Source organism: Hyaena hyaena, unplaced genomic scaffold (genome assembly GCF_003009895.1).
Source record: "Hyaena hyaena isolate Hyena2069 unplaced genomic scaffold, ASM300989v1 scaffold_21, whole genome shotgun sequence".
NCBI lineage: Eukaryota > Metazoa > Chordata > Mammalia > Carnivora > Hyaenidae > Hyaena > Hyaena hyaena.
The window spans coordinates 512,505-651,895 of record NW_024080653.1 but is presented as its reverse complement, the minus strand read 5'-3'; the positions used below and the strand labels follow the sequence as shown (position 1 = coordinate 651,895).

General features: G+C 46.2%; 6 protein-coding genes, 1 long non-coding RNA gene and 3 other non-coding genes across 21 annotated transcripts in view; 5 read left to right on the top strand and 5 right to left on the bottom strand.

The window, feature by feature from the left end:
* The window catches only part of NUP85 (nucleoporin 85), a 36,678-nt gene extending 2,044 nt beyond the window's left edge, over positions 1-34,634 (bottom strand). Inside the window, exons 1-16 of the mRNA XM_039226358.1 lie at positions 34,516-34,634; positions 29,980-30,073; positions 25,682-25,844; positions 21,201-21,271; positions 20,602-20,645; positions 19,508-19,577; positions 18,208-18,329; positions 13,684-13,818; positions 13,454-13,576; positions 13,121-13,252; positions 12,325-12,431; positions 1,682-1,765; positions 1,490-1,555; positions 1,183-1,334; positions 326-443; positions 119-219 (exon numbers count right to left, since the gene is read on the bottom strand). Coding sequence (XP_039082289.1) covers positions 119-219; positions 326-443; positions 1,183-1,334; positions 1,490-1,555; positions 1,682-1,765; positions 12,325-12,431; positions 13,121-13,252; positions 13,454-13,576; positions 13,684-13,818; positions 18,208-18,329; positions 19,508-19,577; positions 20,602-20,645; positions 21,201-21,271; positions 25,682-25,844; positions 29,980-30,073; positions 34,516-34,548 — 1,615 coding nt within the window. The 5' untranslated portion in view covers positions 34,549-34,634. The remainder of the gene's footprint in view (positions 1-118; positions 220-325; positions 444-1,182; positions 1,335-1,489; positions 1,556-1,681; positions 1,766-12,324; positions 12,432-13,120; positions 13,253-13,453; positions 13,577-13,683; positions 13,819-18,207; positions 18,330-19,507; positions 19,578-20,601; positions 20,646-21,200; positions 21,272-25,681; positions 25,845-29,979; positions 30,074-34,515) is intronic.
* Positions 22,500-22,606, top strand: LOC120228311. Its single transcript, XR_005527458.1, has one exon. It is a non-coding gene; the product is annotated as a U6 spliceosomal RNA (small nuclear RNA).
* LOC120228312 lies at positions 27,710-27,813 on the top strand. Its single transcript, XR_005527459.1, has one exon. It is a non-coding gene; the product is annotated as a U6 spliceosomal RNA (small nuclear RNA).
* A 14,725-nt stretch (positions 34,635-49,359) lies between the features above and the next one.
* On the top strand, positions 49,360-60,866 carry SUMO2 (small ubiquitin like modifier 2). The gene is made up of 4 exons (XM_039226265.1): positions 49,360-49,524; positions 51,120-51,251; positions 57,462-57,533; positions 60,203-60,866. The coding sequence occupies exons 1-4, from the start codon at positions 49,504-49,506 to the stop codon at positions 60,263-60,265; spliced, it is 288 nt and encodes a 95-aa protein (XP_039082196.1). The 5' UTR covers positions 49,360-49,503; the 3' UTR covers positions 60,266-60,866.
* Positions 60,867-70,662: 9,796 nt separating this feature from the next.
* JPT1 (Jupiter microtubule associated homolog 1) lies at positions 70,663-89,134 on the top strand. Of its 2 annotated transcripts, none has more exons than XM_039226263.1 (5): positions 70,663-70,858; positions 81,336-81,478; positions 81,840-81,937; positions 82,860-82,878; positions 88,082-89,134. In XM_039226263.1, the coding sequence occupies exons 1-5, from the start codon at positions 70,803-70,805 to the stop codon at positions 88,228-88,230; spliced, it is 465 nt and encodes a 154-aa protein (XP_039082194.1). In that variant the 5' UTR covers positions 70,663-70,802; the 3' UTR covers positions 88,231-89,134. The 2 variants fall into 2 exon arrangements, with proteins under 2 accessions (XP_039082194.1, XP_039082195.1); XM_039226264.1 differs by lacking the exon at positions 70,663-70,858 and adding an exon at positions 71,099-71,181.
* Positions 83,721-91,099, bottom strand: LOC120228108. The gene is made up of 3 exons (XR_005527413.1): positions 90,954-91,099; positions 86,168-86,229; positions 83,721-83,974 (listed from the first exon to the last, which is right to left on the bottom strand). It is a non-coding gene; the product is annotated as an uncharacterized LOC120228108 (long non-coding RNA).
* A 407-nt stretch (positions 91,100-91,506) lies between these two features.
* On the top strand, positions 91,507-93,314 carry NT5C (5', 3'-nucleotidase, cytosolic). The gene is made up of 5 exons (XM_039226207.1): positions 91,507-91,716; positions 92,124-92,224; positions 92,305-92,365; positions 92,710-92,824; positions 92,943-93,314. The coding sequence occupies exons 1-5, from the start codon at positions 91,531-91,533 to the stop codon at positions 93,101-93,103; spliced, it is 624 nt and encodes a 207-aa protein (XP_039082138.1). The 5' UTR covers positions 91,507-91,530; the 3' UTR covers positions 93,104-93,314.
* On the bottom strand, positions 93,306-113,475 carry ARMC7 (armadillo repeat containing 7). Of its 2 annotated transcripts, none has more exons than XM_039226208.1 (3): positions 112,934-113,475; positions 112,696-112,839; positions 93,306-94,870 (listed from the first exon to the last, which is right to left on the bottom strand). In XM_039226208.1, the coding sequence occupies exons 1-3, from the start codon at positions 113,022-113,024 to the stop codon at positions 94,509-94,511; spliced, it is 597 nt and encodes a 198-aa protein (XP_039082139.1). In that variant the 5' UTR covers positions 113,025-113,475; the 3' UTR covers positions 93,306-94,508. The 2 variants fall into 2 exon arrangements, with proteins under 2 accessions (XP_039082139.1, XP_039082140.1); XM_039226209.1 differs by having other exon boundaries at positions 94,730-94,870; positions 112,760-112,839.
* Positions 113,476-115,266: 1,791 nt separating this feature from the next.
* SLC16A5 (solute carrier family 16 member 5) lies at positions 115,267-131,626 on the bottom strand. 10 transcript variants are annotated; one of them, XM_039226204.1, is made up of 7 exons: positions 130,198-130,273; positions 127,765-127,865; positions 126,206-126,464; positions 124,107-124,181; positions 123,549-123,692; positions 118,071-118,880; positions 115,267-116,855 (listed from the first exon to the last, which is right to left on the bottom strand). In XM_039226204.1, exons 3-7 carry the CDS (start codon positions 126,402-126,404, stop codon positions 116,608-116,610), a joined length of 1,476 nt encoding a protein of 491 aa, XP_039082135.1. In that variant the 5' UTR covers positions 126,405-126,464; positions 127,765-127,865; positions 130,198-130,273; the 3' UTR covers positions 115,267-116,607. The 10 variants fall into 10 exon arrangements, with proteins under 10 accessions (XP_039082135.1, XP_039082133.1, XP_039082131.1 ...); XM_039226202.1 differs by lacking the exon at positions 130,198-130,273 and adding an exon at positions 128,209-128,344; XM_039226200.1 differs by lacking the exons at positions 127,765-127,865; positions 130,198-130,273 and adding an exon at positions 126,638-126,788 and having other exon boundaries at positions 118,071-118,170; positions 118,264-118,880.
* Positions 120,969-121,041, bottom strand: TRNAK-CUU. The gene has a single exon. It is a non-coding gene; the product is annotated as a tRNA-Lys (tRNA).
* Positions 131,627-139,391: the final 7,765 nt, after the last annotated feature.

Below are 139,391 nucleotides of genomic sequence, written 5' to 3'. Positions count from 1 at the left end.
TGTGGTTTGGAGTTTGGGCTTAACAGGAAGGAAACCCTGGAGAAGTCTAGATACTACCTCCCATCTCCACAAGCCACCACTGTGAGGAAGGTGCAGGGGACAGAGCCCAGAAACTCACCCAAGAATGTCAGTCGATCACTGAGCATCATGGCAGGCCCAAGGTTGTCAATGAGATCCAGATCAGAAAAGCAGCCTCGCTCACAGTAATCCCTGAGGAACCTGCGAGGCCGGGCCCAGAAGTCAGAGCAGCAGTCCTAAGCCCCATTTCCTCAGCCTTCCAACTTGCCACACAGCCCCGAGAGAAGCCGAAAGGGACCGAACCCACCTGTCTGACACCAGCGTGGCAAAGGCTGCATCTTTGGCTCGGATGCTCCAAGACAGGGCAGAACCCAGGCGGTTGTTGCGGACAGCTTTCATGGCTAAGATCTTACAGATGCTGCGAACTTGGTAAGGGAAAAAAACAAGGTGAACCTTTCACCCTGCAAGTCACTCCATTCGTAACCTTTGCTGGACAGAAACCGGCTTCCCAACTCCTCTGAGCTTTCTGTATAGCCTGTCCGCAGACTTCAAACGCAAGTTGGTCCGTAACACTAGGAAATTGGAGGTTTATAAATTGTCTCCTGGCTCTGGTCACACTATGACCCACCCTAGCAGGGCTGGCTGTGTGAGTGGGTTTGATTTCAGGGATGGCAAAAAGATTTTTAATGCTCTCCACAGACGAGCTCCTTCATTATCTGTGCAGATACCAAAAACATCCTTTGGATCTTGAATGCCATGTGCTTTCAGAGACGGCCATATGCAAGCAAATGCCTCTGGAAAAAACAGACTTTTGCACTCAACAGTGAGGGGAGGAGGGGCAAGCATCACTGCTTCCTTTCTGTGCTCTTCCCGAGCTGCCTCTGGTCCTGCTTCCCCACTGAACCAGCCTTAGCAACAGCAACCCACCCGGGAGAAGTAAATTCCAAGCGGATCCCAGCCCTGAACTTAAGAGACAGGAAGTGGGTAAAAATCTTTGTGAAAGGTAATGTGCTCCATTGCTTCTAAGTCTTGATGGATCCCCAGCTTGTCCTAGCTCAATAATTTTCCTGTTTTGGCTTATCTCTTGGCACCCGCTGCTCAGCCTCTCTCCAGTGTGGCTGGCACGGCATGAGCAGAAAGTATGGCAGCAAGAGGGCAGCTCACCTTGCTCAGTCATCTGCCGCTGCTCACAAATCCGCAGCACCTTAAGGGCTTTCTGTTCAGTGCTCAGAGGTATCCGCTCAATATGCAGCTCCAAGGAAACTCGGCCCAGCTCAGGGCAGTAATCAAAGTAATCCACTCCCAACTGCCAAAGGCTGCAACAGTCCGAGAAGAACAGACATGAGGTGCTGCCCTGGAGCTCAGGGACTGGCACGGAGAGGCTACTCCCGCAGGCCCCGGAGACTTCAGGGAACCAGAAGGGAAAGAACGCCATCTTGTCTGCTGAAAAGCACTGTTGGGGTCTTCCTACCTATGATGAGCAAACAGTCCTGAGGCATATTCCAGCAGGAGGAACTCTCTCATGTTGGATCCGAAGCTGGAATAAACAAAAAATGAGACCAAAACCCATGGCCTGCCCCATTCAGGCCCCTCCCGCAGCCCAACCACGCTTCCATACAGTGACCCCCAAGTCCCGAGGGCTGGCCTGCTGCCACATACTTACTAGAGATTGTGCGACTGGAGGAGCTTGCAGTGATCCAGCAGATCTGTCAGATGGGCCACAAACCACCAGTTGCTTAAGGCAATGCTGTGGGTTCAAACCCAAGGAGAACAGTCAGGGTGAGAGCATGGTCCACATGAGGCAGAGCATGAGCAGGACCCCTCACGTCCTTTGCATAAAAATAGGTGAGACAGGGGCGCCTGGGTGGCTTAGTCGGTTGAGTGTCCGACTTTCGCTTGGGTCATGATCTCGCGGTTCGTGGGTTCGAGGCCCGCGTCGGGCTCTGTGCTGACTGCCGGCTCAGAGCCTGGAGCCTGTTTCAGAGTCTGTGACTCCCTCTCTCTCTGACCCTCCCCTGCTCATGCTGTCTCTCTCTCTCTCCTAGAAATAAAACATTTTTAAAAAAACTTAAAAAAAAATAGGTGGGACAGTGACAAGTTGAAATCTGTTTGGAAGAAGTTTCTCTGTGTTGTGTGAGGACAGTGCATACCTAGAAGGCAGGCCAACCCTCAAAGTGGCAGCCAATGATCTCTATGGAGAATGTCACGGTGAAAATAAAATTCAGGAATCCAATCAGATGCAAACAATGTAGATAAGAATAATGTGTAAGAATAAAAAAGAAACAGACTTATGAAAACAGAGAACTGATGGTTGCCAGTGGGGAGAAGGGTGCGAGGATGGGAGAACTAGGTGAAGAGGTACAAGCTTCCACTTAGAAAATAAGCCGTGGGGATGAAAAGTACATCATCATGAACATAGTCAATAATCTAACTTTATGTGGTGACACATGATAATTACACTGCCAGTGGGGACAATTTTGTAATGTACAGAATTGCTGAATGTTGTAAACTGGAAACTAACACGTCAACTATACTTCAATTAAACAAGATGGGATGCCTGGGTGGTTGTAGGTTAAGTGACCAACTTTGGCTCAGGTTATTATCTCATGATTCGGGAGTTCAAGCCCCACACTGGGCTCTCTTACTGCCGGTGCAGAGCTCACTTCAGATTCTCTGTCCTCCTCTCTCCCCCACTCCCCTGCTTACGTGGTCTCTCTCTCTCATAAATAAACTTTAAAAAAAAAAAAAAGAAAGAAAAAGAAAAAGATCGGGGCACCCGGGTGGCTCAGCTGGTTGCACGTTCAACTTTGGCTCAGGAAATGATCTCATGGTTCATCATTTCAAGCCCCGTGTCCAGCTTGTAGCTGTCACTGCAGAGCCCACTTCAGATCCTGTCTTCCTCTCTGCCCCTCCCCCACTCATGCTGTCTCAAAAATAAACTAACATTGGGGCACCTGGGTGGCTCCATCGGTTGAGCATCCGACTTCCACTCAGGTCATAATCTCACAGTTAGTGAGTTTGAGCCCCGCACAGACTCCATAGTGTCAGTGCAGAGCCTGCTTGGGATTTTCTCGCTCTCCCTCTCTCTCTGCTCCTCCCCTACCTGTGCGCAAGTGCACGCTCACTCTCAAAAAATAAAGAAAAAAAGAAGACTAAAACACTGGTTTTTGATGTTTGATGCTTGAAATCAGAGGAATATATCTGCATCTAGATTCACTGTTAATGTTTCTCAATATATAGCTTTTGGCTAGTATACTTTATGAATACGACCATATACATAATGATACTTTAGAAACCATCTTGTGTTTAGGTTTCTATTAATACTATGCATGACGAAATTTTTGTTCAATGACAAGATTTGTAATTTTATTGTATTTGTAGTCTGGGATGAAGGTTAAGTCCTTCCCCAAACCATATCCCTCCCTAATTCGCCCCCCCCCCCCACTCCCAGTCATACTTTTAATCAAAACCTGGAATCATCTGAGGCCCTTGTGAAAAATAAAGGTTTCTAGGGCCCTCTCAAGGTCTGATTAAGTAGGTTCCTTGGAAATCACTGCTTCACATCATCAGTGTTTGTAAGCTCCCTAGCATCCTTTTGTACAGAGTATACCAGCGCACTTACTGTCAGTGTGCATCCATCATTTCGAGTCAGGTTATTCATTTGTTACTTGGCTTAGGCTTTTCTATATTTGTATACAATGCTCTTTTTTTTTTAATCTTGGGAAAGGGAAAAAAAACCTTTAATAATTGCTTTCTGCAACAAAATCAAGCACAAGTGAAAGGAGCAGACTATCAAAGCAGACAGTTTCCAAGATGTAACAGTGCACTAAGGTAAAAAAAAAAAAAAAATTCTGCTTTAGGGAACCTGGGTGGCTAAGTCGGTTGAGCGTCTGACTTCAGCTCAGGTCATGATCTCACAGTTTATGGGTTTGGCCCCTGCATCGGGCTCTGTGCTGGCAGCTTGCTCAGAGCCGGGAGCCTGCTTCAGATTCTGTGCCTTCTTTTCTCTCTGCCCCTCCCTTATTCGTGCTCTGTCTCTGTCTCTCAATAATAAATGTAAAAAAATTTTCTTTAATCCTGCTTTCATAATATAAAAATAGGGACTGGCTTACACTGAATTATTGGACAAATGTTTAAAACTTCTGCCTCATTCTTAAGGATGTGGGCATACTCAGATACTCCATCTGTTCTAGGATTCCACCATTAGGGAATATGCTTGCTGGCCTTCCTAACATTCATTTTGAAGATTAGCTATACTCCAACTTTATTAATAGCTCTGTATTATTCACTCAAAAAACTATGTGGGTTGGGGTACCTGTCTGGCTCAGACGGTAGAGCATGAGACTCTTGATTTCAGACCCATGAGTTCAAGCCCCATGTTGGGCATAGAGATCATTTATAAAATGATCTGTGTTGGGGCGTCTGGGTGGCTCAGGTGGTTGAGCATCCAACCCTTTGGCTCAGGTCATGCTCTCAGTTTGTGAGCCCCATTTCAGACTCTCTGCTGTCAGGGCAAAGCCTGCTTGGATCCTCTCTCCCATCTCTTTCTGCCCCTCCCTCCTCCTCAAAAATAAACATTAAAAAATTATGCCAGTTTTCAAAAATCTTCCTCTTATTTCTATCATCCTACAATACTAAATTATATAAATTCACTGTGTGCTACACAAAGTCCTATCGTGCTCAAGTTTTTAAAGCGTTCTCTCTTGGGGCTCCTGAGTGGCTCAGTCAGTTGAGCACTGGACTTGATCCAACTCAGGTCATGATCCCATGGTTCGTGAGTTCAAGGCCTGTGTTGGGCTCCTCACTGGCAGTGCAGAGCCTGTTTGGGATTCTCTCCCCTTCTCTCTGCCCCTCCCCGCCTCTCAAAATAAATAAATAAACAAACTAAAAAACAAACAAACGAAAGAGTACTCTCTTGGGCCAGGTTTTCCTTTAGCTATGACTTTCCTAATTTTGTAATTCTGCTATGTTCCTTCCTGACACGGTCCTTCCTAGACAAGAGTTCCAATAAATAAGATATCCATTTATGGGACCCCCTTAACAAACCTCAATTCACTGGATAATGTTGTTGCTCTTAACTATTCTAACCTCATCATAGGTTCTTGGGTATCAAGAATTCAACTGAATACTGTCATTTGGTTAACTAGACAGTGCTTTCATGGAAAAGGTACTATAAATGGAACTCGAGACCACCATTTCAGTCAGTCCTTACCTCTCTGTCCCCGTCATCTGGAAAATAGAAGTAATTTTATCTCTTGCCTACCTGGACTGTTTAAAGAAAAAAATGGGAAAATGGATATAAAATGGCTTTTAAAAGATTCTTGTCAATAGTGCTCTATAAATACAGAAATCAGTAAACCTAAGCTCGAGGTTAACACATAAACAGTCCCCTACTAAACTGCTTACAGACCACCTAGGTGTGCTCTAGCAGCACTGCAAATTGGTTCAAATCCAGTCCTGCTACTCAGTGACTGTCCAGTGTTTAACTTCAGCTTCTTTGCCAAAGTGGAGGAATTATGATGGTCAGTACAGTTCTCTGAGACTCTGAAGCTATCTTTAGAGACTAAAGTTATGAAAAATTCAAAAGTAACAGATGAAATCAGAAGTGGCCAGTCCTAAGGAAGAATATTAAATTAAATAAGGTGAGCAAATGTTAACCTAGAAGATGTAAAAACAAGTTGCCTCCCCAACCCACAACTACATGCACAAGGCACCCCCCCTAAATAAGGACCACACAGAACATTAATGACAAGGGAGTAGTTATTTGAGCAGAGGGCTGGAGGAGGAGGGAGAACCTGCCCCAGGAAGACAAGAAAAGGAACATCCCTGAAATAGAGGCAACAGCCAGTGTAAAGGCTCTGGAGCAGGAAGTCTGTCTTGTTCCTACTTCAGACTGAAGCCCATGTGACTCAAACTTCAAGTTAGGCAGAGGCCAGCTCACTTAGGGCCTCGTGATGGGAAAGCCACTGGGACAGAAAGTAGGAAAAAATGGTTTAACACTGAAAAAAAGTAGCAAATCAAAACTACAAGGAGATATCACATCATCCCTGTCAGAATGGCTAAAGTCAACAACACAGGAAACAACAGGTGTTGGCGAGGATGCCCAGAAAAGGGAACCCTCATGCACTGTTGGTGGGGAGGCAAACTGGTTCAGCTACTCTGGAAAACAGTATGGAGGTTCCTCAAAAAGTTAAAAATAGAAGGGTGTGTGGCTACCTCAGTCAGTAGGCATGCAACTCTTGATCTAGGGGTCCTAAGTTCAAGCCCCATATCAGGTGTAGAGCTTAGTTTAAAAAAAAAAAAAAAATGTTAAAAATAGAACCACCCTGGGTCTCCTAGATGACTCTTAATTTCCACTCAGGTCATGATCCCAAGGTCGTGGGATCAAGCTCAGCATCAGGCTCCATGCTCAGTGCATAAGCTGCTTTCTCTCCTGCCCCTCCCCCCTCACTCAACGGCATGTGTGTGTGCTCTCTCTCAAAAATAAATACATGAATAAATAATAATAAATAAATAAATGAATAAATAAAAATGGAACTATTCTATGATCCAACAATTGCACTACTAGGTATTAACCCAAGAGATACAAAAGTACTAATTCAAGAGGATACATGCACCCCTATGTTTACTGTAGCACTGTCTACAATAGCCTAATAAACAGCCCAAGAGTCCATGGACCTATGGATGGATAAAGAGGACATGGCAGCGACACCTGGGTGGCTCGGTCTTTTTATTGTCCGACTTCAGCTCAGGTTCACGGTTCATGAGTTAAAGCCCCACTTCAGGGGTGGAGCCTGCTTAGAATTCTCTCTCCCTCTCTCTCTGCCCCTCCCCTGCTCATGCTCTCTCTCTTAAACTTTTTTAAAGAAACACTTCCTGGGGTGCCTGGGTGTCTCAGTCGGTTAAGTGTCCAACTCTTGATTTTGACTCAGATCATGATCTTGTGGTTTGTGAGTTTGAGCCCCACATCAGGCTCCACAGTGAAAGTGCAGAGCCTGCTTGGAATTCTCTTTCCCTTTCCCTCTGCCCTTCCTGTTCTCTCTTAAAAAACAAAAACAAAAAAACTTAAAAAGCCTAGCCGGCTCAGTCTGCAAAGCATGGAACTCTTGATCTCAGGGCTCTGAGTTTGAGACCCACCTTGGGCGTAGAGATTACTTTAAAAAACCTTAAAGAGGTGCCTGTGTGGCTCAACCAGTTAAGCGTCCAACTTAATTTCGTCATGATCTCATGATTCTTGAGTTCAAGCCCTGCATTGGGTTCTGCACAGAACATGGAGAGCCTGCTTGGGATTCGCTCTCTCCCTTTCTCTCTCTCTCTGCCCTTCCCCTGTGTATTCTCTCTCTCTCAATAAGTAAACTTTTAAAAAAATAAACATTTAAAATAAAATAGATTCTTAAAGAAACAAAACAAAGAGGGAATAAAAAAGAGGGAGAGAAAGAGGCAAGCCAAGAAACAGACTCTTAACTCTGAGAACAAACTTGATGGTCACCAGAGGGGGAGGAGGGCGGAGGATGGGTGACATACGTGATGGGGATTAAGGAGTGCACTTGTGACGGACACCGGGTGTTGTATGGAAGTGATGAATCACCAAACTGTACACCTGAAATTAGTATTATACTGTATGTTAACTAATGGGAATTTAAATAAAAACTTACAAAAAATCTGAAAAAAGTACTCGAACCATTGTGTCCACTTGGACAATGTAGAGATGGGGACAGTGGTGAAGCCAGTTAGGGGTCACCTGCAATAGTTCAGGCTGTTGATAATGGTGGCTGGGCTAAGATGGCAGCTGAGGAGGGAATGAGAAGTAGCTGGTTGTGAGATCATTTTGAAGTTCTTGATGGCTTGGTTAGTGTTTAAGAGCTCAGCAAAATGTATGAACTTTATCAAGTGGCTTTGGGTCCAAATAGCCACAGTGGCCTTGTTAGCTGGCAGTGTGACTTTACTAGGGCTCACTTCCCTCATATGAGAGACAGGCTTGAAAAAACAGCACTTATCTCAGGGCGCCTGGATGGCTGTCAGATTAAGTGTCCAACTTTTGATTTTGGCTTGGGACATGACCTCATGGTTTGTGAGATCAAGCCCCACACAGGGCTCTGTGCTGATGGCACAGAGAGAGGGAAGACAGACTCCCAAGCAGGCTCTGCAGTGCCAGCACAGAGCACGATGGAGGGCTCAAACTCACAAATCATGAGACCATGACCTGAGCTAAAATGCAGAGTCAGACACTTAACCGACTGAGCCACCCAGGCACCCCAAAATAAGTAAATAAACTTAAAAAATAGCATTTATCTCAAAGGTCTATTCCCAGATATACTGAAATAACCCATGAAAATTTAGCCTAATAAATCTGAACTGTTATCACCATTACTGTAATCATTAACCATTTTCCACAGAGATGATTTTTTAGCCTTCGGACTGGTCTCCCAGCTGCCAGACTCGCTGTCCCCCCCACTCTTCACACTGCTTTTCTCAAATACGATTCCACAGCACTACCTGCTAAAAATCCTCAGTGGCTCGCCATTTGGATAAAATGACTACTGGGTACAGTGTATTTGGTTCTTGATAATCTAACTCCTTTCTGATCTCTATCATTTCAACCCCTCACTTAGTGTTTTGATCCTAAGAGATGTTTACAGTTCCTTCAGTAGGTAATAGGCCTTCTTTCTTTCCTAGGTCTTTCCCCATGTTTTTGACTCTGCCCTAAATGACGTTCTTTGCTGAACTTTTCAGGACTCAACTTGAGTGCAGCTTCCTTAGAGAAGCTTTTCCTCACCATACAATATGATACAGGGTCCTCTCTTAAGGGATTCCATTTGGCCTAGATTATAAATTCAGGAATACAAAAAAACTGCCGCAATCTCAAAGCTTGGCACAGTGTGGGGCCTAAAGGATGGGTGAGGGGAGATGATACCTCAGCCGTCCTAAACAGCTGCTGTTGCCCAGACTGATGCTGGCAGCTCTCGAGCATCTCCCAAAGAAATACAGCAGCCTCCAAGGCCGCAGGGCAGCGACCACTATGGGCAGGGTGCTAACGACTGATCCAGTGACCAAGACTGGACAGAGGGCTGAATATGGCCGCCACACCCTCCCTGCAAAGCCAGGCAAGCCTCAACAACGGATTCTGGAGCTTCATACACATATGAGGGAGAATTCCCAAGGCAATGTCTACACAAACCAGGCACACAGCCTCATCGTCCAAAGATGTTTGAGGAAGACTTAATTAACAACTCTGGGGTGGCCTCTGCTAGAAAAGAGAGAACCATGGGGCTGGAAGACCAGCCGTGGTGAAGGCCCTCCCCAGAGGAAACAACTGTAACTCTCCGTTAGACTGTCTGCCCTGCACTGGGGCCCCTGCGGGCCACTTAGCCCAACTCCTCGATCTTGTTTTGGCACCTCTGCAGCATCCACTACCTAGGTGAGCTCTGACGGCTATGGACCTTCTTCTGAAAATGGTATGTGAGGGTCTGCACACCGCCACAATCTGCAGCCAAAGTTATGGGCCGGGCCAAAGTTCTAGCAAGAAGACTCTAGATTAGGCAAACATTAAACTGGACCTCTTCTTAGTTTTTGAAGGAAGACCTGTTTCCTTCTAGTTCAATATTTTGGCAGGACTTTAAGGGCACCAGAAAGCTGCCACCTTGCCTCGCTCCCAGTGAAGTGCATGCCAGCTCCTTGCCAGGTAGTAAGGAACTGGCTTTTAAAGGAAATTATAAGCCAGAGAGGAGGAAATGAGCACTCAGGATTCCCAATTTCTCCTTTCAGCTGTGGGAATAGGCAAACATGCGGCTGCTCAGCAGGGGCTGATGAACTACGTGGCCTGAAGGCCTTTATGCTCTACTTCAGGACCCTTCACTGCCCTTTGTGCCTCTTAAGAGTCTGGCTAATATGGGGATCATCAGATACTCATTTAGCACTCTCCTTCTGAGCACCTTATTTTTTTTTATATTTTTTTTTATGTTTTATTTATTTCTGAGAGAGAGACAGCGTGAGCAGGGGAGGGTCAGAGAGAGGAGACACAGAATCTGAAGCAGCCTCCAGGATCTGAGCCAGCTGTCAGCACAGAGCCTGACGCGGGGCTTGAACCCACAAACCGTGAGATCATGACCTGAGCCGCAGTCAGACGCTAAGCCAACTGAGCCACCCAGGCGCCCCTTTTTAGCACCTTTAGAAAGGATTCTCCTCATTCCCCCTCAGAGGTAGTCATGAACGCAGTCAACGCCACACCCAAAGACATCAGCAAGACCTCTACATCACCAGCCCACTGGCCCAACACCAAATGCTCTCCCGCTTTCCCAGGAACTAAGCCTGGGTCTGACTGGTACAAACCAGGAGAAACCAAGTGCTCGCAAAATGCCAAATCCAATCCTTCCCCATCGAGGCAGGCACATTCTGAAAGCTCTGCTACTCTCTCTAAAGATACTTCAGCCTTTCCTCCAATTCCTGGGATGAGGTTCCAGGACTTGCATTATGGTGTCTCTTTCAGAACAGAGTAGGAAGTAGCTTCCTGACCAAAAAAACCCAAGCTCCAGGGGCACCTAGGTGGTTCAGTTGGATGAGCGTCTGACTTTGGCTCAGGTCGTGATCTCATGGCTCTTGGGTTCAAGTCCCATGTCGGGCTCTATGCTGACAGCTCAGAGCCTGGAGCCTGCTTCAGATTCTGTGTCTCCCTCTTTCTCTGCCCCTCCCCCAACTCATGCTCTTTCAAAAAAAAAAAAAAAAAGAATGTTTAAAAAAAAAAACTTTAAAAAAATTTTTTTTTTAAAAACCCACGCTCAGAAATTTATAGCAAATACTTTAGACTCTTTCCTGCTTGCCAGGAAGAGACACGACCAGACTGAGGGGCTGAGAGCTGATCCCTCCTTATGTGTGACTAGGAGGCTGATGCCATGTTCTAGGGCATTCATAAAAGCCACTCCTCTTCTCTGGCATTCCTCTTTTTCTTCTACAGTCACTGCAAAGAACAGGGTGCCTTCCCTTTTCATTATCCTTCCTCCTGGTTCTGCTCAAATCTGATTTGCTCCTAAAAATTCAGATGTGGCTTATGAAAGCAGCCCTGATGGAAATAACCCAGTGCTGTAACAGACAGTATATTTAGGAATGCCTATTTCTCCGAATTATAGGTTGAGGCAATGACAAAGCCAAATAATAACATGTATGTGTGCCTTTGTAAGTGATTCTAACGGTTCCGTGCAGATGCCCCTCATCAGCTGGGTTCTGTGAGTCACCTTCTAGCTCCAACTACGTCTGTGAAAAGAATACAGACACAAAACTTGGTTTTCTTTCTCTAAATCTAGCACCATTTCCTTCAAGCCCTGGCTCTCTTCTCGCTCCAACAGGAGGAACTAGCAGGAGAGGACCCCTTCCCACTGCCCAGATCTATTAAAAATGATCCAGTCGAGATCAGTGAATTTGATATTTGAGCAAGGTCGTCTGCTGCAGTTTCCAACTCTCTCCTTTCTAGGAGTCTGCAATTCAATATCCACTTGTCCAGGATGCACAAGAGGGAGATAAACTGTGTCTGACTTCCTATACATGGTAATTCCTGGAAAGCTTTACCTGTGATTCATGATGTCTGATACTCAGTTTCCAGCCTTGCTGAAGGTACAATGCAATGACAAGATACCCTTTCGGGGAGAGGGGTAGTATAGAATCCCTGCTCTAAACAGACTCAGCCAGCAGTTTGCTGGTGTGGTAGCCTTTGGCTCACTAGAGAGGGAAACTAATGAGAAGTACTGTCACTTAAGGTGATATGCATATGTATCAGGTTCCAAGAAATAGGGTTGCTGGCTCTTTCTGGATTTTAAATACCAAAGCAATTTACTGCAGTGTTGCTCACATAAACATCCCTGAAATGAAAACTGTTGTAAATACAGTAGCCCTCAAGCCTTAGGAAGGTCCCCAAGCTTGTCCAGAAAGAAGCCAAGATCTACCTACATGTGGCTTAGGAGAGGAGCATGTCTGTGGGAAGAAAATTAACACACCAGTGAGAAGGAACAAGACATTCTATAAAAGGACGGTGGAGGGACGCCTGGGTAGCTCATTGGTTAAGTGTCCAATTCATGGTTCTTGAGTTCAAGCCCCTCATCAGAATCTGCACTGACAGTGCAGAGCCTACTTAGGATTCTCTCCCGCTCTCCCCCGCCCCTGCCTGCCTGTGCACATGCACACTCATGCACAGTCCCTCAAAGTCAAATGAAGCTTAAATAAAGGATGGAAGTGACGGTTGCACAACACTGGGAATACACCGAATGCCACTGCACTGCACACCTGAAGACAGAATGGCGAGCATGCAACAGGTCCTACCTGCACTCCTTGATCACTTGGTGGATGTCAAACTCAAAGGCCGCCATCAAGATGTTGTCCAGGGGTTCTGGGCTGCTCTCTCCTCCCAAAAACAGGTCAAGGCTGGACTGTGGAAAGGTGGTAACCAACTCAATTCCCAGATGGAAGCAGAGACTCAAGGGGGCAGGTAGGGCTTCTTTGTAGGGAACCCTGGAGAAGGGTGATGGGGTCCTTCATAAAGGGTCACAGTAGGGGGCACTGAGCTAGCTCAGTTGGAAAAGCATGCAACTCTTGACCTCTGGGGTCGTGCTTTGAGCCCCATGTTGGGGATACAGTACTTAAAAAAATAAAGAGGGGCACCTGGATGGCGCAGTCAGTTGAACAGTTGCCTCTTGATTTGGGCTCAGGTCATAATTCCTACTCTCAGGGTACAATCCCAGGATGTTAGAATTGAGCCCCACAATGGACACTGCGTAGGGTGTGGAGCCTGCTTAAGGGTCTCTTTCTCTCTCCCCCTCTGCCCCTACCCTGCTCGTGCATGCACACTGTCTCTCAAATAATTAACTAATTTTTTAAAAAGGGCACCTGGATGGCTCAACCGGAAAAGCACACAACTCTTAATCTTTGGGGTCATGAGTTTGAGCCCCAAGTTGGATGTAGAGATTACTAAAAAAAAAAGATAAACTTAAAAAAAGGGGAGTGCTCAAGGAAAGACCCTATTCTCAAGAGAGGTTCAACTCAGAGAGGCCACACACTGAAAATGACCTGCCCCCATGATTCCTACTCCCTGTTCCCATCCTTTGAAGCTCAGGCTCACCTGGGCATAGAAGTGCAGGTCAATGGGTTTTACTGTGGGATGAGAGTACAGGAGCCGCGTCACTAGGAAATGATACCAGTTATTCAGAAGTTCCTTCTGCTCCAACAAGGCAGCTTCATCTCCCAGCATGATCTAAGGAGAGAGACATTCTCCTATAGGTCCAGGGGCAACTTCTCTGTTAACTCTCTGGATCTCAAGTACAGCATTAGGTCTGAAAGCTCTCTCCTTCCTGGCAGAGATGATGGACAGCCCTGTCAGTCACGCTCCTGCTACTGCTGCACTGGATATCGCAGCCCCAACTTGGACCCCAACCTGGACTTCCTTCCCACAGACCTTGCAGAGAGACTCCAGGTGGGGACTGGAGGCGAACGTGCCATCCTGGAGATGACGCTCACATTCCTCGTGCCAGTGCTGCCATTTTAGCTCCAGCTCTGTCAGCGTCTGGGTGTTTCCAGGCTAAGGGGAAAGACACAGAGAGATGCCATTGCCACAGAAACCCCTTGTGCTTAATGAACGAAGCCGTATATCTCATGGCCCAGCAGAACAGGTCAGCTCCCACTTACACTGAGAACGGGCATTGTCCTCATCAGGTCCCCCAGGATTCGGCACATGCCCGCAGAGGAAGGGCTGACGTCGGCTTCTTTGGAGAGCATCTGCCGGGCCTCGTCCAGCCGGCCCTGGAGCACCAAGATGGTCACCTGGGAGGACACCAAGAACACAAGCACTCGAGGGAGCCCTGGAAGCAGTCTCCTCGATCCACATTTTAACTTCCTACACTGGGGAAACATGATGGTTCCTCTCCTCTGGAGGTAATCTAGCTCATCTAGTCTCATGGTTTTAACCTGGACCATACTTTTCAAACTGCATGTTGTAACCCATCACAATTGCAACCAAGATACTTTTTATACATTTTATTATTGATTTTCTATCTTATATTTTATTTATTTTATTTTTTTTTTTTTTTTTTTTTTTTTTTAATATTTTTTTTTTATTTATTTCTAGGAGAGAGAGAGAGAGAGACAGCGTGAGCAGGGGAGGGTCAGAGAGAGAGGGTGTCATATACTGAAACAGGCTCCAGGTTCTGAGCTGGCAGTCAGCACAGAGCCCGACGCGGGGCTCGAACCCACAAACCGCGAGATCATGACCCAAGCGAAAGTCGGACGCTTAACCGACTAAGCCACCCAGGCGCCCCTATTTATTTTATTTTTTGAGAGGGCACAAGTGAGCAAGGGGCAGAGAAAGAGAGAACAAGAAGCAGGGCTTGAACTCATGAAGTGTGAGATAATGACCTGAGCCAAAGTCAAATGCTTAACTGAGCCACCCAGGCACCCCTGCAACCAACGGTTTAAAACTAAATGATGGGAAGGTGCCTGGATGGCTCAGTTAAGTGTCCAACTCTTGATTTTGACTCAGGTTATGATCTCGTGGTTCATGCAACCGAGCTCTGCGACAGGCTCCAGTCTGACAGTGAAGAGTCTGCTTGGGATTCTCTTTCTCTCCCTTTCTCTCTGCCCCCTCCCCCATCCCTGCTATCTCTCAGAATAAACAAACTTTGAAGAATAAAAATAAATGAAATAAGGGCACCTCGCTGGCTCAGTCGGTAGAGCATGTGACTCTTAATCTTGGGGTCATGAGTTCAAGCCCCACGTTGGACACAGAATTTACTTAATGAATGAATGAATGAAACAGAAAATGGCAGAGTATATCAAATAAAGATTGATTCATAAGTTTCAGTTCAAATAAATAGATGCACACACATACTCAATATAGTCAATCCTGTTTATTCATAGATCCCATATTTCTGAATTTGCCTACTTGTTAACATTTACTTGTAACCCCCAAATCATTACTTGGTGCACTTTCACCATTACTTGTGGATATGTGCAGAGTAGCAAAAAAATTGAGTCACCTGATAAGCACATTCACAGCTAAGGTTGAACAGGTAGCACTCTACCTTCTTGTATCAACTCTCAAACTAAACAAGTATCTTTCCCAAGGTCTATTTAGTACCACTTTTTCTGTGTAATTTTTCAGCCTTGTTTTAAGCTTATTTATTTACTTTGAGAGAGAGAGTGTGGAGAAGGAGGGGGGTAGGGAGAGAGAGAGGGAGGGAGAGAGAATCCCAAGCAGGTTCTGCAGTCCCAGCTCAGAGCCCAATGCAGGGATCAAACTCATGAACCATAAGATCATGACCTGAAGAGAAACCAACAGTCGGATGCTTAACCGACTGAGCCACCCAGGTGCCCCTGTATGTCTGTGCTTTTTCCTGAACCCCTCAGCATAATGCTGAAGTACTGCTGTACAGTGTTTCTAAGTGCTAATGAAGGCCCTTAGGGATAAAATATGTGTCAGATAAGCTTCATCCAGACATGCATTACAAGGCTTTTAGCCATGAGTTCACTGTTAAGGAGTCAATGATACATATTAAAAAATTTTTTTAATATCCATTTATTTTTGAGAGAGAGAGAGAGAGAGAGAGAGAGAGCGCGCACGCATGCACAAGCAAGGGAGGGGCAGAGAGAGAGGGACACACAAAATCTGAAGCAGGCTCCAGGTTCCAAGCTGTCATCACAGAGCCCAATGCGGGGCTCAAACCCATGAACCAGGAGATCATAACCTGAGCCAAAATTGGACGCTCAACTGACTGAGCCACCCAGGCACCCCAGAAATCAATAATACATATTAAATAAGGTATCTTTAAGCAAAAATATGTATAAAACAAGGTTACATATACTGATCAACTGACAAAAATATGATCAGAGGCCAGAAGAACCCTGTATTACAGTAATCTGTGATACAATGTTCCAGGCAACTTTATAGACCCTATCATGAATAATGACAATCTACAATAACATACACACAAGCATATACGTAAAATATACATAGTAACATTCTCCCTTACTAAGTCATGCTGAAAAAAGCCAAGGATATATATGCCAACAAATACTCAATTTCTCTAACCTGGACTTCCTTCTTTGGATTCCAGACTTGCATACCTTATAGCCTAGTCAGTGTCTCCACTTGGATTTCATAGGCATCTTAAACACAGCATGTCTAAAAGTAAACCACCCAGGTGCTTCCAACTTACCAACCTGATCATCCTACATGCTCCTATTTCTTACACACACACACACACACACACACACACACTCTCTCAATCTATTAGCAAACCCTATCAACTGTTATCTGTAAACTGCACTAGAATCTAATCAGTTCTCACAACCGCCTCTGCTCAGCTCCTACCCCTGTCCAAGTCACCACCACCTCTGCCTGGTTTAGTACCATAGCTTCTAGACTGGTCTTTGCTTCTGCCCCTGCTCCATCCTCCGTAAGGCTCTCTGGCTGCATCAGACACAGTGTGCCTTTGCTCAGCTCTCCAATGTCCCCTCGCACCATCCGACTCCAGGGTAAAACAGGAGCTCTTACTGTGTCCATCAACTAGCTTATACACCTTTACGTGCTTTAATCATGACATGACCTTAAACATGATCTTATTATTATCCCAGTTACACAGCAGAAGAAACCAAAGGCTGTTAAGCAACTAATTCAAGACTCCACAGCTAGTTAGAGGCAGAGCTTGGATGCTAACCCAGACAGTTCGGCACCACAGACCATGTTCTTACCAGTCTGCTCTACTGCCTCTCTCAAAGCTCAAGTCCCTATTGACAGTCCAGAGGGCCCTATGACCTGACCCCGTGGCTCTCTGCCCTTACCTCCCCGACTCCCGCCCCTGCCCCCACTGCTTCTCGTCCCACCGTGCCTCCAGGTCAGAGCGTTTGCAGGTCCCACTTGCCTGCAACACTCTTTCCCCACCTTTGGCCCAGCGCCCCTCCTCCCATACCACCTCCTGAGGGTGGCCTTCCTGGATTCCCCTGCTCTCCACACCACTGGGCTTCACTGTGAGGCATGCTACATATTTTACTTGTTTCCGTATTTATTTTCTGTCTCCTCACCCAGGATGTTAAGACTCATAAGGGCAGGAATCTTTGCTCTCTGTGGTCATAGTTGTTTTCCTCAGTGCCTTGCAAACAGGAGCACTTGATAAATATTCAGAGAATGAATCAGAGTCAAAATCTGGGCTCAATACTTTCTGAGCAATGGCTCTCCCCATACTTGCACAGATCTCCCAGCAACAAAAGGCACAGAAATAGCCTCAAAGGCAACAATTCTTTACCTGAATTCCAGATTTTATAAGCTTAATCAAATTTCCATTATTCAGGTGAACTAGCAATCTTCTCCCCAGGCCCTCCCAAATGGGTCACAAGTCAGGAAAAGGTAAATGGAAAAAAGTAGTGCTCTCAGAGGTACAGAATACGTAGATGCATACATATACACGCCCAAAATACCAAGAGACATGTTGACTTCCTTCATGGCCTTTAAAAAATTTTTTAATTTATTTATCTTGAGAAAAAGAGAAAGTACAAGTGGGTGAGGGGCAGAGACAGAGGGAGAGAATTCCAAGCAGGCTCCACACTGTCAGTGCAGAGCCCAATGTGGAGCTTGAACCCATGAACCATGAGATCATGACCTGAGCCAAAGTTGATTGAACGCTTAACCAAATGAGCCACCTGCGCACCCCTCAGACATGCTGACTTCCAAACTGATAATCCAAAATGACTTCAGGATCATCAATCTTTGATGGAGCTATAATTTACACACTATAACATTCACCTATTTATGTAGCAAGTTTACAGAGTTGTGCACCATCGTTACAATCCAGTTTCAGAACATTTCTATCACCTGAAAACCCCTCATGCTCATTTACATTAAGCTCCCACCCCAGCCCCTATCAATCAGTTTTGTATTATTGCATCTTCTCTTCTCTTTCTTAAATTCACAAAGAAACTAAATTTCCCTGCTCACTAGAAAGTCTACAAAGCATTACTTTTCTTACACGACAACTTAGTTCTAAACTCTTCTATGGAGCAGCAAAGAAAAGATCTAAGAGCATCTCCATAATCACAGACCCAAAAGCCAATCCAAGTGTGAGCAGGCTCAGCAGGCAACCTTCAGGCCTGCCTGCGAGCACTGGGAAAAAGACCTGTGAGGTGAAAGTCAGGAAGGCCCGAACTGCATGAGGTCCTTACCAAGTTCCAGAAGCTCTCATGTTTGCTTGGATTCTCACTGCCCAGGACATCTGCCAACAAACTGTCCACCTCACACACATGCAGTCGGACCCAGTCAAGGAGGTGAAGGAGGAGAGGGCCGGCTAGGAGGAAAGACTCTTGTCACACACAAACCTCAGCTTCATCTGCAGCAAATTCCACTTTCCCACAGTACAGACAGAAAGTGTAGGGAAGACAAGAGAACTACATAGGAAGTAGTTTATCCCTCGTAGGCAGACACACATCTGGTACTGAATAAAGGGCTGGGCTGACAAATGGACCTTTAGGAATACTTCCTCTGAGCCAGGCAGCTCCACCTTTCACTGAATCTCTGATAGGGCTTAATCCCACCACCTGCACCATCCCCAAATCTTCACGACTATGCAGTACACCATGGCCATGTAAGGAACGGCCACTTAGGGACTGGTACTGATTAGGTGCTAGGTATGCAACAATGATGGAAACACAGCAGCAGCCCTCAAGACATACTGGAGGAAGTAAACACAGAAACAACTAATTTTAATTTCAAGTTGCTCAGGGCTTTAGCAGAAATAGGAGTAAAAAGCTATGACTGCACAGAGATTATTAACACTCATTTATGGACAACACCAAACATAAACTATCAAGAGAATACAAAAAAAAAAAAAAAAAAGCCTGCAGCACCTCCACAGAGCCCACGCAAGCAAAGATACCATACCAACCACAATTTGGTTCAAAAACATGGAATAATTCAGAATGGACAGTTCACATGTAGGGCTGCACTTGCCCCAACCACCGGTGACAGAATTCCCCAAGTAACTTTGCCCCCTCCTCATGAAAGTTTTCTCCTTTCTTTTACTTTTTTATTTTAAACACATACATTTATTGTTTCACACTTCTGGAGGCCAGAAGTCTGAGATCAAGGAGTGAGCAGAGCTGGCTCCTTCCAAGGCTGGGAGGGAGAGCCCATTCCATGCCTCTCCCCTGGCTTCTCCGAAAACTTTGATAAGCTTGGCATGTCCACAACATAAGTGCTGACCAACCATCATACAATAGTTTAACATGTTTTCTTAGTGTTTTTCAGGGGCCACCAGCCTAACATTTTAGGTTTTCAGGAGGCATTTTCTTTTTGCGGAAGGTAACAAAATGGCAGGCTTCTTTGGGTATTATGTACAGCCTTCTGATGGTTGCGGTGATGAAGAGTGATGAAAAGAGCATTCTACACAACTGAACTCTCATCGTGACATGCAGGAAAAGGCAGGGGGACACTTCTGATGTTGGGAAGGGATGATTCCATGCTCACCTGGGGCTACTTCAATAAAAAGAATCTCACAAAGGTTCCAAATAAGCTCCATTGCTGATAAAATCGAGACCTGAGGAAGAAATGGAAACAAAGTTTTAAATGAAAATATTCCTGATATTTGCTCTTAGAACAAAGGAATGAAGCAGGGCTTGAACCACATGATGGTCATTCATTATTAACTCAACATTTATTGAGTACTCCTATGGAAATCCTACAGGATTTCCCACAGGGAATTCACTGAGAGAATTTTAGGGGATGGTAGGCAGACTAACATTTTTTTTTTTATTTTAATGGTTCTTGTTTTAGTTTAATGAGCATTATAGAAAAATATAATTAGCCCATCATGCTCAGGGTCTTGATGAATATTAGGATTTAGAAAGAGGCTGAGTAAAATGGAGGATGATTTTTAGAAAAATATTTAGTAAATAATATTAAGAATTCTACAGATATACCAAAATCATGAAGGTGATATTCAAGGGACTAAAGTTTAAGGAAGTCTATAAAAAGGCAAACCTAATATAACACCCAAAAATAAATCAGGTCTGGACCCTGCCCTAGAAATATACACTCCCCTTCCCGATCATCTTTTCATACACAAACACAGATGACCTTATTCACAGAGAAAATAAATGCTTTGCTGCACCAATCCCTACTCACTACTGAGTTTGAACACTATCAAGATTCTACCAAAGAAAGAGAATTCTTTCAGCCATTTTCCAGCTCCAACGAAAGTAAACAACTCAATAAAAATGCTAGGTCACGAGCTGAGTCCAATTTATAAAAATAAGCAGTGGTTCCAAAAGCTCAGTTCACTATCTCAGGTGACAAAATGTGGTTAGGATTGATATTTCCCAGAAGAACTGCAAATTCATACAAGTACTTCTCAAACACATCCTTGTGTTCCAATGTGGTATGCCCTGAAGGGGGCACCAGGAAGTTCAAGATGATCCTTACCACCCCCAAGGAGTTGCCTGTCTAGCTGGTAAGAAGAAAGACTTGTGCAAAACAATGCTTGCAAAGCCACCCCAGGTGGGTGCTAAGGATTCAGACAGACATAATGGTGCCAGAATAACAAAGGCAGGAGGCGCCCCTACCTGGCTGCTGAACTGGCGACCACTGGCTGGATCTTTAGCAGCAACTAACAAAACACAAAACATTTTGAAGTGAGCAATCAAACTTTTAGTCTCATAGTCACAGCTTCATATATCAGGTTCTTCAGCTTGTGCCTATTTCCTCTAATGACCACCCATTTTCACTATAAATTTTTAAAAAGTGGCTCATATCTCTTTGTTACAGATCAATGATTTGCAAACCCAATGCCCTCAAGTTACAAGCGATACTTTCAACTGCAACAGAGCAAACAGAGACCATCATGTTATAAAAGACTCTACTCAGCACCCAGGAATCACAAGGCTCTCAAGGTTATGGGGACTTTAAATCGCAAAAGTTAAAGAACTGGGAATGTGATTTTCAAAGATCTTAAATTCTTCAAATTTCTTTAATCTTTCAAAGATCACACCTGTCAACTCAATATATTCTGACTTAAAAAAATGTACTCAAGACAACTGCCAAAAAATTAGATTATACAAGATGGGAAAGTAAGACTTTTGAACTGGAAAATCAAATAAACTTTACCTTGCAGTATTGACTAACATTTCAATTACTATCACATGTACACACACAAAATCCTTACTTGCAGCCTGGTGCATTTCCTCCATACAGGCTCTTATGACTGATCGGTAGTTCTTACTCACTCGGACCAATCTACAAAAAAATGAAATGACATACAATAGGAGTGTGGAGCATCTTGTAGTGACAAAAAGCAAGGAAGTTTGCAACAGAAGAGAAGCGCTTGCTCAAAAACAGGAGCTAACCTGAAGAAGTTCCTAAAGGTCTAAGCTGGAACAATTTGAGCATCAAAATAAGAACATATGAGGTAACCCAGGGAGTAAAATAAACATCCCCAAATCCATACTGATATTATGTATCATCTCATACAGATGAGATCCATGGACACTAAAAATAACGGTTGAAAATTTAAGGAGAAACAGAATTTGCATATAATCTCAAGGTTTCTCCTCCAAATATGTATTAGTTACAAGGGAAAGATGGCAATCTTACAGTGAAGAAACCCAGTAGAAACCACATTAACCAAGTGATGAAGGTCAATAAAACCAGTAATAAAACTTCAACATGATGAACCCCATGATATGATGTACTGAAGATCCATCATACTAGTTCTGTGGTATCCTTACTAAAAATGCATAATCTCAAAAACAATACATAACCTTTGTCTAATCATGAGAAAACATCAGACAAACCCAAATGGAGGGAGAGTCACCAAAATAACTGGTCAATATTTTTTTCAAAAGTGTCCAAGTCATGAAAAAGACTAAGGGAAAAAAATTAAATGCAACCTCAGTCACAGAAGAGAAGAAAAGCACATTAGTGGAAAAATTGATGAAATTCAAATGAAGTCTTTAAGCATATTGCATTGATGTTTAAGTTTCCTGGTTTAAGTGACAATAATAGGGTAACATATGGATATTAACATTAGAAAGCTGGGTGATGGATATGCAGGAATCTATTATTCTGTATCTTTTCTGGAAGTCCAAAATTACTTCAAAATAAAATCTTTAAAGAAGGAAGTGACGAGACACCTGGGTGGCTCATTCAGTTAAGCCTCTGACTCTATTTCAGCTCAGAAAATGATCTCATGGTTCCTGAGATCCAGCCCCATACTGGGCTCTATGCTGACAGCACCAAGCCTGCTTAGGATTCCCTTTCCCTCTCTCTGCCCCTCCTGTGAGCATGCTCTTTCAAAATAAATAAATAAACATTAAAAAAAAGAAAAAAGAAAATGACAAAACATAACAAACTTCCAAAAGAAAATAACTGGTTTAGTTACCAAGATGCAATCCTTAGCAACAAGAACAGTTCTAGAAGAGACCTAAAGACCACCTATTTGCTCCATTTAAAAATGAATAGTAGCATGCTTACTTCAGAAGCACATATACTAAAACTGGAACAATACAGAGAAGTGTAGCATGGCCCTTGGGCAAGGATGACATTCAAATTTGTGAAGTGTTCCATATTTTTTAGGACTGCGTTACATACAGAATTGCTAAATCATGGGCACCTGGGTGGCTCAGCTGGTTAAGCGCCTGATTTCGGCTCAGGCCATGATCTCACGGTTCGTGGGTTCGAGCCCCGCATTGGGCTCTGTGCTGACAGCTAGCTCAGAGCCTGGAGCCTGTTTCAGATTCTGTGTCTCCCCCTCTCTCTCTCTCTCTGACCCTCCCCTGCTCATGCTGTCTCTCTCTTAGCAATAAACAAAACATTAAAAAAAAATTAAAAAAGAATCACTAAATCACATTGCACACCTGAAATTAACATAACACTATGTTGATTATACCAGAATTAAACAAATAAAAAAAAAAAGCAACATTCTGCATATGACCTACAACAGGGTTGCCAGGAGGTAAAGCAATCTGCACATATTCTCTCACCCAATCCTCACTATCTTGGATCCCCTTTCACTGCCAAGATTCAGGTCCAGATAAGTAATTCAGCCAAAAAAATAAGGTGATTGCTAACCCCAACGCACAGAGCAGGAACTCTCATCCCACCATAAGGATGACATTCACTTACTCATTCAGCAAATATTTTAGAGCATGTATTTTATTTTTTTTATGTTTATTTAGTTTGAGAGCGAGCAAGGGCAGAGAGACATAGAGAGAGGGAGAGAGAGAATCCCAAGCAGGCAGGCTCTGGGCTACCAGCACAGAACCCAATACAGGGCTCAATCTCACATACTGATCTCACATACCATGAGATCAAGACCTGAGCCGAAATCAAGAGTCGAACACTTAACTGACTGAGTTATTTATGTTTAAATAAAATAAAAGTAAAAATAAAAAAAGAAATTTTCAGCCCCGCACCCTACCTTTCTAGAGAGGGTAAAGGGGCTAGAAATGGAGTTAATAATTGATCATGTCTACATGAGGAAGCCTCCATAAAATCCCAATACTGTGGAGTTCAGAGAATTTCCAGGTGGGTAAATAAATCCCCATACCAGGAGGGGACACACCCAAACTCTACGGGGACAGAAGTACCAGTACTCTTAACCCTCCCAAACCTATTTATCTCTTCACCCAGCTGTTCATCTGTATCCTTTACCATATCTTTTAATAAATTGGTAAGCCAGAGACACCTGGGTGGCTCAGTTGGTTAAGCCTCCGACTTCGGCTCAGGTCATGATCTCATAGTGTGTGGGTTTGAGCCCCGCGTCAGGCTCTGTGCTGACAGCCAGCTCAGAGCCTGGAGCCTGTTTCAGATTCTCTGTCTCCCTCTCTCTGACCCTCCCCTGCTCACACTGTCTCTCTCTCTCTCTTTCTCAGAAATAAATAAAACATTAAAAAAAATTTTTTAATAAAAACGTTAAACAAAAAAAAAATTTCAAAATAAATAAATAAATTGGTAAGCCTGAGTGTTTCACTGAGTTCTGTGAGCCACTCTAGCAAATTCACTGAACATGAGGAGGTTTGGGAACTTGTAGCCAAGCCAGACAAATGCTTTAAGTAACCTGGGGACCCACTAACTGCAATTGACACGTGAAGTGGGGAAAAGTCTTGTGGGACTAAGCCCTAACCTGTGAAATCTGATCTCCAGGTAGATAGTGTCAGAATTGAGTTAAATTGTATGATACCCAGGGGACCTGATGGGCTCAGTCAGTAGAGTATGTGACTTTTTTTTTGAGAGAGAGAGAGAGCGCGAGCGAGCGAGCATGCATAAATGGGGGAGGGACAGAGACAGATGGAGACAGAATCCCAAGAGTTGGATGCTTAACCAACTGAGCCACCCAGGCACCCTGAGCATGCAATTCTTGATCTTGGGGTCATTTGTTCAAGCCCCGTGCTAGGAATAGAGCTTACTTTAAAAGAAAAAAAAGATACCCAGCTGGTGTCACAGAATTGTCTGGTGCTATACATCTAGCATGAGAAGGGAATATGGGTACCTGGTGGCTCAGTCAGTTAAGTGTCCAACTCTTGGTTTTGGCTCAGGTCATGATCTCACTCACAGTGCACAGCTTGCTTGGAATTTTCTCCCTCTCCTCCTTCTGCTTGGAATTCACTCTATCTCTCTCTCTGTGCCCCTCACCCACTCACACTTTCTCTCTTTCAAAATAAATTTTAAAAATTTGAAATAAACAAACAAGGGGTGCCTGTGTGGCTCAGTCTGTTAAGCATCCAACTCTGGCTCAGATCATGATCTCACAGTTTGTGAGCTTTAGCCATATATAGGGCTCTCTGCTGTCACCAAGAAGCCCACTTCAGATTCTTAGTCTCCCTCTCTTTCTGTTCCTCCCCTGCTTGCACACATTCTCTCTAAAATAAACATTTAAAACAATGAAAACAAAAAACCCCAAGAAGTGAATATGACAGTTGTGCCATATTTGAGACACAAAAGGAGAGAAAAACTTTTTCCCCTCCAGTACAAATGCCAACACTGCCCATGCTCCAACTAATTTATGGACACTGATAAAAAACTAACATGGAGGTTCTCATCCTCCATGGTGCTTAAGACTCACCTGGAGATTTTAGATTTGAGGATCCACCCCAAGAAATTTTGATTTTTATGATCTGAAGTGGGGCCCAGAAATCTGTCACTAACAAGTACCTGCCTGATACTGATGCAGTTATCTTATGAACCATACTTCAAACAACCCTAGTCTATACACAGTATAATAGTTTTCTGGTCTCTTACCAGAAAAATGCCTTGAGAGTTAATTCTATAAAGATACAACAAAACTACTTTTTTAAACTCACTTTTATAATACTATAATTTCAAAATCTTCCATCACTGGGACTCTCTCAATGATTCTCCAGATGCTTATGTAGCCTAAATTTTCTTTTTTGAAGGGTAAATGAAACAGGAACATAAACAGACAAAAAGCTTATCAAGCCAGCAAGTCGATCAACAGCCATTTGCACAGGTACCCACAAGACATTTCCTCTCTAACTACCTCTACTGCCCAGGACAGAAGCCAAAGTAGAACCAAGAGCCCCTTCTTTCTCCACGCACTCCATCTACTATGCAAAAGGACAATGATGCAGTTCATATGGCTTTCACAATTTAGTTGTGGACTGCAGCACCTACCAGCAGCCTACTTACTGAGCTTTTCTGGACTTTCCAGTCAATTCTTCTTCAATTCTCTGGAGGCCCACAAAGATTCCATGGGATTCATTGAAGAGTTTTCTCAAGATTTGAGAGTAAACATCTATATCCTTTCGGATGATATAGATAAAGGGGCAGCCTGGCACAGTCTCTGATTTTTCTGAAACAGGAAAAATTTAACATCGATCACTATTACTCTCATATAACAACTGACTCTAAAATTTTTAAATTGTGGGTCGCCTGGGTGGCTCAGTCAGTTAAGCATCCGACTTCAGCTCAGGTCATGATCTCACAGTTCATGGATTTGAGCCCCGCATTGGGCTCTGTGCTGACAGCTAGCTCAGATCCTGGAACCTGCTTCAGAGTCTGTGTCTCCCTCTCTCTCTCTGGCGCTCCCCTGCTTACACTGTCTCTCTCTCTCTCTCTCTCTCAGAAATAAACAAAAAACATTAAAAATTTTTTTGATTTTTAAATTGAGTTATATAATTACAACAGCTTCAGCTACTTTGCTACTGATTTCATTTTTTAAAAAAGTATGAATTATCAATTATCCACACATTAATTATTTAATATACATATTTTCAGACTCACTGGCTTATTTATTTTATTGTGTTAATGTAACCTCTAGGCCTGGAGTGCCTGGCTCAGTCGGTGGAGTGTGCAAATCTTGATCTTGGGGCTGTGAGTTCGAGCCCCACAATGAGTATGAAGATTACTTAAAAATAAAATGTTTTAAAGAATAAAATAAAGTAAGCTCTAGACCCAACATGGGGTCTGAACTCACAACCTTGATATCAAGAGTCACATACTCTACTGGACTGAGTCAGCCAGATGCCCTCTCACTGACTTATTTTGGAACTACCTTTGCCTCCATCAATTGAAATATACTGAAAGAAAATTAAACTCACTTATATTAGCCTAAATATAACTTGAAAAATACGATAAACCAACAGCCGAAATTTTATATAATCTCAAATTTACGTAAATATTTTTACATCAGTTTGTACTGCCATCACTCCTACAGCAAAGAATCAAAAGTTAACTATTTTACAACAGTAATAAAAAGGCTCTATAATGATAAACTATAAACAACCAACTTGTGGAAATTTTTTTATGCAATAGCTTCTCAAAGCTATGACCTAAGTGAAAGTCGGACGCTTAACCGACTAAGCCACCCAGGCGCCCCTCAAAGGTTGTTTTTTGAGCAACTGTCTCTTTGGCAGCTTCTATAGCTCTGCTAACCTTGAAATCTTTAATACCAAAATATCCCATAAACATTTAGCAACATCAGGGACAATTCTTACCTACAAAATCAAGAAAAACTACATCACTTAAAACTTGCATGAATTGGGGCACCTGGGTGGCTCAGTCGGTTGGGCAGCCAACTTCAGCTCAGGTCATGACCTCATGGTTCGTGGGTTCAAGCCCCGCGTCGGGCTCTGTGCTGACAGCTAGCTCAAAGCCTAGAGCCTGTTTCAGATTCTGTGTCTCCCTCTCTCACTGACCCTCCCCTTCTCATGCTCTCTCTCTCTCAGAAATAAAGAAAAAATGTTAAAAAAAAAAATTTTTTTAATTGCATGAACTGGAGGGTGCCTGGGTGGCTCAGTCAGTTAAGCATCCAACTTCAGCTCAGGTCATGACCTCATGGTTCGTGGGTTCAAGCCCCGCGTCGGGCTCTGTGCTGACAGCTAGCTCAAAGCCTAGAGCCTGTTTCAGATTCTGTGTCTCCCTCTCTCACTGACCCTCCCCTTCTCATGCTCTCTCTCTCTCAGAAATAAAGAAAAAATGTTAAAAAAAAAAATTTTTTTAATTGCATGAACTGGAGGGTGCCTGGGTGGCTCAGTCAGTTAAGCATCCAACTTCAGCTCAGGTCATGATCTCATGACTCATGAGTTTAAGCCCAGAGCCTGAAGCCTGCTTTGGATTCCATGTCTCCCTCTCTCTCTGGCCCTCCCCTGCTCATGCTCTGTCTCTCTCTCAAAAAATAAATAAAAATTTAAAAATTAAAAAAAAATTGCATGAACTGTGCTCACTTCAGCAGCACATATACTAAAGTTGGAACAATACAGAGATTAGCATGACCCATGCACAAGGACGACATGTAAATTCGTGAAGCGTTCCATATTAAAAACAGCAACAACAACAACCAGGGCACCTGGGTGACTCACTCAAAGTTAAACATCTGACTCTTGATCTCAGCTCAGGTCTTGATCTCAGAGTCATGAGTTCAAGCCCTGCACTGAACTCCACATTTAGCATGGAACCTACTTAAAAACATTAATAAAATAGGGTGCCAGGTGGCTCAGTCAGTTAAGTGTCAGACTCTGGCACAGGTTGTGATCTCACAGCCCATGAGTTTGAGCCCCACATTAGGCTCTCTGTCAGCACAGAGCCCACTTCAAATCCTGTCCCCCTCTCTCTCTGCCCCTCCACTTGCACACACGTGCTCTTTCTCAAAATAAATAAATAAATAAACTTAAAAAAATATATAAATAAAATTGGGGTGCCTGGCTGACTTCAGCTCAGGTCACAGTTGGTGAGCTCGAGCCCCGCTCTGGGTTCTGCATTCTCTTTGCATCTCTCTTTCTGCACCTGGTGGGATTCTCTCTCTCTCCCTCTAATTCTTCCCCTCGATCACTTGAACTCCCTCATAAATAAACAGATAAAACTACATGAACTGCACACGTGACTTGCCAAAATTTTAAGACTTTCATTAGCTCCATCTTTCTCTATAATAAAATAAAGCTTCTACATTTGAATAGTCTGTCAAATATCTGCACAAAAATATCTCCAACATTTCCTAAGACTCTTTTGAAAAGAAGAAAGCAAAATCAAATGTTCAAAATTTAGTTTTATCTTCCTACTAGAAGAGTCTGTATCAGAAAGGAAAGATTCAGGGGCGCCTGGGTGGCTCAGTCGGTTAAGTGTCCAACTTCAGCTCAGGTCATGATCTCACGGTTCTTGGGTTTGAGCCCCACATCGGGTCTGTGCTGGCAGCTCAGAGCCTGTAGCCTGTTTCAGATTCTGTGCATCGCTCTCCCTCTGCCCCTCTCCCGCTCATGCTCTGTCTCTGTCTCAAAAATAAATAAACTATAAAAAAGAAAAAAAAAGATCCAGGCCCCTGGGTGGCTCAAATAGTTGAGTGTCAAAATCTTGATTCCAGCTCAGATCACAATCTCATAGTTCGTGGGTTCGAGCCCCACATGGGGCTCTGACTGGTGGTGCAAAGTCTGCTTGAGAGTCTGTCTCCCTCTCTCTCTGCCCGTCCCACCTCATACTCTCTCAAAAAAAAAAAAAAAAAGAAAGAGAAAGAGAGAAAAGATTCATGTGGGGCGCCTGGGTGGCTTAGTCGGTTAAGCGTCCGACTTTTACTTAGGTCATGATCTCACGGTTCGTGGGTTCGGGCCCCGCGTCGGGCTCTGTGCTGACTGCCAGCTCAGAGCCTGGAGCCTGTTTCGGTCTGNATTCAGGGGCGCCTGGGTGGCTCAGTCGGTTAAGCGTCCGACTTTTACTTAGGTCATGATCTCACGGTTCGTGGGTTCGGGCCCCGCGTCGGGCTCTGTGCTGACTGCCAGCTCAGAGCCTGGAGCCTGTTTCGGTCTGTGACTCCCTCTCTCTCTGACCCTCCCCTGCTCACGCTGTCTCTCTCTCTCCTAGAAATAAATTAAAAAAACATTTAAAAAAAAAAAAAGAAAAGATTCATGTCCAAAACATGACATAGCTTAGAGAATAAGGAAGAGCCATTTACTCTCCAGATCCTTTGTGCTTTTTATCAACAGCCTACAGAATTCAATCAAGTTCACAATAATAAAAGGTAAGGACTTCAAAGTCTTCATAAATCTGCAGTTTCACAATAAGGGGGCTGCTATAAAGGGAATTTAGTCATTCTGGACAAGAAGGGGGAAAAAACTTGACTTTTTAAATACACAGGAAACATTTCAGGGTGCATGGCTGGCTTAGTGGGTAGAACATGCAACTTCTGATCTTGGGACTCTGAGTTCAATCCCCACGTACGTTGTACAGACTACTCAAATATATTTAAAAAAATAATAATAAATAAAGGAAACCATTCTTTAACACCTGGAAGATTACTGTTCATTTTTTTTCCTGGACTCAACATCTGCCAAATCTCATAAATTAATGAAAATCTTAAATACCAAAGTTTCAAAAGTGAAAATGGTACAAAATAAGTTAAACTGTTTCTTGCCTTAGTTAGTCAAATCTGAAAGAAGAAAACAACCAAATGTGCCAAGATAGATACTCTGGGAGAAAAAAAAAAAAAAAAGAAAACCTACCTTTTTTGTTGAAGGAGGTTTCACACACCAGCATCTCTCCTGGACCCCATTCAAAACACATTTGCTTCTTCTTGGAATTTACTCCTGGAATCAACTAGTAAAAAAAGATAAAACAAAGAAACTTATTTTTACTAAAGGCTTTGCTTTCAACTGATTTGCAATATAACCGTAGAAATCACTGGTCATGAAAGTTAAGTGCTACTCTATGTACACAGCTGAGTGTGGTTGAGATCAGCCCAATCTGTTAAACCCTGAATAAGCAAGTGACCTTGCCGGGCACCTCAACCCAGCCTGCCACTTCACAATCAATTATTGTACTGTAATTTAGTGATCCATAGTTCAGAATAAGAGAATTAAAAAAAAAAAAATACAAAAGAGGGGCGCCTCGGTGGCTCAGTTGGTTAAGCGGCCAACTTCGGCTCAGGTCATGATCTCACAGTTCGTGAGTTCGAGCCCCGCATCGGGCTCTGTGCTGACAGCTAGCTCAGAGCCTGGAGCCTGTTTCAGGTTCTGTGTCTCCCTCTCTCTCTGACCCTCCCCTGCTCACGCTGTCTCACGCTGGCTCTCTCTCTCTGAAATAAATAAAACATTAAAAAATTTAAAAAAAAAAAACAAACAAAAGAAACTGAACTGTTACTCACTAAACGAAGCCCTCCAAACACATGGTTTCTGTGCCATCTCTTTGAGGACGCTCAGTTTTTCCTCTCTCAGTCCAATCCCTTTGAGCCTCAGCTTTATACATCCAACTACCTAATCCACACCTGTATGGGTTACCTAACACCTAACCTCCAGAGCCTCCATAACATAAGAATCAATAAAGGACTCTTGATGCTCATCTCCAATTCTTCCCCCACTGGGGCAAAGCCTTCCCCAACTGTTAAAAGACTAACCTGTGATTCTTCTCTTTCCCTTACCACCTTTGTCCAATCTATCAGTAAATCCTGTTCTGCTCTTATATAAGCCTGAATCCAACCACTTACCATGTCTACCAGTCTAATCCAAGCCACCATCAACTGTTATTTGACTGCAACAGCATTTCTCAGTGCCTGAAATTATTCTCATACATGGTTATTATCGCTCCCTGTAAATAGATAAAAGCTCACAAGGGCAAAGGATTCTGGGATTCTCATACACTGCCTAGAAGAGACCCTGGCACAAAGTTGGCACTCTATAAATATTTTTGGCGGACAATAAATTTGGCTGGTATCAAGACAAATGCACTCAGTTCTTAGGAAGAGCTAATGCAGTCATTCAACAATTAAGCAATGTTTAATAAGCCTTTTTCTATACTGGGCTCTAGGAATACAATGTGTAATACAGTTTCTGTCCTCCAAATGCTAGCAGTCTACTGAGGAAGTCCAATAAACAGGCAGTTAAAAAAAAAAAAAGTGGAGAAATGCCAAACCATAGATAAACACAAAAAAGGATGTTTTAGTAGACTCTTAATGGATGAGTGGGCAAAGCAAGGGGGAAACATTACACACAGTGCTGCTGAGGCAAATAGGTACCCATATGCATAAAATGAACCTAACGTCACAGACAAAATAAAAGTTAGATACAAATGTAAAGCAAAATCTGTAAAACTTGAAAAGTATAGTAGAAAACCTTTTTGATCTTAAAGTAAGCAAAGAGAGGACACAAAAAGCACAAAATATAGAACAATTTATAAATTGGGGCTTCATCAAAATTAAACTTTTGCTCTTCAAAAGATAGTGTTAAGAAAATGAAAAGGCAAACCACAGACTGGGAGAAAATATCTGCCAAACACATATTGGATATCTAGACTACATAAAGAACTCTTGCAATTCATTAATAAAAAATAACCCAATAACAAAATGGGCAAAAAATTTTAACTGCCACTTCACCAAAGATATACAAATGACACATGTATAAGCATATAAAAAGATGCTCAATATCTGTCATCATCAGGGAAATACAAATCAAATGATAATGAGCTACCACTCATTGCTACCAGAATGGCAATGGCTAAAATTTTAAAAGATTGACCACACAGGGGCACCTGGCTGCTCAATTAAACATGTGACTTTGGCTGAGGTCACCATCTCAGGGTTTATGAGTTTGAGTTCCACGTCCTCAGGCTCTGTGCTGACAGCTCAGAGCCTGGAGCCTGTTTCGGATTCTTTGTCTCCTTCTCTCTCTGCCCCTCCCCCACCCATGCTCTGCCCCTTCCTCAAAAATTAGTATTTAATTAAAAAATAATAAGTATTTAATGAATGAATGAATGAATGAATAAAAAGACTGACCACACAGTTGATGAGGATGTGGAACAACTGGAACTGTCACATGTTGCTGACGCAAAAATGGCATTTGAAGAAATGACAGTTTATTTCAGCTAAATACAAATATATTCTATAACCCAGCAATTCTACTTCTAGATATTTACTTTAGAAGATAAGATAAAGGGAAACAAAAGCCAAAACTTACATTTCTTAAGTATCTTTGAAGCAAAAAGATAATACCACTGGTCTAGAAAAGCAACTAAAAAGATTATTCTAGGCTCTACTTTGAATCTATACATAAACATCTTTAAATCTGCTGATTACTAACTGGCCTTCACGTGCCTTAATGATAAAAGCAAACAGGGCACCTGGGTGGCTGAGTCTGTTAAGCATCTAACTTTTGATTTTGGCTCAGGTCATGATCCTGGGGTCATGAGATGGAGCCCCGCGTTGGATTCCACACTGAGTGTGGAACCTACCTGAGATTCTTTTTCTCTCTCCCTCTCTGCCCCTCTCCCCTGCTTGCTCGCTCTCTAAAATAACTGAAAAGAGGCGCCTCGGCGGCTCAATCAGTTAAGCATCTGATTCCAGGTCAGGTCAAGATCTCATGGTTCCTGAGTACAAACCCTGCATCAGGCTTTCTGCTATCAGTGCAGAACCTCTGCCCGCCTTTTTCTCTCTGCCTCATCCCCGCTCACACTAGCCACTATGTCCCTAAAAATAAACTTTTTTTTTTTTTTTAAAAGGTTGAAACATAGGTGCCTGGGCATCTCAGTCGGTTAAGCTTCCGACTTCGGCTCAGGTCGTGATCTCACAGTTCATGACTTCAAGCCCCACATCAGGCTCTCTGCTGTCAGCATAGAGCCCACTTCGGATTCTCTGTCCCCATCTTTCTCTGCTCCTCCCCTACTTGTGCTCTGTCTCTCTCAAAATAAATTTTAAAAACTTAAAAAAATAATAAGTTGAGGGGCACCTGGGTGGCTCAGTCGGTTAAGCTTCCAACTTTGGCTCAGGTCATGATCTCACGGTTCATGGGTTCGAGCCCTGCGTCCGGCTCTGTGCTGACAGCCAGCTCAGAGCCTGCAGCCTGTTTTGGATTCTGTGTCTCCCTCTCTCTGACCCTCCCCTGCTCACGTTGTCTCTTCCTCTCTCTCAGAGATAAAACATTAAAAAAAATTTTAAGTTGAAAGGAAGAAAGAAAAAGTTACAGTGGGGGAGAGAAAAAAAAAGTTCCAGTGAGCTGATATGCTAATTTTTCTTCCCAGGGACAACGACAAAGTCCTCAAAAAATATAAAATGTTTCAAGTACCTTATATAGATTATAAAACTTTAATACTCTACAGTAAGCTTTTTGGAGTAACCACCCCCATTAACTGCTATTTAAGATCTCGCGTCTCATTTTGTCCAGTTAGCTTTGAAACGACCCCCATCTTTAATTTTTGGTTTTGTCGTACACTGCTTTCCAATCTGATAGCTTTAGCTCAAAACTGTAGGCATTTCGGCTTTCTAAAAAGCAAAAATACAAGATCAGGCAACCTGCAGTTCAGTGAAGTTTATAGCTTACCAACTTACCTCTTAGCTAAGAGGTGCAGAACAAGCCAATAATAGACAAAAATATTTTACCTAGTCAGGGAGGCAAGGGAAGGCTTTCCTGAGAAAGACTGCAAGTTCCTGCATTTGAAAAGCGAGGAGATAAACCTGAGAAAAAGAGAGTATCCCAGGCAGGGGGAACGGTAGGTGTCTATCTAAAACCCATGAATTTCTTTACGAACATCATAGATCATTCACATTCCACATACACTCTCTTGAAACTCCAGACCGAAGTGGAAGCAAACAGCAATAAAAACAAGAAGTCTCCGGGGAGGTTATGTACTTTTAGAAGGCCTCGGGCCAGTACGGCACAAGAAGCAGAAGCCAAGCTCACGGTGTTGCGATGTGACGCTTAGTTCAGCGGACGCAAAAAGCCCCAATTTCTCTACTTGGTCCAAGCCCGCCCACTAGAGCATTAGCCTAAGAGGAAAAGCAAGGCAAAAATGGAATGGAAAGGTGAGGAAGTCAAGAGAAGAGGAGGGATGGAGTGATGCCTCAGAGCCAGGCATTTCTAAGTACATAAAAGAACAGAAACCTAGCGAACGCCAGGACCCAAACACAAGCACCTCGCTAATGGGACCTCCGAATTGTGGCAACTGAGCTGGGGGAAGGGGAAAGGAGCCTCGAGGGAGACAGACAAGCCTGTAGTGACGAAGTAGACACAGTCCTCGTACAGAGAAGGCAACACTTTTGCGGGCGCCCTTACAGTGACCGTCGGCTCGCCATCGAGTTCCTCCATTGCGCCCCACTTCAGCCACCGAGAATTTCCACCGCCGCCAAAGCTCCCGGCTCAGGCCTCCCGCTCACAGCCGGCTACGAGAGAGGACCCCTCCCGAGCGCCTCCTGCGCTGCCTGCAGGCTCAAACCCCCAACCCTACAGGGGCCTCTCCTCTCCGCCACGATCCTCCTTCCGCGACATTCTAAACGTATTCTTCCTTCCTTGCCGGCGACAACGCGTCAGGGAAAACAGCGCAAGGGTAGCCTGTGCTCACAGTAACCTTTCCAGCCAGGTCAGGCGCCGCCGCGGACAGCCCCGCGCCGCGCAGGGAAAAGGCCCCGGAGACGGCGGGAGCTGCGGCAGTGCGGCTGCGCGTGCGCGGGTTGGGGCGCGTGCGGGGCCAGGCCTGGGAGCGAGCGAATCCTTGGTGTCTCCAGGCTCTGGCCGTTCTGTCCCTTGTTGGTCTGCAAGTCGCAACTGCTTAGCTGAATGGTGTCCAGGCCTTGCCCAAGCCCCATCGGGCCACTGGGCTGTGTACGAAGGCGGTCGCCGCCACTCCCACCCCGAAACGCTCAAAAGGCACGCGGACAGAATTGTTGCGGCTGAAACCTGTGAAATCGAGACAGCTGGGCTTGCTTAGTTAAATACAAATACTGGTTTATCATCTCACCAAAGGAAAGCGGAAAAGGGCACTCAAATCAGGGAATCCCAGAACTTGTTATGGAAAGCTCAGAAGTGCTCCAATAACTCACAGGAGTCATTTATTGTAAATGCCGTCTTTGCAAATACGTATAGGTACAAGGAAGAAAATAAGTATGGTTCTAAAGTTCCAAATAAGAAACTTTGAGCGAATTAAAGATAATTTGAAAATTAAATAAATTATCTTTAATTTTAATTTAATAAAATTAAATTAAAATTAAAGATAAGTCTTGGAAAATTCTGCCAGGAAATGTAGTAGCTGCTTTTATTTAGAAAAGAAATTGGATCTGAAAACAAGACAATAATTTCAAAATGCTCCCTTCCCTGAGGTTCTGCTGAACGGCCTGTTTGAATTGAATTGGTAGAAAAAGATGACTTGGAGTGCTAAGGAAAATCCTATCGCCCCAGTAGTTTGTTCTTTTGAGATAACAGACTGTTAGGCAAGGAAGAAAAATATTGCAGCTATCAAAATTTCATCCAAATCCTTGTCTCTGAAGACAGCCATCCATAGGATGAAATTTAATGTAGTTTTGCAAAAAATTCCACACTGTTCTACCAACTATGTCTTCTACCTGTTCTGAATGTTTCAGTTTCACTCATCTGTTTCTTTTCTTTTTTTTTTATTATTAACTGTTATTTTAATTTGCATCCAAGTTAGCATATAGTGCAATAATGATTTCAGGAGTAAAATCTAGTCATTCATCCCCTACGTATAACCCCCAGTGCTAATCCCCACTGGGCCCTCCTTATTGTCCCTTGCCCATTTAGCCCATCCCCCCCCCCACAACCCTTCTGGCAACCCTCAGTTTGTTCTCTATATTTAAGAGTCTCTTCTGTTTTGCCCCCTCCTTGTTTTTATATTATGTTTACTTCCCTCCCGTCTGTTCATCGGTTTTGTATCTTAAATTCCACACGAGTGAAGTCATGTGACATTTGTCTTTCTCTGACTAATTTCGCTTAGCATAATATACTCTAGTTCCATCCACATTATTGCAAATGGCAAGATTTCATTCTTTTTGATTGTCAGGTAGTCCTCCGTTGTGTAAATATATATATATATATATGTGCATATATATATATTTGGGCTCTTTCCATACTTCGGCTCTTGTTGATAGTGCTGCTATAAATATTGGGGTCCATGTTCCCTTTGAATCAGGACTCCTGTATCCTTTGGATAAATACCCAGTAGTGCAATTGCTGGGTCATAGGGTGGTTCTATTTTTAATTTTTTGAGGAACCTCCGTACCGTTTTCCAGAGTGGCTGTACCAGTTCGCATTCCCACAAGCAGTGCAAAAGAGTTCCTCTTTCTCCGAATCCTCACCAACATCTGTTGTTGCCTGAGTTGTTAATTTTAGCCATTCTGACTGGTGTGAAGCAGTAATGATATGAGTGTTTTTGTAACACCAGTGGTGTGGCTATGAAATATGAGGAATGCATTCATGTCCATTTTCCAGGGAGTAAAAAGAAGCCATTGGTAGTTTCTGAAAGTTAAATAAACATTCGGGGGCGCTTGGCTGGCTCAGTCAGTAGAGCATGCGACTCAATTACATCAGATGTAGAGATTACTTAGAAATAAAATCTTTGGGGGCACCTGGGTGCCTCAGTCAGTTAAGCATTGGACTTTGGCTTAGGTCATGATCTTGCAGCTCTTGGGTTTGAGCCCCGCATCCGGCTCTGTGCTGACAGCTCAGAGCCCGGAGCTTGCTTTGGATTCTGTGTCTCTCTCTCTCTGCCCCTCCTCCACTTATGCTCAGTGTCTCTCAAAAATAAATAAACATTGGGGCGCCTGGGTGGCTTAGTCAGTTAAGCGTCCGACTTTCGACTTTAGCTTAGGTCATGATCTCGCGGTTCGTGGGTTCGAGCCCCGCGTCGGGCTCTGTGCTGACTGCCAGCTCAGAGCCTGGAGCCTGTTTCAGTCTGTGACTCCCTCTCTCTCTGACCCTCCCCTGTTCACGCTGTCTCTCTCTCTCTCTCTCCTAGAAATAAATAAAACATTTTTAAAAAATTTTTTAAAAATAAACATCTTTTAAAAATAAATTAATGAAATCTTTTAGAGATGCCTGGGTGGCTCAATTGGTTAAAGACTGAACTCTTGATTTGGGCTCAGATCACAATCTCATGGTTGTGAGACCAAGCCCCATTGGGCTCCACACTGGGCATGGAGCCTGCTTGGGATTGGGATTCTCTCTCTCTCTCTCTCTCTCTCTCTCTCCCCCCCCTCCCTCCCCCCTCTTCATCTCCATCTCCCTCTCCCTCTTCTCCCTCTTCTTCTGACCCTCTCCCACTCTCATGCATGCACATACGCATGCTCTCCCTCTCTCTAAAAAAATAATAATAATAAAATATTGTTTAATGTTTATTTATTTATTTTGACAGAAAGAGAGAGAGAGAGAACGCATGTGTGGAACAGGGGTAGAGAGAGAGGAAGAGAGAGAATCAAATCCCAATCAGGCTCTCCACTGTCAGCACAGAGCTTGACTCAGGGCTCAGTCCCATGAACTGTGAGATCATGACCTGAGCCACTTAACCAAATGAACAACCCAGGTGCTCCTAAAATAAAATCTTTTCAAAAATTTAAAATGTGCGTGCCTGGCTGGCTCAGTCATTGGAGCATGTGACTCTTTATCTCAGGGTTGTGAGTTTGAGCCCCATGTTGGGTTGTAGAAATTAATTAAAAGTCTTGGGGCATCTGGGTGGCTCAGTTTAGCGTCCAACTTTGGATTTCAACTCAACTCATGATCTCATGGTTTGTGAGTTCAATAGCTGTATCAGTACAGAGCCTGCTTGGTATTCTCTTTCTCTCTCTCTCTGCCCCCCACCCCCACCCCGCTTGCTCTCTCTCACTCTCTCTCTCACAAAATAAATAAATAAACTTTAAAAAAAAAACAACTTTAACAACTTCAGCTCAGGTCATGATTTCACAGTTCATGGGTTCAAGCCCTGCATCGGGCTCTCTGCTATCAGCACAGAGCCCATTTTGGATCCTCTGTCCCCCCATCTCTCTGTCTCCCTGTCTCTCTCTCAAAAATGAATAAACATTTAAAAAATTGTAAGTTTAAGGGGTGCCTGGGTGGCTTAGTCGGTTAAGCGTCCGACTTTCACTTAGGTCATGATCTCACGGTTTGTGGGTTCGAGCCCCGCGTCGGGCTCTGTGCTGACTGCCAGCTCAGAGCCTGGAGCCTGTTTCAGTCTGTGACTCCTTCTCTCTCTGACCCTCCCCTGCTCACGCTGTCTCTCTCTCCTAGAAATAAATAAAAAATATTTAAAAAAATTGTAATGTTTAAAAGTAAACATTCAGTAGCAGATCAGTTTTTAAATAAAGCCACATTTAGTAAAACAATGATAGAAGTCATGCCTAATTTCTTTCTTTTTTAAAATTTTTAAAAAATGTTTTTAAGTAGCTTTCTTTTTTTATTTTTTAATGTTTTTATTCATTTTTTAGAGACAGAGAAAAACAGAACACTAGCGGGGTAAGGGGAGAGAGAGAGAGACACAGAATCCCAAGCAGGCTCCAGGCTCTGACCTGGCAGCACAGAGCCTGACACAGGGCTTAAATCCATGAATCGTGAGATCACGACCTGAGCCGAAGTTGGACACTTCACTAACTGAGCTACCCAGGTGCCCCTAAAGTGTTTAATTTTGAAAGAGAAACAGAACACAAGCAAGGGAGGTGCAGAGAGAGAGGGAAATACAGAATCCAAAGCAGGTTCCAGGCTCTGGGCTGTCAGCTCAGAGCCCGATGTGGGGCTCAAACCCACAAACTACAAGACCATAACCTGAGCCAAGTTGGACCCTCAACCAACTGAACCGCCAAGGCACTCCCATTTTATTTTTAATTTTTAAAAAAATTTTAATATTATTTATTTATCTATTTATTATGTATTTATTTCGGAGAGAGAGAGACAGCGTGAGCAGGAGAAGGTCAGAGAGAGAGGGAGATACAGAATCTGAAACAGGCTCCAGGCTCTGAGCTGGCTGTCAGCACAGAGCCCGACGTGAGGCTCGAATTTTTGAGAGAGAGAGAGAGAACAAGCAATGGCAGTTCAGAGAGGGAAACACAGGATCCAAAGCAGGCTCCAGGCTCTGAGCTGTCAAAACAGGGTCCAACACAGATTCCTAATTTCTTTCAGAGAAAATTATTCTGGGGAACAGGATGAGGAGAAGGAAAAAAAATAACAGGATGAAAGATCAAAAAAGTAACAACCCTTTCACAAGGAGACCTGAGGGGGAAAAAAAATAATTTGAATGACGAAAGACCTTGGAGAATCTTAGTACTATGGTCTCTTGATATTTTAAGACTGTAACTTGAAGGGGCACCTGGCTGACTCAGTCAGTAGAGCATGCAACTCTTGATCTTTGGGTTGTAACTTCAAGCCCATGTTAGGTGTAGAGATTACTTAAAAAAAAAAAATCTTAAAAAGAAAGGCTGCCGTTTGAAGATAATAGAAGTGAAATTGTCTGACCTAGAGCTAGATAATACTGGGAAAAGGTATTGGAAACATTTTTTAGTCTAAGTGCACACCAGCAACTTTATGCAATCATTCACATACTTCACTTTTTTTAATGTTTATTTCTTTATTTTGGGTGGGGAGGGACAGAGAGGGAAGGAGAGAGAGAATCCCAAGCAGGCTCCACAGTGTTAGCGCATAGAGTGGGGCTTGATTTCACAAACCCTGAGATCATGACCTGAGCCAAAATAACAGTTAGACATTTGACCGACTGTGCCACCCAAGTGCCTCTACTTCTTTTTTTTTTCCTAAGAAAACTACAACTAGGGGCGCCTGGGTGGCTTAGTCGGTTAAGCGTCCAACTTTCGCTTAGGTCATGATCTCGCGGTTCATGGGTTCGAGCCCCGCGTCGGGCTCTGTGCTGACTGCCAGCTCAGAGCCTGGAGCCTGTTTCAGAGTCTGTGTCTCCCTCTCTCTCTGACCCTCCCCTGCTCACGCTGTCTCTCTCTCTCTCTCTCTCTCTCTCCTAGAAATAAATAAAAATTAAAAGAAAGAAAGAAAGAAAGAAAGAAAGAAAGAAAGAAAGAAAGAAAGAAAGAAAGAAAACTACAACTAACGGAACTATTATTCTATGTATGGACTTTTTTCTTCCTTCTAATCCTTATCAATATACTTCTAAGAATGAGGTTTCGGGGCGCCTGGGTGGCTTAGTCGGTTAAGCGTCCGACTTTCGCTTAGGTCATGATCTCGCGGTTCGTGGGTTCGGGCCCCGCGTCGGGCTCTGTGCTGACTGCCAGCTCAGAGCCTGGAGCCTGTTTCAGTCTGTGACTCCCTCTCTGTCTGACCCTCCCCTGCTCACGCTGTCTCTCTCTCTCTCTCCTAGAAATAAATAAAACATTTAAAAAAAAAAATCTTCAAATCATTAAAAAAAAAAAAAAAAAAGAATGAGGTTTCAATTATATAGTTTATGTAACCTCCTTTTCTTATATATAATCCTAAAAGAATATTTTTAGAAAAACAAATGAAGTAATCAGCATGCAAATCTTTTTGTCTTCTTTGCTCTCCACAGGCTCCTCCTCTCCCTATATGGGGGTCGGTTGAATTCCTGTATCTATTCTGAAGAGTCTTGAAATATACAAGAGACCCTTCAACCTGAGGTATATCAGAACCCGAGAAAGACAGAATAAAATATTTCTGGAATCAGGGGTGCCTTGGTGGCTCAGTCTGGTAAGTGTCTGACTCTTGATTTTGACTAGGGTCATGATCTCATGATCATGACATTGAGCCCCGCAATGGGCTCCACGCTGAGTATGGAGCCTACTTAAGATTTTCTTTCTCTCTCTGTCTCTCTCTCTCTCTGCTTCTCCCCCATGCCCCCCATCTCAAAATAAATACATAAATAAATAAAAATATTTCTGGAATTAAATAAAAACCTCTTAAAACAAAACATGCATATTGCACAAAAATCACTTTCAGTCACTCCAAAGCCAAACCAAGAATCATTCTCAGATCAAGCCAGAAGAATGTGCTAGAGATATGACCTATGTAAAGTACTAAGCGGAGACATATAATGCTTCCTAGCCTGCAGAGAAAGAAATCCATAATCATTTCAAGAGACATAACGATTTTGGAAAACGAGGTAGAAATCTATTATCAAGAGACATACCAATATTTATGTGCTTTGACCCTGTAAGTCCTCTGTTGAAAATCCATTTCAAGGAATTTCAAAACAAAAAAGGTATATGAATTTTGGTGTGTGCTATACATAATGCAAAAACAAACATTTCACAAGCCCCACGCTATTGACGTTTTGGACCACAAAATCGATCTTGTGAGAGCTTTCCTATGCATGGCTGGATGTTTAACAGAATCCCCGGCTTCTACCCACTAGATGCCAATAACACCCCTCAACAATTGTGACAACAGGAAATGTCTCTAGATATTATATTCCCAATGTCCCCTAGGGAACAAAATCACCTCTGTTAAGGGTTGCTGGTATAGAGGTGCCTGGCTGGCCCCATAGGAAGAGTGTGTGACTCTTGATCTTGTGGTCGTGAGTTTGAGCCCCACGTTGGGAGTAGATATTACTTAAATAAATAAAACTTTAAAAACAAACAATTACTGATATAGATGTTCATACATAGAGGAACAGCTAAGTAAATATAATAGCAATGGGATTATTCAGCTATTTCAAAGAATTACGAAGAACACGAGGGGCCCCTGGATGGTTCAGTTGGTTGAGCGTCTGACTTCAGCTCAGGTCATGATCTCATGGTTTGTGAGTTCGAGCTCCACATCTGGTTCTGTGCTGATAGCTCAGAGCCTGGAGCCTGCTTCAGATTCTGGGTCTCTCTCTCTCTCTCTGACCTTCCCCTTCTCATGTTGTCTCTCTCTCTCAGAAATAAATAAAAAAAAAACATTAAAAAAAAAAAGAAGAACATGGAAAAGTCAAGAAGTTTTAAACTGTTCACCTTTTTTGTACCCATAATTGTAATTCCAGGAAATAATCAAGAAGGACATTTTGATTAATGACCCCTCAAAATGAAGTGATTTAAATGTCTCACAGTACAAAAAGTCTTATACAATCATTAAAATTGTAGCAAAAAAATTTTAAACTGAAACTCAGTAAAATTTTGTAAAAAATTAAAACTACTGATATTTACATAGAAAGAAAAAAAAAGTCTAGCAGAGAGAGGTGCCTGGCTGGCTCAGTCAGTGGAACACATGATTCTTGATCTCAGGGTCATGAGTTTGAGCCCCATGTTGGATATAGAGATTATTTCAAAATAAAATCTTGGGGCCCCTGGGTGGTTCATTCATTTAAGCAGTTGACTCTTGATTTTAGCTCAGGTCATGATCTCATAGTTTGTGGGATTGAGCCCTGTCTTAGGCTCCACAATGACAGTGCAGACCCTGCTTGGGATTCTGTCTCCTTCTCTCTCTGCCCCTCCCCTGCTTGCTCTCTCTCTTTCTCTTTCTCTCTCTCTCAAAATAAGCAAACATCTAAAAAATAAAAATAGGGCCACCTGGCTGGCTCAGTCAGTTAAGCATCTGACTTTGGCTCAGGTCATGATCTTACAGTTTGTGAGTTTGAGCCCCACATCAGTCTCTGTGCTGATAGCTTGGAGCCTGGAGCCTGCTTTGAATTCTGTGTCTTCCTCTCTCTCTGCCCTCCCCCATTCAGGCTCTGTTTCTCTCAAAAATAAACATTAAAAAATAATTTAAAATAAAATTAAAAATAAAGATAAAATCTTAAGGGGCATCTGGGTGGCTCAGTTGGTTGAGCATCTGACTCTTGATTTCAGTTCAGGTCATGATCTCATGGATTTGTGAGTTTGAGACCTGTAATCTCCATTGACAGTGCAGAGCCTGCTTGGAATTCTGTCTCTCCCTCTGTCTCTGCCCCTTCCATGCTCATTCTTTCTCTCTCTCTCTCTCTCTCCCTCTCTCTCTCCCTCCCTCTCTCTCTGTGTGTGTTTCTATCTCAAAATAGATAAACTTAAAAAATAAAAAATGTTTCAAATACATACATATGCATACATATACTGATACATACATATATATTCAATACACAGATAAAGCTGTATTTGTGAAAACACCTGCTTTTTAAAAAATTATTGTCATTATCTTTTCACTCTTTTTTATTATTTTTAAATTTTTTTATGTTTATTTATTTTTGAGACACAGAGAGACAGAGTATGAGCAGGGCAGGGGCAGAGAGAGAGGGAGATACAGAATCCAAAGCAGGCTACAGGCTCTGAGCTGTCAGCACAGAGCCCGGCCTGGGGCTGGAACCCACAAACCACGAGATCATGACCTGAGCCAAAGTTGGACGCTTAACCAACTGAGCCACCCAGGCGCCCTGAAAACACCTGCTTTCTAGCCCTAGTAATGTATATCTGGCCATGTAAGACTTCAAGCTGAGAAATAAAATTACAAACGTGACAAATTTAATACTGGAGGAGTGAAAGTTGCTCTAGCCCTGTGGCTCTCAAACTTCAGCGAACTTCAGAATTATCCAGAGTGCTTGTCCAACCACTGACTCCTTGGCTCTATCTCCAGAGCTTCTACTTCAGTAGGTCTAGGGTGGGGCCTGGGTGTCTGCCCTTGTACCAAATTCACTAGTGAAGGTGATTTTGTTGCCCAGGCGACCACCTTTTGAGATCCATTCTTCCAGTTATCTTCTCCATCTCAGGGTGAGAGTGATCAATCACAAGCAATAGCTTCAAGAGTATAGATATTATCTATATTCATTATGACTGGGAAATATAAGCTTTGTTCAATTTGTTTCTGTTCATTTTATGAAACAAACAGCCTCAAGTCACTGGACCCTGCTTGAATCCAGTAGTGGGCAGAGAAGTAGGAATGGAGCGCAGAAGGGATTAGAGAAATTATCATTCCAGTGTAGAAGCTGCATTCAGGAAGCCCTATTTAGGCATTTTTTGTATTCTCATGACAAGTATTATGTTATTATTGTATCAATAAGTCAGTAAACATTTATTGATCACTGGCTATCAGGACTTTGTTACTTGCTGAGACTACAAAGTTGAACAGCAGTGATACGTGCCCTCAAAACGCTTATAGGGCCATCCTCTAAGTTATGTTTGTGTAATATGTACATTACTAGACAGTGATATATGGTATTGTGAAGTGGGACAATATTTCCCTACAGTTATACCCCAGCTGACACATTTAAAGTGTGATATAGCAGGTTCTTGGCTTTGACTGTTGGCACTAACTTGAGTCCCATCTTTGCTATGATGCGAAGATAGAAAGCTGGAAGTTTTCTATAATATCACCATTCTGCTTCCAGATTTCCTGCAGTATTTGGGCATTCAATATTCAGTGTTCCTGAAGCATTCGCAGAGATAGCTCAAGCACTCAACAAACCTTTGATAGAATATGAAGGCAATTTGATGGTATAAACTACACACTTTAGTTGTCTGTTATAAATTCAGTGATGTGTTTCTCAGTGTTTCTGGCAAAAACTTAAAGCTTAGATAAGACTCTCTGTGATTCTTGTTTTCCCATCCCTTGTAGGAATAGTGCTTTTGCTTTGGCAGCTGACCCTGAGGTTACCCTATTCTTACCCTCTTACACCAATTATTGATGTTTAATTAGATTTCTAGAGGAATGAGGGCTTTCTTGACCAAGTTCCTACTCAACCTCTAATGGTGAAAACACTCACCACACAGCTTCCTCCTCACTCTCTTCTCTTATCCTTTAGGACTGAGCAAGGTGTTGGGGATAAAACTGTCAACAAGGCACACAGGTCTCTGCTTTCATGGAATTTTATTCTGCCAAGAGACAACTAAATGAAAATTTAAGTCAAAACAACTTAACTGGTGCTCCTGGCACTACTCTAGGATTTTTTTCTGCATGTTTCTTCTCTTCTTCTTCTTCTTTTTTTTATATTTATTTAGTTTTGAGAGATAGAGTGTGAGTGGAGGAGGGGCAGAGAGAGAAAGAGACACAGAATCCAAAGCAGGCTCCAAGCAAATGTTCAGCACAGAGCCTGGTGCAGGGCTTGAACCCACGAACCGTGAGATCATGACCTGAGCCAACATCAGATACATAACCGACTGAGCCACCCAGGCGGCCTTCTTCTCTTCTCTGTATAGGAATCTATATGTGGTCCTACGTTAACTGTGCACTAAGCCAGAAAGCCTGAGTTCAATAGGATTCTGGCTCTGCCACTTCAAGCTGGGTGACCAAGTTGCCCAAACTTTCTATGTCTCATTTTCTTCATCTGTAAAATGGGAATAATAAGAATAGAGGTTTTCTGAAGATCTAGAGTTTAGAACAGAATCCCTAGGTTATAATCACTCCATTAACATCTGCTATTGTTCTTTTCTGTTTTTACTACCCCTTCTTCTTTCTTATTCTAAAGCACCCTTTTCTAGTGCACGGCCATCCCCTTCCCACCCCTATAAAAGTGATGGAGGGAGAAACTTTATTTTGGGAAATTTCTATCTTTTCCCATCCCCCTCCCCCCAGAAATTGGAGATTCTCAGCATACAACTTTAGTAGGCTCCCTAGGTTCAGCTCACACAATTCCAGTTTGCCACTGGAATATATATTGCTCACACATTTGAATATCCTTAGCTACTTTTTAAAGGAGCTCCTCCTGGGGCACCTGGGTGGCTTAGTTGGTTGAGCGTCCGACTTTTGCTTAGGTCATGATCTCGCGGTTCGTGGGTTCGAGCCCCGCGTCGGGCTCTGTGCTGACTGCCAGCTCAGAGCCTGGAGCCTATTTCAGAGTCTGTATCTCCCTCTCTCTCTGACCCTCCCCTGCTCACGCTGTCTCTCTCTCTCTCTCTCCTAGAAATAAATAAAAATATTTTTAAAAAAAGAATTAATTAAAGGAGCTCCTCCTTTGCCTGAAGGTGATTTTGTAATTTAGAATAACTTTGGAAAAGACGGATATTATAAGACACACCTGTGGCCCAAAAGCTAAGGACTAAACAGTCATTTCATTATTGGAGGCCCTCATGCATTAATAAGGGTAAGTTTAACATGCCCAAACCTCTCTGATGGTTCTGCAGTCTTATAAAGCTGGGAAGGTATGTGATGGCAACAGAAGACCTGGGTTCAGCAGAGCAAGGATAGCATCTTTCTTTCTCTATAGTACATGGCATAACACCTAGCATGTTCTTTACCTGGAATACTGTAGAAGCTCAATCAACACTACTTGCCAGTTGTGTGATATTGGGCAAGTTACCTAACTCTTTGACCCTCAGTAGCAAATAAATACCACACCTCTTTTTGTAAGTGTGTGTAAGGAGAAAATGAGCTAATATTAATAAAGCCCCACTCAGTGCCTGACACATGGCAGTTAATTCTCTTCCCCTTTTACTTCTTGTGTATTTCCTATCCACCACCAACCCCTGCCCAACCCCCCACTCAATTATGTTATTTGAGTGAGGGACTTTTCCCAATGCCTAGCATAGGACCTTACACACAGTGATAGCTTCAATTTATTTACTCATTCAGTGAGTCTTTGAGTATCTACAATGGACAAAAGCTTAGAGTTTGTAGAGAGCTGGCACATTTAAGAACCCCAGGTAATTGAATATGACTGCAGCAGAGACTTTCCAGGAGGAAATGATCAGAAATCTAGAATGGTTAGCCTGCATTAGCTTTCAAAGGGCTTATGTAGGTCTTACAAGAATTTTGGACTTTACACTGTAAAGCAGAGGATTGCCACTGAACCAAGGAGTGGCAGAAACTTCTATTTTGTTTTCATTTTAGAATGGCTTGTGGTTCCCAAGTCAGTGTGTGAAGAATCACCAGGGAAGCTTGTCAAAAAAGGGGGGGGGGGGTAGGGTTCTAGAGCCACACTGCCCAAGAATATGCATTTATTTTATTTTATTTTCTAAGAATATTCATTTAAACCAGTACCCTAGGGGTGGCCAGCTGACTCCGTTGTAGAGCATGCAACTCTTGATCTCAGGGACATGAGTTCAAGTCCCATGTTGGGCGTAGAGCTTGCTTAAAACAAGACAAAACAAAACAAAACAAGGGGCACCTTTTTAATGCTTTTTATTTTTTGAGGGACAGAGAGCGCAGGCAGGGGAGGGTCAGAGAGAGAGGGAGATACAGAATCCAAAGACAGGCTCCAGTCTCTGAGCTCTGAGCTAGCTGTCAGCACAGAGCTCAACACGGGGCTCAAACCCATGAACCGCGAGATCATGACCGGAGCCAAAGTCAGATGCTTAACCGACTGAGCCACCCAGGTACCCCAAGTGTCCAACTCTTGATCTCAGCTCAGGTCTTGATCTCAGGGTGGAGAGTTCAAGTCACATACTGGGTTCTGTGCTGGGCATGAAGCCTACTTAAAAACAAAACAAAAAAACCCCCCAGTACTCTAGATGATTCTGATCCATTCAAATATTCAGACACAAGAGGGATGTACTTTACTGTAACAACAACAAACAAGAGGCTATTGCAGTAGCCTTGGGGTAAGCTGACTTGAATTTGGGCTTTCCCTGTCTTCCCTGATCAATCTGCCTTCCTTGGCCTGTCTTATATCTAGTAGGGCTTTAAGCCTCCTCTTCCCCACTGAGGATCAACAGGAAGCCCAGCAAATGCGGACTAGCCCAGAGACCAGACAGAGGCTAAAGAGAAGTAGCTAGATTTGGTAGATATTTGGAAGGTGGAATAGACAAGACTCAGAGATCCATTGCATGGGGAGGGGCCAGGGTGAAGAAGAGTCAGGAGTCAAGGATGCCCCCTGGCTTTCTAGCTTGGAGAGCAACAGTTGTAATGGTGTGCCATTCAGTGATCCAAGAACTCAAGACGGAAGGTGAAGTGGGGAATTTTAGTTGAGATTTGCTGAGTTTGGTGCCTCTGGGACATCCAAGCGGAGATGTTCAGAGGTCAGAGATGTTCAGAGGTCAGTTGGATTTATAGGTTGGAAGCTGAGAACAAGATCTAGTTTAGAAATACATATTTGAGAATCATTAGCTAGCCAATGGTAACAGAAGTAGGTGAAATAATTCCAGGAGAGGGAATGGAATGATAAAAGGATCTAAAACAAGATGCAAGGAACATTTAAGGGAAGATCTGAGGAGGAAAAAGAAATTGCAGTGGGATCAAGGACAGGCTAGAGTCAACAGCCCAAAGTCACAGGGAGGGAGTTTAGAGGAGTGAGGAACTGGGAAGCACACTGGATTCAGCACAGGAGACTGTGGTGACCTTGCAGAGAGTAGTTTCAGTGGTACTCCCGCGACAGCACCAGATTGCTATGGGTTGAGGAGTGAGTGGGAGGTGAGGGAGTGGAGGCAGCTGGCATGGACAGTTTTTCAAGATGTTTGGCCAAGAATGGAGCGAGATATGGTGGTAACTTAAGAAGGAAATAGAATCGAGGGAGAGTCTTTTTCTATGCTAAGAGAGGAATGGAAGAAAGTATAAGGACCAAGGAAATAATCAATAAAGTCTACCTAGAGGAGTGGGAGGTAGCCACTGCACTGGAGTCTGGATTGTTCCTGACAGTAGGAACGTTTTTTTAACATGACTGATTGGTTTGGAAGCTGATATCGGGTAGTTCTCTGACGAGTTCTGTTTCCACTCGGAGATTGGGAGCCAGGCCATGAGTAAGGAGTTTGTAAGGTGAACATCTTTCTTCAGCTAGCAAAGTATGGGTTTACCAGCAAGACGCAAGAAGGCACCGCACTGAGGTAAGAGCCTGGTAGGAAGTGGCGGGCTGAGGCTGAAGCTTTAAAATCCAAAGGATCAGAGGCTGAGTGAGTGTGATGTTCCTTCAACCATGTGGAAAGCTGCATTTAGGCCACTAAACAGGAGAGTTTTCTCCAGAACCTCATGCTAGGGCTTTGCCTTAGGCTCCCCCTTCCTCCTGTAGTCAGTCTGCCTTCCTCGGCCTGAGTCTCACGTCTAGGCCTCAAGCCTCCTCGTCCCCACCGAGGACCAGCTGGAAGCCATTTTGATTAAGCTCCACCACAGAAGGACAATACAGCCCCGCCCAGAGCCAGGCGCGCCCCCGCGGCGGGCCGGGTGCGCGTGTCCGCGCCTCTTCCCGCCGGCCTGGCGGGCGCTGGGTCTAGGCCGGGGCGGTGCGAGGCGGGGGGTGGGGGTGGTTATGTAAGCGTTGCGCGCTCCCGCGAGCTGGCAACCAATGGGAAGCCCCGGCGGCTCGTGCTCGCGCACGCAGGGTGGGGGGAGGGAGCGCACGACGTGCGCGCGCCCTCTCCCTCCTCCACCGCTGCCGCCTCCTTCTTCTGCCGCTCCTGGTGCTGCTTGTGTGCTCGTTCGGTGCGGACCTGGTACCTCTTTTGTGAAGCGGCAGCTGAGGAGACTCCGGCGCTCGCCATGGCCGACGAAAAGCCCAAGGTGAGCTCGGGGCCGGCCTCCTCGCCTCGCCGCGCGGTCGGGGTCACGGCGCGGGCTAGGGTCCGGCCCGAGCCCGCCGCGGACTCCCCGCGCCTTCCTGGGCCCCCCACGGGGCCGGCCGCGGCTCAGGCCCGGGCGCTCCGCGCCATTTTCCTCCCTCCCCTCTTCCTCCCTCCCGCGCCGGAGGAGGCCCCGCCGCCCTCCCCCGCCCCCGGCCGCCTCGGAGTGCGCGCCGGGCGCGAGTTGGGCGGGCGGATCGCGGACGCCCGCGGGCCCACCGGCTGCGAGCGGGGCTCGTCGGGCCCGGCCGGGCGCGCGTGCGGAGGGGCGTTAGGGCGCGCGGTGTCCCCACCCTCCGCGGACCCCGCGCCGGGCCGCGGCGGGTGTTGCCGCCTTCGCAGTGGCGGGGAGTTCCCTCCGCCCGGGGCTTCCCCCTCCAGGGAGGGGGCTGCGGGCATCGGGGGACCCCTGCCCCGGGCCGCGCTGGCCTGGGGAGGGCTCGGGGCGAATCAATGGGCTGTCGATGGGTTTCCCATCGGGCCGTCGCGAGGGGCCGGGGGTTCGGGGACTCCCGGGGAGTGTTTCCCACTTTGATGGCCTCGGGGTCCCCAGGGAGGCTGGGCAGGGGCTTTTCCCTGTGTGCCAGATAACCCCTAACCTGCGGAGACCATGCGGCTTCGAGAAGTTGGGAGGCAGATGTGCGAGCAGAAAGACTTGGTAGGGCTTAACTTTTTAACGCGGGTTTTGAGGCACCGGGAGGCTCTTCCCGTGAGGACTAGGGCACACACTTCTTATTGGCACAGGGCACTTTCGTTTGATTTGTTTCGTGACACCCCCCTCCCCCTTCCTTTCTGAAAGGTTTTGGGGGCTACAGATTTCCATCTACTCTTGATTTTGGTGAACTTCAGGTAGGGTCCAAATATACAAGGCAGACTTGGAAGAAAACGGCATTTGACCCATGACAACAAAGGGGAGGGGAGAATAAGAGCTCTGAACTGAAAATAAACAAAAATGAGGCTGCTCATAGAGGCGAACATTAATAGTGGTTCTGAGTTATTACTGCCGCTTCAAGAGAGAACCGACAGATATTCATCAATTAGGTTTTTTTTTTAAGTAGTTGAGGTTTGAATTATTAAACAGTTTATAACTTTAACGGGAGAGTTACAATGAGTTTTCAGTTGCAAGGTCTAGATTTTTATCCTTGCATTCTGTACTTAAAGCACTTTATAAAGGGAAGGGACACTTACTTTTTATCTTTTCAGGGGAAACATATTTTGAGAGAGCCCTTTTAGAAAATTCAGATTCGAGAGTTCTTGACAGTAAATTGAGTGGGACCCATCTTTAAAAATCGATTGTTGCCGCTGATGGTGTTGCATGTAAGGCTGCTTTTCTGTCTCTGTGACAGCTATTTAATGTCGTTGTTCCAGGAGTTTTCATCTTTCAGATTGATTTCAGCGGCCGAAAACAGCTGTATGCTCTTTTATCATACAGAATGAGAAACCTGTTGATTTCTGAAGCAAGTTGGGCTGCTGCTACTTTAAAAGGTGTTTGTTTTTCACATTTTCCAAATTACACTTTTATTTTTCTTTCAACAGGAAGGAGTCAAGACTGAGAACAACGATCATATTAATTTGAAGGTGGCGGGGCAGGATGGTTCTGTGGTGCAGTTTAAGATTAAGAGGCATACACCACTTAGTAAACTAATGAAAGCCTATTGTGAACGACAGGTGAGGAACTGACATGCACTTCCAATAAAACGTTTTTTTTTTTTTTAATCTTATTTTCTTTAGAGTAGAACCTAGACTGGCATAATAATTATTATATAGACTTGTTTGGTTGAATGAATGGATTTATATACTTGACATATCAATTTTATCATACACTTGGTATGTGGATGCTTCATGAAAACCCTTACGGTTGTTTGGTTAATAAGCTCTGTGATTCTAGTCCTGTGCCAGAAAGCCTCAAATTATTTTGACAACATGCGATTAGTTCCCGAGGGGGTGTAGTTTTATAAGAAAATAAGGATGAACTCGGTAAAATTTCTTGTCAAGCTTTTTTTTTTTTTAATCCATTTAAAAATTTGTGTAGTGTATTTGTGTCGTTTCTTTTGAGTATTTAAACCAGTTTGGAAATAAAGTGTGAGTTTAACGACATTACAGGTTTCCTGAAGCATGTAAAATTGTCATATTTTCTTAATAGTAGAGGTCAAGAAATTTAACCTCCTGAGTCAGACAAAAACATTCCTATGTTTAGGGACATTTGCATTTTACTCAGAAATTAGTAAATAGTCAGCAAAAAGAGGAAGTTGAAATGAATAGATGCTGTGAGGTGAAAGCCGGGTTTAAAACAAAGAAGCTTCCTTTTGTGAGGTTGAGTCTGTAACAATACAGAGGCAACTTTAAAGATGACTTTTGCAAGTATAACAAAAACTCTGGTACCTAGATCAGTTAATTCAACCCAGAAGAAGTGTTTTTTATTCAACCCTGAATATATAACATATGAAAGTTGGGAAGGTCATTCTTTCAGACTAAAATAAGTTGTCAGCATTGCAAATTGTCCCAAAAAAAGACTCAAAATCGAGTAAGATTTAAACCTACAGAAGTTGAGAGGTTGAGTTTGAGCCGATAGTTGGACTTCCTCTATAAGATCTAAGGGCATTTGGAAGAAGCTGAAGATAAACTACTTTTTGAGATTGAAGCTTTTTTGTCCGATGTATTTATAATAATTTATAGTAAGGATATTGTGCGTATAATGCTTTTTACCTTCATATATAAGTTACACTTCCCTGAAAAGAGTTTTTGGTGTACTCCTGTTGGAAGAGTTTTGGTGAAATCCATTTAAACAACTAGTAAATATGTGCTTACAAGTTGTGCTAAAGAATTTTTGCCCTACCATCTTCCTTATTTGAACAATAGTGCCTCTTCAGGTTACAGGGGGATTTTTAAAAGGTAATCATCTTGTAGAACTTTTACGTAGCACACCTTTTACAAAATAGAAGCATGCATAGATTTAGTGGTTTTCAACAACATTTTCGCCTATTTTTTCTCATTACTAAATTTCAGGTTTTATTTTTTTAAATATTTATCTATGGGGGGGATATATGGGAGGGGCAGAGACGGAAGGGGCAGAGGATCTAAAGTGGCTACATGCAGACAGCAGAGAGCCCTGTAGGGCTCGAACCCATGAACCGAGAGATCATGACCTGAGTTGAAGTTGATCGCTTAACTGAACCACCCAGATGCCCCATAAATTTTAGGTTTTAGATGGTCATATTTTTCAAAACTTACTCTGAAAACTCAAACGTAGGGCAAAATAGAAAAAACTGAAAAAAAAAATACTCGTGCTCACCACCTAGATTTAACCATTAACATTTTGTTATACATATCTGTTGATAATTTCTATCCTAAAAGGTTCATATTTAAGAGTTCTGTATTTCCTGTAAGGGCCTGAAAAGAGTTTTTTATTTATCTGATATTTATCAGATACTTACCATGTGCTGGGGCATTATATGTGCCAGAAAAAGACACAGCACATCCTGCATTGCAGGTGGTCTTTATAAGAGATCTAGAAGATTGAGTTAGCCAGTCAGTCAAGAACTTTGGGTTTTCCTGGTATGTTAAATTTAGTGTATTACTCATGTAAATAAAGTTTTCTGTGCATTTTTCTGTTAGGTTTAAGTTGACCAAACTTAAGGCCACTCTTAATTTGCAGTATGGGAAAAAGAAGCATTGGCAATCTATAAAAATGTAATTCCGCTGCATATCACTTAGAATGCAAATACGATTTGAACATATGATCCAGGAAGAATTTAAAAAGAGTTGTTTCCATTTTCCTTTAAGTTGAAAATAACCTCAGAGTTTTGACTGAAACAATATTTCTGTTTACTTTTCAAATGTTTATTTTTCTCAATCTAAGGAAGAGGGAGTTGAGGAAGTATCACCTAATTGGGCTGATTCTCTACACACACACACACCCTTTTAAGTTATTTTATATATCTTGAGAGAGCATGAGCAAGTGGGAGAGGGTCATAGAGGAGAGAGAATTGAGGGCCTTGATCTCATGAACCATTAGATCATGACCTGAGCTGAAATCAAGAATGGGATGCTTAACTGACTGAGCCACCCAGGTGCCCCTGATTCCTTGCTTTTTAAGTGTAGATAGAGCCTTTCAAAAGTCTAAAATTTATGCAGCCACATTTTGCATAGCTAAAGGTGGTGGTTTTTTTTGTTTTTTGTGTTTTTTTGGACAGTTGAGAGTTCTTGAGTAAGGATTTCCGATCAAGATTAATTGAATGCTCAGGGCGCCTGGGTGGCTTAATCGGTTAAGCGTCTGACTTTCGCTTAGGTCATGATCTCGCGGTTCGTGGGTTCGAGCCCCACGTCAGCCTCTGTGCTGACTGCCAGCTCAGAGCCTGGAGTCTGTTTCAGTCTGTAACTCCCTCTCTCTCTGACCCTCCCCTGCTCACGCTGTCTCTCTCTCTCTCCTGGAAATAAATAAAAAACATTAAAAAAAAAAAAAGATTAATTGAATGCTCATACTTACTTTTTGATGAACTCATTTGGCTTCAGATCTTTGGAGGAGTTCCAGTAGATGTCTAATAGGCAACTCAAACTGAACATGCAAAAGAAGCCTCTTGATTTCACTCCTAGAATCTTTTTCTTTGGTGTACCCCTTCAGTAAATAGCACTATTTTGCATCTAGGTAGGAGGTCAGAGGCTTGGAATCATCCTGATGGTGCTTCATAACTCCTATAATAAAATCCATCAACAAATTCTGTTCTCTACTGAAATCTGTGCTGTTCAAAACAGCAGTCACAAGCACATGTGACTGTTTACCACCTGAAACATGGTTAGCCAAATTAATATATGCTGTAAAGTGCACAGTATGTCAGATTTTGAAAACTCATAGTGGAGAGAAAAGTACTCAACGTTTCAGATGTCAGTTATGTGTTAAAATAACAGGATTCTGAATATGTCGGCTTAAAACAGTATTTACCTGATTTTAATGTGGCAATTAGAAATTTTAAAATTGCATATGTGGCATATATATGTGTATATATCCATATCCCCCCCCCGTGCAAAAAGGTGGTTTTAGTAAAGTACAGGGACAGGACCTTTTGGGCAGAAAGAGCTGCCATGTTGTGTTTGTCTTGGATAGTGCTGAGCCCTGAACCATTTTATTCCACTCTTGCTCAGTCACTAACCTGGGAGACTTCTGATTAATTCAGAATGCCTCTGCTCCCATCACTTGGTCCTCAGCTGTCTTTTGCACTGATCTCTATTTGTGTCTCCATTAAAATGTAGGCTCAATGAGCATAGGGTCTTTTCGTTCACTAATTCTTTGGAGCTTTAGACCAGTACCTGGTATATAGAATGTGCTCAGTAAATGCTTGTAAAATGATAGAGAACATTCAAGCTGTCTCCAGAGGTTGGATTGTGAATAAATTTTCTATTCACATGTACAATTAGAGTTTGCCCACTTTGTCACCATGTAGCCTTCTGCTGAGAGCATACTACTTCATTCTAGTGTGCATTTGCTATAATAGATTATTTCATGAAATGTCAAATGGCTTCAGAGAGCGAAGATTGGTTCATTGGTTGATTCCAGTTCATTTTTGTGAAATGAAGGAATGGGAATCCAAAGCTAACTTCACACAGCTCTTCTGTGGCACATCTCTGAAGCCAAAGCTCAGAGATAAGATTTATTCAGAAGTGGAACCCAAATACTGGTTTAACATAAATTCATTGTTTGAGTTGACATGATTTATGGAATTGGAAAGGCTCCTGATTTTTGGATTTTTGATCCGTAGCAAAATAAAAGCTTTTATTGATAAGGAAAAACACGAAGGAATACGATGCATGTTCTGGCCTGTGTCCCTCCACCCCCCCTGTTTTGAATGGCCATGCCATTGACCTTAGGACCTTAAGACATTACTAGTGGGTGTAGTAGAGGAAAAATCCAGCATATGGCTTAGTATTTTATTAAAGCAATGGGGCTTCAATGAAGTGTTTGCAAATATGTAATTAGTAGTTAATGGCTTGGCATTCAATTCTTGGTTGCTTTGCATAATCACAAATTAAATTTGGATGTCATGAGGAATGAATTAAGGTTGTGGATATCCCTTATCTAGTCTGGGAATTCCTTGTATCCCTTAAGACAGGCTAGTCTGAAAGTGCTATTTGTCACAGACCAGGGTTTGTAAAGAAAAGTAATACAGTCTTCATGTTAGAAGTAATTTTAAAGACAGATGTAAAGAATCCTTGTTAAATGAATACAAGGGTCCTATAAGTATTTATTGAGCACTTTGTTTCAATATTCTAGTCCTAGGAACTCAGTTTAATTTTCTCTTAAGTAAATTGAAGCAGCGAGTTCTGTATAAGGATAATTACAGTTTGTGATTTGAGTATGATATAGGAGTGATTTTTTTTTTGTAGGATGCTTCTTATGCATCCTATACTACTTTTCCAGTTAATATGTACATAGCATATCTCCAAAGGTAACTTTATTTTCCTGTCTTCATTTGGCTGCAGTTCCCAACAGCTTTGCTACTTTTGCTCCTTTCCCCTTCTCTCTACCCCTGTGTCAGGTAGGTAATGATTTGTAAGACCTTGTAATCTGCTTTGCAGAAAGGGCATGCGTAGGTTCGTTTATCTCCTTGAGTACACATAAAAATTTCTTGAAGCTAAACTCTAGTAATATAACTTTTAAATTCCCTTTTTGTAATGAAAGTATTCAACTTAGTAGTTTTAGATTTACTTTTATTTTTTTATTTTTTTTTTAAATGTTTTATTTATTTCTAGGAGAGAGAGACAACGTGAGCAGGGGAGGGTCAGAGAGAGAGGGAGTCACAGACTGAAACAGGCTCCAGGCTCTGAGCTGGCAATCAGCACAGAGCCCGACGCGGGGCTCGAACCCACAAACCGTGAGATCATGACCTAGGCGAAAGTTGGACGCTTAACCGACTGAGCCACCCAGGCGCCCCTTAGATTTACTTTTAAATAATATGAATCATGATAAGGTGGATATTGCATTTCATCCATTTTATTCCATCAGTAACTTGGTATATACCTGTGAGCACCTACTATGTGCGAGGAATACAGTGTAAACAAGACACTCTTAGGTTCTTGTCCCTTCTGGAGCTTACTTTTTAGTGAGGTTGACAAATAATAATTGTTGGTCTGGTTAAGTACAAAAAAGGATTTTTTTTTTTTTTTTACAAATAGTTTATTGTCAAATTAGTTTCCACATATTTTTTTTTGAATTTTTTTTTTTTTTTTACAAATAGACAAAAAAGGAATTTAAAAAACAGGTGTTTCTTTTGAACTATTCCATAGTTCCAAGCTTGTGTGTTTATGAATGATTTTAGGACAGTTCCAGTGGAAGTGTCCTGCCTGCCCAAGGGTAGAAACGTGTTGAATTCCGGTGGTGTGCCCAGTGTGGTGCCAGGTTGGGACACTGGTTACTCTGGCTTAGTGATAGGAGCTGTTGGGATAGAAATGAAGGTAAAGTAGCTTTAAGGCAAACTTAATCATTACACTTAGGTGACTCCAGTTTTCATTATTAAGGGTATTCCCCCCCCCCTTTGCAGAGCTCTTTAACATGCATGGAAGAATGTTGCTGGGTGTATCTGTTACTTTAAATTTCTTTTCAATATCTTTCTAATTCATTTACATGTACTGTTTAACCCTACGTATGATCTATCCAAGCTTGGATCTCAAAAGCAAAACAGCTTTTTTTAAAAAAAGATCACTTTTCCAAAGAAAAACATGGTTCAAAGTGAAACTCATACCAACTCGTTTTACCCATAGAAACGTTAATTTTTTGGTGATTATTTATTTGGGTCTTTTCTTTTAATATATTTGTGGCTAAATATGCATATGGTTTCAGTTCTTACTGTTTCGTTGCATTCTTACTGCTTTTAAACTCTCTTGTAGGGTTTGTCAATGAGGCAGATCAGATTCCGATTTGATGGGCAACCAATCAATGAAACAGACACACCTGCACAGGTAAAAATCCCTTTGCACTAGTTAGAAAAGTCCATGTGTTTTATAGTTTGCTCAATAGTCTTGTTTATTAACTGATGAACTTTTAGACATTGGAAGGTAGTTTTTCACCAGAGTTCAAAACTTTGTAAAATATGACCAAAGGGGCACAGAAGGAAAACAATAGGAATATTAATGTTAGTATTTGCTCAGGAAATGTCCAAGGTTTTTAAATAAGCAATTGTTATTTTGTAAAACTAATAGGTCATTTAGTTGCTTTTAATCCCTCCTTCCCTATTGCCGGCAGTGTTCGGAGAACATAGTTCAGAATGTTGTTTTCATTGCTGCAGTTCTTGCTCATACTCCAGGCCCCCCACAGGTGATAAGTTGGCTATCGATCCTGACCGGTTTAACTTCTCATGCTGAAATCTCTTTGACCTGTCCTTGTCAACTAAAGGGATCTTGGGGCTCCCAACTGCAAGTTTCTTGATGGCTTAGTCTGACCAGTAGGGTTCTTGATAATAGATGGCATTCCAGAGCCTTCTGCAAAAGGTGACACTGTCTGATCCTTTAATCTCTTTATGTATTACTTCCATTCTGTCACTTTGTACAGGATCAGCTGGGCTGTCTTCTGTGGCAGAAGCTCTTTGTTTCTTTTTACCCTCTGAGGTTCCACTTAAGACTTCTAATTTGGGGAAAAAGTGTTTTGATAGAAATTTAAATTGGAGCTCTTCTACTTTCGAATTTGTTTTTATCACTCCATAAAAACTAGCAGGTAATATTTATGGTACGAGTGAAGCAGCCCACCCTGGTTGTGGTTTTGTTGATAAACTTCAACAATTTGAAATGTCTTAAGTTGTACTTGAGAGAGTATTTTGAAGTAATTTCCCTCGGTGTCTCTAAGAAGCAATTATAAGATGTAGCCACAAGGAGGAGCTGAATTCTCCTGGTGAAAGAGACAGGAAAAACTCTTTTATCCTTTGAAGGCATTTCAAGTTTCACTGAAATTTAAAATCCCAGGAGTTTTACTTCAGTGGATAGGCTGAAGACATGTTTTGATGGTATAAAAAGAATAAAAACCCATTATGCTAAACTCTGATGTTGAGAATGTATTTTCCGTCTTTTGATGCTCTCACCCACCGCCGTAAAAAAGGTTCTTGTTTCTACAGTGCCAGCTGCAAATATTAACTGTGAGGAGGATTTTTTCAGAACAGCATTGTAAAATCTTCATATTGAATTTGGAATTGAACTCATTTTAGTATTTGTAATTGAATTCACTGTAGAATGAGACTGATTCATTTTAGAATTATTCTCCCAATATTAACCAGCAGAATTATGATAAATTAGAACATCTTAATGACCAGTTTTAATAGTAATATAATCATGTGCCCACCATTCTGTTAAATACTTAATTTTCTTCGACTCATTTAATTCATATAACTGAGTGCTATTTCCTTTTACAAAAGAGGGAATTGAAGCTTAGTCATTAACATTTTAATGCTATAGCCTTACTTTTAGTATATTTGAACTGTGTTAGAAATGATTTCCTTTCTTGTCTTTATGTACCCAGGGTCCTTGTTTTGTTTCCAAAATTACCAGTTTTTAGAAAGTATTTTTCAAGGGTAATTATCAGCATAATAAACTGTTACAAAGATTATTTCTTTTACAGTGTTGCTGTATGTACCAAGACCTTTCTACTCTAAACATGGTTGTTTTTTGTACAATGTGTGTGGGTAGTGAGTCTTGCAAAACTTAGTTTGCGAATAGCATTTTAAAATTTAAATTCGTTTTTTTAGTAAGTTTTTTCTTGCCCATAGCCTTTCCTTGCTGTCCAGAGACAGCTACTGTGCTTTGTGCATCTGCGAGGAGATACTGGTATGCACTTCTGCCGGGTGCACATGCTTTTAAAAACAAATATAATTATACTGTAGCCACTTTTGCTGCCTACTTTTAAAATTTGTTTTTAGCCTAATACTAGATCATAGGGATAGTTCCATTTCTGCACACTTAAATCTACTTTTTAATGACAACTATGTGGCATTTCATGTAAGAGTGTACTGTATTTCTTTTTTTTAAAATGTTTTTTTTTAATGTTTGTTTATTTTGAGAGAGAGTGCGCTCACACAAGCAAGGGGAAGGACAGAGAGAAAGAGAAAGAATCCCAAGCAGGCTCCACACTGGCACGTCAGTCTGATACAGGGATTGATCCCACAGACCATGAGATCATGACCTGAGCTAAAATCAAGAGTTGGATGCTTAACCACCTGAGCAACCCAGGCCCCCCTTTCTTTGAGTTTTTATTGACAATTAGGTTACTTCCAGTCTTGCTCATTTAAACCATATTGCAGTGAGACCCTTTTACACATGGCATTCTTATTTCCATTTATTTATTTTGTGGTTTTATTGTGTATCCTTTATATTTTCAATAATAGGTGATTTATGATTTAACTTATGGACATAAAAAAGTCAAGTTTTCTATAAACTTCATATAAAGAAGCCCAGGTGGAAAAATAATTTAAACTTAAGTGTGATGCAATTTTAAGCGATGGGATGTCTAAAATAATGAACACTGGAATTGGGTGGAACTTGTGCAGTTTTTCAGGGTACTTAAGTCTGATAGTTACAGATTTAAGAGCTGATAATCCATGACCCTGTTTTTGTTTTTGTTTCTGTTTTTTCTCTTTTTATGCTAGTTGGAAATGGAGGATGAAGATACAATTGATGTGTTCCAGCAGCAGACAGGAGGGGTCTACTGAAAAGGGAACCTGCTACTTTACTCCAGAACTCTGTTCCTCCAGACCAAGAAGACATTCTCAATTAGAAAACCACAATTTGGTTCCACCACATCCTGACTACTACAGTATAGTTTTCTCTATTCTTTCATTTTCCCCTTCCCCATTCCTTTATTGTACATAAAGTAACTGTGTATGTGCACAAGCATTTTGCATTTTTTTTTTTTAACTAAATGGCCAATGGTATGTTTTGATCGACATCAAATGGAGATGGGATGGGGAAAAATACTGGTTCTGTGAAAATACCCCCTTTCTCCATTAGTGGCATGCTCATTCAGCTCTTATCTTTATATTCCAGTAAGTTATTTTGCTCTCACTGTTTAACAAAAAAAAAAAAAAGAACAACATAAAAATCCTTGCATACCTTGTTCGATTGGAGAATTTTAATGTTTTTCATTTTTCATTGTAAAACCAAGGACAATTTTATAACTTTTTTGTACGTAGCTGTTACATGTAGGGCAATCTGTCTTTAAGTAGGGATAAATTACTCTAAAAGAAATGAATCCTAGATAGTTTTCCCTTCAAGTCAAGCGTCTTGTTGTTTAAATAAACTTCTTGTTTAAAATGAGCTGTTTTCTTTATTCTGAAGAATATGAAGTAGAAAAGTTGAAGCTTAGAAAAAACCCTGAAATGAGTAGGCCTGTTAGAAGTAACATTTCAAGGAAGAACTAAAGCTACAAGCATTCCTGACAGACAAATGCAAAACAAAGAATAACAAAGTGTATAAATGACTAGCAACTGATGTTTTCAGCCTCTTTGTTTAGTAAGCTTAGTTCCAAATCTGCAACTTCACTGGTGGAAAAAAGTAATTGGGTCATAATGTGGATTTACTCCTAAGTTGTCTTCTGTGTAACACTACCTGGCAGAATGGGTTGGTACATGCAGCTAGGAAAAAGCTGTGATTTGGTAACTATGCTGATAAATCACTTAACTTTTTTTTTTTTTTTTTTAATGTTTATTTTGAGAGAGAGCAGGAGGGAGAGAGAATCCCAAGTGGGCTCTGCCCTGACACTGCAGAGCCCAACGGTACCGGGCTCGAGATCTCATAAACCCAGAGCCGAAATCAAGCTTAAAGGACTGAGCTGCTCCCATGTGCCCCAGTCACTTAACCATCCTAACTCACGCTGATGAGTAAATATTCCCTAACCCAAAACAGAGTCTTTGTTCCTCAAGGATGTTGAGGGATAGAAGGTATTTACATACATCTGCTCTTACAGCTTTAAATAAGCAGGGTAAATGTATGGGGAAGGATAACAACTATTGGAATCAATGGACAGAATATTAGAGCTAGAAAGATTTAGATTACCTAATTGTAACCCCTGTGTTAGAACCAAGGAAGCAGAGGTCCAGAGGATTATGAAACTAGGACTAGAGAATAGGTCTAATATCTGTTAATTGAGTTCTGCCATATTGGTGCTCAAGAAACTGACGTCCCACCCTCCTCACCAATGTGTGAGTCCCCATTGTTCCTGTCCTGCCTTGTCATTCTTTCACTTAGTTCACTCTACCACTGCTATAATACAGCCTATTTTTATGTCCATTTTTATGGTGAATGAGCTCCCCAAAGACAGGTGTTTAATAGATTTTTTTTATTTAAGTTTTGTTTATTTTATTTAAGTCATCTCTACACCCAACGTGGAGCTTGCACTCCTGACCCCAAGATCAAATCCTCTGACCTGCTCAACCAACCTGGTGCACCTGTTCTATAGATTTTTGGCTCTGTATATACGGGAGTTAATCTTGAACCAACAGCTTTTATTTTCCTATATGTATAGTGTTAACCAATGTTTACAATTTCTACTGTGCAACTGTGTGGGAAGCCTGCCCCCAAGAATTCTTAGGAGAGATCAGGTAAGTGCATGTCTCTTGATTTGTTGCACTAGGTACTATTGAATGGTGGAATTTGGTGGTGCCCTAAAAATTAAAAATTCAGATTGGAATTCAAGCCAGAGACCTTTATCATGAAAAGGATTTGAATTAGGTTCTTGTTTAATTAGAAATTTACTAACTAAATGTCATGTGTGAGCTTTTGCCATGTTGGGGGGATTAGGAAACTTAATGGAAATACTTGATAGAATCTTAAAAGCCTGCGTGAAAAACATGGAAGGCACACGGATAATATAGTGTGTTGTAGTTTATTAGTAGTTGGGTCAGTGTATAAAGATTCATCTTATTTCTGTCCTTAAATGAACTGTTCTTCATAGTTGATCTCCCCCTATTTCACATATGTTGCTACCAAGAAAACGTATTTTATGGAAAAATTTGTGGAGCATTTTTTTTTTAAGCTTTTATTTTTAAGTAATCTTTACACACAACATGAGGCTTGAACTCCCAACCATGAGATCAAGAGTTGCCCACTCTCCTTACTTAGCCGGCCAGGCGTCCCTGTGGAACGCTTTTTTTTTTTTTTTTTTAATTTATTTATTTTGAGAGATCACTAGCAAGGGAGGGGCAGAGGGAGAGGGAGAGAGAATCCCAAGCAGCATGGAGCCCGACGCAGGGCTTTCTCTCATGATGACCTGAGCCAAAATCAAGAGCTGGACGCTTAACCTACTGAGCCCCTCAGGCCATCACCCCCTCCACTGCCTCCCACCCTCTGACTAGGGAGCGCTTTCTAAAGAACGCTTTGAAAATAAGTAAATTGTTGAAAATGCTGAAAGTCATCTTGGCATATTAATTATTTTTGCTCCGGAAGGGAGGTTTAAATGATGGGAGTTATACTTCCATTTTGGTCAGTTGCTCAAACAATTTAGCTAAACTCTGGCTGCTCTCTGGTTAATATCCCACATTTATATCTGGAAAGTAGCAAACACTATCCAAGTGAACACAGTTCTGTATAGAGAAATGAGAGCATTCTTGCCCCGAAGCACCCCTACTATTCATACATGCTGCCTGACCTAAAACAAAAGGTATTAGCAACTTTTCAGAAATCGGAGTGTCAAGTTGTTTGGTTCATTGTTTTGCTTGATGTTTTTGTGGGAATTAACTTTAACCTGATGATCAGATCATATCCTCCCTAAAGGGGATGAGGTTGAACTGAAGATGGGGGAGGAGTAACACAGTTTGAGGAGAAATGAGAGACTCCTGGTCAGCGTGTGTAGTTCTGTGGGACATTGTGACAGCAGGAGGTCAGTAGAAGGTGGAATCCCAGGATGTGAGGGAAGCCTGTTGGAGTTTTCCCAAGGCCCTTGGAGGCATTGGGTGTATTGGAGAGGGTCAGCTGTACTGCTGAGGATTATTTTTGAGTTAAGATCCTGCTGCTTTTAAATATGTGATTCTAGATTGTGGTTTTGCGTCAGAATCCCCTGATGGGCTTTTAAAAACGTACCAATGCCTGGGACCTACCTCCGGAAATGTATTTTCAAAGCCATATGAAGTCGAGAAGCAATTCTGGGAGGCATTCTCACAACTCTTACGAGTTAAGAACCTTATGGTGAAGATTACATGAGATAATAAATACTTTAGCTGCCTAACACAGTCCCTCCTACAGACCAAACTCTTTAAATAAAAGTATCTTTTGCGTTGCAGTCAGGGCTGTGTCAGGGTGCTGAGGCTTCAGCGGAATTCCATAATCTGTACCAATGGCTTGCACTCAGTGTAAATGAAAAAGGCCAAAGCTTTTCTATTCATTTGAAAAACTGAATACAATCATCTTGTTATGTGTTTTAATAAATGCTTAATGCTAAATTGTGCCCTAATGAGTCTTTAAAGGAAAACAGTCCGCAGGATTTTAATGATTCTCCAATACTCTAAGAACCAAAAGACCCATCCCCAACATGCTTCAGCATTCTGATTATGTACGTGATGATTTAAGGGGTCGTCTTTGCGCAGTAGGATGTATACATGTTTTATAGTGATACTTCAGTCTGCCTGGTGGTTCGCTAATGCAAAGAGTTCCTCAGAGTGAAACAATTAGAATAGAGCATATAAACAGGTTAGGAATTTAATCTGTTTGGAATGTGGAGTGTTATTTCCCTGTGAGCAGTGACCTGTGACTACATATGAGATCATTTTAGGATTTCCCATACCCTCGGGGCCTTTATGAAACGATTTAAAGTCTGAGTTGTCATGTAATGTTTGCTTTCTTTGCAATTCGTGTTTATTTCTAAGGCATTTTAGGTGGCTAACTTTGTCTCAAGTTATAGAATTTAGAGTATTAAGGATTTCCTCACATCTCCTAGGGCATGCGGTTTTAAATCCTTTGATGTTTTGTAATTTTAGCGAAGGAGGCCAAATTCATCTCTAGGACAGCAGGACAGATGGGTTCGGGGAGGTTTTGCTTGTTTATTAAATACCGAAATAGCACGGGATTGGGGAAAGTGAGCAAACTTAATCCACACCATTTTATTCAGCTCAGTCTGATAGGGGAAATAATGGAGAAAGAGGAGTCATGCTCTCCCTCCACAGTTCAGTGATTGATGTGAGAGTGGCATGATAGACCTAGTAGAGTGTGTGTGCTGTTTTGTTTACCTTTGACAAAGAGAAGGTAGAACCTGACAGCCATTTTCCACACTTGAGACCTCTCATTTGCTTTGTGGCGAATGAGTTTCAAGAGAAAATGAACTTCGGTTGTCTCTCTGTGGCGTTGATCTGCCTTTGTGTGTATGTGTGAGGATGCAGCTAAGAAAAGAATGGACAGATGCATACTAAATTTGGCTTTAGGAGTGGTGGATACAGAATGTATGGTTAAATATGTGTGGTTAAGTCCCACATAAGTGACATGAGGCACCCTGCAATCCTGGGGTTGAAAAGCTTGTTAGAAATACTTGCCAGAGAGTCATTCATTAATTCAGTTACTTAGTGAGATTCAAAAGCAGAAGACCAGCATTTTCTCTTAAAAATAGGAGGGCTAGAAAATATGAAGAGAATGTACTGGGGTGCCTGGCTGGGTCAGTCGGTAAAGCATGCGACTCTCGATCTCAGATTCATAAGTTTGGGCCCTGCGCTGGGCAGAGAGATTATTACTTAAAAAGAAAAAAGAGAAAGAAAAGATGTATTAAACTATGGGTAAACATAAATAATTACTGTTCTTGTAGGTCAAAAGTAGTTAAATGTCTGCAATTTGATATGGACTCAACCTAATATGTGTGTATTAGGTCACAGAGAGAGACGTTAGTCTAAGAAATTGGTTCAAACCTGATTGCGGAATCTAGGCAGAGTATAAATACCAATAATAAGGTTCTGTAGTTTGCCCATTTCCTCTAGGGTGCTGAAATAAATTGGGGCAGGTTGAAATTATGGGGGATTCAGGACAAGATTGGTAACATCCAATGCAAAACTAGATGCTTGAGAGCTAAGAGACCCTATGGTTAGTATATGTTTTTATGTTTCACTTAAGTTTAGTCATTACCTTAGTAGGCTCAAGCGGTGAAGAGCAACTTCCAGATTATTCTGTTTTGAATACGTCGTACATTGCATTCTTGAATAAAACTCCACATACCCAGCAACAAATTAAACCAACAGGACTTATGCCTGTGTTAAAGGAAAATTATTAGGGCATTTAAACATTTTTGACGTCTTTATTTTTTATTAAAAATTTTTTAATGTTTAGGTTTTTTTCCCCGCCCCCTCCCCTTAATGTTTATTTTTGAGAGAGAGAGACAGAGACAGAGCAGGAGCAGACTGGAGGGGCAGAGAGACACACACACACAGAATCCGAAGCAGGCTCCAGCACAGAGCCTGACACGGGGCTTGAACCCACGAACTGTGAGATCATAACCTGAGCCGAAGTCAGTCACTTAACTGACTGAGCCACCCAGGCGCCCCATAAACGTTCTTGACGTCTTTTAAATAGTAAACATCTCTTGTCACTTACTTCAGAACAATAGATTGTGTTCTGAGCAAGTTTTGAGAGTATTGGATTTCCAAACTCTGTTGGGAACACTGATTACTATTACTATTTCTGAATTGAATGACAAATGGAAGGCTGGTACTTTGTTTTATTTTTTGAAATTTTTTTAATATTTATTTTTTGAGGGGGCGCCTGGGTGGCTCAGTCGGTTAAGCATCCGACTTTGTCTCAGGTCATGATCTCACAGTTCGTGGGTTTGAGCCCTGTGTCGGGCTCTGTGCTGACAGCTAGCTCGGAGCCTGGAAACTGCCTCTAATTCTGTGTCTCCCTCTCTCTCTGACCCTCCCCTGCTCACGCTGTCTCTCTCTCTCTCTCAGAAATAAATAAAACATTTTTTAAAATAAAAAAAAATATTTTTTGAGAGAGCACAACCCAGGGAGGGCAGAGAGAGGGAGACACAGAATCTGAAGCAGGCTCCAGCCTCTGAGCTGTCTGCAGAGAACCCGTCACAGGGCTCAAACTCATGAGCCTTGAGTTCATGACTTTATTTTATTTATTTATTTATTTATTTATTTTATTTTATTTCTAGGAGAGAGAGAGAGAGAGACAGTGTGAGCAGGGGAGGGTCAGAGAGAGAGGGAGACACAGACTCTGAAATAGGTTCCAGGCTCTGAGCTGGCAGTCAGCACAGAGCCCAGCGCAGGGCTCGAACCCACGAACCGCGAGATCATGACCTAAGCGAAAGTCGGACGCTTAACCGACTAAGCCACCCAGGCGCCCCTTGAGTTCATGACTTTAGCCAAAGTTGGATATTTAACTGATTGAGCCACCCTGCCACCTATAACTGACTGGTACTTTGAATGTAACAGCAAAGTGGCAGTATGGGACTAAGTGAAGTCAAAGGTTACTTAACTGTTTAAAGGCATGAGAAGTTACGCAGAGTGTGGCTCACTGCTCATTCCGTCCTTCACCTTATTTAAAAAGCAGGTGAAAACGGAACAGACGCATAGGGCAGTGGTTTTGAAATTGCATGGGACCATGGGGTTGTGCCAAAAGAAGACAGTGGAGAGAATGGCCAGCCAGGGGTGGGGAAGCAGAAAGGGCCAGGATTTCGGACCCTCTGCTCAGTTTCAGTCACAGCTGCTCTGTTCATCTAGGTTATATATTTGGATTCTGCTTCATAAAAGTTTGGAAAACATTGCTATGGTCGTGAAATTGCGTCGGACCATTCCTTGTCATAAGACTTCATTTGTCCCCTATTTCTTTAGGTTTTTAGGTTAACCTAAGGGTTCAGAACAACTGTTGTACAGATATACAGCCCTAGATAAGTGTTTAAAAAGTCAGTGATGGGCCTTTATGATTTTATTTTATTTTAATTTTTTAATGTTTTATTAGAAAGAGAGAGACAGCGTGAGCAGGGGAGGGTCAGAGAGAGAGGGAGACACAGAATCAGATGCAGGCTCTAGGCTCTGAACTAGCTGTCAGCACAGAGCCCAACACAGGGCTCAAACCCACAAACTGTGAGATCATGACCTGAGCCGAAGTTGGACGCTTAACCAACTGAGCCGCCCAGGCGCCCCGAGCCTTTCAGCAGCCTCTTGCTTAATGCAGCCATCCTTTTGCATCTTTTGATCCTGATCTGATCTGTGCTGATCTTTTGAACAAAATGTAATTTCATGAATGTCCCATTTTCAGTTGAGTTGGTCATCTGGAGCAAAGGTCATTATACCCGACTTCTGTATCATGCCTGTTTTATCCCAAATCCCCATCTTGTAGCAGAAAGGGGGAGTACAGTGATTTTAGTCAAAACTGCTATAGGACATGAACAAGTAAATAGGAGGGCTTGTTATTCTGGAAATTTTTGGCAATTTTATTTATTTACTCATTTATTTAAGGCAGGAATCTCTTCTATTTATTTTTAAGTAAGCTCTATGTGGGATTTGAACTAATGACCCTGAGAGATCAAGAATCACATGCCAAATCGACTGAGCCAGCCGGGCGCCCCTGGCAATTTTACTTTAAAATACAGTGCACTCAACAGGCCTTAATCAGTTCTCCGTTTTATATACTTTATTCCTCTTTACAAATCAGTAGGTTAAAAGGGTTCCTTGGGACAGATCCCTTACCTTTGAAGCAAAGGTTCTCAGTCCAAGCCACTTGTGAAAGCTCTCTGTTTAACTTCTTAAAGATACCCATGAATAAGACCCTACCCGTCCCCTCCTCCCCCTGGGGAAATTCCAATTCAGGAGATCTTGGAGGGGGCCTGGTATTCATTTGTATTCCTTAAAAGCCCATAGGTTATTCTGATAGAAAGCTTTAGTTTACTCCAAGCACAACATTCTTAAAATTACCTCATTTCAGACCCTTCACAACAACACCGAATAGGTGCTGTTAACCCCATTTATAGATGAGGAAGCAAGGGCATAAATGACCTAGAAGTGTCTTTTATGGGAAACGTGTCTTTTTAAGGGAGCAGAACCAAAACTTACGTTTTTCAGTTTCCAGTCTAGTGTATGGCCGCACCAATCTTTTACACTACAGGGAATGGAGGAAATAGGGCAAGTCAAGTTCAAGCTCAAAAGTTTAGACCAAAAGGGACCCACCTGAAGATTTGTCCAACCCCGTTATTTAACATATAAAAAACAATTTTAGATTGTTAAAAAGTTTGTAATTACTTTCCAAGTATGTCTGATAATAAGCATAGCTATCACTTTGATGACTTCTTACACGTGGAGCCAAGCACTTTCCATCCATTACTGCATTTACAACTCTATGGAGTTGAAATACTATTTTGTCCTTATTTTATGAATGAGGAAACCAGTGCTCAGAAAAGGTTAGAGTTCAGATTCCAATTCGGGTTTCTCCTATGAGAGCCTGAGAGACCATACCCTGCTCTACCTCCTAGTTAATAATTACACGACTTACTAGAAGGGCGTGCATGCTCACTGGCTAACTTGGTTGAAAGGGTTTTTTGTTTTTTCAAAAGTTTTGGAAACTTAGGCCCAGCTTTTAAGAGTGGGAAGATTTTTGGGGCGCCTGGGTGGCTCAGTCAGTTAAGCGTCCCACTTCGGCTCAGGTCATGATCTCACGGTCTGTGGGTTCGAGCCCCGCATCAGGCTCTGTGCTGACACCTCAGAGCCTGGAGCCTGCTTCTGATTTCTGTGTCTCCCTCTCTCTCTACCCCCTCCCCTGCTTGGACTCTGTCTCTCTCAAAAATAAATAATTACATTTAAAAAATGGGAAGATTTTAGGGGCACCTTAAAAATAAAGTCTTAAACAAAAAAAAAGGGAGGGGCGCCCGGGTGGCTTAGTCGGTTAAGCGTCCGACTTTCGCTCAGGTCATGATCTCGCGGTTCGTGGGTTCGAGCCCCGCGTCGGGCTCTGTGCTGACTGCCAGCTCTGAGCCTGGAGCCTGTTTCAGAGTCTGTCACTCCCTCCCTCTATGACCCTCCCCTGCTCATGCTGTCTCTCTCTCTCTCCTAGAAATAAATAAAACATTTAAAAAAAAAAAGGGAAAATTTTAATTCAAACGAGTAGTCAGCACATAAAGACATGATCCATGCCTTCTAGAAGGGAACTTAACTCTTGCTTTTTATGAAAACCCAGGAGAGAGGTTAACCAAGACTACAAACTTCCAAACTGCCAAGAAAGGAGGCCACACAGAGTCAAATGTTGACCAATTTTATAGAAATACTGAAAAGGGTCTCCCTTGAGGAAAGGGGAAGGCCTCCACTCATGTTTGCTCAAGACTTTCCTATTACGATCCTGTAAACAGCCATTCTTGAGCCCTCCAAGTGTTGTCTGCATTTGTTGCAGGGATAGATTTACCCAGACAGGTGGAAGAGTCATGACTTAAGGGTTATAAACAGCTGCAGAGGCCAGGGCTGCTCGATAGTCTTGGTAGCAAGGGATGTGACCATTCGCCACCGCGGAGCATTAACCAGCCTTAGAAGAGGCCCTCAAATCGGAACGACTGTAATTTTGGTCGAGTACATGCACCACCCCTGAGAGCTAAATAGTAACATTAAAATGTGAAGAATTTCCAGTCGTTTTCAAAGGGATCGTCTTGGCTTGCTTTCTGTTGCTGACTCATAGTGCTGCTGCTTTGAGACTGTCATGTTTCCAAACGGGACACACAGTAGGTATTCAATGAACGTCAATTTGTAGCCGTAATTTTCATCCCTTAAGGAGCGTGCCCTTAACTGTCTCACCAAGAGTAAGGCAATTAAGTGAATGGTAACGACAATCTGCCCTGGGCTTGTAGGGTAGAGCGAGCTTTTTTCCCTCAGTCAGGTAACTTTTTTAAGTGACAGCGAGCACAACTTGTGCCCAGCGCGGGGCAGGTTTGTCCTTTGTCCAATCATCACCGAGATTTGAGGGTGGGGGAGGGGGAACCTCCATAGACCTACCCAGACCAGGAAGGGGGCGGGTTTAGGCTGAGCAGGGCCGCCGCAGCCCGTCGAGGTGCCGCCCGATGCTTGGCACTTCAGAGAACCAATAGGAACGAAAAGAGCTATTTGAATTGGCCAATACCAGCAGGGTGGGGGCGGGTACTTTCGAGCCTTATAAAGGCTGCGGCCGGTGAGGCAGGCGGTGGCGGAGGCTCCTGCAGCGGTCGCTGGCGTCGTTGTTGGGAGCCGCTCTGCGCCCCTCGGACCCGACCTTCCCAGCGCTCTGCTCCCACGCCAGCCTACCTCGCTCCTCGGCACCATGACCACCACCACCACCTTCAAGGGAGTCGACCCCAACAGCAGGAATAGCTCCCGGTGAGGCTGCGGGGCCGCCCCCGCCCCGCGCGGGGCTCGAGGGCGGGGAGGACCGCTGTCCGGCGGCGCCACGGGGGCCGGGCGGCGGGTCGTTGGCTGTAACGTGCCCTGGGCGTCGCGCTCGTGCCCGGCCGGGCGGCGGGGCTCGGCCGTCTGCTCCGTCTTTGTGCGGTCCCGCGAGCCCGACGCGCCGGCCCCGCCCGACTCCAGCTCCTCGCCCATTCATTCCTCCCCGGGAGCGAGGGGTCGGTCGGTCGGAGAGGACCGGGGCCGCTCGTCCTCGTAGTGCTGCGGGCTTTCGGTAGTGAGGCCATGCGGAGAGGGTTCGTTTCCTTCCCTTTGCGGGGCGGCTGGCCGGGCTCCAGGGCGGTGGTCTTAGCCCCCACGTGCCCGGGCAGCCCCCAGGGCGTCCGGGTCAGGCCCCATTGTCCCACCTCTGGCCACGCGCTCTGGCCTCTGGCCCCGGGCAGGTAGCGGCCCCCCGCCCGGCGGTCGCCCCCTCCGGCCGCAGCGGTCGAGTCTTACGGGCTCCTTCCTACCCGCTGGGGCCCGCCCGGCAGGTGGCATTTGTGGTCGGGCGAGGCTGGTCATCGTGACCAGCGACGGGTCGGGTCCTGGACGGGTCCTGGACGGGCCCAACCGTCAGCCCTCGGCGAAGTGCTTCCCCTCTGCTAACAAAGGAAAGACCCCCTGCTCCTTCCCCTCCCGCGCCCACCTCCGAACGCGAAAGGGGGAGGGGGCGAGCCTGTCCGAGTGGGTTTTCTGCGCTCAAACCTTCGGTCCTCGGTCTTTGCATCCCACCTCTTTTCCTTCCCCCTTTGACGTTTGTCAAACGAGTTCTTCCCTGGCCGGGTTCCCTAGCTGGAGGAGGTTTCCTGTTCTTGGGCGGGGCCGGAGACATCCATTGTCTCTTCCGTACTATCTGTACCTGGGAAGCCGGGGCCTTTGTGGCCACAGTGGCTACCGTATTAGGGGAAGAGGGTACTGGGTGTTTGCACTCGGATCCTTTCCCAAGCCCTTGCCTGACTTGGTGGAAGGGTTTGGAACGGGTGGAAGGTGTCCACATTGTCTCGGCTAATTGCACACTGTTCTCTTTTAAGACCGGGCTACGGGCGTCTCTGGGATCCTGCTCAGGCCTTGTAGGAAGCTTCGGCTTCACTTTTTCTAGGCATCTATTCTTCCTTGATCACCACCCGCAGTCGCCCGCGGCCAGCCTGGGGGTCCTGGGCAAGTGGCACAAAGGGAGCCATTTTGTGGGGCTAAGGAGACAGCCGTGAAATAGCAGTGCCTCACAGGGGCTGGAGAACTTGGGGACAAAAAGCTGGCCTCAGCAGCGAGGCTTAGGCGGGAGGTTGGAAATGAAATCCTTTTTCAACTCATTCCTTTCCCTGACACAATGTAGAAAAGTGGGAAGGATTTAAAAAACCAAATGAGTGAGTCCTGGCAGGTTGGGGACCTTGAGTAGGACAGACCTACAAAAATACTGGTCACTCCCTCTTCTGTTGTCATCCTTGCAATGAGATCATTTTTTTTTCAGAGGACACCGGAACACGCCGAACCTTGGTTTTTTTCTTTTTGTGCCATGCGGTCAACTTTCTGCTGGTCAGACTGTAGTGACTGGAATGTGAAATTTTCTACGTTATGTTAAAAAAAAAAAAAAAAAAATCGGGCTTTATCTTTCGCGGTTGAATGTAGTTTAGTGCTTCATACAGAATTTCAGTAACCGGGTCAAAGGAATCCTCAGGCCAGTTTTTTGATGGGTTTATTCCAAATGTGAGACTGAAACGGTTTTGGGTTCTGCAGAATAACTGCTTTCATTCACCTTTTGTCATCAATTTCCCTCCAGGATTGTGATCCCAGGACCGGAGCTTTGTCCTTTTATTTACTTCCTACCTTTCCTTCCTCTGTAATCTCACCTAATTTTCCTTCACTTGTTTCTGCTGTCATATTCTTCTGGCTCCATAAGCACATTGTAAATTTAGTCTGGGAGGGGATGATCTGCAAAGATCACATGGGAACTCTGGCATTTAGAGAGAAAGAAGAAAGAAAAAGAGTGATTTTTTTTTTTTTTTTTTTAATTGCTATCCACGGTACATGGGCTCAGTTTTGGGGAGTCTTAAGTAGGTTATCCTGGTTTAGTTGTCTTGTGTGGGTTAGAAAGGACAGGAGAAACTTAAAAAAAATAACATGGAAATGATTTCTGTCTTATGATCCAAATCCTTTGTTTGGGGATGTCTCACTGTTACAAACGGCCCTACAACACTGACGTCATCGGAGTAGGTATTACCTGCTCTTGAGGGGGAACACGGACCTTTAAAAAGTTGGCTGCTCAGAGCCTTGACTTTGTTTGTAAGCTGGTGTTTGGGCACTGGTACCTTTTTTTCTTTTTTGAAGGCCAGAAAATACTTCCCAGACCATTAGGGTCCTGGAGATTTTCATCTGGCTCAAATAATTCCTGAGGGTTTAATTATGATGGCAAAGAAAAAAATAATTCTAATCTCTAGGGAGTAAAGGAGATGACAAGGAAGCAAGTGAATTTTGATTTTATTTCAAGTGTTTTTTGTTGACTTGGGTACAAACAAGGGATAAAAACCTGGTTGCTTCAAACTGTAACATCAGAGAAAGCCTATTAAGAATTTATAACATACCTTTAATTATGATTTAAACCATTTAATTAAGCAAACCTAAAATTATCAGCTCTGTATAATGTATCCCTGAATGCCTGAATACACTTAGCTGAATTCAGATAATGAATTTAATCCAAGTGGATATTTAATATCTAAAACTTGAAAAATAAAAGTAGGTCTATAAATATTTTATATGTTACCAAAAACAATGGATCTCCCGCTCCGCCCCCCCGCCCCGCCCCCTGCCCTACAGGGAAAATAATGACATTTTTATTTAGTGTAATATCCATATTGAGTTTTCCTGTGGACAGACACAAATTTGGGATCTAGGGGAGGACGCTAGAGGGCATGCAGAAGAAATATAAGACAGCCTAAGATGGGAAAACACGGAAACTAGTTAAAGCACCAGCTACCTAGGTGTGTAGGAAAATGAAAGAGAAAATGGCCTTGTGTGTGCTTCCTGTATTTTAGCACGTTGCGCACTTCGGTGCTGGCCAGGGACTGAGGATTTGGGTTCTGGTCCTCGTCTCTGTCAACTAACATTGGACAGTTTCTTCAGCGGCTCTCAGGGCTTGACTTTGTGCTCTTAAAAATGAGGCTGTTGAACTAGACAGAACAGAGCCCAGCACACAGTCCCCCAAGGGCTAAATGCAGCAGGCACCTGATTTTTACATTTGTAAATGGCTGCAAAAAAAGATTCATTTCATGACTCGTGGAAATTACAGGAAAGTCAAATTGCAGTGTCTATAAATAAAGTTTTATTGGAACAGAGCTGCACTCGTTTGTTTGCATGTTGTCTGTGGCTGCCTCTGTGTCACATGACAGAGCCCAGTAGTTGCAAAAGACCACATGATCCACAGGCCAAAAATATTAACTCTTGGGCGGTTTACACTGGAAGGAGAGGATCTGCCATCCTTTCCTCCGTGTTCTACCTGATCTTTGAGCCTGTGGAGAGCTCTACGAGGCCGCTTTATGGGTGAGGGGGAGGTGTAAGAGATGGGCTGGGTTTTGAGGAATGCTTGAGGAAAGGGTGGAGAGTGCTCTAGGCAGGAGTAGGGGGATGAGAGTGAATACCCCAAAGTGGAGATAAGCCAGAACTATTCTGGGGGAACAGTGAAGAAAGTGACCCCACTGGATTGATTGGTGAAGAAGATGGTAAGAACTAGATAAGGCTGAGAAGTTGATAGTTTGTCACATTGCCTTGTATCTGTTGGCTTGTGGGTAGCGGGGACACCAGTGTTAAGGACTCTAGGCCACGGTGTCAGCTGCCCCCAAGGGAGCAGAGGAGCCAGATTTATGCTGAAAGGTCCAAGGGGGCACGGATGTCCACACATGATCACATGCAGTGGCCACTGGGAAAAGTAGTACTGGCAAAAGAAAGATTGTCAGGAAATTCTGGAACCCAGAAGGAGTCTTTGAAAGAACTTTAGGTTAGTGGCAATACAGAAAGATATGAAGTATAAAGGACGTTGAAATTCACCTGAAATCCTGTCTGAGAGCACAAACCCTGGATACCCTTGTGGTATATGTACTTTCAGGCATTTGTGTCTAGTTGTGATGCTAATAGCCACACCCGCTATGTTCTAAGCACAGTATATTGTTGGATATCCTTAGGATAGTCTTATAAAGCAGTTACCACTAACCTCTTTTTCTAGAAGAGAAAAGCAGGGGCAACTGGGTGGCTCAGTCCGTTGAGCATCTGACTCTTGATTTCAGCTCAGGTCATGATCTCAGGGTTGTGGGATCAAGTCCATTTAGGCTCTGCACTGAGCATGGAGGCTGCTTGAGATTCTATCCCTCTTTCTCTGCCCCTCTCCTCTAAAAAGCGCCTCTCTCTCTCTTTTAAAAAACGAAAACAATGGGGCGCCTGGGTGGCTCAGTTGGTTAAGCGTCCGACCTCAGCTCAGGTCATGATCTCACGGTCTGTGGGTTCAAGCCCCTCATCGGGCTCTGTGCTGACGGCTCAGAGCCTGGAGCCTGTTTCAGATTCTGTGTCTCCCTCTCTCTCTGCCCCTCCCCAGCTCGTGCTCTGTCTCTCTCTGTCTCAGAAATAAATAAATGTTAAAACAAAACAAAACAAAGAAACATTAGAAAAGCAAAACAGAAGTTAAGCAATTTACCTAAGATCACAAAGCCAGATAAATGTATCTCTGCACATGTCATTTTATGTAACACGTCATTGGGTTTATGTTTGTCTTCTAAGATTTCTCGTTCACTGTGTAATGGATAACTTCTCACATCCATTAATGAAGGTAACTCTCACTCTGAATGTATACAGCTTTCTGGTGTATGGACATGCTTTGATAATTAAGCCCCTGCTAATGGACAGTTAGGGTATTCTCAATTTTATCTGTAGATGAACATTAAAAATTTTTTTTTTACATTTATTTAATTTTGAGAAACAGACGGAGCACAATTGGGGGAGGGGCAGAGAGAGAATGAGACACAGAATCCGAAACAGGCTCCTGAGCTGTCAGCATAGAGCCTAATGCGGGGTTCAAACCCACAAACCCGTGAGATCATGACCTGAGCGGAAGTCAGATGCTTAACGGACTGAGCCACCCAGGCGCCCCTGTAGATGAACATTTTTAAAGGCGTATCCTTATATATATAATCTGGTTATCTAATTAGGGTAGTTTTTGGAAGTAGAAATGTTGGTTCATATAAAAAGCAAACAGTTGGGGCGCCTGGGTGGCTTAGTCGGTTAAGCGTCCGACTTTCGCTTAGGTCATGATCTCGCGGTTTGTGGGTTTGAGCCCCGCGTCGGGCTCTGTGCTGACTGCCAGCTCAGAGCCTGGAGCCTGTTTCAGAGTCTGTGTCTCCCTCTCTCTCTGACCCTGCCCTCCTCACGCCGTCTCTCTCTCTGTCTCTCTCCTAGAAATAAATAAAACATTTAAAAAACAAAAACAAAAACAAACAGTTGACACATATTATCAAAATGTCCTTTAGAAAGTTTGTACAGGGGCGCCTGGGTGGCTCAGTCATTGGCTCGGGTCATGATCTCAAGGTTCATGAGTGGGAACTGGAATCAGGCTCTCTGCTGTCAGTGCTGATTTTGCTTTGGATCCTGTCTCCCTCTCTCTGCCCCTCCCCCATTGGTGAGCATGTGTGCTCGCTTGCATGCACGTGCACGCTCTCTCTCTGTCATATATAAATATTAAAAATAAAATTTGTACACATAGAAGTTTGTATGAATGTGGCCCTAGTCTTGAAGAAAAGGGCTTTCTTTCTAAGTACAAGATGAAAGCCAGGAACCGTGAAAATATGGACAATTTAAACTTGGCAAAAATACACATAATATTTGACAAAGGATGATATCACTAGTATATGAAATGCTCTTAAAAATAAGTAAAAGAGGGCACTTTGGTGGCTCAGTCAGTCAGGCATCCGACTCTTGATTTCAGCTCAGGTCATGATCTCATGGTTTGTGGGTTCAAGCCCCATGTGGGGCTTTGCGCCAACGGCATGGAGCCTGCTTAGGATTCTCTCTCTCCCTTTCTCCCTGCCCCTCCCCTCCTTTCTCTCTTTCTCTCAAATAAACTTTAAAAAATAAATACATAAGTTGAATAAGTAATTTTGCCTAGCTGGAACTTATTTTGGTAAATAAAATGAGTGAGGGATATATGTTTTATTTGTTTTATCAAAATGGTTAGTCGGTTAGCCCAGTGCAGGTTTCTCCACTGATGTGACATTTACTCCAGTGGCAGTCGTTCTGAGAGAGAACTCTTATCTTGACAGAATTCTGAGAAACTGGCAAACTCTTCATTGTGGTAAGAATTGTTAATGGATTTTCTCATTAAGTGATAAAACATAGGGGCTCCTGGTGGCTCAATTGGTTAAATGGCCGACTTCCACTCGGGTCATGATCTCAGGGTTCATGGGTTTGAGCCCCGCATCAGGCTCTGTGCTCACAGCTCAGAGCCTGGAGCCTGTTTCTGATTCTGTGTCTCCCTGTCTCTGCCAGTCCCCTAATCACGCTATATCTTTCTCTCAAAAATAAATAAAATCATTAAATTTTTTTTTAAATACTTAAAAATCAGATTTGAACAACTCATTAAAAAGCTTGATCCTAGTAGACATACAAAACATTGACAAAGACACATTCTTTTCAAGCACATATAGATCTATAGAATTAACTTCATATTAGGCCATAAATCACAGCTCATCAAATTTCAAAGGATTCATGTCACAGACTGTTGTCTGTGTTGTAATTAAAAGCTAGAAATTAATAAGCCAGCAAGACCCCTATGTTTGGAAACTGATAGATGTACTTCTAAATAATGTATGGGTCAAAGAGGAAGATAAAGGAAAGGAGAAAATATTTAGAACAGAACAGTAGTTAAGAAAAAACAAAACTTGGAGGGGCGCCTGGGTGGCTCAGTCAGTTAAGCATCTGACTTGGTTTCGGCTTGGGTCATGAGGTCACAGTTTGTGGGTTCAAGCCCCACATGGGGTATGGGGCTCTGTGCTGACAGCATGGAGCCTGCCTGGGATTCTCTCTCTCAAATAGACAAACAAACAAAAAACTTGGAATGTCTTTAGAGGGGCACTTAGGAAGGCATTTATGTCGTGTTTAATTTTTCCTTTTCTTATTTTTTAAATGTATATTTTTCTCACTTTTTTTAAAAGTTTAAATTTTAATTAGTTAACATGCAGTGTGGTATTGGTTTCCGGAGTAGAATTCATGGACTCATGACAACACCCAGTGCTCATCACAAGTGCCCTCCTCAGTGCCCACCGTCCACGCAGCCCATCTCTCCCACCACCTCCCCGTCATCCCATAGTTCTCTATCACTAAAGAGTCTCTTGTGGTTTGTTTCCCTCTTTTTCCCCCTCCTCTTCCCATATGTTTCCTTTTCTTTTCTAATATAAGGAGCTGTGTTTGCAAATGACAACAGTTCTTTATTTGGAAACTTGGATGAAATGGACATCCTCCTAGAAAAATATTTCTCAAACTGATTTAAGAAATGGAAAACCAGGGGCACCTGAGGGGCTCAGTCGGTTAAGTGTCCAATTTTGGCTCAGGTCATGATCTCACGGTTCGTGGGTTCGAGTCCCGCATCGAGCTCTGGGCTGACAGCTCAGAGCCTGGAGCCTGCTTCGGATTCTGTGCTCCCTCTCTCTCTGCCCCTCCCCCACTCATGCTCTGTCTCTCTCGGTCTCAAAAATAAAGTATAAAAAAAAAGAAATAAAAAACCAGACTACCTCTGTTCCCAATAATAGAATTGAATCAGTAATTAGAAAGTCTTTCCTTCCGTAAAACCATCTCCATTTCCTATGTTTTGAGCAGTGACAGGACGAGTTAAATTGAGTTCTTCCAGGGATGGGACACATTGGTCAACCCAAGGCAGGAAGCTTTGGAAACAGACAATGCTGGGTTTTCTTGCTGAACCGAAAGCTATAGACAAAGGTGCTTGGTTATCGAACATGCCATGAATCTTACACCAGTTTCTCATATGGATTTCCCCCTCGTGGCTGGTTGTTCACGTTTACCAGTGAGAGTACTACGGTGCAAGTGTGTACACGGGGCTCGCTGGCGAAGCCGAGATAGGAGGAGACTAGTATCGCTTTCCTTGGGCTTCGAAATTGGCCAGCTTAACTTTTATATGTATAATCTTCCACTTTTAATTTTGTTGAAAATAAAAATGGAAATGCTTTCTGATATATAACAAGATACGCTTCTAAACTTTTTTGCAAATACATCCAGCTGAGCCTATGAGGCAAAGTCCGTTCGGTCTTCTGCCTTTGTCTAAAAAGGAACATCAGCCAGGCTGTTACTTGTGATACTTTCAGGCTTTTTCAGCTCCCTTGCATGTTGGATGACCTTACTATAAATATTATAATTTTTTTTAATGTTTACTTATTTTGGGGACAGAAAGAAAGAAAGACCAAGTATGAGTGGGGGAGGGGTAGAGAGAAAGGGAGACAGAATCCAAAGCAGGTTCCAGGCTCTGAGCTGTCAGCACAGAGCCCAACATGGGCCCGGAACTCCCAGACTGCAAGATCATGACCTGATGTGAAGTTGGATGCTTCACGACTGAGCCACCCAGGTGCCCCTGTATTTTAAAACAGCATTTTGTAGGGGCACCTGGGTGGCTCAGTTGGTTAAGCGGCTGACTTTGGCTCAGGTCATGATATCGCGTTTCATGAGTTCGAGCCTTGCGGCAGGCTCTGTGCTGACAGCTCAGAGCCTGGAGCCTGCTTCAGATTGTGTCTCCCTCTATTTCTCTGCCCTTTCCCTGCTCTTGCTCTGTCTCTCTGTCTCTCAAATACAGATAAACATTGAAAAAATAATAAGAAAATAAAACAGCATTTTTTTTTCTTTTCTTGAGAACTTTATTTTTTTTAAAGTCGTAATTGCCTTTATTTTTATTTTTATTTTTTTTACAAATAGTTTATTGAAAACAGCATTTTGTACCTAAACATCCAGTGCTGAATTTTTAAAAACTTTTAATTTTTTTTGTTGAGAATAATCGATTAGTCTCAGGTGTACAACATAGTGATTCAACAATTCTATTCGTTTATGAAATGCTCACCACGATAAATGTAGTCCCCATATAGGTTTGTTATATTGTTGACTGTATTCCATACGCTGTCCTTTTCAGCCCCATGACTTATTTATTTTATAACTGGAAATGTGTACTGCTTATCCCCTTTACCTGGTTTGCCCACCCTCCCACCTGCCTCCCTTCTCTGTGTTTGTGATTCCGTTTCTGTTTTTTAAATGCCTTACTTATTTTTGAGAGACAGAGGGGGAGAGAGAGAAAGAGAGAGTACACATGGGGGAGGGGCAGAGAGAGCGGGAGACAGAGAATCCAAAGCAGGCTCTGTGCTGTCAGTGCAGAGTTCCGATTCGGGGCTCAAACTCAGAAACCGGGAGATCATGACTCGAGCTGAAGTCGACCCTTAACCGACTAAACCACCCATGCGCCCCTATTTCTCTTTTGTTTGTTTATTTGGTTTGTTTTTTTGATTCCACATATAAGTGAAATCATGTAGTATTTGACTGTTTCTGTCTGACTTACTTCATTTAACATCATACCCTCTACATCCACCCATGTTGTCTGAAATGGTGGCGTCTCGTTCTTTTTCACGGCTGAGTAATATCCATTTTCCGTATCCATTCATCTGTCGGTTGCCGGGTAGGTTGCTTCCACATCTTGGCTATTATAATTAGACTGCAGTAAACGTAGGGGGTATATACCTTTCCAAATTTGTGTTTTTTTCTTTGGGTAGAAAGCCAGAAGTAGAATTACTGGATCATACGGTGTTTCAATTACTAATTTTTTCAGGAACCTCCATACTGTTCTCCACAGTGGCTGCACCAGTTTACATTCCCACCAACGGTGCACAAGGCTTCCTTTCTCTCCACCTCCTTGTCAACATTTGTTCTTTCTGCTCTGTCTGCTACTGGCCATTCTGACGATGTGATCCGGTGCTGACTTTATACCACAACAGAATCAGTTCCCTTTTCCCATTAGCGGCTCTCTCTTGGCGGGGAGGGGTGGGTAGGAGGAAGGAATGGGTGAGGGAAATGAATTTGAAAGGTGTTTGAGGGGCGCCTGGGTGGCTTAGTCGGTTAAGCGTCCGACTTTCGCTTCGGTCATGATCTCGCGGTTCGTGGGTTCGAGCCCTGCGTCGGGCTCTGTGCTGACTGCCAGCTCGGAGCCTGGAGCCTGTTTCAGTCTGACTCCCTCCCTCTCTGACCCTGCCCTCCTCACGCTGTCTCTCTCTCTGTCTCTCTCCTAGAAATAAATAAAACATTAAAAAAAAAAAGGTGTTTGAAAACATTTATGCTGAGAAATGTTTTGGTATGATCTAAAATGGATGTTTTTTGCCATTACTCCAAGGGTTTTGCGGCCTCCAGGTGGTGGATCGAATTTTTCATTAGGCTTTGATGAACCAACAGAACAACCCGTGAGGAGGAACAAAATGGCCTCTAGCATCTTTGGGACACCTGAGGAAAATCCCCCTTCATGGGCCAAGTCGGCAGGTACTGCTTAAGTCTGTGACCCCTCTTCAAAGGGACAGGCCCAGCATGATAAACACTACAGCTGGTTTTGTGCTGAGGAGCAAACTCTAGCCCAACCATAATGAGATCAATAACCGTTAAATCTTGTCAGTGGAGGAAAGCCTGGGACTAAGAAAAGGGGAGGCACTGAGCCTGGGAGGAGGGGTCAGAATAGGGACTGAGGTCAGATGGGTTATTTGGTGCCTCTGTAGAATTTTCAAGCTCTCACTTAACCTGTTTGCTCATTTTGTGACACAAGACTAACATGAACACCATTCACGAAAGAAGCGTTTTGCTTTCGGTCTTTCTCTCATCGTCCTCAAGAGAATATGTTTTCATTCAGGTGCCAAGTCTAGTGGTGGCAGAGAGGATTCTGAGTCGTCTGGACCCCAGAGAAGGAACTCTTCTGAGGCAAACTCTGGAGACTTCTTAGATCTGAAGGTCAGTGTGACAACACAGGGGAAAAGCAAGGCTGTGAGGTTAACCCAGTTTGGAAATTCACTTCCTTCCTGTTGTAATAAGAGCTTCAGTTCTGCCACTGGCGCCGTACCTAGAGGTGATTCGGGAAGGGACTGAGGCCATACTGGCGCTGGAAGATGGGTAACGAGTAAAAGTCAGAAAAGTGAGGTGACACAGTCTGGGTCTGTTCAGATGCCTCTTCTACCAGTTGGGTTAGTCTCTCTCCTTTCACTATCGATTTTGGGAGCTTCTGGATCACACTTCCTACCTCAGTGGAGTATAGTAGTGTTTGTGAGGTCAAAGACTTGTTTTCGTAGTTGGCGAACGTCGCCCAGTTGTTCTGAGCTGAACTCCAGGAGAGTGCAGCCCGGGCGCTGTCATCAATTGTCTACAGAGGAGTGTGATCCCAGTGTCTCCAGGCAGGTGTCCAGAAGCCTGGTAGGGTGACCTCCAAAGTAGGGGCCTCAGAGCACCCAGAGGCGTCAGCTCTCCGAGTGTGGAAACACCTGTAGTGGACTTTGGCATTTATAGAGGCCCCTCAACAGCTAGGATAAGGAGAAAGGAGAGGGAGCATGGAAACATAAACTTAACCAGTTTCACATTCTGAAGAAGATCCTCTGAATGCTAGTTGATATTGGGCCATCGGTGTAAATGTTAAGGGTTTTTTTTTTTTTTTTTGGGCTGTGTTGGGTATCGCTGACACTGAGGCAGTTCGTCACGCAGCATTTTTGTATGGCATTGTCCCAAAGTGAGTATAAAGGTTGTAATGTAATTGTGTTGCGGCCTGACCCTGAACTTGGCTACATCAAAATGAACTTTCATAGTAGCCTCTCAGGACTGTGACTGCTTTATTTGTTACAAAATTAAAATCTGAAGTAAAATTTTAATTTCTTTTCTTTTCCAGGGAGAAGGCGACGTTCATGGTGAGTCCTTCTGAAGTTCACATTTCTGGTTCTGTAAATGGCTTTAGAAGAGAGCGGAATTTTTCTTGAAATCGTGTCTTGGGGAGTGTAACCTGGCTTTGCCCCAAGGGCCAGTGTACACGGGAGAGGAAAAAAACACGAAACTGGGAAGTTAGCAAACATGGCCACGTGTGTGTCTGCCGCGGAGGGAGCAATGCCAGAAATGCACAAGAAAGCAAAAAGGGAGAGTCCTTCACACATATGTGTGCAGTAGGCAGGCTGGTGGCAGTTCCTCTTAATGAGAGCTTTTAAAATTTTTTTTAAATTTTTTATTTATTTCTGAGAGAGAGAGACAGCATGAACAGGGGAGGGTCAGAGAGAGAGGGAGACACAGAATCTGAAACAGGTTCCAGGCTCTGAGCTGTCAGCACAAGAGCCTGACGTAAGGCTCGAACCCACGAACTGTGAGATCATGTCCTGAGCCGAAGTCGGACGCTTAACCGACTGAGCCACCCAGGCGTCCCAATGAGAGCTTTTTAGTAGAAGGCTCTGGCATTTCAAGCTTGGCACACAGCATTTAATTTACAAACTTTGATTTCACACTGAGGTGCTTATTCAGCAAGATACTGGTAACTCTGTGATCTTGTGGCTGGTGATTTAGGAGGCAGATAAAATCCTCATCCATGTTACTAATTATATGTGGAAATGAGCTATAATCATTTCTTTAATGAGGTTAACTCTTTGAAATACTTACTGGCAGTTCCTTACTAGGTGCCAGAGAACGACTTTTGCATGTAACAAAAGGCATATGTGTATCGGGCAGCAGGAATCAGGTGAAAGTTGACTGGGTGAAATGCAGCAGCCGGAAGGCCCTCTGGTGCAGAAGGAAGACCATTATTACATTTTGTGAGGCAGCCTTCCCGTGAAACAAGTGTTCAGGAACCAGATTCCTCTTCTGCCCTCTCAGATGGCTAAATGATGGACATGATGGGAAGAGAGTCTGTCGGACCTTTGTGAGTGTCACCTGGGTTCTTCCTCCGAGGACAAATCACTTTCTCGCTGGACTGAAGATGTATCAGTTATTGTTCATGTCCAGTGTGTTCTGTCTGAAAAGACTCTTCCGGAAGTTTAAAAAAACAAAACAAAAAAAACTTCAAGTCTTTTCAGTTTTGCTGCTTTTCATATTCTGAAATACTTCTACTAGCACACCTTACTTAGCAAGAATCAGCTAATCCTTAGTCACTACTTTGGGCAGTGGATTTGGTTAGGAATTTGGGAAGCCTGGATTAGTATGAGAGGCCCTGATGGAGTTATGAAAAAAATGTGTTACTTGACCTGCTAATAGTACTTCTCCCCCAGCTTGGTTTGTTTCAGATTCTTCAGGTGAGCAGTGCACACTCATGAAATTCCCATGAAATGACAAGGGGCATAATAATCCAAGATCTATCTGGGGGAGTAGAGGTCAACCCTGATTCTGTTGCCAGTTTTACTTTGGAGCCAAGCTATTCTGGTTTAAGACATTCTGTTTGGATCTAAGGAAGATTGCCGTTCTCTCTTGGAGAATTAAACCTAGGGATGAATAAAGGGAGCAGTGGAAATCTGTAGCAGAGGGAGCAGGTCTGCAGAATTTAGGTGCAAGTCCTTCCTGCCTTCAGGCAAGTTAGATACTCTGCTGCATCTCCTGCTGTTCTGATTGTTTTACCCTCCCAGGGAACCACTTTACCAGACATAGGTGTCTGGTCAATTCTCTCGTTGATGATGTGCCAAAGAAGAAAGACAAGTCAGGAGTATATTAGATATGTATTATGGTAGAAGTGTTTGTGTTTAAAGTCCCAGTTTTCAGTCATTAGGTTCAACAGGCAAAAGCTTTCTTGGTCAGGTCCTATGTAAGTTTCTAAAGCCTCGCAGTTCCTGTACTTACTATTTCATTACAGACTAAGGGGGCAGAGTAACAGACTAGCCTCCATTCTTTCCGGCTGGAGCATTTCTGACTAGACAAAGGAGCTTTATTTATTTATTTATTCATTTATTAAAAATGTTTATTTATTGGGGGTTGGGGGCAGAGAGAGAGGAAGAAAGAATCCCAGGTAGGCTCTGAGCTGTCAGTGCAGAGCCCAACACAGGGCACGAACTCATGAACCATGAGACTCATGACCTGAGCTGAAGTCTGACACTTAACTGACTGAGCCACCCAGTTGCCCCCAATAAAAGGAGCATTTAAATTAAGGTCTACTGTGGTTTATTCTCCATATGTGCTTTTTTTCTTTTTTGTTAGGTTATCTAGTTGTGAAAGACAAAACAGTTCCTTTAATGTAAGCGAAAGAAGGGGTGCCTGGATGGCTCAGTCGGTTAAGCATCAGACTCAGTATTGGCTAGGGTCATGATCTCATGGTTTGTCACATCAAGCCCCATGTCAGGCTCTGCACTGCCACTGTGGAGCCTGGTTGGGATTCTTTCTCTCACTCCCCCTTTCTCTGCCCCCTCCTGATCATGCACCCACTCTCTCTCAAAAGACAAAAGAAAACAAACCAAAAGGTTTGTGAGCTTTGATTTACCCAAAAGGCAGTAGGAAATTTAAATGATCATGGTAGAGCTGCGAGGTAACAGGTTCTGTAGAAGCACTCATAATTGCTTGATCCAGGCAGCGGGAAACTGAGCACCTGTGCAGCGGTGAGGCCAAGTCCTAGCAGCAGCAATGAAATTGCTTGAACTGATAGGCTGGCTGGCTCAAGCGGAGTTCATGCCCTGTATTCGTCCATCTTGGATTGTTTCAAATTGTGGGTTTTTGGATTTTGTTTGTATTTGTGGCAAATGGGACATATTTTCCTAGGTTATTTATGGAACATTTATCAGAGGACTTGGGTCTCATTGCCAATGCATTTGATCCTGTTTTCCTGTGCAAACGAGTGTAGCAACAGGAAACTAAGGGGTGACCCTTTCTCACCAAGCTTTTAGTTCATCACCACGAGGGCTGTCAATCTGGAAAGCTCCATACTCACTTTTCCTTGTAGCTGAATACTATAGAACATCATGTATGTTATGTTACTTTTATAGAATGTTCCAAAAATTCATAAAAGAAAATGTCAGAAGCAGCAGTAGCAGATTTTTGAGATTTTGTTGAGTTTCTCATTGAAGACCTCTTCCCCCTTGGACCTCTCAGTATCAACTGGCTAAATCAAAACTTGGTACGAGTGCTTTTTGGAACATGAAATTTTAATGGTTAGTCTCTGAGGAACTTAAACAACTTACTTTTTTTCAAAATGAGAACTTTCCGTTGGTATCCAGTATGGGGGCCATATGAATTTCTTACCTGGTATAGATCATAACCAGTATTCCTGATTCACTGCTTCTAGGGCTTTGGAACTCCTTAATCTGGGGGAGGAAATAAATATCTTTAAGGTAGCTTTTCTCCCAAGTTTTATAAATTTGTGTTTGGTTTCTTGCACTGAAGTTGCCTTTGTGTGTGTGTGAGAAACAGAGAGATTGAGGAGGAGAGATTTTATTCTAATGATTTAAAAAAAATTTTAATGTTTGTTTTGAGAGAGTACATGCACGCATGTCCCCACAGGCAAACGGGAGGGACAGAGAGAGAAAATTCCAAGCAGGCTTCATGCTATCAGTGCAGAGCCCAACTCAGGGCTCGATCTCATGAACTGTGAGATCATGACCTGAGCAGAGATCAAAAGTTGGACACTTAACCAACTTAGCCACCCAGGCACCCCAAGAAATTTTATTCTAAAAATGTTTTTTTATTTTTTGTTTATTGTCACGTTGGTTTCCATATAACTCTACGGGTTTTTTTAATTTTTATTTTTGGGAGATACAGAACATGAGTTGCAGGAGGGGTAGAGAGAGAGAGGGAGACACAGAATCTGAAATAGGTTCTAGACTCTGAGCTGTCTGCACAGAGCCCAACATGGGGCCCCAACTTAGGAACGGCAAGATCATGACCTAGACCAAACCGACTGAGCCACCCAGATGCCCCAAAAGATTTTATTCTAAAGCAGGTGTTCAATTATGCAACTGAGTTGAATTTGATGGTTTAACACTAAAATGAGACCTGGCATTTTGTTGTCAGTTTTGACTTCGAACAAAGTCTTTTCCAAGTTTGGAAAGTACCTCATTAAGAATATATGTTTGTTGGGAATTTCACAGATTAGTAAATCATCAAGCAGTCTCTAAGATGTTGGATAACTGTACACTAAGTCAGAAGACTTTTACGTGGAAAGTACCTGGTTAATATAAATGGGAGTGATCTGATAAATGGAGATAGTACCAGTCAGTAGGGGAAAGGTAGACTAATAAGTGATGTTGGTATAGTTGGTTATCTTTGTGGTTAGAGAAAGAAATCAGGCTCACCTAGTAATCATGGAAATGAAACATAAAACAGGAATGAAATAACATCTCACCCATCGGTTTGGCAAATACTAAAGTGAGGTGGTTATCAAATGATGGATGTGCAAAGGTGTATGGACAGCGTAGTCTGACATGGGCTGGGGGTAGAACATGGCCCAGCCTCCTCTACGGAGGGGGATGTGTTCAGATTGAAGATGGTAGCCCTTGTCTCCCCATGGGCACCTTTTCCCGTCTATATACATTACAGCTTTGTTTGGAATGATTGGGTCAGTTTTAATTTTCACTATCAGCCGAGCGAATGCAGTACTATATTATATCAAATATACCTAATCATGATGAAATACTATAAAGGAATTAAATAGGGTGAATTACAAAATAATTACAAAATAATAATAAATGTATATAAATATGGGTAAATTTTTCCAAGCATAACAAAAGGAAGTTGATATCATTTAAGTTAAATACAACAACAGAAAACCCTCCAGAAGTATGTATTTAATCTGTTGGGAGTAAAATGCACTTATAAGTAGGCAGTAAATGGAGGGACTAGAATGGACATAATTCAGAGCAGCCCCTCTGGGAGTTGGGAGAAGAGACCCACGCGGAAGCGGGCTTCTAATTTAAAATACTACGTCTTCATATATTTGTACAGTGTAGAAGTGAGCACACACAGAAAAAGGCCTTGGGGACAAATATGACAAAACACTAACAGTGGTTAGTGGGGGGTTGTGGGAACACGGTTGAATGACTGTTGTCCTATATCTGTAGGTACGATTTGAACCATCCTCAAAAAAAAAAAAATCTTAGACTCTTCATCTTCCCTAGAAATAGTTGCTTAGTAAGCCTGAACCTCCTTCTGTTTTTCTAGAAAACGTGGACACAGATTTGCAGGCCAGCCTGGGGCAGAGCGAGGAGAAGCCTGTGCCCGCTGCCCCTGTGCCCAGCCCAGTGGCCCCGGCCCCGGCGCCGTCCCGAAGAAATCCCCCTGGCGGCAAGTCCAGCCTCGTCCTGGGTTAGCTCCAACTCTCTTGAACTCTGTCGTTTTATTTGTTTGTTTTCTCCATGCTTGTGAACTGCACAACTTGAGCCTGACTGTACATCTTTTGGATTTGTTTCATTAAAAAAGAAGCACTTTATGTACTGCTGTCTTTTTTTTTTTTTTTTTTTTTTTTTAAAAGAACAGGTTTCCCTTTATGTGTCCTCATCCCTCCGGGTCTGTGGGCTATGGCATGAGTGTTTTCTAGTAGTAGATTGGAGGGAAAGTTTTGTGACGCTTAGTATGGTGTTTTTAAGAATAATCTGGTTCCAAATGTGTTAGAGGATCTTTTGTACTGAGGTTTTTAAAACCCTTTCCTTGTCAGCTTTACTTGGGTTTTCCAAGCCGTGACTGGGCAGACCAGTAAACAGGCCCCAGGCATGTTCCTCCAGGCCCCCAAACACAGGGTTGTCTTCATGCCAAACCTATTCGTTGCAGCCCTACCTTGTCAGTGCCCTTGGCTAAAAGCATCTTCCTGTGCCATATGGAACAGTAGAGGCCTGTGCCTCATGCCTTGCTGCCTGCAAAGCAAAAAACAAAAACAAAAAACACAAAAAACTGCCTTTTTAATTTTTGGACCTTAAGAAATAAGCCAGATACTAACTCAACTAGCTGATGAGCTCCGCCTGCTGCTCCTGCAGAAGGCTTCGATGTGCACTCAGACCGACAGCTTCCAAGCGGTAAAGCAAGCAAGGGCGGTGACCACACAGAAGTGGGTCTTCGTCATGAACAGACCCCAAGGGGGGCAGTGCTCTTCTTAGATAACTTGAAGCCGTGTGCATGATGCTGGTGCTTGACCATGAACCGAAGTCCCATCCTTAACATGTGTGTTGTACTTCACAATCCTGGACTGTTGCTTAAAGTAAACAATGTACAAATTTTGAACATTGTGTCCTGTGTCATCTTTTTGAGATTGTTTCACTGTTCTCTTTGTTCAGTTGCTTTTTTTTTCTTTACTGTAAATCCTGTTGCCCAAGAACTGAAGAGTCCCTAAAGAGACTACTGAAGGCCCAGAAAGGTAAGTGGGCTTCTCTTGAAAGAAAACAGGTTTACAGTCATAGCAGTTCAAAATGCCAAAAAGTTGACTGATATCTGTGGTAATAAAATACCGGAATAATATGGACAAGTGATAAGCAAAATAATCATTAGGTAATATATTTTAGACTCTTCCACCCACCCTCTGTGCTGGTGGTAACGTGTAATTTTTTTTTTTTTTTAATTTTTTTTTTTAATGTTTTATTTATTTCTAGGAGAGAGACAGAGAGAGAGACAGCGCGAGCAGGGGAGGGTCAGAGAGAGAGGGAGTCACAGACTGAAACAGGCTCCAGGCNNTTGTTTTTTTTTAATGTTTTTTATTTATTTCTAGGAGAGAGACAGAGAGAGAGACAGCGCGAGCAGGGGAGGGTCAGAGAGAGAGGGAGTCACAGACTGAAACAGGCTCCAGGCTCTGAGCTGGCAGTCAGCACAGAGCCCGATGCGGGGCTCGAACCCACGAACCGCGAGATCATGACCGAAGCGAAAGTCGGACGCCCAACCGACTAAGCCACCCAGGCGCCCCAATAACGTGTAATTTTTAAGTCCTCTCCTCCTCCAAGGTGCTTCTCAATGGTGACTGGTTGCAGCAGAGGACTCCAAAGGAAGGGGAAGAGGATCTGAGCAGACAGATGATAGGAAAGCTCTTTGTGTTCTAGGCAGAAAGTTCCAGATCAGCATACTATATTCAATGTCCAAATTGGGCATGAACACTTGGCTTCTGGGTCTGGCTGCACTACTACTCAGCTGTGTTCTGGCTTGTCATCTGGGGACCAGTTTCCTATCTTAAAGAGCAAGACCTTTGAGACGATGAGCATAACCACTGGCTCACTGGGACATTTCTTGGGGAAGAAGAAGGGTGTTTATAGGTTCTGGGAGTATAAAGCTTTTCTCCCTTAAGGTGCAAAGAAAGCATTTGCAAAATGGAGAATCAACAGCTTTGGTATAGGATCCATCCGATTTTATGAAAACAGGTTAGCCCTACAAATACTAGCCTGAGGTATGGTTTCTATTAGGACTCTTTGGAGGTACCAACAGGTCCCTTTCTTTGATGGTGGGGACCCTGGAAAAGAGATGGCCCCGATTTGTGTCACACTTGTACCTTGGCTTTATTTTTTGAAGACAGGTGCCTAATCAAAATTCAAGTGTTGTGAGGGAGGGACAGTTTTGCCAATCATTCTGATTCTCTCAGAACACACTTTAGGCAATTTTACATAACATGTTAAGAGTGTTAAATTTCCTACTTAGAAAGCTTAGGGTCTACAAAGTGGAATCGAACGATCTTAGGATGATGATGGCAGAACAATCTATTTCGTTGGCAGTTTGGACTTTATACCCAGTTTGTGACTTGAGTGGGAAGGAGGGGGGAAATATTGGAGGCCTCACTATTGCTTATGCCAATTACACCTCTTCTTGAGGGTTTTTTAATTAGATCACTTTAGAAGGAGAGGCTAGTCGCCCCTTTGTAGTGCGTCTGTTACAACATTACTTTGGAAGTGTTGGGTGCTCAGATGGGGAACCTGAGGGAAGATGGGCCACTTAATCAAATCTGAGTTTATGGTTTGTAGGTATGTATGTTTGGATGTAGTCAGGAAGTTGAAAAAAACAGGGGGCTGTAACTCAATTCTAGAACAGAGATGTCCTTTCCACAGAAAGGACCTTCCCCTATTACCTGAGCTCGTTGGAAATCGTGTCCTCCGGGTGGAACTGGATGCATAAAGTGGACGCTCCCAACTCTGGTTTGTGAGCTCGTCTCTTAGGAGCTCTACTCACACAAGCCAGGGTCTTCAGTCCTTCACTTCAAAGCTACTGGGAGCCCCCATGATTCGGGCCTTCGGGGAGTTCTGGCCCGGGGCCCCGGCGCCTTCCCGCGCCCGTCCCACAAGCAGAGAGGGCAGAGCTGTGTCGGTGGCCCCGGGACTCGACTCTAAGCAGGGTGGAGCCAGCCCCACAGGATTCACCCGTCGCAGAATCTGAGACTCGCCGGGTCCCGCCTGGCCGAGGGGGTACGTTGCCCGCGGAGTCCCGGCAGGTACACGTGCAGGCAGGCGGGCGCGCTCTTGCGCCGCCCCGCGCCGCCTCCCGGAGAAGGTCGCGCGCTCCCGCGAGGCCCGGCACAACGGCGCCCATGCAAATGAGCCCGGCTGCTCCCGCCCTCCCCGCGCCTCCGGAAGCTGCGCCCTCCTCCCCCTCCCGCCCCCCGTGCCCGCCTCCCCCTGCCCCCTTCCCCCAGCCCTGCCTCCCCGGCGATGGCGGCGCGGCGCACGCGGCCGGTGCGGGTGCTGGTGGACATGGATGGCGTGCTGGCCGACTTCGAGGCCGGCCTCCTGCGGGGCTTCCGCCGCCGCTTCCCCGGGGAGCCGCACGTGGCGCTGGAAGAGCGCCGCGGCTTCCTCGCCCGCGAGCAGTACCGAGCCCTGCGGCCGGACCTGGCGGTAGGCAGGGAAAGGGCGGGAATGCAGCGCCGGGTGTCCAAGCGGGCAGGGAGCCCCGTACCCAGTGTCCCCGGGAGCGGGGAGCCCCGGCCCCACAGGATACCCGGTAGCAAGGGCCCAGACCCCATCGGATGCAAGGGGCCCGAGCCCCGGCCCCACCACACCCAGAAATGGGAGCCCTCCTCTTGGGCAAGACTGTCTTCCCCCTTTGTTTAACAAAACCCTTACTTTAGAATCCATTGTTCACCCTGGGCACGAAAGTCGGTCGGAGTGCTTCCCCCTAAGCAAACTTCCTCTCCCTGTGGCTCTGATTTGGGGACCAAAGCCCCCCAGGAATCTTTGAGAATGCTCCCTGGGGCTAGATCGGCTGGAGGCAGAAGCTGGGACAAGAACATGGTATCTTTCAGGACAAAGTGGCCAGTGTGTATGAAGCCCCAGGCTTTTTCCTAGACTTGGAGCCTATCCCAGGAGCCTTGGAAGCCCTGCAGGAGATGAACAACATGCAGGAGTGAGGAAGGGCAAAGAGGGGAGGGGCGGTGGAGAAGAGGGAGGGCACCACCCTAACCCTAACCTGTGCCCTTTGTGCAGCACCGAGGTCTTCATCTGCACCAGCCCTCTGACGAAGTATGAACACTGTGTGGGTGAGAAGGTGCGGCTGACCCAGCACCTGAGAGCACACTGCTTCCTAGGTCCTGAGATTTAAAGTAACCCAGCAGCGGGGCACCTGGGTGGTTCAGCCAGTTAAGGGTACGGCTCTGTGCTGATGGCGCTGAGCCTGCTTGGGATTCTCTCCACCCCCCCCACCCCGCTTCTCCCCTGCTCTCTTGCTTGTGCGCTCTCTCTCAAAATAAATGCTTAAAATTAAAAAAATAAATAAACCAGCAGAAACACAGGAAGTGGGGGTAGGGGAAGGGGAGCCGCATCTCCAGGGCCGGAGACCCCACTCCCACCTGCTTCCTGGCCCTGCTGACAGACCGGTGCCCCCGTCCACAGTACCGCTGGGTGGAGAACCACCTGGGGCCGCAGTTTGTGGAGCGCATTATCCTGACGAGGGACAAGACGGTGGTCTTGGGGGACCTGCTCATTGACGACAAGGACACCATTCGAGGTTAGACCTGTTTTCCTGGCAACCTTCCAGGCATTTGGCCTGCTGGGATTAGAGAGGGAGTAAAAATAGCCAGATTACAGACTGCATCTCCCTGCCTTTCTCCCGCGTCCTGTCCCAGGCCAAGAGGAGACCCCAAGCTGGGAGCACATCTTGTTCACCTGCTGCCACAACCAGCACCTCGCCCTGCCCTCCACAAAGAGACGGCTGCTGTCCTGGAGTGACAACTGGAGGGAGATCATAGACAGCAAGCGGGGGGCCGGGACGGTGGGTAGAAGCTGAAGGAAGGGAAGGCAGGCCAGCGGGGAACCCCAGCAGAGCTGCAGGACAGGGCAGCGTCATGGCGGTGGCCACCAGCACCGTAGAGCAGGGAGAACAAGAACCTCGGTTCTCACAAGCCAGCCACCTGGAACCCCACAAGATGGCTGGCAAAGAAACATGGTGGGAAAACTTCTCAGGAACCTTTTTAATAAAACACTTTGGCTCACCACTCTTTAAACGTCCTTTATTTGGGAAAGTAAAGGTACAGGAGCCCTAGGGAAGCAGGTGGAATGCAGGCTGAGAAGGAAGCTTTCTCTTCCCTCTTCCTATCCTTCATGCCACCTCCGTCTGGATACCATCCCTCTTGTATCTGCCATCTTTCACCTTGGCCATGTTAGAGGTCAACCTTAAGGGAGTGCAGAAGGGAGGCCAGGAAGTTCCCCATTGCTCCTGAACCCTGACTCTCCAGGGGCATCCCACACCGCTTCCCCTGTGCTGGTCAATGTACATTATGGACTCTAAGCCACAGACTTGTCAGTATCTGGTCCCTTAAGCCACCACTCTTGCCCTCCCGAAGCCCTCCTGAGTCTGAGACTTCCAGGGCCAGGGACGACTCCTCACTAACCCAACCCTGATGGCAGAGGAGGGCCAGGGCGCTCAGGCTGGGGCCACGGGGTGGTGAGGGGAGAATATGCAGCTTCAAGGCTCTGTGCCTTATTCTGATGTGTCCTCACCCTCATACTCATGGTCTTATGGACTGCATCTCTACAGAATAGAGACCACACCTTTGTCTTTGAAGCTCATGGTGCTTGGCAGATAGGCCTGTGGATAAACAGGTGATCCTCGGCCAGAGTTCTCCGGGCTGGTGTCCACCATACCCAATGCCCAGCAGGGAGAGCTTGCGGTGTAGGTACCCAGCTTCCATAGCCCTGGAGTGGGCATGGCCAGCTTCCCAGAGCTGGCTTCTCATTTCTATTCCTCATGATTACTCCAGATATGATAAAGAATTCCTCTTCCCTCAAACAGAAGCAATTCTCCTAATCCCAGGCACAGCTGCTCCTCATGACGACCCCTTCTATAAGGCCTCTGGATCTTGGGTCCCAGCGGCTTCACTCTCACACAAGGGCTTGGTGGTGGCAGGAGGCAGGCCCTTGACCTCCAGCTGGTTGAGAATGTCAACCTATGGAAATGGCACTGCCTTTGCCCACTTCCACATCCCTCTATTCTGGCTTCCTCACTCATGCCTCTCATCACAGTGTAAACACCTGTCACACTGAGAAGACTCACCTTTAAAATACCTTAAAGGGCACCTTTTGGAGAGAACATGCTCAGGGGGAGCCAGGGTGCTCCTGCTCCCTGAGCCCCCACCCGGATCGTGGTCTCATCTCCAGCAGTCAGGGTGCCATGGCCGTGAAATCTCCTTGGGTCAGGGCTGCTGGGGGGCCTCAGTCCTTGGCAGTGGGATGCCCAGGGCAGAGTGAGCCCGCCAGCTGCGGGCTTCCGCCACCTGGCTTGGGGAACAGAAGTCTTCGAGGAAGATCTGGGCCAGGTTCCGGAGCCTTGAATTGGCTGAGAGAGAGAAGCGCAGCATGCACTGCACCACGGGCATGGCGGTCAGCTCAGGGTGCGAGCCAGAGCCTGGCGAGCTCAGGTACATGAGCGTGGTGACAGCAGACAGCACGGTCTCCTCGTTGGGACTGGACAGGCAGTTGATGATGAGGGGGATGCCCCCTGTCTGCAGGATGTGCTCCTTGTTGGCCCTGTCTGGACACAGGTTGCAGAGGCCTCCTGGGGAAGAGCAAAGGGGAGACTGGCTGCTCAGGCCTGGGCAACCTCCCAGGTCCTCTCGGCCCACTTCGTCCAAGGGAAGGGCCCAGGCCTATGAGAAGGTGGCCCAGGGACAAGAGATTGAAAGTCCGCTCTGGTATCCAGCCCTTCCTTTCAAGGTTCCTGCCTGCCCATCACAGCCTAGCCTTCAGGAAGTGGATACCAATCCCTTACCCCCTTGGTTCAGCCAATTCAATGGTTGATATGCTTTCCTCTTTTTTTAAAGCAAAAAAAAAAAAAAGAGGGGGGGGGCGCCTGGGTGGCTCAGTTGGTTAAGATTCCAACTTCCACTTGGGTCTTGATCTCATGGCTTGTGAGTTTGAGCCCTGCAATGGGCTCTGTGCTGACAGCTCAGAGCCTGAAGCCTGCTTTGGATTCTGTGTCTCCCTCTCTCTCTACCCCTCTCCCACTTGCAGTCTATCTCTCAAAAATGAATAAATGTTAAAAAAAAAATTAAAAAAAAAGAGGCTAGAGCAAGTGGGGGCAGGTGAAGAGTGGGGGGCTGGCAGGGGCAGGGCTGCCCAGGTTTGGCACTGGCATCCCCTCCCCAGCAGTACCTGGGTCAGTTTGAGTGCTGCTAGAGGGAAATGTCTTGAATGTTTATACATGACCAAGAGAGCATGACCTGAAGTGAAGTCAGATGCTCACTGAGCCACCCACGTGTCCCTAGGGAAATGTCTTTGAAGGTTTTATCCATTCAGCCTCTAGGGACTTCTCAGTGAATCTGGAATAAAATCAGAATTCCCCTTTGAAGTCTTCAGGGCCCTGCACTTCCTCAGCCCATCCTTGGAGTCTCTGGGCCCCAGATTTTCACATGCTGCCTTCCTCTGGCTGGGAAGCAACCCTTCACTGCTCCCTCACCAGAAGGTTTCCCTGGCATACCCCACTAGCCAACCCCCACCACGTCCAGGGCACTCCTTTCATCACCGCATGTCATCTTTATATGCTTAGAGCTCTCAGAAACCATCTTGGCAGATTTGTTTTCTTGCTCACTAACTGCCAAGCTCCACTGGAAGGTACCTGCCTGAGGTCAAGTCCTTGATGCCTGGGGCAGGAGGCGCTCCAGAAATACTTGCTGGAGGGGTTGTAAAGCAGTGGGGGGGTTCGGGGGGGAACAGCAGTGGGCTGGGGGATTAGGCGGGACTGCTTCCTGAGGTGTTGCCCACCAGACTTCTGCAGCACTGGCATCCGATCTGTGGCTCAGAGCACCTCCGAGGGAAGCAAGGAGCTTAGTGGCACTCTTGGAGTCACGAGTGAGGGGGACAAGGCACTCTGAGGGCAGCGAGGTCCCTGCCCTGCTGATAATACCTCAGCACCTGCTCACCCCAGTGCAGCCCTGAGCACATCCTGGGGTCATCCTGTCACTGGACACCATAAAGCAAGGCCCTGCTTTCTGGTTTATTTCCGTATCTCAGGGACCTGCAACTGTGGACACTCACTGGACACATGCTGGGAGCACAACTGAAGTGTTACTACCACCCCTATTTCAGTGGAAGCCGGGGCTTTGAGTAACATACCCCATGTCCCAGGGATGGAAGTCCTATGCTACTCTCGTGGGACAAGTGGAAATGCTCTGGCTTCCCGGACTCACCGACACAAGGTCTTCTGAACTACAAGCGGTGAACCAGCCTCCTACCCACACTGTAGTCTAATGGACGGGGGCAGAGGGTAGGATTTATCTCCGCTGTAAAGTATGATAAGATGAATCCTGAGTCACTCTCGGCTAGTGAGTCACCATCACACACAGATGTGCCTGGGTGGGACGCTGCCACCCAGGCTGGGAGATAATCAGATGGCACGTGCTGGAGAGTGAGGGTAGGAGGAGGCCTCAGGACAGGGGGCCCGTCTGCTCCCCATCTGGAGACCTAGGAGGTCTCCAAGGGTGAATCCTGTACCTGCCAGAGCTCACCGCTGCCTGGGCCCCAACCATAGGCACTGCCTTGCTGGCAGCGATCCTCGGAGGGGAGGACAAGACCATCTGGAAAGAGAAGGGCTTCAGAGGGGCAAGAAGTCTGAGCGGGAGCACCCAAAATGGAGCCAGAGGGCCCAGGAGAAGCCCAGGCCACGGGCGCTTTGCACTTTCCCTCCTGAGTCTACCTCTGTGACCCTGCCCTAAAGAACTAAGGAGGGCTATGGCAAGAGAGTAACACAAAAAAATGGAAGCTTCCTAAATAAGGCCCAACAATAGCAGGCTGGTTAGATAAAGTCCGGTTACATCCATATGATGGAAAAGTATACAGTTCTTAAAAATAATGTTTTCAAAGAATAGTTAATATGGGAAAATGTTTACAACATTAAGGTTGAGGAGGAAAGAAAGTCATCAAACTGTAAATAGGATAAAACTGCAATAAAAAAAAAAAAAAAAAGAAAGCCCAACAAGATATCAACTCTTCTGCGAGCCTTCTGTGACAACCCTAACCAGACCCTCCCCACCTTCATTTCCTTCCTTCGCACCGGCATTACTGCTCATCACGTTCACTGAAGGTTGCCCCACTAGACGACAAACCCCACAAGGGTGGGAACTTTGTCTTGTGCCATGCTGTCACCTCAGGCTGGCATATAACACATGCTTGGTAAACGAACAGATACATTAAAAAAGGACAAGCTGGAAACACGGCAAAATGCTAACAATGTTTATTTCTGTGCAGCAGGATTAGGAGCTGTTTTTATTTTCTTCATTTTCCAAGTTTTCCTCCATGAAAACATTTTTTTATAATCAGGAAAAAGATCAAAAAAAAAAAAGAAAAGCCAAATTTCATTTAGAAAGTAAAACTCAGGGTGTGTAGGTGACTCAGTCGGTTAAGCATCTGACCCTTGATTTAGGCTCAGGTCATGATCTCATGGTTTGGAAGTTTGAGCCCCACACTGACCTTGGGATCCTCTCTCTGCCCCTCCCTCACTCGTGTTCTATTTCTCTCTCTGTAAAAGAGCTTTCCTATTCTTCCTTTCTAATCTTATATCCTAAAAAACTTTCGCTGCTCAACTTTTGCTGCTCAAAAAAACAAAAAACTCATCAAATGACACCACTGAAAAAATTAATACACTTAACATATAAAGTCTATTAATAGACTATATATATTAAGTCTATTAATATATATTAAGTCTATTAAATTATATAATATTAAGTCTATTAAATTATTAATAAGTCTATTAAAGTATATAATATTAATAAGTCTATTGATATTATATACTTTAATAGACTTAATATATAAAGAATATATATTACAGGGGCACCTGGGTGGCTCAGTTGGTTGAATGTCTGACTCTTGATTTCAGCTCAGGTTATGATCTCACAGTTAGTGGGGCTGAGCCACATATCAGGCTCTGTGCTGACAGTGCAGAGCCTGCTTTGGACTCTCCTTCTCTCCTCTGCTCCTCCCCTGCTCGAGCGTGCGTGTGTGTGTTATTCTTTCTCTCAAAATGAATAAACATAAAAAATTCTAAAGTATATTACTGTCTATCAATGAAAGATGAACACGATGTAAAAAATGAACAGAGACTCGGGTAATTCTGCACAACAGGGCCAGTGTAGGACAAAGGGCTCATCGCTACTTCTCAGAGGCAGGATCAGATACCTCCACACACCTATCATGGCTAAAACCAAGCAGACTGACAATAGTAAGAGCTAGCGGGAGGTGGGGCTGCTAGAATTCTCATACAAGGGGGTGAGGGGTCTCACGCTGCATAATGAAGGTGGCCGCTTCTAAAGTAAAACATCCACCTATCCTAGGACTCAGCAGTTCCACTTCTACCTGAATCTGAGAAAAAGGAGTACATATCTATACAAGAAAACTTGTGTACAAACTATCCTAACAGTTTTCTTCATAAAGGCTCTAAATTAGAAACAACTCAAATCTCCATCAGAAGGTGAACTGAACAAAGTGTGGCATATTCATACAAAGACATGAACGAAGGCTACTGTAACAATCTGGATGGATTTTAAAAACACTGAGTGAAAGAACCCAGACACAGGAGCACATCCTGTGTGACTGAACACAGATGGAGTTCAAGAACAGGCAAAACAGGGGCACCCGGCTGGCTCAGTCGGTGAGGCGTGTGACTCCTGATCTCAGAGTCATGAGTTCAGCCCCATGATGGGTGTGGAGATCACTTAAAAATAAAATCTTGGGGCACCTGGGTGGCTCAGTCAGTTAAGCATCCGACTTTGGCTCAGGTCATGATCTCATGGTTCATGGGTTCGAGCCCCACGTCAGGGTCTGTGCTGACAGCTAGCTCAGAGCCTGGAGCCTGCTTTGGATTCTCTCTCTCTCTCTCTCTCTCTCTCTCTCTCTCAGAAATAAATAAAACATTTTAAAAAATAATAAAATAAAATCTTAAGGGGAAAAAAAAAAAAAGACCGAACAAATAGGCAAAACTCATAGGTTAGAATAGTGGTTACCTGGGGCGCGGAAGACACTAACTGGGAAAGGGACCTTTCTGAGGAGATGGAAACATTCTAGATCTTGATTTTAGTGCTGGTTACATAGACATGCATATGCCTTAATGAATTTAAAAATCCATCAAACTGCACTGGGTGTTGTGTGGAAATGCTGAATCACTATTATCGTACACCTGAAGCTGATATTACACTGAATGTTAACTAACCAGAATTTTTTTAAAAAACCTTAAAAAAAGAAGTTCAAGGAAAAAAATTCGTCAAACTGACACTTAAGATGTGTACACGTCACTGTATGCTGATCGTGCTGCAACTTAAACCATGGTTACCAAACGAAAAGGAGAACAGGTTCCGACTGGCTGATGCAAGTGTTACACGCAAACCAGACAAGACACAAAAGGAGTAAGAGGGCCCTTCCAGACACACGGAACCACAGAAACCCCCAGGAAAGGCAAAAAGAGAAAACTCCAAGTAAAACCAAGAATGAGAAAGCTGGAGGCTCAGAGAGGTCAGGTAGGGGACCCCAGGTCACACAGCAAGAACGGGGCTGGTGCTGAGACAGGAAGGTCTAAGGACTGTTCTGGGGATTAAATGAGATCACGCCCTAGGAGAGAGTGGCCCAAGACTTCACTCCCTCTGATGACTCAGCCATCTCAGGGCCCTGGGCTGGCCGCAGCCCATCCCAGATAAAAGTCTTCATTCGAGACTATTTGTTCTTGGGTTTTACTTCAGCATCTTGAAAACCATTCTTTCTGTAATTTAAATGTGGAGGGACAGAAGAGTAAGTAGAGAAAGTTACCATTATATGTAAAAAGAAAGGGAACAGGGTGACAGGTTTAGAGATGGAAGTGCAGCTTCTCTGAAAATGCCTTGTATACAGTTTTGACTTAAACTCATGAATGTTCCTCTAACAACATCACATTACATCAAAAGAAGAAAAACACGGCTTTTCGTACTTCTGACCTATACTGCACTTCTGGAAATTTATGCTACAGGCATACCCCGTACAGGGGAGAAATGACATATAAGGAAGGTGACAGACATACAAAGCAGCCCTAAGGGGCTGGCTGCACAGAGTGGCAAGTGGCATTCACTAGCAGTGAGGCAGCTCTTGAGGTGCCTGGGGGGCTCAGTGGGTTCAGCATCCAACTTCAGCTCAGGTCACGATCTCACAGTTTGTGAGTTCAGGCCCCATGTCGGGCTCTGTGCTGACGGCTCAGAGCCTGGAGCCTGCTTCAGATTCTGTGTCTCCCCTTCTCTCTGTCCCTCCCATGATCATGCTCTCTTTCGATGATAAATAAACATTAAAATTTTTTCTAAAAAAATGAGGCAGCTCTTTATGGGCTGATTACTGCAGGTGCACGAAGGAAAGAAGGAAGGAAGGGAGGGAGGGAGGAAGGGAGGGAGGAAGGAAGGAAGGAAGGATCGAAGAAAGAAAGAGCGAGCGAGCAGACTATATGCATCATATGCCACCACAAGTGTAGAACCTGCAAAAAGGTGTAAGTGTAAATATATACATATTTGTTCATAAAGCCTGACAATATCTCTGGGAGGATATAAAGCAAACTAGTAAATGGTTGCTTCCAGAAAAGGCTACTGAGGGTGTTACTGTTGATGACATATGCTTTTGAATTCTGTACCATGTGAATGAATCATGCATCACATAAATTCATACACACACACACACACACACACACACACACACACACACCCCTTGCTCGTGTCCAGAACTAAGTGGAAGGGAAACTGGTCTCTGCAAGTCCAAGAGGGATGGACTGGCTGCCCTGGCCCAGCAGCGCAGAAGGAAGTGGAGAAGGAAGTGGAGACGGAAGTGGAGATGGAAGTGGAGAAGGAAGCAGCGGGAGGAGAACACCAACGTCACCTCGTTTCTATAAGGCGAATCCTGCCACAGATGGATGGCTGAGGAATTCCTTTTTTTTAAATGTTTATTCATTTTGAGAGAGAGAGAGTGTGCGCTTGGAAGAGAGCAGGGGAGGGGCAGAGAGTGAGGTGGACAGAAGACCTGCAGGCTCCACACTGACAACAGCCCAACGTGGGGCTCAAACCCATGAACCATGAGATCATGACCTGAACTGAGGGTGGATGCTTACCTGACTGGCCACCCGGGAGCCTCCTCCTTCTTTTTCTTTTTTTTAAATGTAAACTCTATGCCCAACATAAGGGTTGAACTCATGACCTCCGAGATTTTGAGTTGCGAGCTCTACCTATTGAGGCAGAAGGTGCCCCGAGGAATTCCTTTTTAAGCAGAAAGATGTATGACCCCAGGAGCCTAACTGATCAGTGAGAGAAGGAGGTACAGGGAAGCTCCAGAGTATGGAGGATGGAGCAGAGGTGGGCAGATCTAGTTAGATTCCCGGGACTGCCAGTGAGGACCTAGGTGACCAGAGGAAGCAACTCAGTTTCTCTAAGCCTGTTTCTTCATTAGTAAAATGGCTCAAGATAATTGAAATAATGTGCTCAAGTTACCAATACCACCCCACCCCCGGCACACAGTACATGTGGACCAAGCATGCACCTGTTTATAGCCCCAGAGACCAGCAAAGGGCCACACCTGCAACCCACATGTACACAAAGAACTGACACATACAGGTAGAGTTTAACAATGAGACTGCAAAAGCCCACGTAACCAGCACCAAGGTCAGGAAGGAAAATAGTCGGGGGCGCCTGGGTGGCTCAGTCAGTTGGGCATCTGACCTCAGCTCAGGTCATGTTCTCATTACTCGTGGGTTCGAGCCCCGCATCGGGCTCTGTGCTGACAGCTCAGAGCCTGGAGCTTCCTTTTGATTCTGTCTCTCTCTCTCTCTCTCTGCTCTTCTCCCACTCGTGATCCCTCTCTCAAAAATAAGCATAAAAAAAAAAAGGAAAACAGCAACTCAAAAGCCTCTGCATGTCCCTTCCTGATTCAATTCTCTCCCATCAGAGGTAAACACCTTCCTGACTTGTAATAATTTAATAATTTCTAATGAATAAGCCGGAACTTCTAAATTTTTAATAAAAAATAATTTTGCTACATATACATCCCTACTATACTAATATGATAATTCACTTCTGCCTAGTTTTGGATTTTATGGAAATAGTTACATTGTATGTATTACATGTGTAGCACTATTTGCTTAACGTTAGGTAAGATTACTGCATGTAGCTACAGATGGTTCATTTACCTTGCTAAGTGAGCAGTAGGAATATCCCACAATGTCACTATCCATTCTGCTACTGACTGTTTCAAGTTTGGCTGTTATATATCATGCTGTGGTGACATTTTTGCACATATGTCTGGATGGGCACGTACCCGAACCCTATGAATACAACTTCTGGGTCATGGGGTATGCCTGTCTTCAACTTTATTAAATACTGTTTTTCAGGGGGTGCCTGGATAGCTCAGCTGGTTAAGTGTCTGACTCTCAGTTTCAGTTCAGGTCATGATCTCAAGAGTTTGTGGGATTGAGCCCTATGTTGGGCTTTGTGCTGACACAAGCCTGCTTAGAATTCTCTCTCTCGTTCTCTCTGCCCCTCCCCCATGCATGTGCACTCTAAGTAAATGTTAAAAAAAAATTTTTTTTTTCCAGAGATTGTTGAGGATTTATCTTTATCTACTGGTCTTTTTCTTTTCTTTTTTTCTACTGGTCTTTTACTGAGCACCACCACCATCTGGTGGCCACTACATGTATTGCAGGAAATAGAAAAACGGGAAAGCAATTTCAGACGAATTCTGCGAGGCCACTTACTTGAATCCTGTTTTATTTTATTTTTATGTATTTTTTAAGTAGGCTCCCCATCCAGCATTGTGCTCCACCACTGAACTCAAGACCTTAAGATGAAGACAAGCTAAGATCAAGAGTCAGACACTGGGGTGCCTGGATGGCTCAGTCAGTTAAGCAACTGACTTTGGCTCAGGTCATGATCTCACATTTCATTGGTTTGAGCCCCGCATTGGGCTCTGTGCTGACAGCTAGCTCAGAGCATGGAGGCTGTCTTCGGATTCTGTGTCTCCCTCTCTCTCTGACCCTCCCCTGCTCACACTGTCTCTATATGTCTCTCTCAAAAATAAATAAAACATTAAAGAAAAATTAAAAAAAAAAAAAAGACGCTTAACCAAGAGAGCCACTCAGGCACCCTTGGGCCCTGTTTTAGTAACAAAACTGCCAAGAATTCTGTGATATCCTAGGATTCAACTAGTTTTCTTGGAGGCAGAGAATTCTCTTTTGGCACCTTTTTTTTTTTTTAAGTTTGTTTGTTTGTTTGTTTAGAGAGCAAGAAGGGCAGAGAGAGAGAAAAAATCCCAAGCAGGCTCTGTACTGTCTGTGTAGAGCCCCTCTCAGGGCTTGAACTTATGAACCATGAGACGACGACCTGAGCCAAAATCAAGAGTCAGATGCTCAACCGACTGAGCCGCCCAGGCGCCCTCTCCTGGTTCCTCTGTGTCTCCATACAGCATCTAGGCTGGTGCAGCGGAACACACACTGCATCTAGAACACCTGAGAGTCATCTAATAGTGCTTTGGGCAAACATTCCCAAATTAATGCCAAAGGCTTCATTTGGAGCAAGAGCTCCAAATTCTTTCACTCTTTTGAATATTTACTGAGATCCAGGCTTTATATCTGGTTCTCTCTAATGCACCCACTCCCATCCCCTCTCCCACGCAAGGGCAGCTCTGGCAGAACCCTGCTGTCTCCCAGTGGCAGCTCCTCTTAGTGGGCAATCAGGCATGGCCCCGGGCTGTGAGCACCACCAGAATCACCTCACGGATAGCGTGGAAGTGGCAAGGTGTGGTGGAAACAAAGAGCAAGGAAAGATGATGCTCTGGAGTTTGAGCCTTGGCTCCACCAGCTGGGTCCCCTGGGCATGGAATTTGTATCCAGGCAGATTGAGTAAATTCCTGGCTCCAGTCAGCATTAACAGTGTGAGCCTCAGGCAACGGCCCTAACTCACTGAGAAGCTGTTTCCTCATACATCAAGTGGGCTGAGTACTACCTGCCTTGCGGCTGGTGACACATTCAGAGATCTTGCAGGCGGTGCTGGACAAGGTGGGCATGTGCTGACGAGTAGTGGGCACACCGTGGGCAGACAGTAGGCAGTCAGAAAGGCAGCTTTTATCATAACAGCTCCCAAACCAGAGCCCTTCACCCTGAGGGGAGAAAAGGCAGACAGAGCTGCCAACCAAAGGGTAAAACAGTTCCACAATTGTTCTAAATGGGCAAATCCACAAAAGAAAAGGCCAAGAAAGGGGAAGGTACAGAGACTCAAAAATCCCTGCAGGCTACAGGCATCATCGTAACCAAATTCTTCTTTAAGGTTGTAGTTATCCTCCCTAGGGTGTTTTACAGGTCACAGGAAGATGCCCCCCACACATAGTTAATGGTCGGGGTCTCCAACTCGCCACCGGTGCAGCTCTCAGGCCTGCCACCTCAGCCCACAGAAACAACCACAGCGAGCCAAAGTGCTGGAGGTCAGGCCCTGAGCCCCAGAACAGGCAGAGCCGTGTGCCAGGAGAGGTCCCATCTCAGAGCTGAGCGCAGGAGCACCACCCCAGAAGCGTGCCCGCCGCTGTGCTGGGCTGCAAGGGCAGGCTGCTGTGAACCAGCCGGGGGGCCGTGCTCCGTGCCTGATTCCTCATCAGGAACATGAAGGGTCTGGAGGGAGTGTCTTTCAAGGTTCCACAGCCCACAGTCCTAGGAACTGGGAACTCCTCTGTCCTTTTCTAGAATCTGACAGCCTTGGTTTCCGTCCCAGGCTGACACTCTTTAAACCCTGGCCCAACCACTGATCCTTCCTAAGCCTCAGATTCCTTATGGAAAATGGAGGTTATGAGTGCCACTTTCAGTGTGTCTCAGGGTCAGAGGCGACAAAGCACAGAAGCCAGTCCCCTGGCACAGAGAGAGTGCTCTGAGTGCCAGCTATCACTCCGCATCCTCTGAAGTGCGAGCGCACCAGCTCTGTAGCCGGGAAGGGGGGGGGGGCTGGGCGCAGTGCCAACGCACACATTAGAGCCAGGCTTCCTTTGCCTAATGCTGCCCAGACACTCGCTGGGAGGCCAGTGATCAACCTTCATATCTTTTCCTATTATTCAGTGTTTTTCCAGAAGGAAAGAATCCCTGAGACAGATGAGTAGTTCCGTTGAAGGACAGCATGCCATTCCACCTCCTCTTTGGGAGTTGAGGGAACGATTTATCCTCAAAGGGGCCCCGGACACCAGGCGCTTGGGGTGGAGGCCTATGGGATCCTGCAGCTGCAGACACTTTATCTCATTTAATTCTCTCAACAACTCTGTGATGCAGGTACTGGTGCTGCCCCCCTGACAGGTGTTGAGAAGGGAAATCACAGGCCAGGAGTTAAGCAGGAGAGCCAGAACTTAAACCCAGGTCTGCCTGACTCCAAAGTCCAGCTCTTACCAAACTCTGCTCTTTGTCAACCAACGGACGCTGTTTTTGTTCTGTGGGCCACAGGCAATCTAACTCACTCTCCTTTCTGGCAGTTATTCCAGAACCAACCCCAGTCAGGACTGCAGCACCAAGTCATGGTTAGTGCTCTGCACCTTCTGGGCCCTTCTCTCCCCTTCCCCAGAGATAAGCAAAGCTGGGCTCTGCCTTCGTGGAGATCACAATTTCAGGCCTGGCATGAGAGATGAAAGAGTCAAAGCTACAAAGCACAGCACAGAGCCTGTTAGCAGAATAAGCACCTGACAGCTGGCCATTTAGGGCCAGCGACATTAAGAGAAAAGGAAATGACAGCAGTAGCAAAACACACACATAAGCATGACTGGGACTCTCTGTCATGCACAATAAATGCAAGAGAAATTCACTCTGCAGACAATCCCATGGAGGGATTCAATGCTAGGAAAGCTACTGTTCTGGGGATAGGGATCTTGTGCTGGTGGGAAGGAGAGGAAGAGAAAACAGAGGCAAAGGGCAGGGAAAAGTAAGCCTGGTGATGACACTAACAGTGTAACCAGCTAGACAAAGTACCTTCATGGAGACACAGACACACGCACCCACGTCTGTCCCCCCCGATGGTCCTGCAGGGTAGGGCAAACACAGGTGAGCGAACGAGTCTCAAAGAAGGGACAGACGGAACTGAGCCACAAGGATTGGCTAGGAAGTGGAGCAGCTGGGACTGTGGACTCCAGGCCCAGGGCTTGATCACCCACTCTGGGAAGCTGCCCAGCAGAGCAAGAACCGAGGCCAGACCCAAGTCTCCCGGCTCAGCACACCAGGGGCTGAGAGTGCTCCTGTCTTGGGAAAGGTACTTCCTGATCATGCAAAAACTTTTTTTGGTTGACGGCTCCCTTTATGCGAGTTTTCTCCAGTCAAAAGCTTGAGTTGGAGGAGCTCTATCGCTCCCAGGTGGAGGTTGAGCCACATGCTTCGCAGGGGCCACGGTCACCATTCAGATGGCAGAAGCTGTGGAGCAGAGGGAGGGGATGGAGGACATGGAGGACGTACACAGAAGAAAATCTTCAAGTGGCCGATGGTTTAATATATTTATTTAGCATAATAAATAATAAATAAATAATAAATAAATGTCTCTTCCAGAGGGACAGAGACATGAGCCAGCACCACGCTTACACCTGGCCAACTGGGGCTCCTGGCCCTGCTTCAGAGGGTCTCACACTGGCCTTCCCCACAGGTTGAAGAGTCCAAGGAGTCCACCCTGAGCCCATCCTCCTCCGCCCAGTACTTGGAGCTCCAGGCCCTGAATCCGCTCCCACAGTTGCATGGGCCTCTGTCCTGGATCCTGACTCCCAAGGGTGGCCTCAACTGATGGTGTGTGCAGCCCCACTGTTGTGTGGACACTCCTAAGTCCGAAGGAGTGGCCACAGGGTAGGTATGGACAGAGCCAGGATGGCCTCACATATGGGTGTGAGACCTACTGTGGTGAGAAGAGGAGGGATGACTCCCATTTGTACTGTGAACCCAGGTACCCCAAACAGAAGGGGCAAACCTGGATGGTCTTTCAAAATTTTAAATCACACCTACCTATGATGCATTCAGTGCAAAAAAAAAAAAATTGTTACTTAATTCTATCAAGGCCTACAGTTTAACTTCTAGGCTACAGGAAATAAAGGGGAAAGAGGAACAAACTAAATGACACCAGAAAGAAGCAACCAGACAATTAGGAAGATGGGAAATTCTGCACAACTGGTCTGGGTGTTTTAAAACGTAATGTTACCAAAAAAAGAGTCTACTAATGATTAAAAGAGATCATTTATTTTTTTTTAAAGATTTTATTTTTTAGGTAATCTCTACACTCAACGTGGGACTCAAACTCACAACCCCAAGATCAAGAGTTACATGCACCACTGACTGAGCCAGCCAGGCTCCCCAAAAAGAGATAATTTATGCAAGTGACTTCCTTCTAAGGAGTATAACATGGAAAGAGGAGGAAGAGTTCATAGCAGCACTCTCCACAATAGCTAAAACATGGAAAGAGCCTAAGTGTCCATCATCGGACGAATGGATCAAGAAGATGTGGTTTATCTATACCATGGAATACTACATGGCAATGAGAAACAATGAAATCTGGCCATGTGTAGCAACACGGATGGACCTTGAGGGTGTTATGCTGAGTGAAATAAGTCAGGCAGAGAAGGACAAATATCATATGTTTGCACGTATAGGAGGATTAGGAGGAACTTAACTGAGGAACAAGGGGGAGAAGAAGGGGGGGAAATGGTGGGGGAAAGGGAGAGAGGCAAACCATGAGAGACTCTTGAATGCTGACAAAAACTGAGGACTGATGGATGTGGGGGGGAGGGGTGATGGGTATGGAGGAGGACACTTGTGGCGATGAGCACTGGGTGTTATGTGGAAACTAATTTGACAATAAACTATTTGTAAAAAAAAAAAAAAAAAAAGAGGAAGAAAGAGTAACTTTACAGTGGAGAAACTTGACCAACACAACCTCAGCCAGGTGATCAAGCCTGTCACCCACAGTGAGAAGTCATGCTGAGAGCATGGCCCCATGACATGAAGTGATGAAATGGCACTTAACCTCTGTGGTAGTCCTTCCCCAAACCCATAACCCAGTCTAATCAAAAGAAAAGCATCAAAATACCTGACCAGCACTCCTTTAAATCATCAATGTCATCAAAAAAAAGGGAGTGTCTAAGAAACTTGGCAAGTCCAAAGGAACCTAAGAGGTGACAACTAAAAGTAATATAGTATCCTGGATGGGATCCTAGAACAGTAAAAGGATATTAGGGAAACACTAAGGAAATGTGAATAAAGGGTAGACTTTAGTTAATAATGTATCAATACTGGGTTTATTAATTGTAACAAATGTACCATACTAATGTAGGATGTTAATAATAAAGAAGCTGCAGCACGGAGGCGGGCGGGGGGGGGGTTCAGTCGGTTAAGTGTCGGACTTTGGCTCAGGTCATGATCTCATGGTTCGTGGGTTTCAGCCCTGAGTCAGGCTCTGTGCTGACAGCTCAGAGCCTGGAACCTGCTTTGGATTCTGTGTCTCCCTCTCTGCCCCTCCCCCGTTCTCACTCTCTCTCAAAAATAAACATTAAAATTTTTTTAAATAAAAAAATAATAGAGAAGCTGGATGTGGCATATATGGAAACTCTCCGTATTACTCTTGTAATTTTTCTAAAACTGTCGTAAAATACAAAGTTCATGGGGTACCTGGCAGGCTCATAGAGCATGCAACTCTTGATCTCAGGGTCATGAGTTCAAGCTCCTCACTGGGCGTAGAGCTTACTTAAAACTTAGGGCACTTGGGTGGTTCAGTCAGTTAAGCGGCTGACTTCGGCTCAGGTCACGATCTCACAGTTCATGGATTCGAGCCCCGCATCCAGCTCTGTGCTGACAGCTCAGAGACTGGAGCCTGCTTCAGATTCTGTGTCTCCTTCTTTCTCTGCCCCTTCCCCACTCATGCTCTGTCTCTCTCTCTCTCAAAAAATGAACAAACATTAAAATTTTTTTTTAATTAAAAAAAAAAAACAACCCACAAAGTTCATTTAAAAAGAGAAAGAAAGTGGGGCGCCTGAATGGCTCAGTCGGTTAAGCGTCCGACTTCGGCTCAGGTCATGATCTCACAGTTTGTGGGTTCAAGCCCCACGTTGGGCTCTGTGCTGACAGGGAGCTCAGAGCCTGGAGCCTGTTTCGGATTCTGTGTCTCCCTCTCTCTCTGACCCTACCCTGCTCATGCTCTCTCTCTCGGAAATAAATAAAACATTAAAAAAAATTTTTTTTTTAAAGATAAAGAAAGTAACATAACAGATTAAATGCATGGATCCTGGAATGTTTCCTGGCTTACACAAACCAACAGGAAAATGCCCTTTTGGGAACTATTAGAAAAATTTGTTGGGGCACCTGGGTGGCTCAGTCGGTTGGGTGACTGACTTCGGCTGAGGTCATGATCTCGTGATTCACAGGTTCAGGCCCTGCGACGGGCCCCACATTGGGATCTGTGCTGACAGCTTGCTCAGAGCCTGGAGCCTGCTTCAGATTCTTTGTCTCCTCCTCTCTCTGCCCCTACCCCGTTCGTGCTCTGTCTCTCAATCATAAATAAATGTAAAAATATTTTTAAATTAAAAAAAAGAGAAAAATTTGCATAAGTAGGTATTAGGTGATAATGGAATTATTATAAAAGGTTTTTTTCTTGGGGTGCCTGGGTGGCTCAGTTGGTTAACCATCCGGGATTCTTGATTTCAGCTCAGGTCACGATTTCACGATTCATGAGACTGAGTCCCATATGGGGCTCTGCACTGACAGTTCGGAGCCTTCTTGGTATTCTCTCTTCCCTCTCTCTCTCTCTCTCTCTGCCCCTCCCCAACTGGCATGTGTGTAGGCATTCTCTATCTTTTAAAATAAATAAACTTCATGGGGCGCCTGGGTGGCTTAGTCGGTTAAGCGTCCGACTTTCGCTTAGGTCATGATCTCGCGGTTCGTGGGTTCGAGCCCCACATCGGGCTCTGTGCTGACTGCCAGCTCGGAGCCTGAAGCCTGTTTCAGTCTGTGACTCCCTCTCTCTCTGACCCTCCCCTGTTCACGCTGTCTCTCTCTCTCTTAGAAATAAATAAAACAAAATAAAATAAAATAAAATAAATAAAATAAATAAACTTCAAAAATGAACTCTTGGGACCTCATCAAAATAAAAAGCTTCTGCACAGTGAAGGAAACAATCAGCAAAACTAAAAGGCAACTGACAGAATGGAAGAAGATATTTGCAAACTACTTATCAGATAAAGGGTTAGTATCCAAAATTTATAAAGAACTTATCACACTCAACACCCAAAAAACATATAATCCAGCGAAGAAATGGGCTAAAGACATGAACAGACACTTCTCCAAAGAAGACATCCAGATGACCAACTGACACATGAAACGATGCTCAATGTCACTCATCATCAGGGAAATACAAATCAAAACCACAATGAGATACCACCTCACACCTGTCAGAATGGCTAACATTAACAACTCAGGCAACAGCAATTGTTGGCAAGGATGCAGAGAAAGAGGATCTCTTTGGCACTGCTGGTGGAATGCAAACTGGTGCAGCTACTATGGAAAACAGTACGGAGGTTCCTCAAAAAATTAAAAATAGAACTTCCCTACGACCCAGCAATTGCACTACTAGGTATTTATCCAAGGCACACAGGTGTGCTGTTTCAAAGGGACACATACACCCCAATGTTTATAGCAGCACTATCAACAGCCGAACTACAGAAAGAGCCCAAATGTCCGTCAATGGATGAATGGATAAAGAAGATGTGGTATACACACACACACACACACACACACACACACACGAGTATTACCCAGCCATCAAAAAGAATGAAATGCTGCCATGTGCAACTACATGGATGGAACTAGAGGGTATTATGCTAAGCGAAATTAGTCAGTCAGAAAAAGACAAATATCATACGACTTCACTCATATGAGGACTTTAAGATACAAAACAGAAAAACATAAGGGAAGGGAAGCAAAAATATAAAAACAGGGAGGGGGACAAACATAAGAGACTCTTAAATATGAAGAACAAACAGAGGGTTACTGGAGGGACTGTGGGAGGGGGAATGGGCTAAAAGGATAAGGGGCATTAAGGAATCTACTCCTGAAATCATTGTTGCACTACATGCTAACTAGCTTGAATGTAAATTAAAAAATAAATTTTCGGGGTGGCTTAGTCGGTTAAGCGTCTGACTTTCGCTTAGGTCATGATCTCGTGGTTGGTGGGTTCGAGCCCCACGTCGGGCTCTGTGCTGACTGCCAGCTCAGAGCCTGGAGCCTGTTTCAGAGTCTGTGACTCCCTCTCTCTCTGACCCTCCCCTGTTCACGCTGTCTCTCTCTCTCTCTCTCTCCTAGAAATAAATAAAACATTAAAAAAAGAAAAAAAGAAAAAAAATAAATTTTAAAAAAATAATAAAAAGTAAACACACACAAATTTTAATTAAATAAATAAACCTAATAAATAAATAAATGTTTCTTTCTCTTTGTAAATAAGATTTCTTTCGCTGACCCTGCTGGGCCTCTTCCTAGAATGCCTTCCCATGATGGCAGAAATGAAGTAGCTCCCACCTCTGCTGTCCATCATCAATCATCCCATTCACTTCTTTCAGAACCTCAGCTTTTTTGTTAGTTTGCTCACCATCTGTCTGCCCCTACTACAGTGTAAGTTCCTTGAGGACAAAGACCTTTCCCCCAACTTGTTCACCATCCCTCCAGCATTTAGAACAGTATCTTCCTGGGGTCCCCGGGGTGGCTCAGGCAGTTAAGCGTCTGACTCTTGATTTCAGCTCAGGTCATGATCTCATGGTTCATGGTTCCCGAGATGGAGCCCCATGTCTGGCTCTGCACTGACAGCGCAGAACCTGCTTGGGATTCTCTCTTCCCCTGTCTCTCTGTCCTGCCCCTTCTCTCTCTCTCTCTCAAAATAAACTTTAAAAAAAGAAAAAGAAACAAAAAAAAGAACAGTAACTTGTTCACACAGTACATGCCCAATAAGTATCTGTCCACTGAATAATTCAATAGGTCTTAGACCATAACAACTACAGAAGCCATAACCATTCCAAATCACTTCTAAATTTACACCTTAAAATAGAGACTTTTAAAAACGGCATTCTATAAACGTTTTCCCTTCAAGTGGCTTCAATCTATTCCCTCGTTTATTATCTCATCCCTAAGTAGGAGGAAAAGAGCGCATGCAGAGGGAAGTCCTGGGCATTCGTTCCAGACCTGACCCAAGCCAGCTGTGATCCGGGACAATGACTGAACTGAGGAGGTGACACAGACATCGCTGGTACAGACAACGACAAGCCCTGCCTTCTTACCAGAGGGACTGCCTAAAAGATTCCTTTCCCAGTGACTCACTTATCTTACCAAGTCAAATCAAGCATCTGGGAGAACTGCCCCATCCTTACCGATAGCAAACTCCACCAGGGTTTCATTCTCCTCCGACAGCGAATCGAGGAATAAATCGAGGACCTGCAGCTGCCGCAGATACTGGTAGTTATTGGGGTCATAGGCGAAGTTGGCGAGGTTGGCCAGTACTTGCTCCTTGGCGTCTGCGGTGGAAAAGCGGCATTGGGGCCAGTTCCGGAACGGCTGTGGCGGCCGGACCCCTGCCCCGTCCCCTGCCCCCCACCCTGCCGTTCTCACCTTGGCTCTCCGTCTCTTGGAACTCCGTGACCAGTGCCTGCAGGTATCCCAGGCGCCCGACGTGGGGGTCTACCTTCGGCTTCTGGGCCATGGTCAGGGGGGCCGAGGGGGCCCGGGGAAGGGCGGGAGAGTGAGGGGGTGACGGAGGAGATAGGTTCCTTTCCTGGCCTCAGGTTCTGAGGAAGTCGGAATGTGGGGATGAGGTGGGACCTCAGGACCTCATACAAATTAGGCTTGGAAACCTAAATTTGGATGCCGGAGACGAGGAGGAAGGAAGAGTACCACCCCGGCCTCAGCTTCAGAACTTGGTTTTCCGTTCGGTTCCAGGTTTCCGGCGGAAGCCGCACTTAGTCCCGCCCCAGAGGGCGGAAGGGGCGGGCCTAGGCAAACAAGGGGCTGGGTCGTCCTGCGCTCGGCGCGCGTGCGCGACGCGTTTTGTGCTTTAAGTGCCTGGCTGGAGGTTTCCGTGTCCGGAGCGGTGGTGAAGGCTGAGGCTGCATCGAGGAATGCCTCCAAGGCGCTTGGGAACCCAGAGGAGTCGGAGGGCGCCCATGTGGAGGGAATGTCGAAGCATCAGAACCTCCAGACCCCCTTTGCACTTGAGGAGGGGGCGCAGGCCAACCTCCTCGACCAAGAGACGACTCTGGAATGCGGGCTTCAGTTCCTTGCACCCCAACGTGCGTCTTTTGACACTACCTTCTGGTCGACCTTTCCAAAAAGCCGGGGAGCCTGGCACCGTCGGCCCCCCCAATCCTGAGCTGACCACCTCTGGCTAGAAACTTAAGAGGACTAATGTCCTGAGACGTTTTGCCCGCCTGGTGGACAAGGAACGCTAGGGGCATCCACGAGCCCCAGGACCTCAGTTCACCCAAACGTACCACTTTGACAGCTTTCTGAGTTGTGGAGTCCTGGATGATGAAGGCTTCGACTCAGTTCTTTCTCCGGGCTTCTCAGGAAGGTGGTGTGTGACCTGGACTTTGTAGGCCCAGTAGACAGAGCACCAGGCAGGGAAGTGGCCTCGCTGCACTTTCATTGTGCTTGAAACTGGTGGGGGTAAGGCGGGTTTGGTCTGTGAGCTTCTTGAAGCTAAGGACCATTTGTCTTTGGTCTTGGGCCTGGCATGAGGGCAAGGTGGCTGCCGCACTCTAGCCTCTCACAGCCCCATTTGACAGCAGGCCCCATCTCCATGGTCCCTGAAGTCAGCCCCTGCCCTATGCACACCACTTGGGACAGGAGTTATGACTAGAATCTGGGTGCTTGGGTACCCTGGCGGCTCCATTTAGGACAGTGGCCCCAGACCCCTCATCAAGCCCCTCAACTGCTGTAGGGAGCTGATACAACCTGGGGAAGTACATCTCATCCCAAGGTGGCCAGGGACTTCTCTGTGTCTGGCTGGACAGAGCAGCAAAGTCCTGGGCACTAGGGGCACAGAGCTTAGGAACAGGATGTAAGTGAGCTCTACCCTGCACTGGTCAGGAACTACTCCAGACCTTCTCTAGAGGATTCCCAGGAAAGCAGCTAAGTGTGGATTCTGGAATCAGATGGGCCACCTCCTTCATTTCTCTCTCCCTCATTTGTCCCCTCTGAAAGGCTCAGGGGCTTTCCTCATTGGGGTACAATCCTGTCCTTGGTTTTGTGCCGAGGGCAGCACCAGGTCTCACCCTTCTCTACCTAGTCCCTGGCACAGAGTAAGTGCCCAATATTTGTTGAAGGCATTCTGCCCAGAGATTATTGCCTCTCTTGGCTGGGGGCGGATGAGGTCGAATTTCCCTATGCTGAATGTTCACTGATATCTTTTTTCCTTAAAAGAAATCTGTTTCCAGGAAGTGGGCCTGACAGGGGTTGCATACTTCAAAGCCTGGTGGCTCCTGGCACCAAAAGCATCCACCTACCCACCAGTCGCAACACTCTTCTTTTCCACTCAGTGACGATGTGGGAGACAGGACCTGGTAAAATGTGTCCAAGCACTCCCTCTTCGGTTCACAGGCAGTGGATGGTGGCCAAGCACAGGACTGAGTGAGGAGCAGAAAGGCAAAGGGGGTCTTCAGGATCAGACTTTTCAAACAAGAAGAGATTCTGATTCATCCAGTTCATTCAGGCCAACCTCCTCCTTTTTTAAGGTCCAGTGATGCTGAACAATTGCCCAGAATTACACAGCAGATTGTGACAGAGCCAAACATGAACTTGGGTCTCTATCTCAGCCCAGAGCCCTTTGCTTCATCTCTGCACTACGTCCTTTGACCATAAGGGGGCACTCATGGCAGGGCCCTGGAGAAGACCGTACATCCCCAAGGATGCTTACTCATGCCAGCTGGGCAGAAGGAAGGCTGAAGTCAGGTCACGAAAATAAAATTTATTTTCCTGATAAGGCTTTCTTGTTGGAGCCTGGTTGAGCCTGAATCAACAAACAAGGACTTGGGTCAGAGAGGACCCCTGCTGAGCAGGGAGAACTGAAGAGGTAGGGGAGGGATTTACTCCCGGCCTGCTTTCCAGCTTCAATAGTTCACTGGGTTTATAACCTGCTGCAGGAACGTTTTTTGTGTGTGATTCAAACAAACTCTGTTTTTCCATTGCCTCAGTTGGCACCCTGCTGGGACAAGTTTGGGCTGATGACAGCTAGCCCCCAAGTGATGCCCTCAGGAACCGGTACCAGCAAAAAAGAGTATGTGTGTGGGGAGCACTGACCTCTGTGCAACAGGCACAGGCCAACAGGCAGCAGGGTGGACGCCTCTGACACTATACGGAGAGCAGGACAGGAGGGAGGAGTAGAAAGGGCTTCTGTTGGAAAAGCAGCCTCATCTTTACAGAGGTCCTTGGGTCCTGCCTGGCAATCCTTCCCCTCCCCTGCTCAGCCACATGTCAGGCTTCCCCCCCCCCCCAGCACTAATCTTCATGGCCAAGATTGGGGGGTGGGGCGGAAGGGAGGGCAAGGAAGGGAAGAGACCCTAGAGCAGGCCCTGCTCAGTGTGGAGGGAACCCCTCACACTTCACTGATTCTAGGACTCAAGCCAAGGAAGGGCTTCCCTCCAGTTCTTTGCTCAGACACCAGGCTGGCTCTTCCACCCAACGTTTCATCTGTCCGAAGCCTGCGTCCAGGCCAACCTCTCAGCCTGGCTCTCCGCCGCCAGCCATAACTCTTCACACGTGAGGTTCTTCTTCCCAAGGTTCCAGTAAGCATGAGGCCCGGTACCCTGTGCTGTGGGCAGCCCTAAGGTAAAGGCTGGGGCACCTGAGAAGAAATGGGGCAGGAGGGCCTCGGAGGTGGGGGGGGGCTCTTTGGAACTGTCTGGAGGCTGGAGAAGGACAAAGAGGTCATGTCAGAGACATCCAGGCTAGACTGGAGGGCCTAGTGTGCTGAGCTGCAGCAGCAGGACTGGGCAGCCAGCTGAGCCAAGGACGGTTTGGACTCACTCTGGTGCCCAAGGGGAAGGGTCAGGAGGACCCGCTCCTGGATTCTGCTGGATAGAAGGCACCCTGAGTCTGGAGGCCCGCCTTCAAGGTCCCAGCTCCTGGCTGAGTCCCAATGTGCAGAGCCTGGATGGCTTTTGGTTCAAGCTTCCCGGTCAGCCCTTCACCCCAGCCTCTGGCAGCTGGATACCACATCCCTGGGCTGAGGCAGTGGTCACTCACTGACCTCAGGGCTCAGCCACTGGTCACACACACGATCCCAGGGCTCAGACGCTGGTCACATATGTGATCTCGGTGTACACCTGCTTCTCGGAACCACGTGAGTCCTCCACCATGAAGCCTCGCTCCGAGGCAACCTCTAGGATGGCTCCTTCGGCCTCGGCTGGCCTGCCTTGCCTCTCCTTCTTCTGCAGGACACAGAAGCTGCCACCCATGAAGAGGGCAGCTGATATGAGGAAGAAGCTTGACATGTAGAAGACGTAGCTAAAGTTGTTGGTGGTGTCCAGGAGGAACCCTGGGGGACAGAGAATAAGTTAGGCCACAGTCCCGGGGATACTAGGCCTCCTTCCCACTAACTTGTGTGCTCTGTGAGAGCAGGGATTTTATCGGCCACCTGCTGTATCCCCAGGACCAGCTATTGTGGCTGGCATCTAGAAGGCACTCAATAGAGATCTGTTGAATGAAAGGAGAGGAAACAGTAAACCTGCTCTCCCAGGGGCAGGAAGAGCCTTTGGGCCAGAAAAGCACCTAAGGGCATGTCTCCCTTACCCTTGGTAGCAGGAAGCAAGCAGTCTGGGCTATCTGCCCAGCCACGCCTGGGCCCTCCCGTACCTCTTCCCGGGTAGTTCTCTCCACTTGCTGGCTTGTAGAACTCCCTCGGAATCTGGGGCTTCAGTGCTACACTTGGGAAGAGTCCCCATCGTCACTGGACTCCAGCACTAACCTCTGCCATGTGCGCTGTCCCCCAGCATCAAGGGCTTCATACACCTTCGCTGTCACTTTGAATGTCACACTCTCAGATGCCTGGCAAGTCTGCTCATGAGGGTCTCTGCTCCCACATTGGTTTGTTTCCCTCCCGGCACAAATCGCCATGCTGAGCAAAACGTGTCTCTCTGCTTTAATTCCTGACTCTCCCACCAGAGGGGCAGCCCTGAGAGGTGGGGACCGGGCTTCTGTAGTCAGCCGTACCCACCAGTGCCTGGCACCGGCGAATCGGTGGCGAAGGCAGGTGTTCTTGTGTGCATTTTGTAGATGATGCTGTGGCTCAGAGAAGGCAAATGACTTGCCTGGGTCCCATAGGCAGGAAGTGGGAGAGCCAGGACGGTAATAACAGGAAACATGTGCATAGCACTTATTACATGCCAGGCTCTCTGCTAAGCTATTTGCTGTATAATTGTGATCCTCACAAGTCTATAAGGTAGATTCTATTATCGTCCCTACTTTACTGATAAGAAAACAGAGGTACAGAGAGGAAGATGAAGGGCCCCAGTGAATCTGGTACGAAAATCCTTATTTTTAACCATTTACAACCTGGGTGCCAGCTGGGGAACAAACAGTCTACAGCCAGTCCCTTCAGGTGCTTGGGAAAATCAGATTCCAAGTTTCTACCGCTAGAGATGTTGGATGGCACCCAAACCCATCCAGACTGTTCCCCTCTTCCTTATCTCCATATGCTGCCACCCAGGCCACCCCTGCGTATACCAGGACGCCCTCCCTCCTGGGGCCTCACCAGCCAGTGGTGGGGAGATGAGGATGGAGATGCTCTCCAGGACGGTGAAGAGGCCCAGGGCGCTGGAGAACCGATCCATGGGCACAATGTCCATGAGCACCTGGAAGAGGAGGGCGCCAATGCCACTCATGGACACGCTGTACACCAAGCAGTAGACCACCAGCACCCGGAAGTCAGCCGACACTGCACACACCAGGTTGGTGAGGCCGTTGAGCAGGACTGCCAGGCTGAACAGGTACTTCCGGTGGCTAGCAAAGTCCCGGCGGCCTGCCACCAGCCCAGCCATGGGCCGCAGGAAGATGTTGCTAAAGCCAATGATGGAGATGAGCAGGGCTGCCTTGTGCTCATCCACCCCATGCCACATGGCGTACGGCACCAGGAAGACATGAGGCAGCGGGAAGCCCAGGATCATCCACACAACACCCAGTGTGAACACTCGGTAGCCCGCGTTGTACCGCAGGATGTCAAAAGCCAGGTGGCGCTGGATGGTCGCACCACACGCCGCCAGGCAGCCATGTGCGGACGTGTTGGAAGGTGGAGGGGGGCCTTCTCTGGTCGCAGGGGCCGTGCTGGTGGCCACGGGCCTCATGATGGCCCCGCAGACGCAGCAGTGGAGAAAGACTCCGCCAAAGATGAGGAAAGCACCTCTCCAGCCCAGGTTCTCCAGGAGGTAGCGGGAGAGCAGTGGCCAGAGCGTGATGCCCAGGGAGACGCCCACTGAAGCCAGCGCGTTGGCCAGTGCCCGATGGCGAGAGAAGTAGAAGCCCAGCACCGTGATGCTCGACTGGAAGCTGAAGCACATGCCCAGGCCTGCAGGGGGAGAGAGACCAGCTCAAGGGCATTCAGGGGCCTCCCACCGGCTCTCGGAGTGGGGTCCTAGGGTCATGTCTCATGTCTGCCCTCCTTCCGCTCTAGCCCAGACCCACTTCCAGGTCCCCAGCCTGCCTCACCACCTCCTTAGAAGCATCCCACCCCTAAGATCTGCCTTCCCAAGACTGCCCGGGTCATACCTGTTCCCCTTGGCACAGCACCAGGGTGATCTTTAAAAAGCTAAGTTGGGGGGGCGCCTGGGTGGCTTAGTCGGTTAAGCGTCCGACTTTCGCTTAGGTCATGATCTCGCGGTTTGTGGGTTTGAGCCCCGCGTCAGGCTCTGTGCTGACTGCCAGCTCAGAGCCTGGAGCCTGTTTCAGTCTGTGACTCCCTCTCTCTCTGACCCTCCCCTGCTCACTCTCTCTCTCCTAGAAATAAATAAAACATTAAAAAAAAATTAAAAAGCTAAGTTGGGCCTCCTGGGTGGCTCAGTGGGTTAAGCGTCCGACTTCGGCTCAGGTCATGATCTCATGGTTCGTGGGTTCGAGCCCCACGTCGGGTTCTTTGCTGACAGCTCAGAGCCTGGAGTCTGCTTCAGATTCTGTGTCTCCCTCTCTCTCTGACCCTCCCCTGCTCACACTGTCTCTCTCTCTATCAGAAATAAGTAAAACATTTTTTTAAAAATTTAAAAAAAGAGGAAATATAAAAAAAAAAAAAGAACCCTAAATTGGGATAAGTCCCTTCCCCGCTTAACACCGTCCAAAGACTTCCCATCACATCTAGAAAAAAAGAATGCCACAGAATTTACTATGCTCTGGAAAGCTCTGCAAAATCTGGCCCCTGGTCGTCTCGGGCCATTATCCCTGTCACTCACCATGATTGAGCCACATCAGCTTCTTTCTCTTCCTCTGGACACCAAGCTGCCCCCTCCCCCACCGCCAACCACTGGGCATTTGCAGTTGCTGTTCCCACTGCCTAGAATATGCTTCCCCTAGACCTCCCTCTCCTGTCTCCGCTCAGATGCCACAGCCCCGCCCAATCCATGCCTGCCCCGCACAGATGAACATGTTGGAGGGAAAGCTCACAACCACACCATGACCACGGGCCTCGGGCGGGCGCTCAGGCCCTCTGTGATGCCACCGTGCATTTACTCTTCCGCCCTCCTGGAGGATCACCAGTCCTTCTCTGTGCACCCCCACCGTCCCCCATCCTCACTCCCAGCTCACCACCTGCCTTCTACCTGTGACACCGGACCGTCCATACTGCCAGCCGAGACCAATCCTCCACTCAGGCCCGCATCTCGTCTACTCAAAGGTGTATCCCTCCAGCAATTTCCCTCTCCTGCACCAACCGTTTTCTCCTCTTTGCCAGATCATTCTCCTTCATTGTTATTTTCCCCATTAAAACCAAACCAAAACAGAGACCCTGCTTTTGCTCGCTTCTGCTCCCCTGGCCCTCCCTTTGGAAGCTGGTGAGTATCATGAGCCTAGAGTAAATTGTAGGCGGTTCTATCCTGCAGTATAGGTGAGACAGGAGTCAGGGGCTGGCAGAGTCACAGACAAGGGTAAGAAAAGAGGATCTGAGAAGGACTGAAGAGGAAGTGAGACATCACATCAGAGGGAAAAGCAATTCGCTTACGGTCTACGGGTATAGTTAGCGCTGACCCTCCTCACTGTGACCATCATGATGAGTTTTGCCTTATGCCCTGAATCCTGATGTTTTCCCTCAAGTCCATAGGAAGATGCACCTGCTTCCTAAACTTACATGTTCACAATGTACCTTTATTGTAAACCTTTTGGTGTTACATGTTTCTTGTGGGGCTCCTGCTACCAGCTTTTTTTTAAAACTGTGTATTTATTTTGAAAGAGAGAGAGCAGGTAAGAGGTAGAGAGAGGGAGACAGAAGATCCAAAGTGGCCTCCGCACTGACAACAGAGAGCCCAATGTGGGGCTCAAACTCATAAACAGTGAGAACTTGACCTGAGCTGAAGTCGGACACTTAACCAACTGAGCCAACCAGGTGCCTCAACCAGCTTCTAATTGAATGTGGGCTTTGTTTTTGTTTTTGTTTTACTTTAAGTAGGCTCCATGCCCAAAATGGGGCTTGAACTCACGACCCTGAGATCAAGAGTCACATGTTCTACCGACTGAACCACCCAGGTGCCCATTTAATATTATATTTTGACCCAATCTGTAAGATTCTTGTCAACAGGGGAGCTTTATTGTATTGCATGGAACGAAACTCATTATAGACTATGAAGTTAATAAAGCAGTTTAAAAAAGCAAAAAATGGGGGGCACCTGGGTGGCTCAGTCAGTTAAGCATCTGACTTTGGCTTAGGTATGATTGCATGGTTTGAGAGTTCAAACCCCATGTCAGGGTCTGTGCTGACAGCTCGGAACCTAGACCCTGTTTCAGAATCTGTGTGTGTGTGTCTCTCTCTCTGCCCCTCCCCCGCTCATGCCCTGTCTGTCTCAAAAATAAATAAACATTTAAAAATAATAATAAATAAATAAGTAAGTAAGCAAAAGAGGCACCTGTGTGGCTCAGTCAGTTAAGTGTCTGACTCTTGGTTTCGGCTCAGGTCATGATCTCTCTACCCATGAGATTGAATCCAGCGTGGGGCACTGCACTGATGGCTTAAAGCCTGCTTGGGATTTTCTCTCTCCCTCTCTCTCTCTCTCTGCCCCTCCCTCAATTGTGCAAATGTGTGCTCTCTCTCCTCTCTCTCAAAATAAATAAACTTTTACTTATTTATTTTTATTTTTTTAAATGTTTTTATTTTATTTTTGAGAGAGAGATTGTGCAAGTGGGGGAAGGGCAGAGAGAGAGACACACACACACAGAATCCAAAGCAGGCTCCAGACTCTGAGCTATCAGCCCAGAGCCTGACATGGGGCTTGAACCCACAGACCGTGAGATCATGACCTGCGCTGAAGTCAGATGCTTAACCAACTGAGCCACCCAGGCACCCCAAAATAAATAAACTTTAAAACAACAACAACAAAAACTAAACCACGGGCACCTGGATGGCTCAATCTGTTGAGCATCCAACTCTTGATTTCAGCTCAGGTCATGAGATCCAGCCTGTTTGGGCTCTGCACTGAGCCTGGAGCCTGCTTGAGATTCAATCTCTCTATCTCTCTCTCTTCCTCTACCCCTCTCCCCTGCTCATGCGTGCACACATTCTCTCTTGCTCTCTAGAAAAAAAAAAAAAAAAAGGCAAAAACAAAAACCAAAGCAAAACAAAAAAACCTTCTCTCGACCCCAGCCTCTTCTGGATACTGGCCCATTTCTTCACTCCCCTTCACTGCTATTTCCTAGAAATACTGTTTATCTTGGCTGTCTCCAATTCCTGTCTTCCTATTCTCTTTTGAACCTATCCCAATCAGGCTTTCACTCTTAACCTCTGCTCCAGAAGTGCTCTTATCAAGGTCACCAACCTCCACATTGCCAAATCCAAAGATCAAGCCTGGTCCCTTCCATCTGATCCACAGCAGCTCGACACAGCCCTCACTCCCCTCCCCGACCCCGTGCACTTTCTTTGTTTGCTTTATTGAGAGATCCTGTTCTCCTGGGTCTCTGCCTGCCTCTGTCACTTCTTCCCACCCAGACTGCTGGACACTGCAGGGTCCTGGGGCTCAGTGTTCAGGCCTCCTCAGCCACCCCCCCCTTATCCCCTCACAGACAGCGGGATGATACCTCACCTCAAGACCAGAATGCCAGCCATGTCTTGATCCCCAACTGCCCGCTGCAGCTCAGGGCCTGTCCTTGAATGTCAAATTGGATGTGTCCACACCTGAGCTTCGCAACAGCCCACAGACCTGCTCCTCCCCTAGTTTCCCCATTGTAGTTAAAGAGCATTCCGTCCTTCTGGTGGTTTGGGGCAAAAACCTTGGTGTCCCCCTTCTTGGGTCCTAGAAGCTTGGGTTGTCCTTGATTCTCTGCGCCTCACATGCAATCCTGAACCCGACCACTTATTACCTCCATCACACCGCCCTGGTTGAAGGTACAGCCGCTTCCTGTATGTACCTGCTCTGCTCCAACCTGATCCCCCCTCCCCCGCGGCAGCGTATATGCGCTCAACACAGCAGCTGGAGTGGTGCTCTACAAATAGCAGTTGGACGACGTTACTCACCCCTCTGCCTGAACTGAGCCCCCCGACCAGCCGCCACCCCACCTTTTGACCCCTTGCTCATGTCCTTCTACCCTACTGGCTACCTTGCTGCCCACTGAGTACTTCTGGGCCATTGCAGTTGCTTTTGGAATGCTCTTTCCCCAAGAGCGTGGAGGCAGACTCCCTGGCCTCCCCATCAGCTCTCTTCCCAAATGTCACCTTCTCTGAAAGGCTTTCCCTCACTGCCCTGTTGAAAGTAGTAACCTCTCCCACCCTTGCTTTATCTTCCGCATGGCATGTTCTAGATATTTTACCTCTTTGCTTGTTGAATCTCTACCCAACCCCGTCCCGAGCCAGGACACAATCACCTCAGCTGTCCTGTCTTCTCAGGTGCTTGTCACAATCAGCAACAATCCTTCTTATTTATCTGTTCATTATCCTTCTCCCTCGTGTGAATATAAGCAGCCCCAGAAGATCAGGCACACTGCCTGCACTTATGTCTGGCACTTTTTAGGAGGCACCTGGAAATTCTCGAAATGGGAAGACAGTCACCTGTGATGAACCCTGCCGTGAGGTAGAGGTGGCTAAGGGTGCGGCAGAAGGAACTGGCCACCATGCCCAGGCTGGCAAGTGCGCCCCCCAGCATCACGGTCACTCTGCAGCCAAAGCGTTCCACCAGGATGCTGCACAGGGGTCCTGTGGGGAGAAGCAGGGAGGGGCAGGGGTGAGGAGGCAGCCAGCAGGTGGCAGCTGAATGAGGAGGACTGGAGGGAGGCAGAGAGGGGGGTTGGAGGTGTCTCCAGCAGGAACTAGCTAGGTAGCTTAAAGGGCACGGCCCTGTGGCCTATAGCCCTAGATCTTGATTGCCACCCTACCACTGTGCCTCAGTTTCCTCCCCTACAGGAGGTTACACTGGATGACATCTTACCAGCTGTGAGGGGAAGTCCCGCAAGTGTTCAGTCTGACCACAACCAGGATCTCCAGGAGGGACAGACTGAGGCCCTTCACTACACTGACCTGGTAGATGCCCCTCACTGGGGGGAATCCGTGTTGGTGGGTGAGGGTCCCAGGGCATCAAAACCATAGACAGCACGCACAGCCCCTGCCTACCTCCCATTCTCAAGAGGACTGGCCACGGCCCTCCCATCACGCTCCAACACGTCCAGGGTGGGCAGCCTGGGGAACCTGGAGAAAACTGGGGGGGGGGTGCTTTCTTCCCCTACCCCCATCACATCCAGCCAACACAAAGTCTTGCACCCAGATGTCTGGTTTCTGGTGGAGAACGGACTGTTCTCTTCCACCCCACCCCCACCCTGAGCTGCTTTCTCAAGGGCCCAGAACCAGGGCAGAAGTGAGCCAGTCCTGGCCGGCAGCTTCTCCACACCCTGGCAGGGCCTCATTCACCAGGTGCCCTGCCCCCAAGTACACAGAATGGAGTTTCTCCAGAGTTATTCTCCCAGAGTGCAGCCAAAGGGACAAGGAAAGTGCATGTGAGCGCACTTGCGCATGTGTGTATCTGGGGTGGAGACGGGTGTGTGCCAGGAGTATGGAAGGGACAGAGGAAGTGAGCAGCCCATACTCAGAGATCATCAAGCAGAGGCAGCTACAGAGGGAGAGCCAAGACTCTGCAGTGAACATGACCCCTGTCCCACACACCTGCCATCTTCCACACCCCAAACTTTGGCCTGACTTTGGAAAAGCCCTGAGTCATGGAGTTGGGAGTGGGGCCGGGACCTGTACCAGCTGAGGGTGCTGGGAGTCAAGGGGTTTCCTCTGCAGGGGCACTGCTACCCCAGACCCGCTCTGCTACCCTGAGCATGCCCTGTACTCTGTGCTTGCTTGCCTTCTTCATCTCTAAGATGGGTGGGAGCAAGGGGTGCTTGGGATCAAGGACACATTCAAGTTTAAAATGTCTACGATACTCTGAAGAAGTATGGGCGTAAGGTGTGTGTCTTTGAGGCAGACAGGAACCCCAGGCTGGCTGGTGCCAGGGGGCAGTGAGTCTAAAGCTGGTTGGGGAGTGGGGGTCCCCACTGGATGCTGGGTTCCCAGCCCCTGACGCAGACCCTTCTCTGGCAGCGGGGAAGAAACTGCCTGAGGTTCCCCACTTCTGCCCCAACCTTGAAGGTGAAAAGGTCACGTGGTTTGGGCCAGTCCTAGCCTTTCCCGGGGCCCTGAGCCCATGCCCTGGGGCAGCAGGTGCAGGGATCACCTCAACAGGGCATCTATCCCAGTCTGACCTCCTGCCCAATTGGAAGGAAGGACCTGGAATAACAAAAGGAGGCTGCTTGTGCCAGGTGGAGGGAGTGGCAAGAGGCTGGGAGGGAGATGGGGTCAGGTAAGGCAAGCAAACACACCTATGGGGAGAGCCCTGAGGACCATGGGGAGAGCCCTGAGGACCGGGAGATCTGGCTCCAGTTGACCGGCCCCCAGCCTGACCCCTGGAGGAGGTCGCTGTCTATGGAATGTCTGTGACAGAGCCCTCAGGGGCCAGGAGCAAGGCCCTGAGCACAAGTCTCCTGCAGGGAGCCTCACAGGCAGCCCTGGCCTTCCCCCTTCACTGGGGTCAGGGTGGGGGCATCACATTCCTGGAGGAGCCAACCAGGAAATGAGGTGGGGGGGCTGCCTTCCCGCCACCTCCCCAGCTCTTCTGCTTCAGAGTGAGAGATGGGGCTCTTGCCCTCCCCCCATCTTGCCCCTGGTGTGTTCCTCAAGCCTCCTTTCCCACCCTGAAGCCCCTAATGAGGGCCTCCAAATAAGACTTGCGGGGGAGGGGGTGTCATGTGATGTTCCCTATGATCCCATGTAGGATGTGGGAAGGGTGCTGGGCATCACCTCCATATTGCAGAGGAAGAAACTGAGGTTCAGAGAGATTGCCCAAGTGGGTTCTTCCTCAAGTCTTCTGAGTTCCTGAGATTCCTACAGTCTACACTGGTTCCCCAGCCACTGAGAGGATTGGCTTTGTACCTCAGGTGCCCCTAGCCCTCTCCCCTCCCCAGCCCAGCCCTGCCCAGCCCAGCCCTATGGAATTCCGGGGGGGTGGGGTTCGGGCTGGTTCTGCCAAATCAGGTGACATCTTAGGAATTCACTCCAAGGGACAAAGCCTGTGGTCTCAGAGAGAGGGATCCAGGAGGCCAGGGAGATGGTGGCTTCCTCTCTCACCCCATGCTCTTTCTCAACCCTCCCTGGCCCCTCCCCAGGCTGCTCACCCCCAGCATGCAGCATGGCTGTCAGGATGGAGGGGAACCAGGAGGTCTCACTGTTGGTGGCCTGGAACTCATGCTGCAGTTCAGTGAAGAAGATGCCAGTGCATGTGGGGAAGCCCAGGGTGAGCCCCTGGGTCACCAGGGAGGCCAGCAGCACTACCCAGGCCCAGCAGCCCTCCGCACGCTCCAGGCCCTGGGGCATCCTTTGCCACAAATGCTGCTGCCACTGCCTCACCGCCACGGCTGCCACTGCCTGCGCCACCTGCGGAGAGGACAGAATGGAGCTGCCAACCCTCCCGCGGTTCACCCGCCACTTTCCCTGGGTGGCTGAAACCATTCCTTCCTGTGCCCCAGCACTAGGTATCACCAAGTGTACCGCCCCCTAGGGCGTGGCCAGAGGCAAACAGGCTGGCCTTGGCATTTCCTTTCACTCACTTCCCAGAGCCAGCTGGCAGGAGGGGCAGGCAGGTGAGCCAGTAATGCCACAGGGCAGGTGGGTGGAACTCTTTCTGGATACATCATTGGGTGGTCAGCAGGTGGTACTTCCTGGCCCAGTCTTGGGGTCGCCCCCCGCCCACACACAGCAAGCACTCAGTAGTTGCTTGTAGAATGGAACAGACCTCTAGAGCCAGCCTAGTCCCAAGGCCCCTGCAGGCACACACAGATGCGTTTTCAAACATCCATAAGCAGGCTTCCTGCACACACACACAGACTTTCACAACGTCGTCGGGTCCACTGTCACTGCCACTGAGATGGCCCAGGTGACTAAGCCGCTGCCGCGTGTAGTCAAGGAGCGTACACAGAGTCGCTTTTCAAGGGCACCGAACGAGCAGCTATCAGGAAGTGGTGCAGGTCTCATCCCAAGGCCCTTGGCACTTACTCCTTTCACAGGGAGCCCATGACAGAGTCAAGTTCTACAGTGATGCCGAATAAGGATCCACGACCTGCCAGGGCTTCTCTGAGCAACCTCACCCCCACCCCCACACATGCAGATACATACACGGTCACACATGGGCATATGCCAACATACATGCTCACAGACACACACAGACACTCCATAGGCAGAGACACCCAGATCCACACAGGTACACAGACTTACATGCAGACACATGCACACAGACACACGCTCACACAGAAAAATCTAGAGACACACAGGCATACAGGCAGACATGCACAGACATATACAGAGAGACACACATGCAAACACACTCTTGTGCAATTACACACCTACATGGACACAGGCAGACTAGCCCAGAGACAAACAAATGCTACACAGACGCATGCTACGTAGATATACAGGCACACACATGCACACAGGGTCACACACTGTGCAGACGAACACGTACCACCCCGATACCTGGCTCAATCTTATCTCAGTTTCTCACCCAGCCTCCCCCACACCCCCACCGCCCGTCCGGGCAGCCTCTTCCCCCATCACAGAGGCTGCCATAACCAGGCTTCAAAGCCCCCAGGCCTCCTCCTGAAATGCAGAGCGTTCTTCCAGTCCCTTCTGTTCAGGCTCTCCTCCTGCCCCCTGGTTCCCTGTGGCCTTGAGACCTCACCCGCACTCAGAGCTCTGGGCTCTGGCAGCCTTCACCCCAGTGAAGCCAACGGATCCCCTGAGCTCTGGTTCCCACAGTCTTCTTCCTTTTAGCTCCAGGTCCTGGGAAGATCCATGGAAACTCAGGAAACTATCAAAAATATGCAACCCCATCTTCCCAACACGCCCAGCAGTCCACACCTTCCGCCCAGCAGTCCACACCTTCCGCCCCAGGCTCCCCAGGCTCCGGTGCCTTAAAACAGCACTTAAATGGGATCCGCCCTAAACTGCCTCCTTCACACGTTCCAATCTCTCTCTTCTCCAGGCACAAAGCCTGCTCCCTCCCCAGAGGACCCCCCAGGAGCCCTGCCAAGGTGAGTGGTCCATGCGGTCCAGCCTCCGGGTGAGCCCAAGTGAGTGTGCATGTGCACCTCCTGCCATCCTGGCTGCTGCGTGTGATACTGACCCCAGAGATCCCTCAGCCCCAGTCCTCCTGGCCCAGCTCCGGGCTCGGGCAAACCCCAGACACAGTCCCTTCTAGGATTTCTGTTCCCACAGCAAATGGAAAGGCCACCAGCGCCACCTGATCCTGTCTGTGCTGGCCCGAATGTCCCTTCCACACCCTCGCCACAGTTTGCCCCCCCCCCTTCCCCTCTTCCTCCCAGGACGCTCCGCCTTCCTCCACAACCTTCACCTCCTCCTGCCCTTTCCTTCACCACTGCCCTACCCCTGTCCCTTCCGAGCCCTGGGACCCGGCCAGTTCCCCTTCAGAGTAGCACGTTGTCACTGACCCCAAGGTGGCAGGGAGGAGGTGGGTGACAGAGGAGACAGGTAAGCTAGACCCCAGCCCAGCCCCTCCCCGCTTCCCAGTTCTGGCCCCTTCTTGTTCCTGTTTGTCCTGCCCCTCTGCAGTGAGGCCTCTTTAGCCCCCTTCTCAGCAGCCATTTCTCTGGGCAACCCTTTGGGGACTTTGTCCAGGATCCTGACCTTTACTCTGCACCCAGATCCTGTCTGAGTCTTTCAATGGGGCTGACTCTTCCCAGTTTCTCCTTCCTCCAGGCCTCCCAAGAGAGTCAGAGCCCAGGAAACCCTGAGCGCCTCTGCTCTCTTTTTGCCCCCTGGGAGCCCTGCCTCCCAGGTCTGAGGACCCCTGGCCTCCCTCTGGAACTTCCCTTGTAAACTCTGCCTTCCACAAGGGGGCGTCCTCTCTCATACCCCCAGTGGCTTGGTCGATTGGTCCTCCAGGCCCCTCCTCCAGTAAACTGGGCCCTCCTCAAGAACTAAACTGGTGACGGGGCGCCTGGGTGGCTTAGTCGGTTAAGCGTCCGACTTTCGCTTAGGTCATGATCTCACGTGGGTTCGAGCCCCGTGTCGGGCTCTGTGCTGACTGCCAGCTCAGGGCCCGGAGCCTGTTTCGGAGTCTGTGTCTCCCTCTCTCTCTGACCCTCCCCTGCTCATGCTGTCTCTCTCTCTCTCTTGCCTAGAAATAAATAAAACATTTAAAAAAAAAAAAAAAAAAGAACTAAACTGGTGACATCCCAAAATCCTAGCCAGAGAAAATCCTGTTGATCCTTCAAGATTCAGTCCTAAGAGCACTCTTGGGAAGCTCCTCTAGCCCCCCACCCCAGGCTGGGCTAGGCCCCTTCCTCTATTTCTCTCTCTTTTTTTAATGTCTTATTTATTTTTGAGGGGGGGAGGGGCAGGGAGAGAGAGGGAGACACAGAATCCAAAGCAGGCTCCAGGCTCTGAGCTGTCAGCACAGCCTGATACAGGGCTAGAACCCATGAGCAATGAGATCATGACCTGAGCCAAAGTTGAATGCTTAACTGACTGGGCCATCCACGCACCCCTGTTTCCTTTTTCACAAAAGTGTTTTATTTTGGGGGCACCTGGGTGGCTCAGCCTGTTAAGCATCTGACTGTTGGTTTAAGCTCAGGTCATGATCTCGCGGTTCATGAGTTTCAGCCCTGCATTGGGCTCTGTGCTGACAGCTCAGAGTCTAGCCTGCTTGAGATTCCGTGCCTCCTTCTTTCTCTGCCCCTCCTCCGCTCACCCTCTCTCTGTCTCTGTCTCCCTTTTTAAATATATTTTTTAAATGTTTTATTTATTTTTTAGAGAGAGCGAGTGAGAGAAGCAGAGGCAGAGAGAGGGAGAGAAACAGAGAATCCAATCCAAAGCAGTCTCTGCACCAACAGCATAAAACCTGATTTAGAGCTCAAACTCACAAACCGGTGAGATCAGGACCTGAACTGAAGTCAGAGGCTTAGCCTACTATGCCACCCAGGGGCCCTGTTTCTCTCCTTAATAGTACTTTTCACACACTGGAGTGGATTATTCCCTTGTTTATCATTGTCGCCCCTCCTTCCCCCATCTCCCCACTCTATGTGCAGGGATCTCTTCACACACCCCTGCCCAGCCATGGGTGAGCACAAAAGATAATATCAACGTGACCCACCTGTGTTCCCTGGGAGGCAGGCAAGGCCAGGACGAGGGGTAACTTGGCTTCCTGGCAGGCAGGTCCATTCCAGGAGAGTCAAGCAGAGCAGAGAAGAGATGGGGCTGGGTGCTCTGGCTCCGACTCCGCCCCAGCAGGGAAGTGGTTTTTCCTTCGTACTGGGTACCATGAATCATGATCACTGCCTGGCATGTGGATGAGACAAAGAAAGAAATGAGACTAGAGGCACTTCACTCTCACTCCTGGGACTGGAATTGAGCATCTTTCCACAGGTGCTGCCCACCTCGGCCCTCAGGGGCCCCAGCCCAGAGTGAGACTACCTTCACGCCCAAGTGGCAGGAAGCTGGGTTTATGGGGCAGGGCACAAGTTCAAATGGCATTTCTTGTCCTTCACACATTGCACACATGCCTTGGTTTGTTTCTAGGGCTTCCCATCTGATGACAGAGCCCTCCCCAGGCCCTCCGAATCCCTTCTCTGCCCTCCTAAGCTTGCAGGCATGGTCACAGGAGTGAGTCAATGCTCTCTTGCAGGGTTTCGGAGTGCCGGAGGGAATGGCTTCTTTCCCACGGTGTGGGTAAAAGGAAAAACCATCAGCTCCAGGGCAGGCTCCGAAGACCCCTCCCTTCCCAGACCCCATATCAGGCAGGGCCCAGGACCCAGGGTGGCAGCGGTTGGGCTTCCCCTGGGTAGAAGAGCTGCCAGAATCAGCTTCAGCTTGGGACTGACAAGTCTTCAACCTCCTGCACTTAGGAGGGGTTATGGAAGGAACAGGGCGTACCAGATCTCCTAGATCTGGGGCAGGTCACCCTCCTCCTCTCTCTGCCCCAAAACGTTCCCCCACATTCAGGGGCCGGCTGACCGCAGCCTGCATGGGGGATGGGATAGGTGGGCCACAGGGACTTTATGAGCTCTTCCCAGCCTGGCTCCGTCCCTGCCGTCCCGGCCCCGGTTTCCATTCTGCTTTCCCACCCTCCCCAGGGCGGATGTCCTCTGGGTGGGGCTTCTGGGACGCCCAGGCGGCGCCCCCGTGACTTCAGGCCAGGCTTTGCGTGGTGCCGGTGCCTCCCCCAGCCCCCTAGGCCCTGGAGAATGGGAGCGGCTTGGCAGAGCCCCCGCAGGCGTGGGGGTCCCCAGCCATCCCAGGCTGGAGCAGCGCAGGAATGGGACAAGACTTTCCCGGATCCTCAACACAGAGCCCGTCACAAGCGGGAAGGGGCCCGGGAGGCCCACGGCGGAGGCGGGTCTGAGACGGCGCTGGCGAGGACCTCGGCGGGAGGGCATCTCTGGGACAGTAGGGGGGGGGCCCGGGGGGGCCCGCTCACCGGCTCGCGCGGCCCGGCCGAAGAGCGGCTCCACTCCCGCCGCGCGCGGCTTCCTGCGGCCCGGCGGGCGGGCGGTGGAGGAGGCAGAAGCGGACCGGCGGAGAACCGCGCCCTCGAGGGGCGGGCCGCAGGGCGCCGGTGGGCGGGACCACCTCCGAGTCCCAGTCCAGCCGGGAAGGAGGCCGGGCCTGGGGGGGGGGGGGGGGGGGGGCGTGGCTGGGCGTGACCGGGACCTGCACCCCCAACCTCAGCGGGGCCCAGGCCTCCGAGCGGCCTGCACCGTCCAGCAGCCGGGCGGGGCTCGAGACGCCGCCTCCGCGAGGCTGTTAGCATATCATTAGCATTTGATTTGCATAGGCCACAGACTTTTCTGCTCGGGGCTTTTCCCGCTCCCTCTAAGCGCTGGGGCCTCTAGGAATGGGAGGGAGAAAGCGGGCCGTTGAGGAACTTCACCTCCAAGCGGAAGTCGGGTGGGAGGCCGGGGTGGAGAGTTCTTTGGCGGCTCTAGCTCCCCAGGGGTCCTTGCGTTGAAAGCCTGGAGCTTGAGGGCCGCACCCAGGGGAACCCAGGCAGGCATCTGCGGGCGAGCAAAGAGCCCACCCCTCAGGCCTTTGGAGGCAGATCAAAGGACGCCCACCACCTCCGCAGGCGCTGCTGAGAGCTGCGGGCTCTTTTCCATCTTCTTCCCCACTAGCCAGCCCTTAATATGTTTTATTTAAAGCTTATTCCGTTACTACAAAGTTATGGTAATCAAGACAGTGTGGTGCGGGCGTCAGGGTAGACCTAGATCAAATCGAATAGAATTGGGAATAAGCCCTCATGTTTCTGATGAGCTGATTTTCTACAAACGTGTTGAGACAACCCGGTGTGGAAATAATGGCCTTTTCGGCAAATGGTGCTAGAACTGAAAATACACATGCAAAAGGATGACCTTGGACTCCTACCATCCACACATCATTTTTTTTTTTAAAGGCGGGGTCGGGAGGGGCAGCGCCTGGGTGGCTCAGTCGGTGAAGCGTCTGACTTTGGCTCAGGTCTTGAACTCTTGGTTTGTGAGTTTAAGCCCCCGGTCCGGCTCTGTGCTGACAGCTGAGAGCATGGAGCCTACCTCGGATTCTGTGTCTCCCTCTCTCTAAGTTGCTCCCCACTCACACTCTATTTCTCTGTCTCGCTCTCAAAATATATATAAAAATATAAGGGGCCCCTGGGTGGCTCAGTCTGTTAAGCCTTGGGCATTGGTTTAGTTCATAATCTCACGGTTGGTGAGTTCCAGCCCTGCACGGGGCTCAGTGCTGACAGCTCAGAGCCTGGAGCCTGCTTCAGATTCTGTCTCCAACTCTCTGCCCCTCCCCCACTCACAATCTGTCTCTTTCTCTCAAAAATAAATAAACATTATATATATGTCTATATATATAATAAAGGATCATAACGAAAACTATAAAATTAGAAGAAAACATAGCAGTACATCTTGGTGGCCTCAGATTAGGCAATGGATTCTTAGATACGACACCAAAAGCACAAGTGACAAAGGAAAAAACCACATAAATCGGTTGTCATCAAAATTAAACACTTTTGGGGCACCTGGATATCTCAGTGGTTAAGCATCTGACTCCAGCTCAGATCATGATCTCTTGGTTCTTGAGTTCAGGCCTCTCAGTGGAGTTCTCTGCTGTCAGCCTGGAGGCAGCTTCAGATCCTCAGTCTCCCTCTCTCTGCCTCTCCCCCACTTTATCTCCTTCTCTCTCTCCCCCCCCAAAAACAAACAAAAAATAGTTAAACACTTTTGTGTGCCAAAACACCATCAGGAAAGTGAAAAGATTCCCTCAGAATGGGAGAAAATATTTGCAAATATTCTATCTGAGAAAGAACTTGTATCAAGAATATACAAAGAACACATATAAACCAATAACCAAAAGAGAAATAACCTCATTAAAAAATGGGTGAAGAGTCTGAGTAGACATTTCTTTTTTTTAAAGAAATGTTTATTTTTAAAAAAAGTTTTAAATGTTTTATTATTTATTTCTGAGAGAGAGAGAGAGAGAGAGAGAGAGAGAGAGAGACAGCGTGAGCAGGAGAGGGTCAGAAAGAGAGAGGAAGATGCAGAATCCGAAACAGGCTCCAGGCTCTGAGCTAGCTGTTAGCACAGAGCCCGATGCGGGGCTCAAACCCACGAACCGTGAGATCACGACCTGAGCTGAAGTCGGGCTTAACTGACTGAGCCACCTAGGCACCCCTGAGTAGACATTTCTCCAAAGAAAACATACAAATGGCCAACAAGCACATGAAAAGATACTCAACATCATTAGTCATCAAGGAAATGCAAATCAAAACCACAATGAGATACCACTTCACCCACGCTAAGATGGCTTAACTTCTGGGTGAATTGTGTAGGAGATGCCTGTATTAGTTATAAGGTACATCTTAGACATATATCATCACTGTGCTTATGTTTCATTTCTTGTCAGAGCTCTCAGTGCTGGGATTGGCTCTTACATGAAGGGTCATTTAGTTTTGCCTGAATTTCCTTAGATACAAACACTGGGGGGAGGAGATGGGATCCATTAAAGTGTATTCATGGTCCTTTAGGGATGGTCTCAAGCCTTGAGGGGTCTGGTATGGGGGACTGAAGGGATCATACTCAGGGGTCTGCCCCCTCAGCACCCCTCATCTCAGCCTGGCCTAGTCTTGTGAGTGGGAGTCCCTCCCCTGGGTACTCAGAACAGGCTGGATACAGCCCTCCTCCCTATCCCTAGGTACTCTGGTGGGATCCAGGGATTCAATACCCAGGGACTTCCTCTCTTTTTCCCAGGATCTCACTGTCCTCTGAAGAGCTCCACCCTTAACTTTGACCTCTGCTTCATCAAGATAAAATTGATAGAGCTGTGGGGCACACTCCCTCCACCATCCTAGACCCTGAGTCCCTTTCCACGGTGAGGTTCTCTCCAGGCTGGGGCTTGGTCACAGTGGCTCCAGAGCTAAGAGTCAGTGTCTGGGGTTCCCAGACATTCCCTACACTGTCCCCAGCCTTCCTCTGTCACTCTGTCTTCTAAGTGCTGGTCTAAGTGAACAGCCTAGTTTCAGATCCTGCTTTGTTGGGGTCTATGACAGCTGTCAATCAGGAGTGGTTGACCAAGGACAGAGTTGGAAGGGTCATCATCCTACAGATAAGGGAACTTTGAGACATCTGCTCAAAGAGAGAGGGAAGCATTGCTCAAAATCATAAATCTTCAGGAATTAATAGTAAGAAATTAGTTAAGAGCACCGTTGCCATACATCAGTCATGGTGGCAACCACCACCACATTTTGTCGCTGGTCGGCTGAACCCCCTGAGATCTTTGCACGCACATGGTCGTCAGTCTCCCGGGAACACTGTCTTGAGCAACCAGATCTTTACCTGATTGGTCCCCAGTTGTTCCTTAGGTGTCAGCTTAGAAGCTCTTTCCACCAAGAAGTTCTTTCAGACCTCACAGTTTGAGTGCTGTGTGCCTCCCACTAAGCTCCTTGAGGCTTAGGAGCTTTCTTCTGGATGATCAGTGCTTCCCCAGCATTAGCACAGTGCATAACACAGGATTATAATAGGTATGAGAAGGGTCGATGTGTAGGAGTGCTGTCCCAGGTCCTCCCTCATTGGCTGAATGAAGGAATGAAATACTGCCCATCCAAGTGACTCCCCCATTCCTGGCTCTTAACACTCTAAGCCCACCGCCTGGGTTTCTTTAAAAATATTTTAAGGGGCTCCTGGGTGGCTCAGTCGGTTGAGCATCAGGCTCTTGGTCTCTGCTAGGGTCATGATCCCATGGTTCATGGGATCGAGCTCAGGGTTCATGGCATTGAGCCCATGTCAGGCTCTGCACTGTGCACTGTCCCTTTGTGGGACACAGTGCAGAGCCTGCCTGGGACTTTCTCTCTCACTCTCTTTCTCTCTGCCCTTCCCCTACTCACTCTCTATCTTCCAAAATACATAAATAGAAAAAAAAATATTTTAAGTACTTGAAAGTTCCAGGATCGGGGGTGCCTGGGTGGCTCAGTCGATTGAGCGTTCGACTTCAGCTCAGGTCATGATCTCCCTGTTCGTGGGTGTCCTTGTTTGTCCGTGTCGGGCTCTGGGCTAACAGCTTACTCAGAGCCTGGAGCCTGCTTCAGATTCTGTGTCTCCTTCTCTCTCTGCCCCTTGCCTGTTTGCACTCTGTCTTTCAAAAATAAATAAATGCAAAAAAAAAATTGTTTTTAAGTTCCAGGATGGGGTCCTGGTCTCTCTGCCCCTCCCCCCAACTCTTGGCTTCTGACTGTGGCCCTGTGGTATCCCCGCCATGGCCAGAGTACCGTCTGCTGGGACGATGGCAACAACCTGTCTGGACTCCCCTGGGCACTGCTGGTGGCTGGGCCCCTCACCACCCTCTTGTGGACAGCCCCTTTCCTTCCCTACTGCTGCCCAGACAGCTTCTCTAGACTTTCTGCCCTTCACCCCTTCTGCCCGTTTGCCCTCCTCCGCTCAGGGTGTGTGGCAGCTTGTCAGCTGACCCCAGAGGTCTAGGCCAACTCACCCAGCTGGCTATTTGCCCAAAGACCCCCTGAATTCAGATCTGATGGGCACAGTCTGTCCCGGAGCTAGCCACAGAGGCTGGCCATCATGTGGGGCACTCACTGCTGCCACTCCCCAGCTCTGCTCTGGCCCACACTTTTTGGGCGACAGAGATGTCTTGCTCTCTCCCGCTCAGAGCCAACATGTTGCCTAATGCTGAGGTCGGTCTGGGAAGCAGAACACGAGGAACCACAGGGTGACCACATATCTCCTGACTTGGGATTACTGCTATGCTGAGCGCTGCCTTGATTTCAGGTGCGTGGGATGATCACAAATCAGGCAGGTGGGCACTTCTAGAACTATGGCCTAGAAACAGCAGCCTCTCCAAATACTGCCTTTGCTCTCTCCTAGCCTAGGAAGGGGATGTTGTGGGGGGCTTCCTTAGCTTTGGTGACACTCCCTCATCTTGAGTCCCCTCTTCCTTCCTCCTGATTCCTCCTTGTTGCCTCTTACTCAGACACTCGCCTCCAGCCTGGCCCCATCTCTCCAGAGCTACAGGCCCATGTCCTTGTGATTTTCCCACTGTTAACCCAACTCAATCTGTCCCCCCACCATCCTTGCCATCTGCCTCTTCAGACCAGACCTTACCTCCATTTTCTGACTCGATCCTGGGGCTCCCTCCCTCCCCTTTACCTCCAGTGTCATAGCCAGATAATCGGTAATTCAATGGACTTTCCTCTCTCCCATCTTGCTTGTATGCTTTCTCTCTTGCTGATGCTGAGCCCACATCAGGCCTACTCAGAGCAGACACTGAGCCTTGAAAGGATCTCTCTACTCAGCCTCCCCGCCTGGATTGCCAGATTCATTTTCCAGAAGCACCCGCCTTTCCAGGTGCTGCACCTGAACGCCTTCCCTGGCTTTAAGTTCCCAGACCACTGTGCCCACACTTTGGCAGGGCTCTGGACTGACACCTCTTTCCCAATACTCCCAGCCCACACGCCGATAGCCAGCCCATCGGATTGATCTCTTCACCTACCCCACCCCAAGGGGGCTCCTGGCCTTACTTACCTCCCCTGCTGGTGCCCTCGCTTTCCCTCCAGGCCTTTCTCTCTCACTCCTGTTCAGGCTCCATCATGCAAACCGGATCATGCCACTCCCAGAAGGGCTTCCCTCCATGGTGCCCAGAGCACTCCAGAATCAAGTTCAGATTTCTGCCGGCCCCTCGTCCCTTGCTGGTCCTTTGCCTCCCTTTGCTCCATTCCTGACCAGCATTTGGTCACCTTCCTGTTTCCACACAGGGGCCACCTCACTACCTGGATAACTCCCGCTGTTTATAATGACAGAGACCAAGTGCCACTTTTTCTAGAGAGTCATCCCTGGTGGCCCCTGATGCCACAGCCTCGAGAGAACCAGGGCCACCCCAGGGATTATCTGCTTTGTTACCTCCAGAGCTGGGCGGAGCACCCGACACACAGCTTTCAAGAGGTCTCATGTGGGTTTCTTGGAGCTGCCATAGTAAAGGACCACAAACCAGTTGGGCTTAAGACAACAGATATGTATTTAGCTCATTGGTCAGAAGTCCGAGATCAAGGGGTGCCTGGGTGGCTCAGTCAGTTAAGTGTCCAACTTTGGGTCAGGTCATGATCTCACAGTTTGTGAGTTCGAGCCCCGCATCGGGCTCTGTGCTGACAGCTCAGAGCCTGGAACCTGCTTCAGATTCTGTACCTCCCTCTCTCTCTGCCCCTCCCCTGCTCATGCTCTCTCTCCCTCTCTCTCTCTCTCTCTCAAAAATAAATAAACATTAGAAGAAAAAAAAAAGGAGTCCGAGATCAAGGTATTGGTAAGGCTGGTTCTTTCTAGAGCTCAGAGGGAGAATCCATCCCATGTCTCTCTCCCAGCTTCTGGTGATGGCTGGCAGTCCTTGGCTTGTGGCAGGATCACCCCAGTCTCTGCCTCCATCTCCTCTCTGTCTTGATGTCTCTGTCTCAATTTTCTTATAAAGATGTCATTTTTCTTAAAAAGGTGTCATTGGGGCCGCCTGGGTGGCTTAGTCGGTTAAGCGTCCGACTTTCGCTTAGGTCTCGATCTCGCGGTTCATGGGTTCGAGCCCCACGTCGGGCTCTGTGCTGACTGCCAGCTCAGAGCCTGGAGCCTGTTTCAGTCTGTGACTCCCTCTCTCTCTGACCCTCCCCTGCTCACGCTGTCTCTTTCTCTCTCCTAGAAATAAATAAAACATTAAAAAAAAAATTAAAAAAAAAAAAAGGTGTCATTGGGACACCTGGGTGGCTTGGTCAGTCAGTTAAGCATTCGACTCTTGGTTTCGGCTCAGGTTATGATTTCATGGTTGGTGAGTTCGAGCCCTGTATCAGGTTCCACGCAGTGTGGAGCCTGCTTGGGACTCTCTCTCTCTCTTTCTCTACCCCTCCCATGCTTGTTCGCGTGCTCTCTTTCTCAAAATAAGTAAATAAACTTTAAAAAAAATTAAAAAAGAAAGACACTGGTCATTGGATTAGGGCCTGCCATACTCCAGTATAACCTCGTCTTACCAAATTACCTCCATGAAGACCTTATTTCCAAATAAAGTCACATTCCGAGGTTCTGAGTAGATATGAGTTTTGAGGGGAAGGGAAGACTATTCAACCCAGTACAGTTGCCCAGGATATATCCGTGGCCTGATGGAGTCACCCATCCTCAGGGTGCTGCCAGGGGCCCATCTCTTCCTAGACATCTTCCTTGGTGCTCCTGACCTGTCCCTTCTGCACTTAGTCTCCTTCCTGTGGGAACCATGTGGGTTTTAGCATTTCCTGCTAAGTCTAAAATTCCTGGGGGGTTGCGAATCTACCTTCCTCTATCCCAGAGGAATGCTGAATCATCACACAGATAGGCTGTTGTGCAAGGTTGGCATTTACACAAGCTCAGGTCTCTCCTAAAATGAAACCAAGCCAACAATCTATTCTCCTCCAGATCCTGCCTCAGCCTCCCCCACAGTCCGATTTGATATGAGAGGCATCTCCTCCCACTGGGTCCATTTCCACACCTTCCCTTCCTCCCTCCATCTTCAGAAGCTGAACTTCTGCCCCTTCCGGTCATTTTCATGTCATCACATCCAATGGATGTGTTTTGTTCCCACCTGGCTTAAGTGTCTGACCCCACTGAGTCATCCCTCCTTGAAACTCCTCGGGCCATCGTTCTGTCTTAGTCTTGGCACTCTAGCTCTTTACCCTTGACCTTTGAATGGCAGATTCACAGACTCTGACCTTCACCTTCTCTTTTTCTGACTTCACACCTGTGGCTCCAACTACACCTGTATACTAATAAGCCCATGTGCCAGACATTCAACCTGGCACTT

What these genes read in the sequence shown, in the direction of transcription:
- SLC16A5 (XM_039226197.1), bottom strand. Translation starts at nt 126,724, where the DNA reads ATGATGTATCCAGAAAGAGTTCCACCCACCTGCCCTGTGGCATTACTG. An exon ending in CTGCCAGCTGGCTCTGGGAA is followed by an intron (nt 126,465 to 126,637) that starts GTGAGTGAAAGG and finishes TCCTCTCCGCAG; the next exon opens with GTGGCGCAGGCAGTGGCAGC. An exon ending in AGCCATGCTGCATGCTGGGG is followed by an intron (nt 124,182 to 126,205) that starts GTGAGCAGCCTG and finishes AGTTTTCTCCAG; the next exon opens with GTTCCCCAGGCTGCCCACCC.
- JPT1 (XM_039226263.1), top strand. Translation starts at nt 70,803, where the DNA reads ATGACCACCACCACCACCTTCAAGGGAGTCGACCCCAACAGCAGGAAT. An exon ending in AACAGCAGGAATAGCTCCCG is followed by an intron (nt 70,859 to 81,335) that starts GTGAGGCTGCGG and finishes CATTACTCCAAG; the next exon opens with GGTTTTGCGGCCTCCAGGTG. An exon ending in TTCATGGGCCAAGTCGGCAG is followed by an intron (nt 81,479 to 81,839) that starts GTACTGCTTAAG and finishes GTTTTCATTCAG; the next exon opens with GTGCCAAGTCTAGTGGTGGC.
- ARMC7 (XM_039226208.1), bottom strand. Translation starts at nt 113,024, where the DNA reads ATGGCCCAGAAGCCGAAGGTAGACCCCCACGTCGGGCGCCTGGGATAC. An exon ending in CCAAGAGACGGAGAGCCAAG is followed by an intron (nt 112,840 to 112,933) that starts GTGAGAACGGCA and finishes TTTCCACCGCAG; the next exon opens with ACGCCAAGGAGCAAGTACTG. An exon ending in CCTGGTGGAGTTTGCTATCG is followed by an intron (nt 94,871 to 112,695) that starts GTAAGGATGGGG and finishes GCTCTTCCCCAG; the next exon opens with GAGGCCTCTGCAACCTGTGT.
- NT5C (XM_039226207.1), top strand. Translation starts at nt 91,531, where the DNA reads ATGGCGGCGCGGCGCACGCGGCCGGTGCGGGTGCTGGTGGACATGGAT. An exon ending in AACACTGTGTGGGTGAGAAG is followed by an intron (nt 92,366 to 92,709) that starts GTGCGGCTGACC and finishes CCCCGTCCACAG; the next exon opens with TACCGCTGGGTGGAGAACCA. An exon ending in CGACAAGGACACCATTCGAG is followed by an intron (nt 92,825 to 92,942) that starts GTTAGACCTGTT and finishes GTCCTGTCCCAG; the next exon opens with GCCAAGAGGAGACCCCAAGC.
- SUMO2 (XM_039226265.1), top strand. Translation starts at nt 49,504, where the DNA reads ATGGCCGACGAAAAGCCCAAG. An exon ending in TGGCCGACGAAAAGCCCAAG is followed by an intron (nt 49,525 to 51,119) that starts GTGAGCTCGGGG and finishes TTCTTTCAACAG; the next exon opens with GAAGGAGTCAAGACTGAGAA. An exon ending in AAGCCTATTGTGAACGACAG is followed by an intron (nt 51,252 to 57,461) that starts GTGAGGAACTGA and finishes ACTCTCTTGTAG; the next exon opens with GGTTTGTCAATGAGGCAGAT.